Raw genomic sequence first — 121,896 nt, forward strand, 5'->3', positions numbered from 1 at the left:
GTATATCTTTTTAAAAATCTTTTTACCTTCAGTCTTGGGATGTTTGTCTTGTGGACACTCACTTGTTTTCACTGTCGTGGTGGACATTAACCCTCAGGAGTTTGAGGAAAGTGTATTACTGTTCACTACAAAGTGAGTTTGGGGAAGCAAAGTGGTGTTGTCTCTGTTCTGAACCCACTCTGACCTTCTCCAGCTTCTCACCCAGTGCTGCTGCTTTATGATTTGCCAAAGTGGGGCTGTCTCCCATCTCTCACCAAGCCAGGAATCTCACTCTCAATTACCACGAAGCAGAAGTCACAGGACACAGCGATATAGAGATGGGTCAGGATGTTGCACTCTCCTTTTATCACAGCAATTATGGTGCCAGGTGTTACTGGCTCTGCCTCCTTGAGCTTTTCTTGTGCTTTTCTTCAACCACCCATTCACAGCTGTCCTGAGAGGGAGAATGTTCTGTCCCTTTTATCATTTCACTCAGGATAGAAAGAAAAGATTCATGATGACATTGAATTAGTGTGCTTTTACTTTATTTGAAACACTAATGAGGCATCTTTTCTCCAATTTTTCAAAAACGTATAAATGCTGACAGTAATTTTCAAACAGGAAAATCTGACAATTTCAGCATTGCATTATTATAAGAAATAACACCTCAACAAAAGGCATTTACATACCACTTACGTCTTCTACCTTCCTGCAGATGAACATGCCTTTATTGGAAGGGGCACACAGACTTTGGAAATTTAAGAAATTTCCTGACTTAGGACATTTGTTACACGTAGCACCAGGAGGTTTCATGATCCTTCTCAGGAGGAAAGACTTTCTGACACCTCCCAATAGATTTCAGTAAAGCTTGGCACATAGTAGTTGCCAAGGGATGCCTTGGAATGAATGGACGATTATTTCCTCACCTCCTGAGTCCTAATCTTCCCATTTTTCTTGAATAACAGTCCCATTTGCTGGGTGAACAGACCATACATCTCTGCAAGGTCACTAGCAGCACCCAATGTAACTAAGAATAAATCTTGCATCTCCTGATATGGCTTGGCTGTGTCCCCACCCAAATCTCATCTTGAATTGTAGCTCCCATAATTCCCACATGTTGTGGGAAGGACCCAGTGGGACGTAATTGAATCATAGTGGTAGTTTCCCTCATACTCTTCTCATGGTAGTGAATAAGTTTCATGAGATCTGATGGTTTTATCAGGGGTTTCCCTTTTTGCTTGGATTTCATTCTCTCTTCTTGCCTGTCGCCACATAAGACGTCCCTTTGCTCTTCCTTCATCTTCTGCCATGATTGTGAGGCCTCCCCAGCCATGTGGAACTGTGAGTTCATTAACCCTTTTTACTTTATAAATTACTCAGTCTCGGGTATGTTTTTATTAACAGCATGACTAATACACCTTCCAAGCTCCTCAGCCGTTTAACATCAACCCTTACACCTTAATTAAAATAACCCATCAGCATGTGGGATAAAAGGCTCTGAAATCATGCAGTTTATATATGAAATCCTGACTTAGAAAGAGAAGGTGAACTTCCATCTAGGATAGGAAAGAGAGAGCTTCCTTTGACCTTTCGCCGCTCTTCAATGAGAACTGATGCTTCTCTTGGTCTTTCCTGATGGCTAAGTTGGAGCTCTGACCGAGTCATCGGAAATAGCCTCAGCCAGCCATGGAAGAAGCTGTCTGGAACATCTAAACCAATGCCCTGTTGTCATCAAGAGTTGGATGGCAAATCAGTTGCCTTTCTCACACAAATTGTCATCAACTGGGGGTGGCTGTGTGGTGCACAATGCTGAAAGAGAGTCTGAGGCCATATCTAGCCTTGGTGGAAGAGTTTCCTGGTCGCTTAGCAATCTCTGCCCTGGTAATTGTTAGGAAAAAATCAATCAAAATTTGGAACCAAGACAAAGAATACATGTGTAGTGTTTTTAGGATCATGTAAACAATGCCAGAACATTGTCTAAAAGACCATGTAAGGACAACCTGACTTTTTGAGGAAATGTGACTTTGTTTGCTGTACAACTTGTATATTGTCCCAGTTCGGTAAAGGTAGATATTAAATTGGAGAAAACGAATAGAGTGTCAATTACTTTTCAATGTTTTTTAATTTTTATTTTTAAGTTCTAGGATACATGTGCAGGATGTGCGGGTTTGTTACGTAGGTAAACATGTGCCATGGTGGTTTGCTGCACCTATCAACCCATCACCTAGGTATTAAGCCCAGCATGCATTAACTCTTTTTCCTATTCCTCTCCCTCCCCCAACCCTGCCTCCCGACAGGCCCCAGTGTGTGTCGTTACCTCCCTGTGTCCATGTGTTCTCATTGTTCAGCTCCCACTCATAAGTGAAAACATGTAGTGTTTGGTTATCTGTTCCTTTTAGTTTGCTGAGGGTAATGGAGTGCCTGTTACTTTTATACCATAGAGATGCAAATAATTTCTGACCAGGATAGAGCCTAACCCCAAATGATGACTACATTGCTCCAAAGAACCTTAATCTGTTCTGTAGTTTTACATGTAATTTAGCAATCTAATTCTACCACCATTTTTTAAAGGACACTCTATGTTGTATACCAGCTTCTTATCTCCTCTCATCTCCTCTCTGAGATTATTTATCTCATTAGTGAGTTAAATAAAACTTTGATGTATGCTCATTGGATATTTGTATGAGATTTTAACATTTTCTGAAAATTATTTCTTAACCCTGTGGAAAGAGGAGGGAGGTAGCATGAAAGTCATGAGTTTTCCCTTCCTGGCCTGGGGTCCGGTGGAGGAGAGGGGCCTGAGGATGTGGCCAACACAGGCTTGCACTGTGCACCTCATCCCAGGCCCTCCATGCCAGGGAACCAACCCTGTAGAAAGAAATGCGCGTGCATGATCAGTGCCTGCTTGGACCACCCAGTTGTCTACCGATCAGAAAGACCATGTTGCCTTTCAAAATCATTTAGCGACCTGATGAAACCCTACCACCATTGTATAAGGAAATGATATATTGCTTCAAGCCCAGCTCAAAGAAGTAAGCTTAAATAAAACTTTACATAGTCCAAAGTCTTCTCTGCATTGCAGCATCTTTCCTAATGCTTTGCGCTCATGTTTTAGTTTTTCTCCTATCATTACTATAGCACTCTATAATTAGCCATGTGAATAACAACTTATTGTGTGCCTTCTAGAGCCAAGTAAGTTCTAAGTACTTATTATAGATTAATTTATTTAATATTGTAACGGCTCCATTAGACAGCTACTATTAATCATCATCCTCTTGGCCGGGTGTGGTGGCTCATACCTGTAAACCCAGCACTTTGGGAGGCCAAGGCGGGCAGATCCCTTGAGGTCAGGAGTTCGAGACCACCCTGGCCAACATGGTGAAACTCCATCTCTATTAAAAATACCAAAATTAGCTGTAATCCCAGCTACTCAGGAGGCTGAGGTGGGAGAATCGCTTGAACCCGGGAGGAGAAGACTGCAGTGAGCCGAGATCATGCCACTGCACTCCAGCCTGAGTGACAGAGCAAGACTCCATCCCCCAAAAAAAAAAAAAAAAAAAAATCATCATCATCATTATCCTCTCCACTTTACAAATGATGGTTCTAAGGCACTAGGAAAAAATCAAGTAAGATCCCCAAGATCTCATAGCTAGTCAGTGGCAGAACTGTGACTTGAACCCAGGAAGCTGACTTCAAAAAGAAATTAGCCACTGCATAATTGCTACTTTTTAAAAATTGGAGTTGAACAAGTTCAGATTAAAAATTTTGCTCAACTCCACTATGTCCTAGGTGTGTGACTTTGGACAAGTTAATGTTCTAAGTCTGTTGTGTTATCTAAAAATTGTGATGAGAATAGCACCTACTTCATGGAGTCGTTGTAAGGATTGGATTGGTATATCCAAGTACAAGTTGCCCCCATTATTCACCGTTTCACTTTCTGTGGTTTCAGGTACCTAGGACTACCATGGTCTGAAAATATTAAGCAGAACATTCCAGAAGTAAACAATTTATAAGTTTTAAATTTCACTCTGTTCTGAGGAGCGTAATAAAATCTCATTCCATCCTGCTCCCTTCCACCCTGCCCTGCATAGTGGGGATTCATCCCTCTGTCTAGTGCTTTCACCCTGCTGACGCTCCCCACCCATTAGTCACTTAGGAGGCATCTCAGTGATCAGATCAACACTTGCTGTATTGCAGAACTTGTGTTCAAACAACCCTTATTTTATTAATAATGGCCCCAACATGCAAGAGTAGTGCTGCTGGCAATTCGGACATGCCACAGAGAAGTTGTAAAGTGCTTCCTTCGTGTAAAAAAAAGATGAACGTTCTCAACTTAATAAGGAAAGAAAAAAATGGTACACCGAGGTTGCTAAAAGCTACAGTAAGAACAAATCTTCTGTTTGTGAAATGGTGAAGAAGGCAAAAGAAACTCATGCTAGTTTTGCTGTTGCACCTCAAACTTGAAAAAGTATATATAGGTCTGTACTACCCCTGTTTCAGGCATTCACTGGGAGTCTTGGAACAGATCCCCTGTGGATAAGGGGGGATGACTGTGAAATTGCTCAACAGAGTCCCTGGCATGTAGAAAGTCATCAATGATGATTGTTACCTCAAAAAAAAAAAAAAAAAAAAAAGGCAGTAGGGATTTTTATCAGGAGGAATAGGAGGTATAAGCCTCATAATTTGTTCATATTAGGTTTTTGAAAAAGTAATTGTGGTTTTTGCCTTTAAAAAAAAAAATGTAATGGCTAAAACCACAATCACTTTTGCACCAACCTAATAAAAGATTCTCCTGTGACCTAGTGGGAGGGAGAAGCATTAGCCAACCCACAGTGAGAGGCCCCATTTAGATTAGACTGTTCATGAAGTCCTGGGTACAGATTCAGAGCCATGTTGACCTTCTCACTATCTGGCCTCAAGCTAGAAAGGACACTCCAAAGTGACCTCTTGGCCTCATCTTCATTCAGATACAAGAGAAGAAAAGTGTGACTATTACTACCACATTCATGGAGCCCTTATTAAATGCCAGGCACTGGCTGAACCCTTTGCATTATCATCATAGTTAATCCTCACAAGCATTTTGTGAGATGATCATTACCACTGCCTCTGTGTTCAGAGTAAAAGGCAAAAAAGAAACCTTAAGATGCAGAGAAGTTGAGCAGCTTGCTTAAGGTCACCCAGCTTTTGAACAGCAAGCCCGAGATTTGAACCCAAGTCTTTGTGTCTTATTCAGTTAGCGCTTCTGTAATAAATTACCATAGACCGAGTGGTTTGAATGACAAACATTTACTTCTTACAGTTCTGGAGCCTGGAAGTCTGAGATCAAGGTGCCGGCAGACCCGGAGTGTGTTGAGCGCCCACTTCTTGGTTTGCAGACGGCTGTCTTCTGGTCGTGTCCTCACACGGTGAAGGGAGAAAAGCAAGCTCTCCCTTGTCTCCTCTTGTGACAGCACTAACCTCATCACAAGGACTGCATCCTCACAACCTAATCACCTCCCAAAGGCCCCAAATCACCTCCCAAAGGCCCCACCTCCAAATATCATCCCATTGAGGCTGAGATTTTGACACATGGATTTAGGGGGTACACATTCAGACCATAACACCAAGTGACTCCAAAATGCCCATGACATACTGCCTTGCTGATCTGCCACCAAGTAGGTGACATTTGGAGCAATATTAACCAGCATTCAAACCACAAAAGCAAAACCAAAATGCATCTGCTATGCCGGCGGCTTGGGGAAGGGTGAGCAGTTCTTTGACCTAAAAATAAGGAGAGCCACCTTGTGTTCCCACAAGTTGTTTGCACATCGCCCCATCCCACTTCATCCCAGCAGATAGGACAGAGTCCTAGCCAGAGAGAGGGGAGGGACAGGAACCTAGAATGATGCATAAGGGGAAGTGCACATCCCATCGTTCTCACAGGTAGGGCCTTTTTGAGAGTGAGTTCTTCTTGGAGTCATTCATCCTGAGGACACATGAAGATGTGGGCCTGAGTGTTAGCCATAAACCTTTGAAAACACTGTGGCGATGACGATGATGATAATGATGATGCTGGTATGAATTAGAATGTTGTGCTTGCAAGTAACGTAAACTGAATTCTGACCGTCTTTTACCAAAAGGAGAGTATTTTTGAATGTATATATGATTCACACAGTCAAGGCAAGCTTGGAGGACTCGGCTTAAAATGTTGGATTGGGGGCAGACAAATGTCTATAAAGGACCAAGAAATGTGAGACACACCTTCCATTTGTGGGAGACTGTCAGCCTCACCCTTCATGTTGACATTCCATTCCCTAAGAGGGTCATATGTTTGTTCATACGTCCAAGTCCTGGAGCTAAAATGCTGGCAGAGGCAGGATGTAGGCCTTGTGCCTTCCATGGTTGGAAGAAAATCGCTGCTTCCCATCAAGATCTCACATCTGGGCAATGACCCCCAAGTAGGAAACTAAGTGGATGCTGCACAGCCACACCCCCTCCAAAATATCCAGCGTTACAATAGCAGTGGCATGTACTGGCCTAGCTGTCGTATAATTTTCAGACCTATTTTGCAACTCATCTTCGATATTCAACATGGAAGTGTGTGCTTTTCGTTCGTCAATGAATATTTCTTGCCTGAACATTTAAGCCTTACCAAAAAACCCTACCCAGACCAAAGAACAAGTTTCTATTCAGAACCTTCTCTATGTGGAATTAGTTCGCCTCTGACAGTCAGGAGAGAGAGCGCAGGGGAACGCCAAAGAGAGGGGTGATGTGTCCAGCAATGAATCATTACCTGTAATCAAAATAGGAGAAAGAACAGAAAATGGAGCTAAACAAAAATCTCTCTATAATAAAATTCTCTGGGAAATTACCTGGTGGGAGAACATCTTCACACAGGTGGAATTACCTGAGAGGAACAAATAATTTACAACAAATGCTTTGAGTTTACTTGTTGATCCTCCTGATTCCCATGGTAGGTTGGGAGTCTCACTTTAGTCATCTCTATAGTTTGCAATATGGTAAATAAGTTTTACTGTCTTACTGTGCTAGACACAATGTACATTCTACTGTTATCCTAGCTAAGCATAACTCCAATAATCTAGGATTGCCAGTGGTCAGCTAAAATCTTTGATTTCCACATCGAGGCTCAGTAAGGATTTTGTTTTATCTTGTTCCAGAGGGACTGTGCTCATAGACTTTAGGGATGAGATCCCAAAATAAATTTTAACAGAAAAGTTGCTTTTCTGTGGGAGAGGGCCACTAAATGGTAATACCACCCACCCTAACTACTTTCTCTCTTTTCATGTCTACTCTCCTCACTTTCTTTCTCCCCTAGGACATTGAAACATTGTCTGTTTTCTCTGTTAAGCATTCTTTTATTCCCCATTCTTTACTACATCTATTTCGAGAGTGTGTATTTGTCAGAAATTAATTTTGTTGCCTAAAAATAGAAGTTCATCTTGAAATAGTTCAAAGAAAATGTATTGGTTCACACAATTTGGAAATCAATCCAAAGGGTAGGTCTGCAGGTATGGGTACATCAAGGCGCTCAAACTATGTCATTAGACCTGAGTTTTTCTTCATGGTTCTGCTCCGTTTTCCTCTATCCTGTCTTCATTCTCTAACAGACTCTCTCTCCTTGGTGGGCTCTAGAAGCTTCCGTTGTTACCATGGAAAGTACAGTTCAGCAGCTGCTCATTTCTCTCAGTGCCCATTAATAATCTTCCCACCAAAAATCTTTGATTGGCCCTTCCCAGGTCACGTGCCTACCATGAACTAATCACTGGAGCCAAGGATATAGGTTGGTAGGTCAGCCTGGGTTACACCCTGTAGTAGTGGGGGTAGGGGTCCCTTGAATGACAGTGTCACTAAGATCCCAAAAAGAAGGAAGGCAGGGCAGGCAAGAGAGTAAGCAACTTTACCCTACAAACATATTGAGGTCTCCCTATTTTGAGCCTTCACATCTGTCCCCAATTTCTCTCTTCCTTTTGTTTCTGTTTCTTGATGTGGAATTCTGAGCTGGGTGTTGTACTGGGACTCAGAAACACCCATCTAGTTCTGCCATGTCCACCAATGATCTTGGAGACCTCAGAGGGAGATATGGGCCTACAAGACCAATCAGTAGAGAAACAGTTTATTTTGAGCCCCACCAGAGCAGGTGTGTCCAGGAGTCCTGAACCCCTGCATGGAGCATTATGTGTAGGCTGGACTAGAGACTTTTACTGGGCAGGAGTTAACCACCCCATCAGAGCCTTTTGCATGGAATTTCTCTTTCTCTGTATTACACCATCCAGACATCTAGAATGGCATTCCAGAACATGGTCTTTATCACTAGTATAATGAAACTGATGAAATTTAATGTTCTATTCCAATAATATAATAGAATTTGTTTGTAGGCCTTTTATCAACTCCCTGTGTAATAAAAGAAATCATATTTTCACTGGATGCTTTTCCTGACTTATCCTGGATCTGCTATGAGGATGGTCCATTTTTCTGCTGGCAGCACTGGGAAAACAGAGAAAGGCAAGAGAAAAAGAGGGTGGGTGGGTTTTGCGGGTGATGCTGTATAGCCAGGTAGTAAAAGCACCTTGTATCCTACCCTTGAGCAGGACAGCAGGACTAGGAAAGGGGAAATTCTTTCAGCCAGAAGTCCTGTTGTTGAACCACCATTTCGTCATGCCTTCCCCCAGGAATACAGTGAATTGTGGATGTGTGGAGGGCTTCACTCTGCCCTTGGCTCTTACTGGTTTCTTACAGTAAATCAGGGACATCAATTACTGTGTAGACATGGTCAATGCATGAAGGTATTTTGTATGTAACACTTGTCTCTTCTGTTTTCTGAGAAACTGTGTGTATTGCTCTAAAGTGAAATATATTTGAACCTTTATTAGTGCGTTCAGGCAACCTTGTCTCTCCTGCTTTAAAACAGATACATTTGAAGCTAAATTCAAGATTCTCTTCCCTCCTCCTTCTCTTTTCCTTGCTCTTTTCCTCAGGATCTAGATCTGTAGGGACTGGTGTATTCTCCTGGCATTGGGGAAAGAGCATTTGTCTTATCTTCCAGTTGGGATTTCTCATCATCACTTTGGCCCAGGCTCAAGGCTGCCAACACCGAGTGGCCTCCACTACAGTGTTTCCCAACCCACATGCCAGCACCCTGATTCTTCCAAGCTCTGCTCCCTACTCTCCTGAGGAGCTCCAATTGACTTTTCCCAGATCTCCTCACTCCCACTCAAAGCCAAAGGAGTCATGATGGAGGCTAAGGTCTGAATGTTTGTGTCCCAACAACCGGCACTATTCACGATAGCAAAGACTTGGAACCAACCCAAATGTCCATCAATGATAGACTGGATTAAGAAAATGTGGCACATATACACCATGGAATACTATGCAGGCATTAAAAAGGATGAGTTCACGTCCTTTGTAGGGACATGGATGAAGCTGGAAACCATCATTCTCAGCAAACTATCACAAGAACAGAAAACCAAACACTGCATGTTCTCACTCACAGGTGGGAATTGAACAATGAGAACACTTGGACACAGGAAGGGGAACATCACACACCAGGGCCTGTCATGGGGTCGGGGGAGGGGGAAGGATAGCATTAGGAGTTATACCTAATGTAAATGACAAGTTAATGGGTGCAGCACACCAACATGGCACATGTATACATATGTAACAAACCTGCACGTTGTGCACATGTACCCTAGAAGTTAAAATACAATAAATAAATAAATAAATAAATACTAATCCCCTTAAGAGGTGGGCCCTTTGGGAGGTTCTGCTTTCATGAATGGGATTAGTGCCCTTATCAAAGAGATCCCAGAGAGATCCTTCACCTGTTCCACCATCTGAGGATACAAGAAGATGAAAGTCTATGAACCAGGAAGCAGGCCCTTACCAGACACCAAATCTGCCAGCATCTTGATCTCAGACTCCCTGAGAACGGTGAGAAATAAATCTCTGTTGTGTAGAAGCTGTCCTGTCTATGGTATTTTTTTACAGCAGCCCAAATGGACTCTGACAATGGGGGTGGCATGAGAGGTTGTCAATCTTTCTCTGGCTAAATAGAACATCTTGTGGTTTATTTTGCTCCCAGGTAACCCCAAAATCATGAGGAAGCCCTTCTTCAGGGAACCCAATATGAGCTTCTCTGATCTGGGGTTCTCAGACCCATGGGGGTGTCTATTCAGCACCTTCTCCTGATGGCTCACAGAGTTTTCAACCCTTGGGAAGCTGCAGAAGAGAATAGATCCCACACTGTCATCTCAGCTCTCTTGATGTCTCTCACTGTCTTCAAAGAGTCTTCCCCACTTCTTCTGTAGCCTGACCACATACCCCACAGCCTGCTCACTCCACGACTTGGAGGAGTGGTTCTCAAATGGGGGTGTGCATCACCTGGAGAGCTCCTTGCAACACAGGTTGCTGGCTCCAACCCTGTTTCTGATTCAGTAGCTGTGGTCAGTAGGACAATGGTCTTTGATATGATTGGGGCCTATGTCCCCACCCAAATTTTATGTCAAATTGTAATGTCCAATGTTGGAGGTGGGGCCTGGTGGAAGGTGATTGGATTATGGGGGTGGATGTCCCCTTTGGTGCTGTTCTAGTGATAGTGAGTGAGTTATTGTGAAATCTCGTTGTTTAAAAGTGTGTAGTACCTCCCCACCACTCTCTCTTCCTCTTGCTCTGGCCATGTGAATATGTGCCTGCTTCTCCTTCACCTTCTGCCATAATTGTACGTTTCCTGAGGCCTCCCTATCCGTGCTTCCTGTACAGCCTGTGGAACTGTGAGCCAATGAAACCTCTTTTCTTTGTAAATTATCTGGTCTCAGGTATTTCTTTATAGCAGTGCAAAAGTGGACTAATACAGTTCTTAACAATGATAATGTTGCACGAATCCTCAAAGCCTGTGAATACGTTATCTTATGTGGCAAAAAGGATTTTGCAGTTGTGATTAAATTGAAGATCTTGACTTTGGGAGATTCCACTGGACTATCTGGGTAGGCCTGATATAATCAGGAGGGCCTTATGAGCAGAAGGCAGCAGAGTCTATCAGAAAGGATGTGACAATAGAAGAGGAGATTGGAGTGGTGCTGCCATAAGCAAAGGAATGCAGGCCTTTGGATGCTGGAAAAGGCAACAGAGGGAGTCTTCCCTGGAGTCTCCAGAATGAACACAGGTCTGCTGAACACTTGATTTTAACCACTGCATAATTGCTACTTTTTAAAAATTGAAGATGAACAAGTTCAGATTAAAAATTTTGCTCAACTCCAGTATGTCCTAGGTGTGTGACTTTGGACAAGTTAACTTTCTAAGTCTGTTGTGTTATCTAAAAATTGTGATGAGAATAGCACCTACTTCATGGAGGTAATAGGGCTAGTAGGGTGTTAGTTGCTAAGGCTAGTAATAGGTTAATTATTCTTTTTTGAATGTTATCGAAACTAGTTGATTGGAAGTCAACTGTACTGATTATACTAAAAGAATAGGATCCTCATCAGTAGATAGAAATATATAGGAACAATCAGACTATATCTACAAAGTGTCAATATCAGGCGGCGGCTTCAAAGCCGAAATGGTGGTTGGATGTAAAGTGATGTAATAATTGGCGGATAAGGCAGATAATGAGGAATGTTGATCCGATAATGACGTGGAGTCTGTGGAAGCCTGTGGCAATAAAAAATGTTGAACCGTAGACACCATCAGAAATAGTAAAAGATGTAAGACCCATTTCAGAATTCTGACCTCCAAAACTGTAAGGTCATGCCTTTATGCTGTATTAAGCTGCTACATACGTGGTAATTTGTTATAGCAGCCATAGGAATATAATACAGAATTGGGGTGGCTCCTGAGAATCTGCATTTCTAATAGTTTCAGGTGATGCTAATGATTCAGGTCCAGGGATCACTCTTTGAGGACTGTTGGCTTTCAGGGAAGCACTCCATCCCCAGTGCTCTTCCAAACTTTGGACTATAAGCTAAACAAATCACTTGTTCTCTCAACAGTGCTGGAAGCATGCAAATAGAAGTGTTGGCTTCAACAACACTTATCCCCAGAAAGTGCCTATTAGGGAAATCAACATTTAGACTGATTTTTTTTTTCTTTCCATTCTGCTCTGAAAGAATGGTGGAGAGCCACTGGGCTGTCACTATGACTAGCCATTAAAAACATATCGTGTTAGTATTTTATAAGTATTTATCTTGCTATATGGCTATTTATTTTCTCTGAGAGACAATTGCAGAGCAGTGTCATGGTATATACTCTCAAGAAATTGCCAAGGAAAACAGAAAAAGAGTCTCCACATTCTAGAAAGGAAATGGAACAGAGAGGTTTGCAATGAGCAAGGTATTCTGGTTCCCTTTATGCACCCTCTGCTCACCAACTCCTCCCCTTTTGCCACACCAAACTGACTTTGGCCATACCTCTATAATTATCTGACATTGCTCCCTTCCACTAAGCTCTTCCAGGTAATGATATTGACTTTTCCATCCCTGTATGCTCAGATGGGGGTAACAGTGATGGTTACTATGGGCCCTAAACCAGTCAGCCACATTCCCTAGATCTGCCAAGAGGTCTCCTGGGTTCTGTTTGAGATGGGAGACCTTATCCTGTTGTCTCCAGAGTTCCTGGTAGAGGAAAAAAAGAGGAAGGAAGAGAACGAAGCCCTGATGATTTACCGTGAATCCAATACCTTGGGTGTAGTAGTTACAGAATATCAATGCAGTCAGGAAGACTTGGAGGATCCATTAGACTGTTGCCCTTGCCATTTCTGCCTCCTCCTTCCCTTCCCTCTCTCTTTCGCCTCATCTCTCTCTGTCTCTTCTTCTTCTCTTGGCAGGCAGTGGAGTTCAACCCAGGATTTGAATTCTGGCTCTGCCTTTTGCTAGTGTGTGACAAGAAATCTCTCCGATTATATTAAGTAGGGGCAAAGATATCCACCTCAATTCTCTGATGTGAACTAGATGAAAGAATATCTGCAATGTATCTGGTGCATAGTAGGAGCTCAATTAACATTCTCCATGAGGCTGTTGCTACTCTGCAGCCTTCTCGCTACAAAGTATTATTCAATCAATGAATTTCACAGAGAATGCAGAGTAGGAAACAACTTTAATGAGAAACCCAGTTTCCCTTTCATTTCAAGACTATGACATTCCCACTTCTTTGAGGTCTTCCGTCGCCTAGGTGGCCTTCCTCTTATAGTTAGGCATGCTTAGAGCTCTGGGCATGGGCTTGTCTTTGCCAAAATTTCTTTCAATCAAGTAATTATATATGCCAATAGGCAAATAGAAAGCAAGACAGAGCCACAAGTAAGCACCTTTCCCTGGCGTGTAATAGGCAAAGGGGCTCTTCGCCGAGATAGCATGCTGGATGTCCCGCAGCACCGGAGAGAAGTCCGTGCTGGCCTCCGAGTTGATGAATAGGAGGAAATTCCTCTGCGATAAGATGTAGTCCTGGCCGTAGTCTTCCTGAACCTCAGCGGGTAGGTGGTCCAGAATGTCCTTCTCTAGCTTTTCCCACTTGTCACTCGTGCCTGCGATACCTGGGGCGAAAGGAAAGGAAGAGTCAGGTCCTGGGAAGGCCAAAGAAGTCAGGGAGCAGGCGCTCGTCTCTGTTGGGAAGGATGGGCCTTTGCAAATGCCATTTATTTATTTATTTATTTATTTATTTATTTATTTATTTTTGTGAGACAGAGTCTTGCTCTGTCGCTCGGGCTGGAGTGCAGTGGTGTGATCTCAACCCACTGCAACCTCTGCCTCCAGAGTTGAAGAGATTCTCCTGCCTCAGCCTCCCAAGTAGCTGGGATTACAGGCATCCACCACCATGCCCAGCTAATTTTTGTATTTTTAGTAGAGATGTGGTTTTGCCATGTTGCCAGGCTGGTCTTGAACTCCTGACCTCAAGTGATCTGCCCACCTTGGTCTCTCAAAGTGCTGGAATTTCAGGTGTGAGCCACCATGCCCGGCCTGCAAATGTCTTTTAAAATGTGTGCTTTATAACGGCATTTATTATCACTTCTAAACCTACATACAGAAAAGTGCACACATGATTGGATTTTTCCAAACTGGTAGCCCATGTGACCAGCAAACAGATCAAGAACAAAACAGGGCTGGGCACAGTGACTCATATCTGTAATCTCAGCACTTTGGGAGGCCCAGGAAGGGGAATCACTTGAGCCTAGTAGTTCAAGATCAGCCTGGGCAACAGCGAGATCCCGTCTCTAAAATATATATATATATATATATATACACACACACACACACACACACGTATACATAGACATGGACATATACACAGAAATTTAGCTGGGCACAATGGTGCTCACCTGTAGTACCAGCTATTCGAGAGACTGAGGCAGGAGGACCCTTGAGCCTACAAGTTGGAGGATGCAGTGAGCCATTATATGACTGCACCACTGCACTCCAGCCTGGGCAACAGAGCTACACTCCAATTTTAAGAAAAGAAAAAGGGGGGGAAAAAACAGAACAGGACCAGCCTTGCAAGTCTCTCCTCTCAGCCCACTTCTCAGTAACCATTTTCCTGATTAACAGGATAGATTCATTTTGGCTGGTTTTGAACATTATATAAATTGAATCATATGAATAGTACTCATTGTTTAGCATCAGCTTCTTTATTCAACATTATGTTATGTGTGTTGATTCTCCTTTCAGCATAGTATTCCATTGCATCAAAATCCCATGAATTATTTATCCGCTATACTGTAATGGACACTGTGCTTGTTTTCAACTGGGACCTTTACAAATGCTGCTGCCACAAACACTCATGTCTTTTGGTGACTATTACATGTATAATATATCATGTAATGTCTACAATATAATATATACTGTATATAATATAGTATATATACACTCATATAAACATATATACATATAATTTTTTTAATATAGAAGTAATGTCTACCTTTATATTTAAAATTAAATGCAGGATTTTAGGCTGGGCATGGTGGCTCATGCCTGCAATCCCAGCACTTTGGGAGGCCCAGGTAGGTGGATCACCTGAGGTCAGGAGTTCAAGACCAGCCTAGCTAACACGGTGAAACCCTGTCTCTACTAAAAAATACAAAAATTAGCTGGGTATTGTGGTGGGTACCTGGAATCCCAGCTACTTGGGAGGCTGAAGCAGGGAGAATTGCTTGAACCCAGGAGGCAGAGGTTACAGTGAGCTGAGATCATACCACTGCACTCCAGACTGGGTGACAGAATGAGACTCCGTCTCAAAATAAATAAATAAATAAATAAATAAAATACAGGATTTTAAAAATTTATTTAGTAGATATACTTTTCATTGATGTTTTTAAAAATATATGAAATGTAATTTTAATATAATTTACACTTATATTTAAATTTTAATATACAAATTACATATGATTAAGTATAAATATACATTTCAAATAAAGGCAATACCTGCTTATTATATAAAATTAAAGAATTTATTTACTTTAAAATGTAGCGGCTCTGCCTCCTCATTATATAAAGTGAATAATAAGGAGATGTGCGTATTTTAAAAATTAATCTCCTCTACGGTAACTAACAGTTTTGTGTGCCCTTCTCCATTCCTTCCTTGTTCGTACAAACATACATACACACAGAAGAATTTGATTTATTTTTTTAAACCAAGAAATAACAATAACAAAAAGGATCATACTATAGTATTTATATTTTCCATGAATTTGTTTTGGCTTAGTAATAAATCACAGACCTCCCTTCTCATCAATGTCTATGGATTAAACCAGAGCAACAGAATTTCCCATTGAACAGCTTTTAGCCAACCACTTCGCTATCCAAAGACCTTCCAGTTGTTCCTATAGGTTTCAGCATTGCAAGCGCTGCCGCAGTAAATAGACTTTCACAACCTATTCATTTGTACTTTGGCTTTACTTCTGTAAGCAAGAGTCCTCAGAGTACAGCCTGGTCAAAGGCATGTTCATTTTGAATTTTAATAGCTACTGCCAGATTACTTTCCAAAAAGGTTGCAGTCTCCCACACTTGCTCCTGCAAAGTGCTTGGTTGCTCAGATAGCTGTGGGGATGAGCCCTTGCTAGCTTGGGTGACTCCTGGATATCAGGACTGTGGAGAAGGAGGGGTGCTTACTTGGAAATGTGGGCCAGTAAAATCCAATTATACTCATGGAAATGCAAACGGAGTTTCAATTGCTCATTTCTTTTCAGGAAGGCACACACTGTGCTTAAAGAAATGATTATCCTGACAATGACTCTGGAGGCTTTTAGGTCCTGAAAAACATGTTTTCGTGAGCTAGTATTCCTCTTGCTACCTCTCCCCGTCCCTGTCTTCATAGGCTGGGGGTTCCTTTTCCTTTCCACCTCCTCCTTCTCTAAACACCTCATGGACTTTCTGGCCACTCTTGTGGGTACCCTATCCAGAGTCCCCAAAGCTCTCTTTGTGAGTGACAAAGCCATCAGTCTTTTGCCATCAGTCCATCATCATCTCCCACTTTTGACACACTCGCCCTACCCACCCATCCCATGCCACTTTGGTGCTACACACAATGAAGTTACTGATATGACCTGTATCAAAATCCCATCTCTGCCTCCCATCAGTTCTATGGCTTTGGAACTTCCTTAACTTCTCTGAGTCTCCATTTTCTCACTGCAAGATGGGGATATTATGATACCTACTTCATAGGTGAGGATTAAGGGAGATAATGCACATAAAGCACTTAAAACCTGCTAATCTAGCATGCAGTATGATTTAGCTATCTTATTTCAGGGCACCAAAAAAATCTGGAATGTCTCTTAGAATGTCTTCAGAAGCTCCTTGTCTGTGTCCCTAAAGATTCCTTTTCTTGCCCCCACCTTCAAATAAGTATTAAGTATGAAGTGTCATTCTCCAAACATGAGCTCTCTGCCTTCTGCTCTTGGGCTTCTTGCTTTCAGAGAGCTCATCAAATAACTTTAAACTGGGGGCAGCCTGATTTAAAAGGAAGAACCCAGGCGCTGCATCTCAGGATCTGATCTCAAATTTCCCACCATCACGGTGTACGTGGGGTACCAGATCCCCACCCTAGGGCATGTTATCCACCCCAGCTCAGCACCATCACCAGGAGAATAATGTCAATGAAACCTGCTCCTCAAAGTTGTGGTGATTGGAGTATACATAGAAAGGGTGGAGGTATAAATTGGAGCAATATTTTAGAAAACAGGTTGGTATGATTCAGTAAAGCTGAAGCCAGGAAAACTATGATCTAGTCATTCTTTCAGAGGCATTTGAACCAGAGTAACTCCATCTTGAATAGGGGCTGGGTAAGATGAGAATGAGACCTGCTGGGCTGCATTCCCTGGAGGTTAGGCATTCTTAATCACAGGATTAGATAGGAGGTTGGCAGGATTGGTATCACAAGATACAAGTCATAATAACCCTGCTGATAAAACAGGATGTGGTAAAGCAGCCAACCAAAACCCACCAAAATCAAGATGGTTGTCCTCACTGCTCATTATATGCTACTTATAATGCATTACCATGCTAAAAGACACTCCCACCAGCGCCATGACAGTTTATAAATGCCATGGTAATGTCCAGAAGTTGCTCTGTATGGTCTAAAAGGGGGAGGAACCCACAGTTCCTGGTCATCCCTCCCACTTTCCCAGAAAACACACGAATAATTCACCCCTTGTCTAGAATATAATCAAGAAATAACTATAAGTATACTCAGTCAAGCAGTCAATGCTGCTGCTGTACCTAAGAAATAGGCATTCTTTTGTTCCTTTACTTTCTTGATAAACTTGCTTTCACTTTACTCTATGAACTCACCCCAAATTCTTTCTCATGCAAGATCCAAAAACCCTCTCTTGGGATCTGGATCAGGAGCCCTTTCCGGTAACAATTTCACTCTGGAGCATGTGTCATAGGAAAAATTCAAGCACACAAAAAAACAAAGTACATGTACCAGAAAGTTCATAGCTGCATTGTTCATACTTGTTCAAACTAGAAGGGGCACAAACATGCCATCAACAGTAGAAAATCATGGCATATTCACAGAATACTACACAGCAGTGAAATGAGTGGACTACAGCTACACACAGTGGAGATAAATTGTCAAATGAGAATGTTTAGTGAAGGAAGCCAGACACAAAAGGATACATACATATTGATTCCATTCAAAGCACAAAAGCAGTTAAAGTCAAATGCTATTGATTGGGATGGATATAACTCTACAAAGAAAAGCAAATCAATGATCATTACAAAAAGTAAGAGGTGATTACCTATTGGGTGGTTGGAGAGGGCTGTGATGGTAGAGGATCATGTAGGGGCTTCTGGGTGTTGGTAATGTTTTATTTTTTTATCTGGGTGTTAAGTACAAGAGTGTTTATAATAATTTGCTGAAACATGTGCGTATAATGCTTTTTTCTGTTTATGTATTTCTCGATTTTAAAATAAAAGACCAAAATCAGTAAAGAATGTATGGTAAGTGGGTATCCCAGTGCCTGGTAAGAACAGCTCTCCAGAACTATTATACATAGCAATTATATTGAATCTCCAAAATCATAACTTAACTGCAGGATTGCTCTCTCGTCTAAACGGAATTTTACATCTGTGTGTTGGAATTCTCTTTGGGCTGTGTCACCAAACCCTCAATCCACCTGCCAGATTCAAAATCAAGTTCACCATTTCCCTCTTCCACCAGCTGTCAACCAACTTTTCTCTCTCTGTAACCCAGTCTCTCAGTCCAACCAGGACATTTGGCTTCACCTCTGACCCATATCTCTTCTCTATTACCTCTCCTCAATTCTCCTCCCCACCCAGGGAGTCCCCAAGTGGGTAACCCCTCTCAAGACTTCATCTTCTCTGCATTTTTATCGCTCCAGTCCTGCCTCTCATCCTGGTGACCCATTTCCCTTTCTCTGGGTCTCTGTCCCTTTCTCTGAGTCTTGTACCCCCTCTACAACCTTAGGAGGTTCTCAGCTACCAAGTGTTTCAAGCCAAAATTTCAGTGTTTTTTGGGATAACATTCAAACCTTTAGGGTTTGTTCTTTAGTGCGTTTAGCAATACCTTCCAGTCTGTGGTCTTTTATTAGACATACTTTTTATATCTTCACTTGAATCATCAATGAAATATTTGATGGCCCGTAACTAAAGACTGAGCCTTGGGGTAGGCTGCCTCTGCCCAGAGTTCAGATATGCAGGGAGGTGAGTGGAGAGAATGGCCATCTCTGCTTGGAGTGGAGAGGAGGTGGGTCATATTCTTTAGAGGGAAGGAGAAAAATATTGTTTCTGAAATATAAAGAAGCTGGGGAAGGAAACCTTCTTGGCCAATGGAAACAAAAGACTAATAAATGTTACTCCAGGTATCTGCTCAAACTTTTAGATGAAAATAAGCGCTCAAGCTAAATAAAGAAATCTGGTATGAAACTAATGGATTATATATCGTTAAACAGGTTTGGGTGGGGCAATGAAAATAATCAAAATTGGTGAGAGTCAGTTAGGGATCATTTTTGAGCTGCGTTCCCAAAGATCAAATACAACTCTACCATCGAGGAAGGGAGCGTGTGTCCTAGAAAGGACCTGCTCAGAGCAGGCACCAGGGGACCAGGGTTCTAACCCAGGAGGCCTCTGCTTGCTGATGACTTATGAGCCAATGCATTTCCTTTGTGAAAGGAAGCAGGGGTGAAGCCATACACGGAGAGCCTGACACTTAGAAGAGGCCCACCCATCCCAAGTCCTGCTGGGTGGACCCTGAGAGCTGGAGAACTCTGTACACATGACAACCCCATCCCAACCCCTTGCACTAAGAGACTTAACCAAACTCCAGCACGGTTTCTAACAGTATAAGGCCCTGTCCCTTGGATGACACCAGCCCCTCACTAAAATGCCTGCCTAAGAAGGCTCAGCCTTGCCAGAAAATTTTACTATTTGTTCTAGCCAACACACCCCTGAGAGGTCCCTGATTTCCCTTTCCTGAAATACTTACTAAAAAAGAACTTTAAATTGTAAATATATAGCTCTTACAATGCAGAAGCATTTCTCTCCAGGATCTGAGAGCCATTCCTTTGGAATTGAATCATGCAGAAGGATCAGACCTGTTTCTCAGTCTCTGTGGGAAGACAGAATCTGGACTTCTTTTATTGCCAAGCTGGCCCCTCTGCATAGACACTGATGGACCCTTATACTTTTTCACTAATCTGACTTACTGAGCCCCACTTTCCCCTCTCCCTCATTCTCCTTTTAAAATATTTAAAACACCTTTGCACAAATCAAAATGGAGCTTAGCTCTTTCCCCTACAGTCAGCAGTTACTGAATCAAACCTGTTTTCACCACTCTAACTGATGTCTGGCTGTGCTCATCTTTGACAACACTGAGGGGTTCAATGTGTGCTCTGTCAGACCAAGAGGACCTTCAGGGTTCCTTTCAGAATGAACATCACAGGTTCTTGGGCTCAGAAACCTACTTGTTCGGAAGCCTCCAGGTTGGATGGAAACAACTTTAATTCCCCACTTGGAAAGCTCGATTCTCATAACTGATGAGAACATGGTCACAGCCGCCTTTGATGAGCCATAAGATGCCAGCTTTGCCATTGGGGCCCCTCCTATGGGAATAAAGGGAGAAAAAGAAGTAAAGTTAGATATGTTCATTTGTTCATCCAATAAATATTTAATCGGCATCTACTGTATGCCAGGAACTGGTATCAGTGACTTGGGCAGACAAAGGCAGACAAGGGCCCCTGAGCCCAGGTGAGCAATGTTCTTGCTCATTCCCACAGAGTAGCTTCATTTGCTTCTGCCCTCCTTGTCTCCCCTATTGCAGCTGGTAGGATGACAAACCAAGTTGAAGGCTCAATCTTGCCCAACTCCTAAGCAAAACATAATTTAGGGCTGGCTGCGGTGGCTCACGCCTGTAATCCCAACACTGTGGGAAGCTGAAGTGGGTGGATCCCCTGAGGTCAGGAGTTCGAGACCAACCCGGCCTCTACTAAAAATACAAAAATTTGCCGGGCGTGGTGGTGCATACCCGTAATCCCAGCTACTCATGAGACTGAGACATAAGAATCACTTGGTTCTTATGGTGATTTTGGTGAAGCTCCGTCTCTACTAAAAATACAAAAATTTGCCAGGCGTGGTGGTGCATACCTGTAATCCCAGCTACTCATGAGACTGAGACATAAGAATCACTTGGACCCCAGAGGGCAGAGGTTACAGTGAGCTGGGATCACGCCACTGCACTCCAGCCTGGTGACAGAGTGAAACTCTGTCTCAAAAAAAAAAAAAAAGTAATTTATGTAAGATGAAGAGCATCTACTGACCAGGCCCTGATCTTCTAGGCTGACCAACCTACCTTCTGAGGTTCCTGGTAAACATATCTTTTTCGGGGGAGGAGAGTCCACTATTCAACCCACTACAACACCTACAATTGAACTGATTGGGCTCAATACTTGTTGCAATGAGGAATAATGTGCATCATGGGGAATGGTGGGGCATTTCTGTAAGAGGGTGTGAGAAAGGACTTATTCTAGGGCTAGAGCAGATGCTAAATCATATTTAGCTCAGAAGTTGGTGAGATTGAGCCTTAAACTGAGTTTGTCACTGGACCAGCTATAAGGAATTAATGGAAGGCAAGATCAAAGGAAGCCAGGAAAGGGAGTGATCTGCTTGGAATAAGAGTCTCTGCAGATGTCATTGAGGCAAGGATCTCTACAAAAGACCATCCTGGATTACAATGGGCCCTAAATCTCATTAACGATGCATGTCCTTATCAGAGACAGAAAAAGAGAAGACACAAAGGAGAAGGCCATATGAAAATGGAAGCAGAGATTGGGGTTGTGTCGCACAAGCCAAGGCGCACCTAGGGCCACCAGTAGCTGAAATAGGCAAGGATAGATTCTTTCCCAGACTCCCAAGAAGGAGCACAGTCCTGCTAACACTTGGTTTAGATATCTGGCCTCGAGAACTACGAAAGAATAAATTTCTGATGTTTTAAGCCACTCCGTTTGTGGTGATTTGTGACAGCAGCCCTAGACTATGAATTGAGGTGCATTCCTGGTGGTCTTCAGCAGGAGGACACTAAGGTTATGAAGGAGCAAAGACAGTGAGAGCTCACAGTGCCTCATGAAGTCTCATAGGAAGACTAGACCCATAACAACAGGGCTCCCAGTCTTGGCAAAGATTTCCCAAGTCAAAGAAGCATCCACTGGGTAAATGGACAAGCAAACTGTGGTCCAGTCATATAATGGAACACAACTTAGCCATCGAAGGGAGTGAGCTTGATACATGTAACAACATGGATGTCTCAAAACAATTATGGGCAGTCAGAGAGCCAAACAAAAAGGGTGTGTACTCTTTGGTATAATTCCCTTCATATAAAGTTCTAGCAAATTAATCTCTAGTGAAACAGATCAGTGGTGACCTGAAAGGTGGGGGTGCTATGAATGTTGTGCCCACCCCCGTCAAAACTCATATTTTGAAGCCCAAACTCCTAGTGTGATGGTATTTGGAGATGGGGCCTTTGGAAGGTAATTAAGTCCTGAGGGTGGAGCCCTCGTGATGAGAGGGATTAGTGCCCTTTTAAGAAGAGATACCATTGAGCTTATTTATTCTCTCTCTCAGACAATTGGTGAGCTAGTAATTTGTTGTCTCTCAGACAATTGGCGAGCTAGTAAACTCCTCTTCCATTTTTGGTTTAAGCTAAGTTGGAGTTTGGCCCTGTCACTTAAAACAAAATGTCCCAAGGCTTAACTGATATAATTTTAACACAATGTCTGGCATCAAGCAGGGTCTCATTAAACTGGTTAATCTTGCCGCAGATGGCCAGCGGATTTTTATGTAAGTGATTTATAGTTTCATGAAATCTTAGTGTTTGAAATCCAACTCCTATCTATTACTAGTAAGAGAGGCCAAAGAAGTTAAAGCAACTTGTTCAAAGTCACAGTGTGGGCTGTGTGGCAACCCCAGTTTATGGGGTTAGCCAGAGTTCTCACTTCTCCACGACCTTTACAGATGATGAAGGTTGGTCAGATAGAAGGCAAACAGGTGAGCAGAGGAGCCAACACTGACTGCATTCAAATCCTAGCTCGACCATTGATTAGCCACCTGTTATCAGGAGAGTCGCTTTATATTTGGCCTCTGCCTTTTTATTTGCAAAGTAAGAATAGTGATAGTACAAGCATCATAGGATCGTTGTGAAAGTTAAATTAATAATATATTAGAATAGTGCCTGGCACAAAGTAAGCTCCATGTAAGGGCTTCCTAGTATTAGTGCTACCTAGGCTTTTCAAAATAATATCTTAATAGCCCAAAAGGCTCCATATGTTCACGGTTTCTTAGAGTAATAAGTGCACCTGCTTCAGAATCTCCAGCAACTGTTGTTTATTATGTAGATTACTAAGAGCCACCCTGGACCCACTGAATCAGAATCTGCACTTAATACTTATTCAAGTAATCTTTTGCATATTAAATCTTGAACTATTACATTAGGGTTTTGTCACATATTTGTGCACATGAGCTTTCGTGATAATGCACTGCCTTATGGATAAGTGCTGTGGTTTGAATGTGTCCCTCCAAAAGCGTAAGTTGAAACTTAATCCCCAATGCAACACCTCCCCAGTGTTAGGAGGTGGGGTGTACCAAGAGGTGATTAGGCCTTGAGGATGGGGTGAATAGATTAATGCCATTATCTTGAGAGTGAGTTCATCATAAAAGGGGGAGTTTGGCCCCCTTTCACTCTCTTTCTCTTTCTCATTCTCTCTTGCCCTTCTACCTTCTGCTGTGGAATAACATAGCAAAAGACCCTCATGAGATGCCACCCCTTTGATCTTGGACTTCCCAGCCTCTAGAACAAAGAGCCAATAATTTCTGTTCATTATAAATTACCCAGTCTGTAGTATCCTGTTATAGCAACACAAAACAGACTAAGACAATGAGTATGACATATGAAGTTTGTTGAGAGTAGATCATATACCACATTAACAATCTAAACAAAAAGGGTGCTTTGAATCAAACATTTAAAACTCATTTGTCTTTTGCATTATTTTGAATGCTGCAAGAACTGCCAATATTAGACCATGTCTTACCTATGAAATGGCAGTATTATATGGTTCAACCTCATAGATCCAATCTTGCTGTTAATGCTTAAGATGACGTAAGATGAGATAAATATAGGTGTCCATGGTTGCTGATTAAGAGCCACTGTGTCTCAAGGCTTTCTGACCTTACATACCCCTTCATTGTCTGTCCAGTTACAGCCTTTAATTTTTTAATTTAACTTTTAATTTTATCAAGGTAAAAACACTTAATATGAGTTCTACCTTCGTAACAATTTTTTTAAGTGTGCAATACAGCATTGTTAACTATTGGCACAATGTTGTATAGCAGATCTATGTAACTTATTCCTCTCGCATTACTCAGACACTTTGAATAACCTAATATTAGGTAACTTAAGAGAACACCCCTTGTTATTCACTTAATGTTTGTGTTTCCAAAAAATTCCTATCTCAAAGCCCTAATCCTCAGGATAGCTGTATTTGGAAATGAGGACTCTAAAAAAGTAAAGTTAAATGAGATCAGAAAGATGAGGCCCCTGATCCAACAGAATTAGTGTCCTTATAAGAAGAGACACCAGACACTTCACACTCTCTCCTTGAACATGCACCAAGGAAGGGTTATGTGAGGACACAGCAAGAAGGTAGCTGTCTGTAAACCAGGAATAAAGCCCTCACCAGAAAAGCAACCATGCTGGCATTTTGATCTGGTACTTACTAAACTGCATAACTGTGAGAAAATAAATTTATGTTGTTTAGGCCACACGATTCGTGATATTTTATTGTGGCAGTCTAAGCAGACTAACATACGTAGTCAACAACAGGACCTGTCTTAACCAATAAGGTACAGAACTATGGACTCTTTCCACTCTTCCTATACCTAGACTGCACACATTCTATCCTTACTTAGCATAGGCATGAAAATCATCCCCCCTCTTCTAAGTCATATTCCCCCACATGCCTCTGTGAACTATTCAGTCAATTTGTTCCCTGGGCTGTGTTCCCTTACCTGGCAAGGGAATAAATTCAGCATTCATTTTGTTGATTATTCTGGTGGTCATTTTCTTTCCTTTACATTGTGGTATATTGTTGACAGTGGGCTAAAAATAAGGGATTTGAAGTTACCATTCTGAAGCTTACAAAAGAATTGTAAGCATCATGTTTTCAAGGTTCATTCATGTTGTAGCATGTATCAGTACTTCACTCTTTGTAAAGCTGAAAACTATTCCTTTATATGGATATGCCACATTTTATTTATCCAGTGACCCGTTTATGTATACTTGAATTGTTATACCTTTGTTTATACCTTTGGCTATATGAATAATGTTGCTATGCCCATCTATGTACAAGTTTTTGTTTGAACACCTGTTTTCTATCTCTTACATATACACCTAGGAGTAGAATTGCTAGGTCACACAGTAATTCTAAGTTTAACTTATTGAGGAACTGCCAAATGTTTTCCACATCCGCTGAACCATTTTATATTTCTACCAGTAGTATAAGAGGGTTCCAATTTCTCCACATTCTCACCAACATGTGTTTTTTTCTGTGTTTTATTATTATTATTATAGCCATCTTAGGGTGTATGTTATATTATGGTGGTTTTTCATTACGGCCATCTTAGGAGGTATGTTATCGTATTGAGATTTGATTTCCAGCCATTGTGTATTTAGAAGGCCTCTGGTGATGGTGATGCAGCTAAAGCTTGAAAATGTGGTCTGAGGATTAGTACCACCAACATCACTCAGGAACTAGTTATAGATTTGCAGAATGTTAGGCCCCACCCAGACCAATCCAGTCAGATTCTGCCTTTTAGCAAGATCTCCAAGTGATGCCCACATATGTCAGTGTTGAGAAGCAATGGAGTAAGAGATAGCCCTAAATTGCCAACACTTCCTAATTACCATTTAAACAGACCAGAGTTAGGGTTTGTATGCCCCTGCTTATTTATGCCCCTGCTTATTTTACATGTTCTTGCTTAACAGCCTGGAAAAGTAGAAAGCACATAGTACTTGGAGTAAAACAGACCCTGGTTCAAATCCTGAGTTTATCACTTACCAGCTATACAAACTTGGGTTACAGAGTGCTTGATCTAGAAAATTAATTAATATCTGCATTCTGTGGATGTTAGAATGGACACCTTGGACACCTATATTTATCTCATCTTATGTCATCTTAAACATTAATGGCAAGATTGGATCTTTGAGGTTGAACCATACAATACTGCCATTTCATAGGTAAGACATGGTCTAATATTGGCAGTTCTTGCAGGGTTCAATTTACATGTAGGCATGTAAATCTCTCACACAACCCAGCACGAGGAAGTTCACTCAGTCTTGCTCTACCCACCTTCCCCCTTGTCCCACAAGAGCCCTGCAGAGTGTCAGGGAAGAAAATCTCAGCCTTGGCTTCCTGTTTTGCCACTGAGCAACTGAGGGACTGGCTGAATGACTTGCCAAATGATTCTTTTAAGGCAGCTGGCTCAGCAAGGAAAAGTCCAGGAATGATCCCACAGTCTAGACTGAGACAGATCTCAAGGCTGAAACTGTGAACTTCATTAGATCCTTTAATTTGTAGACTTGTAAGAATCTCTAAGATTGCTTGCTTTGGTGTAAAGTAATTTTGATGTATTTTAAACAGCTTGGGCTGGACTCAGTAGCTCATGCCTATGATCCCAACACACTGGGAGGCCAAGACAAGAGGATTATTTGAAGCCAGGAGTTCAAGACCATCCTAGGCAACACAGTGAGACCCTATGGCAAAATAAATAAGCGGATGTGATGGCATATGCCTGTATTCCCAGCTACTCAGGAAAGTGAAGTGGGATTATTGCTTGAGCCCAAGAGTTCAAGGTTATATAAGCTACAATCATGCCACTGTACTCCAGCCTGGGCAACATAGGGAGATCTGTTTTAGAGGGCTTTATTTTCAACTCTTCTTATTCAAGCATAGCATGAGGGCCTGAAAAAGGTTTTGGGCCTCAAACAGAACAATTTTCCAACTGTCCTTTGTACCATTAGAGTTGTTTCCCACTTCCTCTAATACTAGGTTAAAAAAATAAAAATATGAAAACTAAAAAAACAACAACAAAAAAACAGCTTGATGTGGCAGACAACTGTGATTACTATCTCTCAGTCAAGAGGTCCCTTTGACTCGGGTACTTCCTATAAACCAGTGACTGTGCTAAGCACTCAGAACACGCGATGCATTTAAATCTGCAGCCAAGATCAGAGGTTTTCAATTGGGGGTGATTTTGTACCCCAGTGATCATGGGAAGTATCTGAAGATGTGTCACAACTAGGGGTGGGTGCTACTATTGTCTAATGGGTCAGGGACACATATGCCGTTAACACTCCATAATGCACAGGACAGTCCCCTTACAGAAAGAATTCTCCCCACCAAAATGCCAGTAGTGCCAAGGTTGAGAAATATTGCCCTGGACTCAGGTGCTACATGACCATCATTTGAAGATAGAGACAGACAAGTAAGGTGACCTGACCCAGGTCACCCAGCTAGTAATCGAAGAGCAAGATTTAAGCCAAAATGACACAAAATCTCTGAGGCCTGGGTCATTTTAGAAGGGCTTGTTTTCAAGCATAACATGCAATTGCACACGAGTGTTTACGCGAACATTTCTGAAGAGGAAAACTGGCGCTTTTAGGCCTCTCAAACAAAAGTTTTTCCAACTGCCCTTTGTACCGTCAGAGTTGCCTCCCGTGCCTCTGATCCTTGGTTAAATATTTATCTAACTGCCTTGCTGGGATTTGTGTTAAAGAGCTATGATATTTGTGTGGGAGGGATAATCAACATGTTATTACAATGGGGACAAGTCTCCTGTAGTAGACATGGTCAAATCTGGAAGGAGTAACCTGTTGGGGTCACCTCTTCAGGAGCTAGTAAGTGATGGGGCAGAGGATGAAGGGTTACTCGGTGTCACAGTCAGAGGCAGTTGTACCAGCAGCTGGCAGATTAAGAAGCTACAGGCACACAGACTGTCAGCTGCTGCCCCAGATCCTCGTGGTTGATGGTTTTTGGGTTGTCAATGCCACTGGGCCATTCACTGCATGCCAAGCTCAAGATTGATGCTTAAACATGCGTTATTTCATCTCATCTCTCCATGGTCCCCAGAAGAAGCAGTTACTATTATCCTCATCTTAAAATGAGGAGGCTGCAACTCAGAGGTTCAGAACTGTTCCCAAGGTCATGCAGTTGTCATTGGTAAAGACAGGATTAAAACCCGGGCAGTCTGTCTTCATTCTGCTTGCCTGGCATCCTAGAAGATTCTTACCTGTATTCCTACATGATGTATCTTACTCTTTCCCTTTCGTGTTCCTTTCTTTAGGGATGGAATATGTAGGAGGGAAAGACATCGGAGGGAAGGACATGGTTGACTCTAGATTGCATTTCTTAGAGAAGAACTTAAAGAAGTAATGTTTCTCCCCATCCCACTCCTGGAACTTCCCACCCGTAGGAGTGTATTGAGAAGACATGGGTTATGTTGACTTTATTTCCACACAAGAATGGGAGTTAGACTGGAACAAGCATCTAACAGTGGAGCTGGTAGAAAGCAAAAAATGGCCAATAAGGTACCACTGGGAAGAGCATCTGAGACCCTTTGGCCTTGTGTTTGATGCGGTGGTAACATATGGTTACACTGAGTCACCAGGGAAGGAGGTGGCTTAGTGAGTCAGAATATGAAACTCAAGTTCAAGTTCAAGTTGTAGCTTACAGACCAGTCACTGAATCCTTCTGACTTTGGTTTTTATAACTGCAAAATGAGGATAGCAACATTACAGAGGTTATTGGGGTCACATACCTGAGAGCATTCAACAAATGCCTGAAATGTAGTGGATCCCTCATAATAACTCTTAATATTTATTAGATATCTACTACATGCCAAGCACTGTTCTGAGTGTTTTAACATCAGCTCTAAATGTATTTAATGGTCACAGCTGTCACAGGAGGTAGATTCTAGTGTTATCCTCAGGAACCTCATTTTAAAAAATGAAAACACTAAAGTGTAGAGAGTTTAAGTGACTTTCCCAAGGACACAGAAAGTGATAGAAATAATAGCTAACCCTTACATAAAATTTACAGTGTCCACATAAAAACTTGCACAAAAAATATTCAGAGAAGCATTATTCATAATAGCCCAGAATTGGAAAGAAGCTAAATGTCCATCAACTGATGAATGGATTTTTAAAATGTGGTTATACTCATATGCATATTCAAAAAGCTGCAAAGAACCCTATTGAGGAGAACGTTTTGGGAGTTTCAACTTTCAGACAAACATCCTTTTAAGCAATGTGTACGTTCCAACTCTAGCTGCCTCTGCCCAAATGAGAGGCACATGGAACTTCTCACTGAGGCTGGACAACCAGGTAGAAGGTCAGGAGAGGGCGTGGAAATTCTGCCTGATAGAGACAGCAAGGAGGGTAAGAAGTGGCCAGTGGGCACAGGGAACTGAGCAGTCTTTAACAGAAAACAAAGGAGCCAAACTTTAATGGGTTAATAAGGTTGTCGAGAAGTAGAGGCTGCAAGTCACCTAGCTTTTGAAGGAGCTCAGGGGAAAAGGGTAAAAGAAGCTCTCACTGTTCAGCTCCCACTTACAAGTGAGGACGTGAGGTATTTGGTTTTCTGTGCCTGCGTTAGGTTGCTAAGGATAATGGATTCCAGCTCCATCCATGTCCCTGCAAAGGACATGATCTCATTCCTTTTTATGCCTGTATAGTATTCCATGCTGTATATGTACCACATTTTCTTTAATCTATCATCGATGGGCATTTGGGTTGATTCCATGTCTTTGCTGTTGTGAATAGGGCTGCAATGGAAAATACATGTACCTCAGAATTTAAAATTAAAATTAAAAAATAAACAAGTGCGGGGCAGTGTCCATTAATAAAAATAATAATAACTCATAGCCTTCAGGGAAGACATACTACACATGAGCATCTATGCTAAGAACTTTATGAGGATTCTTTTATTTAAGCCTCAGAATGCCCCTATGTGGTCTTATTTCCTCCTCTTATTCATCCACTCTTATTGCCTTTAAGGGGACAAAAGTGGAGCTTAGAGAAGCTATAGGACCTCGGGTTTTCCAGGAGTGTCACCCAACCAGGAAGTGGAGAGGAGAGCCCCGCCCTCCTGGCTCCCAGCCCAGCTCAAGGAGAAAAGGATTGAGAGTCTGGGGAGGAATCATTCTTAGAACATAGCCTGGGGTAGAATGAAAGGCCCAGGGAGAGAGAAGGAGTTAGTCGGGAGGAAGCAGGAGGAAAGGCTGAAGAGGAGAATGAGTGACAACAGAAGGAACGAGGAGAAGTTAGGGAAGTTCATGCGGGACAGCTTCAGTTTGTTTGTGAGAGTTCCAGAGAGGAGGGGAATAGAGCAGAGAAATAAACAGCAAACACGATTTGCTATAATTTTTTCTTCTATTCTGCACACCTCTTGCCTTCCAAGGAGGGCAGATCCAATGGAAGTGTTTAGTTTATTGAGCAGCTAAGAGTAGGTGGATGTGATATGAACGTGTGGTTATGGGGGAAGGAAGGAGAGGGAAAGATAAGGAAAGAAACCACGGAGATTTGGGAACCAGGAAGGACAGGGAGGGGGAAGTAACCAGGGTGAGGTGGCTGGCAACTGAACACCTTCGGAAGGAGGAAAAAAAAAAATCTAAAGGGAATTTGCATTAAATGGTGCTTTGTGGTATATGGAATCTCCAGTAAAATCTGCATTTTCTGGAGTTGGCTCTGCCTTTTTGGAACACGATAAAGTGCTAAGTGTTCCTTCAACATGGTGTAAAGAATGAGGAGAAAGTGTTCATGGAGACCTGAATTACATAAGATTGGGAGGAATGAAGTTTAAATTCGAGGGAAAAAAGAAAAATGTTTGGAATCGGTAATTAGGTGCATGTGATTTGTTGTAAATCAGAGCTCGTTTAAAGTCAAACCAGACACATTATTTTCCCACAGCTGCTATAACAGATTACTACAAACCTAGCAGTTTAAACATTACAAATTTATTATCTTATGATAAAATCAAGGAGTCAGCAGGGTCATGCTCCTTCTGGAGGCTCTCGGGGAGAACTAGTTCCCTTAACTTTTCCAGCTTCCCTTAACTTTTCCAGCTCCTAGAAGCCACCTGCATTCCTTGGTTTCTGGCCCCTTCCTCCATCTTCAAAGCCAGCTGGGTACCATCTTCCAGTTTCTCTCTGACTCTGACCCTCATGCCTGTTTCTTATAAGGACCCTTGTGATTGCATCAGATCCATCCAGAATATCCAGGATAACCTCCTCATCTCAAGATCCTTCACTCAATCACACGTGCACAGTCCCATTTGCCATGTGAGGTAACAGGCTCACAGGTTGCAGACACTGAGACATGTATGTCTCTGAGGACCCCTTATTCTGCCTCCCAGACCAGCTGCCTACTCACAGCAGCCTGAGATAGTTTCTTCATGGTTATTTACTCTGCAGCAATGAATAACTGAAACAGAGTCATCAATTCCAGCTCAGTTTTTCCTGACTGGTGCAAAGTTCCATGATAAATCTATGCCACCAAAATTCTTGTCATTCAGAAGGTGACAGAGGTGCTAGACTCAAGACAATCTGGTGGGTCAGGGCAACCACGTGCTTCTTCTGGAACCCTTATTAGTGACTGACTGCCTCTCTGCCTCCATGCACCTTGCTTCAAAGTGAAAGTAACAGCAATGAACTCCCAAATAAGCACGTTTTCCAAAACTGCTATTCCATTAATTTTGCCAAAGATATTTCAACAAGTCAGCATCACATTAGATGTTAATTTCTGTGGATTTGTTGGTTACATATTGCCTTTTACACATACCTTGACTTTTCTAATCCTTGCGTTACATTCTAGTTTTTTCTTTTCCAGTTCAAAATCTTTTCTATTGTTTCACAAAACTCTCCAGTAAGTGCTAGAGAGTCCCTTACTGTGTTCTCTGCTGAATTCCCCTGTTCCTTATCAATTACGGTGTTATGGACTGAATGGTTCCCCCCACCACACAGAAAAGTTTATATGTTGCAGTCCTAACCTCCAGTGTCTTAGAACGTGACTGTATTTGAAGATAGAACCTTTAAAAAGATGATTATAGTTAAATGGGATCATAAGAGTGGGGCCCTAATTCAGTATGACTGCCATTCTTATAAGAAGAGGAAGAGACACCAGGGGTGCAACAGACAGAGAGATGACCATGTGAGGACACAGCAAAAAGGTGGTCATCTGAAAGCCGAGAAGAGAAAGCTCAGGAGAAACCAACCCTGCCAACAACTTGGTCTTGGACTTCCAGCCTCCAGAACTATGAGAAAAAAAATTCCTGTTTTTTTAGGACACCCTGTCTGTTGTATTTTCTTATGGTAGCCCTAGCAAACTAACACAGAGGAAAACTGATCGTTTCAGAGCTTTGTTTCTTTAATTTTTAATATTTTGTGGGTACATAGTCAGTGTATATATTTATGGGCTACATGAGATGTTTTGATACAAGTATGCAATGCATAACAATCACACCAGGGCAAATGGGGTCTCCATCACCTTAAGCGTTTATCCTTTGTGTTACACACAATCCAGTTATACTCTTTTAGTTATTTTTAAATGTACAATTAAATTATTATTGACTATTGTCACTCTGTTGTGCTATCAAATACTAGATCTTACTCATTCTTTCTAACTATTTTTTGTACCCATTAACCATTCCTACTGCCCCCTCCTTAGTTCTCTCCACTGCTCTTCCCAGCCTCTGGTAACCATCATTCTGCTCTATCTCCATGAGTTCAATTTAGCTCCCACAAATAAATGAGAATATGTGAAGTTTGTCTTTTTTGTTGTTGTTTTTTTGTTTTTTTTATTTGTTTTTTTTGTTTGTTTGTTTGTTTTTGGCGGGGACGGAGGCTCGCTCTGTCGCCCAGGCTGGAGTGCAGTGGCCGGATCTCAGCTCACTGCAAGCTCCGCCTCCCGGGTTTTAGCCAGGATGGTCTCGATCTCCTGACCTCGTGATCCGCCCGTCTCGGCCTCCCAAAGTGCTGGGATTACAGACACTGGGCACGGTGAAGTTTGTCTTTATGCTCATTATGTTATTTCACTTAATATAATGACTTCCAGTTCCATCCACGTTATTGCAAATGACAATATCTCATTCTTTTATATGGCTGAATAGGACTCCATTGTGTGTATATGTACCACATTTTCTTTATCCACTTATCTGTTGATGGACACTTAGGTGACTTTCAAATGTTGGCTATAGTGAACAGTGCTGCAACACACATAGGAGTGCAGATATCTTTTTGATATATTGATTTCCTTTCTTGTGGGTACATACCTAGCAGTGGAATTGCTGGATAATATGGCAGCTCTATTTTTAGAGCTGTTCTCCATAGCAGTTGTACTAATTTACACCCCCACCAACAGTGTACAAGGGTTCTCTTTCTCCACATCCTTACCAGCATTTGCTATTGCCTCACTTTTGGATGAAAGTCATTTTTCCTGGGGTGAGATCATATCTCATTGTAATTTTGATTTGCATTTCTCTGATGATCAGTGATATTGAGCACCTTTTCATATGCTTGTTTGCTATTTGTATGTCTTGTCTTCTTTTGAGAAATGCCTGTTCAGATCTTTTGTACATTTTAAGTGAGATTATTTGATTTTTCCCTGTAGAGTTGTTTGAGCTCCTTATATTTTCTGGTTATTAAGTCCTTGTCAAATGGGTAGTTTGCAAATATTTTCTCCCATTCTGTGGCTTGTCTCTTCACTTTGTTGATTATATCCTTTGCTGTGCAGAAGCTTTTTAACTTGATGTGATCTCATTTGCCTGTGCTTGTTGGGTGTTACTCAAGAAACTTTGCCAATTCCAATGTCCTGGAGAGTTTCCCTAATGTTTTCTTATAGTACAATAGTTTCATAGTTTGTGGTCTTAGATTTAAGTATCGAATCCATTTTGATTTGATTTTTTTATATGGTGAGAGACAGGGATCTAGTTTCATTCTTTTGCATATGGATATCCAGTTTGTTTTCTCTTTCTTTCTTTCTTTCTTTTTTTTTTTTTTTTGACAGGGTCTCACTCTGTCACCCAGGCTGGAGTGCAATGGAGTGATCATAGCTCACTGCAGCCTCTACCTCCCTGAGCTCAAGTGATCCACCCACCTCAGCCTCCTGAGTAGCTGGGACTACAGGCACATGCCACCATGCCTGGCTAATTTTTTGTAGCGACAGGGTTTTGCCATGTTGCCCAGGCTGGTTTCGAACTTCTGGGCTCAAGCAATCCACCTGGCCTCCCTATGTGCTGGGAATACAGGCATGAGCCACAGCATCTGGTCACATTTTCTCAGCACCATTTATTGAATAGATTGTCCTTTCCCCAGTGTATGTTATTGCATTTGTTGAAAATGAGTTCACCATAGATGTGTAGATTTATTTCTGGGTTCTCTACACTGTTCTGTTGGTCTGTATGTCTGTTTTTATGCCAGTACCATGCTGTTTTGGTTACTGCAGCTCTGTAGCATAATTTGAAGTCCGGTAATGTGATTCCTGCAGTTTTGTTCTTTCTGCTCAGGATATCTTTGGCTCTTCTGAGTCTTTTGTGGTTCCATAAAAATTTTGGGATTGCTTTTTCTATTTCTGTGAAGATTGTCATTGGTATTTGGATAGGGATTGCATTGAATCTATAGATTTCTTTGAATAGTATGGACATTTTAAAAATATTGATTTTTCCAACTTATGGACATGGAATATCTTTCAATTTTTTTGTGTCCTCTTCAATTTCTTTCATCAATATTAGATAATTTTCATTGTAGAGATCTTTCACTTCTCTGGTTAGGTTAATTCCTGGGTATTTCATTTTATTTGTAGCTATTGTAAATGGAACTACTTTCTTGACTTTTCTTTCTGATTGTTTGCTATTAGCATACTCACGCCTGTAATCCCAGCACTTTGGGAGGCAGAGGCAGGCAGATCACAAAGTCAAGAGATCGAGACCATCCTGGCCAACATTATGAAACTCTGTCTCTACTAAAAATACAAAAAAAAAAAAAAATAGCTGGGCATGGTGGCGCACACCTGTAGTCCCAGCTACTCAGGAGGCTGAGGCAGGAGAATCACCTGAACCCAGGAGGTGGAGGCTGCAGTGAGCCAAGATCACTTCACTGCACTCCAGCTTGGCAACAGAGCAAGACTCTGCCTTAAAAAAAAAAAAAAAAAAAGTATGCCACTGATTTTTGTAGTTGATTTTGTATCCTGCAACTTTACTGAATTTGTTTATCAGTTTTAATTGTTTTAGTTTTTTCCAAATCTAAGATCATATCATCTGCAAACAAGGATAATTCAACTTCTTCCTTTCCAACTTGGATGCTCTTTATTTCTTTCTTTTGTCTGCTTGCACTAGCCAGGACTTCCAGTATTATGTAGAATAACAGTGGTGAAAGTGGGCATCCTTGTCATGTTCTAGATCTTAGAGGAAAGGATTTCAGTTTGTTCCCATTCAGTATGATACTAGCTATAAGTCTATTGTATATGGCTTTTGTTAGGTTGAGGTGTGTTCCTTCTATACACAGTTTTTTTTTTTTTTTTAATTGAGGGTTTTTATCATGCAGCGATGTTGAATTTTATCAGATGCTTTTCTTAGCATCAATTGAAATGATCATATGGTTTTGTCCTTCATTCTGTTGAGATTATGTATCACTCTGATTGATTTGTGTAAATGTTGAACCATCTCTGCATCCCTATGATAAATCCCACTTAGTCACAATGAATGATCTTTTTAATGTGCTGTTGAATTAAGTTTGCTAGTATTTTGTTAAGGATTTTTACATCAACGTTCATGAGGTATATTGGCCTGTAGTTGTTTTGTTTTTTTTTTTTTTAACATATATTTTCTTGTTTTGCTATCAGAACAATATAGGTCTCGTAGGATGAGTTTGGAAGTATTCCCTCCACCACTATTTTACAGAATACTTGAGTAGAATTGATATTAGTTCTTCTTTAAAAGTTTTGTAAAATTCAACAGTGAAGCCATGAGGTCCCAGCCTTTTCTTTGCTTGCAGACTTTTTACTATAGCTTTGAACTCATTACTTGTTATTGGTCCGTTCAAGTTTTGGATTCCTTCATGGTTCAATCTTGGTAGGTTTTCTGTAAGAATTTATCCATCTCTTCTAGGTACTCCAATTTATTGGAATATAGTTAGTCACTCATAGTTGCCTCTAATGATCCTGCAAGTTTCTGTGGTGTTGGCTTGTAATGTCTCCTTTGTCATCTCTGATTTTATTGGGTCTTCTCTCTTTTGTTCTTACTCTTATTAAACGTTTGTCAATTTTGTTTATCTTTTCCAGAAACCAATTTTTCGTTTTGTTGATCTTTTGTATTGTTTTCATTTCAATTTTTTATATTTCTTCTCTGATATTTATGATTTCTTTTCTTCTACTAATTTTGAGGTTGGTTTGCTCTTGCTTTTCTAGTTTTTTGAGATGCATCACTAGGTTGTTTACTTGAAGTGTTTCTACTTTTTTAATGTAGGCACTTATAGCTACCAACTTCCCTCTTTGTACTACTTTCATCACATCCCATGGGTTTTGGGATGTTTGATTTCCTTTATCATTTATTTTGAGAAATTTTTAAATTTTCTTCTTAATTTTTTCATTGACCTACTGGTCACTCAGAAACATCTTGTTTAATTTCCATGAGCTTGTATAGTTTCCAAAATCCTCTTATTTTTTATTTCTAGTTTTGGTCCATTGTGGTCAGAGAAGATGCTTGATATTATTTCATTTTTTAAAATGTTTTAAGACTTGTTTTGTGGCCTAACATATGGTCTATCCTTGAGAATGGTCCATGAGCCCAGGAGAAGAATACGTATTCTGCAGCCTTTGGATAAAATGTTCTGTGAATAACAATTAGGTCTATTTGGTCTATAGTGCAGATTAAGTTTGATGTTTCTTTGTTGATTTTCTGCCTGGGTGATCTATCCAAAGCTGAAAGTGGAGTATTGAAGTCTCCAGCTATTAATGTATTGAGGTCTATCTCTCTGTTTAGCTCTAATAATATTTCCTTTATACATCTGGGTGCTCTGGTGTTGGGTGCATGTATATTTACAATGGTTATATCCTCATGCTGAATGAACACCTTTATGACTATAAAATGACCTTCTTTGTCTCTTTTTATGGTTTTGGTCTTGAAATCTATTTTTCCTGATATAAGTATGGCTACTCCTGATCTTTTTGGTTTCCATTTGCATGAAATATCTTTTTCTTCTCTGGACAGTGCTTTGTTTCTGTCTTTACACAAACTCCCGGCCCTGTTGAGTACATACGCCTCCCATCTCTTCTGATTTCTTGCTACTGTTTTAACAGCTTTATAAAGTACATTGGGTGGTTTCTAAGTCCTACAAATAAACTCATTTCTAGAGTGTCTCTGGGACATGAAGGTTCAAAGCTGGTTGTGGTGGAGGAAAACTTCATACATCTTGGTGAGTCAGTGGGAGAAAGAAGAGAGAGGCATGGGGAAAAACAAATCCAAGATGACTCAAAGCTCTGAAACTCAAAAGACTAGGACAGAAAGAAGTTAGGGTCCAGTTTCAGTGTTCTGCCTATGGCTAGCCAGTTACCCCAGCATCATTTATTGAATAGGGAATCCTTACCCCCATTGCTTGTTTTTGTCAGGTTTGTTGAAGATCAGATAGTCATAGGTGTATTGCTTTATTTCTGGGTACTGTATTCTGTTCCATTGATCTTTGTATCTGCTTTTGTACCAGGACCAGGCTGTTTTGCTTACAGGTAGCCCTGTACTATAGTTTGAAGTCAGGTAGTGTGATGCCTGCAGCTTTATTCTTTTTGATTAGTGGTGCCTTGCCTATTCATGCTCTTTTTTGGTTCCATATGAATTTTTAAATCTTTTTTTCTAGTTCTGTGAAGAACCTCAATGGTAGTTTAATAGGAATAGCATTGAATCTATAAATTGCTTTGGGCAGAGTGGCTATTTTAACTATATTGATTCTTCTTATCCATGAACATGAGATGTCTTTCCATTTGTTTGTGTCATCTCCAACTTCTTTGAGCAGCGTTTTGTAGTTTTCCTTGTAGAGATCTTTCACCTCCCTAGTTAGCTGTATTTCTAGGCATTCTAGAGGGCTGACAGCAAGTTTTGTTTCAGATGGGTTATCTTGGTGATGATCTTAAGAAAATAGACGGACATAGCTGGGTGTAATGAATTTGCACAACCAGAGGGTGAGAATAAGAGTGAAATACATTATTTATTTTAACGTTCAGGGTTTCTCTTCAATAAAAATACATGACAACAGAGTAAGGTGTTCTGGCTTAGAAAGAGCTTTAGAGGCCAAGTTGAAGATATGTGGAAGGGTATGCTCTGTATTATAAGTTATTTTTTGAGAGAGGGTCTCACTCTGTCACCCAGGCATGAACAGTGGCATGAACATAGCTCACTGTAGCCTCAACCTCCCAGGCTCAACTGATTCATCTCAACCTTCTGAGTAGCTGAGACTACAGGCACATGCCACCATGCCTGGCTTTTTTTTTTTTTTTTTTTTTTTTTGTTCGTTTGTTTGTTTTATTTATTGATTTTTATTTGTACAGACAAGGTCTCACTATGTTGCCCAGGCTGGTATCAAACTCCTGGGCTCAACTAATCCTCCTGCCTTGGCCTTCCAAAGTGCTGGAGTTACATCCTTGAGCCACCACACCTAGCCTTGTATTGTAAGCTCTTTGCTTACCCATTCATTAATCCATTTTCCATTTTTCACTTGTTCACACACTTGCCTTTCTTCATTGATTAACTGAGCTGCTGCTGCATGCCAGACACTGGGCCTACAGCACATACTCCACATTTTGGCAATAACTAAAGTGATCTCATATGCATGAAGGTGTTGCTCAAAGTTGAGAACAGAGAGGAAAAGAGAAACCTCCTTGTCAGCGTGCCAAGGAGGAGGCAGTACTCTGTTATTTCAGTAAATATTTATTATATAAGTGAGGCAAAGAGTCTGTGTGACTTTCCCAGAAGTACCAGACTGTTCCAGGGAAACGAGAAAGGTGAGGCTTCCACACAGGCCAAAATTGTAAAGGCTAAGTTCAGAACAAAGATTAGGAAAATATTGCTGTGTGTTTTCTCAGGATTCATTTGCTTCAGCAAGGTAGCAGAAAATTGGAAATACTTTAGGGTTCTCACACAGCTAAAATATAATACTCATGGCTCCTAACCATCCTGGAGAAACCTTCGTCTCCCCCAACTCTCTCTTTCTCTCTTTCTCTCCCTCTCTCCCTCTCTCTCTCCCTACCTTCTTCTTTGCTTATGCCTCAGGCGAACCACGACTGTAGTCAAAGACAATAGCAGTTAATTTTAAGAACGTTACTGAGTTAAAGCCAGGAAACAGAATGTGATGGACAACAATATTTGTCTAGGAAATACGAAGAACTCCCTCCCCCACCAAATCATTCTAGAACTGATATTTACATTACCAAAAAAAAAGCACAAAACACAAAAATCAAGCAAACAAACAAAAACAGCCTAGTCGTACCGTTTATTTTAAGAAATTTTACTGAGAATTAATTGATCCAACAGTGAAGAGTGGTACTCCTCTACTTGAAGGCAGGGTCCTAGAGTCCAGAGCCCATCCCTTTGGCTTCCCTCTCACCTCTGCAATGACCCAGTGACCCAAAAGTCAGTTCAATGGATCTTCCCCAGACTGAATAAGAGCCTGAGGAACCCCAGTTTGAAAATGTCTGTCCCAGCAAAGAGGGTGTGCTATGACACACATGGGCATTGTTTATGAAAAGGCAAGACTGTTCAGCCCTTGACTCAAGTTGTGTACTATTTGTTCTTGGAAACAGAGAGAGACAAACCATCCAGTGTCATCACATCCTGACCCAGCTTGGTTGAGGCTGCTCAACACTGGGGATAATCTTCGGGTTAACAATAGCAGGCAGCTTGTGTTTGACGGCATGAACAGAGGGAAAGTATGGCCTACTCAGCTTACAGGGAACTGAACACAGTGTGTTAAATTGACGAAGTGTTGAAAACAGGTTGCCTGAAATGCTGACATTATTTGTAATGTGAGATTTCCTGTGCAATTCTAGCAACCTTGTGTGTTGGCAGTCACTTTATGAAGATATATATGAACCCTAAATCCCCAGTAATAAATGGATGAGTTAGAAGGCAGATGAGAGTTTGTACATGAAAGAATTTGGAAGAGGAGAAAGGTTTTATTGTGTGAAAGTCAACAGGGGATAAACAATTTGACTAATCCTGACCCAGCCCTGCCTTTGCATGCCCTGCTTTTTTATTCAGCCCACAAAGAATGCCATGAGCCATGTCTTGTGATGGGCACCCCATAACCACGTATGAAAATGCTGACTCACCTCCCATGCTGCTGACATTCACCAGCCTTCCTTTGGATTTCCTAAGAAGGGGCAAAAATGTCTTTGTGACCTCCACAGTTCCAAAGAAGTTCACGGCCATGCATTGTTTGTAGTCAGTCATAGGAAGAAGCTCCCCATCAGATGGAAAGCCAAGCACCCCAGCATTGTTGACCACAGCCCACAATCCTGGAGACAGAAAACTATAATGAGTGAGTGTCTGGAAGAGTAAGTGAATAACACAACCTGCGACACCTGGAAGACCGTGCAAGTGGTGTTATGTGTGAGCCAGGTCTCCCGTGGGATTACAGTCTGCCACTGGACAAAGGCAAGAGTCTTAGGGAAAAGGAGTAGGAGTGGGAGGGGAATTCCTGTAACAGGAAGCCAGATGTGCAGAGATGTAAAGCAGAACATTCTGTTCCAGAAACTCTTCAGAATTTACTAAGTGAACCAGCAGGTATTGCAGATTAAGGGTTTGGCAGGAGCCATTATCCTGAAAGGACCTCTAATCCTTGTTAAGGTGTTTAGATAGTGAACCACTGATAGGTAACCAGCAAACCACTGATAAAACAAATTCCCCGCCACAGGCATGCCACATGGGAGGACCCCAGTCCATGGAGGCTCTGTATGTCTAAAGGATTTTAGGAGATGGATGGCATTGTAAAATGTGAATGCTGTGAAGATTAGTCTCTGGAAAGTAATGGGGAAGGAAAGATGGGTTGCCACTGGGATAGCCAATTGGGATATCCAAGGAGGCCATTGGGATAGCCCAGGTGGAAGAAGATGAGGGTCCAGTGCATGCAGTGCTAAGACATAGCGCTATGCAATGGTAGGAAGGGGCTGGAAGGTAACTACCCAGGAGGTAGACTTGACAGGACTAGGGTCAGTAGGATACAGGGATTGAGGATAAGCTGAGGGTTTCAGTGACCCACAGGTTTCGGGCTTGAATGACTGGTTAGTTGGTAGTGCCAGTGTCTGAGCTGTGGGATGCAGGAGAGCAGAACGATTTGCAGAATGGCAGCAGGGAATAAAAAAAAATGAGCAGTTTTTGACATGTTGAAGCTTCTGGAGTATAAGGGAAGATGTCTGGTAGATAACTTTGTATACGTGGAGAAGAAGGGTTAGGTTGGTAATATATTAGTATATTTGGGAGTTATTGGTATAAACCAGTGTTTTTTGGCCCTGCCCTAACATAAGCATCACATTGGGAGCTTTAAAAACTAACGATACCTGGGACCCTATCCTAGGGACTGATTTAATTGGGTTTGGGGGATCTGTTCAGTCACACAGGGCCTGGTGCTTCAGAAGGGTCCTGTACGTGTGTGAAAGTTTCAGTCTCTGCTGTCACCATCTTACATTCCTAATAATTTTCCAAACTCAAACTAGGGGCCCCATATTTTCATATTGCATTGGGTCTGCCAAGTTACATAGCCCATCCTGGACCCTAGCATGGGTAATTTTCAAATGATTCTAATGTGCAGCTGGATTGAGAACTCTCGGTATAGGGAGCAAATGGTATGGCCCCAGACACATGGAGTGGGAAGTCTGGGGATGCAACCCTCAGAAGCATTTGTATTTGTGGGGAGACAGAGGCAAAGTTTCATCCAGGAGAAGTGGAAAGAAAGATTGGAGAACTAGGAGAGCAATGGGGGCTGGGGACCCCAAACCATGGAGGAGAGTATAAACAACATGCTTAAATACTGCAGGGAAGTTAAAACCTGGGTCTTCCAGCAATCCCATTACTGGGTATACATCCAAAGGAATATAAACCGTTCTATTATAAACATGCATTCACACATAGGTTCGTTGCAGCCCTATTCACAATAGCGAAGACATGGAATCAACCCAAATGCCCATCAATGATAGACTGGATAAAGAAGATGTGGTACATATACACCATGGAATACTATGCAGCCATTAAAAAGAATGAGATCATATCCTTTGCAGGGACATGGATGGAGCTGAAAGCCATTATCCTCAGCAAACTAAAGCAGGAACAGAAAATCAAACACTGCATGTTCTCACTTGTAAGTGGGGGCTGAACAATGAGAACACATGGACGCATGGTGGGGAACAACCCACACTAGGGCCTGTTGTAGTGAGGGGAGGTAGAGCTTCAGGAATAATAGCTAATGAATCCTGGGCTCAATACCTACAGGGTGGGTGGATCTGTGCAGCAAACCACCATGGCACATGTTTACCTAGGTAACAAACCAGCACATCCTGCACGTGTAACCCAGAATTTAAAATAAAAGTTGAAAAAAAAAAAAAAAACCAACTAGGTCTTCAGGCTGATACTCGTTAGCTTTGCTAGATTAGTTAGGGAGGCAGAGTGAGAACCAACATCAAATTGAAGGTGAGGAAGAGAATCAGAGAGCTACAGGAGCTTGGCCATGAAGGAAAGAGAAGAGGAGGGGTAATGGGTAAAGGAGGACAGTAACCATGAAGGTATTTTTTTCTAAGCTGGGGACTCTAATGCATGTTGCTATTGTGGACAGGAAAGCAATGAGCTGGGGCTGGTGGAGTTGTTCTTGGGAGAGTGACTGAGAAGTTGGTGAGAATGAGATAGAGGTTTCTGTAAGTTCTGTGTAGATGGGCCCATGTCTGAGTTATTCCGAAGGTCTTCATGTTGATAGAGATCCCCACACAGGGTGGAGGTTCAGCACAGGTGTGCTCCAGTGCAAGCAGAGGCCAGAGTGGAGTAGGGGGCATGATCAACCCAAGCTGGAACAAGAACTGGGTATTCAGGAGGAGGGTAAAGGCACCGAGGGTGCTGGCGGCAGTACCTCTGTCCTGCAGCATTGCTGCAACCTTGCTGTAAGCATCTTTTATCTGCACTGGCTTCGTGACGTCCATTTGGAGCACCGAGAGGCGCGGGGAGCAGGTTCTTCGCAATTCCTCAGCTCCTGGGCCATTTTCATTCAAAACTCCGGCAAATACTGTGAAGCCCAGCTCATCCAGATACTTGCACAAAGCGTGACCAAGCCCGCAATCACCACCTGCATAGGGTCAGGGGAGTAGGGAGTGAGTTAACCACAGTGACAGGAGAAAATATTTAACAAGGAAAACATTACGTTGTTTAGGATTCTCCATGCTCTCTGAAGAGAGGGGTTCCTGGGGAAGTTTCTTTATGTGCTAAGTGGGGAGGTGGGAGGAGAAGTCAAGCCATACAGATACATTTCTCCATATAAAGAAAGGGATATAATGTAGAACTGAGGGGTGGTGGGTGGGCATAGATGGAAAGAGAAAGGCTTGGGGGAAGGGTAGTCCAGGAGTGACTGGTGGCCAAAGAAATTGGGAAGGAAAACCAAGACATCTAATGGAAGTAGTTTTAGTAATCTACAATGTGTAGTGTTTGATGTAACCTCACTCACTCTGTAAAACCTTCAGTCAAACATTCATTACAAACTCATACTTTGGACTCGGTTTTGCCTTATGGAGACACAGGGCAATAACAGAGGCTGCCCACGGGGGCCAGTTCGTTCTGGATTATAAAAGTTAAAAGTTCATGGCCACCTGTGTTTCTCACCCTCCTGGGCCTTTTTCCCTGTCTATGACTGACCCTGAGCTATGGAATAGATGTCAAGCCTAGAAAGAAAGTTACAACAGAAACCAAATAGAAAGCCCTAATTGCATTGCTCTGTGAAAATGGAGAGTAATGTAATACACAAAGTATGACTTAAGCTTCTCAGAATTTGAGATAAGAGTGTACCCACCCAGCCAAGAGGGTATTAGGGACCCCGGAAAGAGTGTTTTATACCCACAAGTGCAAAATGTAGATGTCTGAAATTCCCAAGTTGAAGATAACGTCAACATTAAATCACCCTTTGAGCTACATACACCATAGTAAACAAATAACAGTTAATGTCTCTCTCCTTTTAATGAGAAAGTATTTCACATTGCCTGTGTCATGTGATCTTCCTTGGACTCCTGCAGGGATCTCTTTTGTCAGTAGTCAGACATCTCCACCAAGAATTGGGAAATAAGGAAAACTAGAGTACATGCAGAGAATCAACTCAAAGATCAGTATGTGAGTGGGCAGAAAAGAGATCTCGCTTCCAAGCTAACAACAGGGGCCTGAAATCTACTGTCCCCAAAGAGAGGACAGGTGTTCACATACACTGTTGATAAACATGTGCAGGACTAAAATCAACCAATGTGAATTCGCCTATCTTTTGACCCCAAAAGTCTCAGTATTCATCCTAGAGAAATACTTGCAGGCACATAAATGATGTTCTTTATAGCACTGTGTAAGAGCAAAAGAAGGAATTAACTTAAATGTCCATGAATAGGAGAATGGTTACATAAATTATGGTACATAAAATGGAATACGACAAAGCAGTTTTAAAGATGGAATAGAACTATCCAAAATGACATGGATATTGCTCCAAGATGCTTTGTTAAGTGAAATAAAATAACTTGCAGTATAATAATAATTAATAAAATCCAATTTAATGCAAAAAAGGAGGAGAGTTGATTCTATACATACCAAGGTGTGGAAATGTAAAAACAAACAAACAAAAAAGAATTTGGAAGGAGAGATCCCTAAGTTCCCCTTAGGAAGAGAGGCAGAATGGAGGGGGACCTTATCTTGTAATGTTTACCATTTTTGCTACAAGAAAGTACTTTTTTCTTTTTTTAAAGGCTATGCTAATTAGAATGGAGATTGGCCAGCCCTCTAAGTGTAGAAAAGGGTGGAAAAGAGAGAGAAAGTCTAGCATGGTTAGCATCTGCAAACACTGCCAGAGAGAGAATGATAGTCATGACAAAAGGTGTGTGTGCTCCTGTCCTTCTGACACCACCATTAAGATATGAATGCCTCTGGTTGCCATCACTGATTGCATTTAACGTTTGCTCCATCTCCTTCCTTCTTATGTCTCCATGTGTGTCGGTGCCCAGCAAATAGCCCTTGAGTTTCCTCCCTGGGGCTGGCCAGAGGAGGAGATGGTACCAACTGAAACAGATGCAAGTGTCTGGACCATGTGATAGACACCTGCCTTAGTGTAAATTAATGCATTAGAATTCTGGTACGAATACATAATAATATGTGTGTATAACCATTTTGTGAGCCCAGTTCCTGAAGAAATGGACCTGTTGCTGGACAAATCCAACTTCTGGATCCACAGTGCTGAGGCCAGATGCTGAGCACTGGCAAGTTCACCAGCCAGCAGACCAATGCTGTGTGGGTCTCCCTGGAATCCCCTAAATACCACTCGTGGTCAAGTCTATCCTATAAAATTATTCCCGAAATGTCTACAGTAGAAATTATCCTTCCTGTCTTACAGATGAGGAAACTGAAAACAAGAGATGCCAAGATCACACAGATGGTAGGGATCAACCTGGACTCTTTATTGGATCCTAAATCCAAGTTCACCAGTCACTGTCATACTGGACCAGCCACCTTCTCCTTCATCTGTGTGAGCAGAGAAGGGAGGTTTGGGCAAGCTAATCCCAGGATGATCCTCTTGTGGTCTGTAAGAAAGGGTGTGAATTAACCTGAAAATAACTAACTTTGAACCAGTTTGAAGTGAAAAGTACCTGGAGCCTGATTATACACACCCTGCTGGGTGAGGCCAAGAGTTTCATGGACAGCCTCTCCCATTTTGTGATGTACCATACCTTATGCTTCTGCCTTATTATTGGCACAGCTAGATATATGGGAGCCATGGATTTTAAAGCACCCAGTTCCCCTTAGAGGCTTGTGTGATGTCAGGATGCCCAGCATATTCCTTCTACACAGAGAAGAAACCTGCTCTGCAGTGCAGAGATGAAGACCATGACCTTGACTCTACAGGGCATATAAACACCCCACCAGGGTGTCTGCTGCTCTCTGGAGAACTAAGACAGGGGGAAAAGGGTCATCCACCCAATTAGAGCTGCTGACCATGAAGGCATGCAAACTGTCACCTGTATCCAAACCTGAAGTCCATCATCTGCTCCCCAAATCCACATGAGAATCATGAACTTTGCACTTAGCAGTCCTTCCTTTGGCCTTGCATCCCACAAACACTTTGATGTGTTCAACACTGTGTACCTCCACACATGATGCTGAGAGCTTCCCCTTCCCCACAGGGGTTCCATCCATAAGTTTGTAATTGTCCTGTGTAACTCCACCGCTTGTCTGAGGCTGATTGGACCAGAGTCAACCAGCTTTTCTCTTTCAGAAATGTGGGGTTGTGGCTGCAAGATCCAAAGCAGTGTCTGATACTGTCTGACCCAAAAGGACATTAAACTCAATAGCAAATGGGGGCCCTGGGGGGCTGTCTTCCTTCATGCACATGGAGATATGGGCTAAGTCCTCTTGAAGAGTAACAAGAGGCAAAGCTACAAATAAGAGCAGAGTCTGAGGTCAGATGTTGTCCACAGACATAGACGAGCATCTTCTTGGCTCATGATAGCTTTCCAGTCTCTGGTAAACCTCAAGTGACCTCTTCCCCATGTGTGCCTTAAGAAATTCCACATCCTCATAATAATCCCTCTTCTTTCTCAAGTCAGTTTCAGTATCTTTCCTAAACTCCATCTTTTTCACTTACTGCAGACACTAAAACTAGTTATCTCTGCTTTGGAAAACAGTCCTCAAAAGGTTAAATGTAATGTTACCAGACAACCTAGCAATTCTGCTCCTAGGTGTGTACCCAAGAGAAATGAAAATATATGTTTCCACAAAAACTTGTACACGAATGTTCATAGAAGCATTATTCATAATAACAGAAAACAGGAAACTAACCAAACATCCATCAACTAATGAATGGATAAAAAATATGGTATATCCAACAGTGGGATATTATTAAGCCACAGAAAGGAATGAAGTTTCTATGCTTGCTACAGCATGAACATTGAAAACATTATACTGAGTGTAACAAGCCAGTGCGGTAGATAAAGGGATGAGAGCAAGGAGGAGACATTGTGATCTTGACTCCTTTTCCTCTGAGCAGAGGATACTTTGTCACATTTTGGAAGGCAGTGCCTTTGAGCAGCTTCATGAGCCTCGGATCTGACTCTCTTAGGAAAGTTCCTTGGAAGAGCCTACAGGTGATGACAGTGTTGAACTTTAGGCAAGCCCTGTAATCCTGGAAAATTGCAAAGGTTAAGAAATGTCCCCACCCTTTTGTGTTCTGGGAAGCAGCTCACTGCAAATAACTCCCTTCCCCATATGACTTAGATGAGACTCACAGGTGCTCCCACTTGTTTACCTATAACAAGGCCAGACCCAGAGCCTCCAAACTCCCTTTCTTTGTTTTTGTCGTTAGTTGAACTGCCTGTTTCCACTGGTCGGTCAGAACAAAGTGTTAACCTAACTTTGGTGTAGATTCTCTCCTTTCCCCAGGTCCTGGGCCACCCTCAGCCTGAGCCAGCAGACAAGTCCTCTTTACAGACCTTCCTGATCAGCCCTCAATGTCTGTCTGATTGTGTCACTCTGATCATCCCAGCCCGCAACACCCACTTCTTTCTAGCCTTGTTTATGCCTCTTTAGCAATGCAAAACATTTACTGCCTCATCTTGAGACACTTGCAGATTATGTGGTCAGAACATTCCCTCTACTGCAATAATCCTTTTGAATAAAATCTTTCCTAACTAAATCTGAGTTTGCTTTTATTTGGCAGTGAATTAATGAAGCCAGAGATCAAAGGAGACCATCTGCTTGTGTTTACCTCTGAGGCAGTGTGGCATAGGGGCATGGGTGCAAATCTAGCCCTGCTATTCCTGCCTGTCTAACCCTAGAGAACCTTTCTAATTGCTCTCTGCCTCCGCTTCCTTATCTATAAAATGGGCTTAATAATGGTACCCGTGTCAGTTAATATTTGTGAAGTGCCTAATAGAGCCTATTCCAAATAATTACTACATCGGTCTTTTTAAAAAACAATACTGCGTCTTTATTTTAATTTTCAGGTGTTTCCACTCACATTATTGGTAAGTGTAGTGTTTGCCTCTACTGATTGTCAGCTGAACATCTTGGTTAAGACTCAGACTGCCTGATTCTCCTCTTCCACTTACGGGCCTCGGGAAAGTCACATATAACCACGTGGAACCTCCACTTCCTCACGTGGAATGTAGGGTTATCATAATAGCCCCTCCTAAGCTGGCATGGGAAGTCAGCAAGACAGGATTTCGCACTGGCCCAGCGTGTTGTGAGTGGCTGTCATTAGTATCATGGCTCTAACCCTGGCATCATTTCTGACTTATGATGTTAGAGATCAGGCTGTGCTAGCCCCTGGTGTCTATGAAGTCTTGAGGCAGTTCAGGGGTCAGAGGGCCTTGAAAAATTCTGTGGCTGAGGAATCGCTCCTTGAGGAGAGGGAAAAACCATTGTGTACTCCGGAAACCCAGCGACAAAGCCAGGGCTTTCGTGAGAAGGTGGAAGGGTTTCATAAGAGTTACCCAACAGTGGTGTTTGAAAATAAGCACACCGAGTATGGATTGCCTGTTTACCAAGTTCCAGCTAGTTCACATGCATTTACTCATTGAATCCTCTCAATCATCGTGGGAAGTAAGTAATGTTACCATCACCCATTTACAGAGGCGGAAACTGAGACGTGGATGGATGAAGTCATTCAGCTAAGACATAGCAAAGGTCGTTTGGAGCCAGGCACAGACTGGGATATAAACAACTGGGGTATAAAATATTCAAATCCTCCAAAGCATAAGGCTTAGCCCATAGTGGATGTTCATTAAAAATCACATGTTGGATGAATAGGCACTGAAGAGGGCACTAGAATAAGAGTGCCTTACAAACCAAGAGGGGGTCCTTTGTCGCTAGAGTTGAGGGCACCTGACCATAGTAAGTGCTCAACAGGATAGAGAAAATGCTGAGGTTGGTGTCAAACTATGTCATTTGGGATCATTCTATCTCTAGCAGCCTGGAAACCCATCAACCTGGAACAGGCAATGAGTACTGGAGACCCATTTGTACAAGATTGGAGTGAATTTGAAATAGCAGTTAATTCTAAAAATATTAATAAAGTCTCCGTTTATGTGCAAATTGGAAATAATGTGAATCACCTTGAATTTTAGAGCGTTAGGAACTGTATATTGTAGTTGCAAAGTGTATTTATGCTACTGCCACATGGGGGCACCATATTAGCTGGTGAACGGAAACACCCCATCATTTGTTGGTTCAAGTCTTAAACTGGGCAAATTGTGAATAACGCGTGTTTGGGAGTTCCTCAGGCCAGGCCCCTTGAATGAAATGCATCCACCCTGTAAATACAGGACTGAGTGATGGGATGCATGTGCTCTGGAACACAAGCACTGTCCTTTGGAAGCTACAGTTAGAGAGAAGGAAGTGGGGGAAGAATTTACAAACCTGTAAATGGCTTTTAGTCATTAATAAAACATCATACAAGAAATAAAACCTCACAGTCAATACTGAGATCAATAAAACAAGACCTTCTCCATAATCTCACCAATACTGCATAACTCTCATAATGTTCATATTCTTTTTCTTCTAGTCTTTTTTCCTACATATCGTTCTTTAACAGTTATAGCACACATAAAATTCGACAGCTGATTTTTAAATTACTATTATATAGACCAGTTTTACATATTTCTACATAGTCTTCAAAACCATAATTTTTCATTACTGTAGATAAAATCATCCTTATTAAAATGCAGCCAAGAAAAATGATGAGAACCTGGATTCTGGAGCTGGGAGACCTGGGTTCAAATCCCAGCTCTGTCACTTAACAGCTGTGTGACTTTGGTTGTCACTTAACCTCTCTGTGCCCCAGTTTCCCCAACTTTAAAATGCAGTCACACTAGGACCTGGCTCATAGAGTTGTCAGGAGAATTAAATAATTTGATATATTAAATGAATTGGAACAAGGTCTGGCACAAAGCCACTGCTCTCCAGGTGTTTATTAAATAAATGGTAACTTTTTTTTTTTTTTTTTAAACAGAGTCTCACTCTGTCGCCCAGGCTTGAGTGCAGTGGCACAATCTTGGCTCACTGCAACCTCCACCTCCCAAGTTCAAGCAATTATCTTCCTCAGCCTCCCGAGTAGCTGGGATTACAGGTGCCCGCCACCACGCCCAGCTAATTTTTGTGTTTTTAGTAGAGACGGGGCTTCACCATCTTGGCCAAGCTGGTCTTGAACCCCTGACCTCGTGATCCACCCGCCTCGGTCTCCCAAAGTGCTGGGATTACAGGTGTGAGCCACCGCGCCCAGCCCATAAATGGTAACTTTTAAAAAAACCCACACTACACTATTCCTTTCACTGGCTCCTTCTAGTTTCTGGAACCAAAAGGGTTTTCAGTTCAGTTCTCCTCTCAGAAGGTCATCACCGCTATTCTAGCCACAGTGATGAATCAGCCAAAGATCACAGCTCTGCTTTCTGAGTCCTTACCCCTAAAGCTCCTCCGAGCACCCCCTTTGCCAGTGATATCTTCAACCACCAGCAGCTTAAGGCGGAGGTGCTAACAGGGTTGGTATCTTCAGAGGCATCAAGACCCTTTCTCATAGTGGAACCCCACTTCTAATAGTAGACTGGACAAACACAAATCAAAGATCTACTATGAATCAGCAAAAGGATGTGATCTGAATAGGCATTTCATTTGTCCCACACAATTAATTTTGTAAAAATTTGAACAAAGACTCAGAATCGAGAGATTGTACCTGAAAACTCAGAGCCAATGATTTCTCTTGATTAACCAGGAGATGAGCCAGCATTCCCACAAGGGACCCATCAGCTGAGGCTGAGGACCTCCGGGCCTCCCCCTCTGATGGGGTATGCACTCCAAGGAACAAGGTTCACTCATCAAGAGCTCACACACACATTCCCATCACCAGCTTCCCTCAGTAATGTGGCCTGCCCTGAGCCCACCATCACCAGCTTCCCTCGGTAATGCGGCCTGCCCTGAGCCCATAGCCTTTTGAGCTGGAGACCCCTGACATAGTTTCCCACTTACGAAGGTCATCTGAATCAAAGCTGTTTATCTGGTTGAAAGCCTGTGGGAAACTAGTGGGAAATGGACTTTCCCCACCCTTTTGTTTAAGACTTAGGCAATCCATCAGATTGCCACCCTCATGTTGACATTGCCTGTTCCCCATAAAATAGATTAAGGTATAATAAAATGTTAGATAAATACAACAAAACTCCAGCATACTTAGGACTGCCCTGAGGTCAAAATAAAGCTCAACTCTTAATCCAGTGAGAGCAACTACTTGACATCCCACCTCCTTTGCCCTCAGCATTCTTAAAAGATAACAGTTGTCGGGTGAGGAGGCCTTGGGAAATAGCTAGATTTTTCATGTCAATTTTTTTGATGAAAACAAATGCTTTTTTCTTGGAACACAACCTTGATGAAGAATTCTCCCATATTCTTGTCATTCCTGTGTTAAGATGAGCAACTGAAATGCCCGGGAAATTAAATATTCGCCCAAAGTTACACAACGGGAATGTGGTAGAGTCAGCCCTGAAACCCAGGTTTGCTCTTTGCAAAGCACGTTCCTTTACTGTCCTGGTGCCACTTTTAACTTCTGACACTTCTTCCTACCTGTCTTCACCTCCATTCTTTTGTTCACTTATTCATTCAGGGAGATCACCGTGTTAGGTCCTAGCAACCCCCACCCATAAAAGACAAATACTCTCTGGCTTCACGAAGCATACTGCTTAGGAAAGAGGTTTTCACTCCTGAGTCCCACTACAGTCTAAAAAAAAGTCAACGCCCAGGTCCCATCCCCATAGAGTCTCATTTAATTGGCCTGGATGGGATCAGTACCCACTGGCAACACTTTCTGAGATCTCTCCAGGAGATTCCAAAGTTCAGCCAGGATTGAGAGCCACCAATGCAGGGCAGTGATTTTCAACCACGGACAATTTTGTCCCCTGGGGAATATCTGGCAATGTATGGAAACATTTTTGGTTGTCATAACACAGAGTACTATTGAGGCCAGGGATGCTTCTCAACATCTGCCAGCCAACATCCAGCCTCAAATGTCAACAGTGTCAAGGCTGAGAAACCCTGGTCTAGAGAGAAGATGCACATTGGATAAATAATTACAATATTGGTGAACGTTATTAATAGGAAAGACTTAGGAATATAAGTCATAGTCTACTTTGACAGAGAACTCCAGGTTCCTCCTTAAGGGAACCCTCATCGGAAAAAACTATGGGCAGGAAAGAGAAGAAACTAGATGATCTCCCTCAGGGTATGGACTGTCGTGGGTGGTCTGGTTCACTGGTCTAGACCCCACACCTACTGAGCGACTGTAGTAAATATTTACCGAATGACAGAGTGAGCAACTGAGTAAATGAAGAAGTATCACTGTCCAGGCACCACCCATCACCTTCTCACAGTTTCAGTGTGCTTGCCCTGTCCTCGCTCCCTGGACCCACTCATCACCCTCCCTGAGCCCTGCCATCTGTCCACAGTGCCTAAAAATCAGATTCTTTCTTTTAAATTACCTTCATTTTTTAATAGGAACATAACTTGGGAAAAGTTTCTCAAATTCTGTATTCACAAAGGAAACTGAACTACACAGATGGCTCATTCAGCATTCAGCTAAGACTTGGTCACCGTGAAAATTCGCATTACCCTTAGGGCACAGGTGAACCAACACAAAGCTGACGTGGGAATGGGTGGGGTAGGCGGGCCCTAATGACTTTTGCCCATGAAAGGGGACTACGTCCAAAAAGTTTGAGAGCCTTATGTTTATATATGTTATCTCGCTTTATGCTTGCAACCTAAGGTAAGGTGCTCATTTTATAAAAAAAAAACAGATTTTATTTTTTAGAGCAAATTTAGATTTACAAAAAAATCAGAAAGCTAGTACTGAGAGTTCCCAAATACTTCGCATACAGTTTCCCTGTCATTAACATCTTATGGCTGGATGCGGTAGCTCATACCTATAATTCCAGAACTTTTGGGAGGTTGAGGCAAGAGAATCGCTTGAGTCCAAGAGTTTGAGACCAGCCTGGGTAACAAAGGGAGACCGTGCCTCTACAAATAATTGAAAAATTAGCCAAGTGTCCTGGCACACACCCCTGGCCCCAGCTACTCAGGAGGCTGAGGTGGGAGAATCACCTGAGCCCAGGAGGTTGAGGCTGCAGTGAGCATGATCACATTGCTGCACTCCAGCCTGGGTGACAGAGCAAGACCCTGTCTCAAAAAAAAAAAAAAAAATTAACAACAGCAGCAAAAATCTTACATTAATATGATGTAATTACACCTTCTACAATTAATGACCCAATATTGATACATTATTATTAAGTAAATTCTATGCTTTATTCAGATTGCATTACTTTTACCTAATGTCCTTTTTCTGCTGTAGGATCCTGTTCGGGATATTGTTACATTTAGTCATCCTGTCTGCTTAGACTCCTCTGGGCTATGACAGGTTCTCAGACGTGACATAGTTGACATAGTTGATGGTTTGAAGGAGTGCTCATCAGGGATTTTGTAGAATGACTCTCTATTTGAATTTGTCTGATGCTTTTCTCCTGATTAGACTGGGATTATAGGTTTGGGGGAAGAAGATTACAGAGGTAAAATGCCATTTCACATCACATCACATCACATCAAGGGTACATAGCACCCATGTGACGTAAGACCACTGCTGATGTTGACCTGGAAGATGTTGACCTGGATGAAGTAGTGTTCATCAGTTTTGCCCACTGCACAGTTGCTTTTTCCCCTTCCCAAGCTGTATGCTTTGAAACGAAGTTGTTGTGCACAGACCACACTTAAAAACTGGGGAGTTAGGCTGGGCACCGTGGCTCATGTCTGTAATCCCAACATTTTGCAAGGCCAAGGTGGGTGGATCATGAGGTCAGGAGATCGAGGCCATCCTGGCCAATGTGGTGAAACCCCGTCTCTACTAAAAATACAAAAATTTTCCGGGCATGGTGGCGGGAGCCTATAGTCCCAGCTACTCAGGAGGCTGAGGCAGGAGGATCACTTGAACCAGGGAGGTGGAGCTTGCAGTGAACTGAGATCGTGCCACTGCACTCCAGCCTGGTGACAGAGCGAGACACCATCTCAAAAAAAAAAAAAAAGAAAGAAAAGAAAAAAAAAGGAAAAGTGGGGAGTCATGCTGCTTCTTTAGGGTGGAATAGCTCCATAAATTAATTGGAATTCTGCAGAGAAGATTTATCTCTTCTCTCTCACTTATTAATTTGTTCAATTACTTATTTATATCAGTTTGGACTCATGAACATTGATTTTATACTTTGGGTTATAGCTTACTACTTTATTTATTGTGTTGCTCTAATTCTTCCAGTTTTGGCTATTTAGAGCTTCCAGTTGGCTCCCATAAAAATAGTGTACATTTTTTCCCATTTTACAGATGAGGGAAACCAAGCTTCAGAAAGAATATAAAAAGTTTCCAGCCTCACCCAAGTGAAAAAGCAGAGGTGCAATTTGAACTCTATGTCCATAAGATTCTAAGACACCTGTTTGGTTGGTTGGTTGGTTGTTTTTGTTTGTTTATATTTCCTGTCTGACACCTTCTCTCTGAATATAGTCAACTTCCATGAATCAATGACTGGTGTATATTTTACCTATCATTGTGAATAAGCAATAGCATTTTTGAGGTTACCAATCTGCTATGTATTATACATTATAGAGAAACTTAGTCAGCACCCAGGTTAAGAAATGGAACATCACCAGCTCACCAGCAATCTCCCTTGTATCTCCTTTCAGTTGTCCCCACCCCTCATAGGTTACCACGATCCTGACTTACAACAGCATAGATCTGCTTTAGCTGATTTTTGTTTTAAATAAATGGAATTAGGTATCAGTCCTCTTTGTGGCTGGCTTCTTTTGTTCATTCTCCTATGTTTCCCTGTGGTTTGGTTAATGGAAGTTTTTTTGTAAATGTTCCAACCGTATATTTCACAAGAATGGCTACAAGTGAAGTAACACTTGTAAAAACACGTTAAACAACTACCTGAAAAGTAAATTCGCTTAAGATTTAGCATAACACAGAAAAGAGAAAACGAAGTAGAGATACAACTAAACCGCCCCACTATCCCAGGGTCCTTTTTATCATTACCTAAGGTTTTATCTAAGTAGGGCAGCCCTACTAATGTCCCTTTTCTTCATGGGAAAGATGCTTCCTGACTGACAGGATGTCATTCTTGCCAACACATGACCAAAAACTCACTCAGCTGCTTCTAAAATATAATGGTACAAGATGCAACTTGCCAAACTTGAATAAAATCCAAGATGTCTGTGATTTACAGTTTTCTATCTTCTGTTTCATTACTAATTACCACCATTGACCTAGTTCTTTACAACAGAGATGTCCCCGGGCAAGCTTACCCTTCTCATGCCACCGTGGACACTGTTCAATCAAATCACCTCTCCCTTAGAATCTACTCACCCCAATACTCCTCACCAACCACAGAGGAAACCAATTTGCCACCCTCACTCACACCAGAGCACTGTGTTAGTTTCTAGTTGGATCCACGTTTTCATTGCATGGTTTTCCGGTTGAATCCAGGCTTCTCATTTCCGCTCCATTCTTACCACATCTCTCCCCAACTCACGAACTTGCTCTGATACCCACTTGCCTGATAGGTAATGGATACAGTATACCGTCTGGATATTAATAACTCCTACCATTTGCCCACTCTAGGGAAGTTTTCTACATTTCCCAACCTTAGGACCTACCTTCTATTCTAGTTGGGCTGATTTCTTCATCATCTCACATATATCCTGCTTACTCCATCCTGTGTGTTCCTGCCTATTCGTTATCTCATTCTTTCAATAGCTCTTTGTTAAGCATGTGTCATGTACTCTTCTACATCATGGGGACACGGCAACATGTAAAACCATCCAAGTCCCCATCCCATGGAGCTTAGCTTGTAGGGGGTGATGGGAGACATTCAATAAGCAAACGTATTGATGTCAGGTGGGAAGAGATGTTTGCAACAGAATAGTGACTGGGTGCCAGGATGCCATGTTCGGGGACAGCAACTCTGAGTGGGTAGCAGCTGAACAGCTATCCCAGGGAAGGGTGCACCAGGCACAGGGCAGAGCAGGTGCAAAGGCTCTCAGACGGGAACATAATTCTCAGTCGAAGAGCAGAGAGGCCATTTTAACCAGAGGAGAATAAGCAAAGAAGAGAATAAAAGGAGCTAAATTATAGCAGTAGTTCAAGGCCAGTCCATGTGGCCTTTAAGTCAGTGATTTTCAGTCCCCCCCACTGCCCATCCCCACCCCACCCCCTCCCCGACCAGGGAACATTTGACAATGTCTGGAGACGTTTTTGGTTGTAAAAACGGGGATGGGCTACTGATATCTGGTGAGGCCAGGGAGCTGCTAAACATCCCAAAGTGCATAGAACAGACCCCACCACAAAGAACCATCTGGCCTCAAATGTTGAGAGAGCCGAGGTTGAGAGACTCTGCTTTCAGCCATGAGGAAGACCGTGAGTTTCATTGTAAAGTGTGATGAGAGATATCATCAGAAAGTTTTGAACCATGGTGTGACTTGAGTTAGGTTTAAAGAAAAACAGAAATATTTCTATTGGACAGCACCCTTCCTTTCCTGCTAAAGACACTAGTGGGGAAAGAGGAAAAAAATGACACCCCAAAGAGATGAAGTGGGAGTGGGGACAGAAAGTAACATTTCTGGAGGTTGGGAAATTAAGTTGGAGGAAATGGCTAAGTGGTATGCTAAGAATAGGGCAGGGCTGGGCACAGTGGCTCATGCCTGTAATCTCAGCATTTTGGGAGACTGAGGCAGGTGGATAACTTGAGGTCAGGAGTTCGAGGCCAGCCTGGGCAACATGGTGAAACCCCATCTCTGCTAAAAATGCAAAAATTAGCCAGCTGTGGTGGCACACGCCCATAGTCCCAGCTACTTTGGAGGCTGAAGCAGGAGAATCGTTTGAACCTGGGAGGCGGAGGTTGCAGTGAGCCAAGATCGCACCACTGTACTTCAGCCTGGGTGACAGAGTGAGACTCTGTCTCAAAAAAATAAATAAATAAAAGAATAGGGCAGTCTGTTAATGGCTATGAGTTTTTTGGGAGGGTGATAAAACTGTGGAATAAGTGGTGATGGTTGCATAACCTTGTAATACAGTGAAAACCACTGAAATGTATACCTTAAAGAGCACATTTTATGGCATGTCCATTATATCTCAATAAAAAGTTATATTAGGCCAGGCACAGTGGCTCATGTATGTAATCCCAGCACTTTGAGGGGCCAAGGCTGGAGGATCACTTGAGGCCAGGAGTTTGAGCCCAGCTTGGGCAATACGGTGAAACCCCGTGTCTACTTAAAACACAAAAATTAGCTGGGCATGCTGGTGCACATCTGTAATCCCAGCTACTCAGGAGGCTGAGACATGAAAATCACTTGAACCCAGGAGTCAGAGGATGCAGTGAGCCAAGATCACACCAATACACTCCAGCCTGGCTGACAGAGCGAGACTCTGTCTCAAAAAAAAAAAAAGTTAGTTTTAAAAAAGAATGGCGCAGTCTAATATTTACAATGTCTGTGATGACAGAGGAGCCCTGAATTTTCTGGAAAGCATATGACTTTCATCTGATCTATGTGCGTGGCTTTTCTTTCTTTTTTTTTTTTTTTTTTTTCAGTATGTGGGTTAAGGTAAGTGATTAAGGAGAAAGGGCTCATGAAATGTTTGGGCTGATAGCAGAGTAAAGAATGAGAGATGAGAGTTCATCTTCACTAGAAATCCCAGCCAGAGGTAACTTGGAGAAAGACAAGCTTGGGAACTTGTAAACACGCTGTGGAAGGCATGGATAGACCTCCCTTAGGTCATCATGTAAGGACTCACACATATGATCTCTCTTTTGTTTGTTTTGTTTTGTTTTGTTTTGTTTTGTTTTGTTTTGTTTTGTTTTGTTTTGTTTTGTTTTCACACGGAGTCTAACTCTTTCGCCCAGGCTGGAGTGCAGTGGCACGATCTCAGCTCACTGCAAGCTCCGCCTCCTGGGTTCAAGCTATTCTCCTGCCTCAGCCTCCCGAGTAGCTGGGACTATAGGCGCCCGCCACAATGCCTGGCTAATTTTTTGTGTTTTTAGCAGAGACGGGGTTTCACTGAAGCACATGATCTCTTGACTTCATGAGCATGGTGACCTTAACTGATATCTGAATCACTTTGATTATCAGGAACAACTGCTTATTAAATAAAAATGATAATGAACTTCTATCTATGGTCATGCATTCTATGTTAGAACTTCTTTACATAATACGAGGGGGAGATGCTCTACCAGTCCAGTACCATCCATGTTCAGTGTTGTGTGAGCTCCCCAGTAGCAACATAAGATGAAACTTTCTTTCCACGGGCAGCAGCCCACAAAGTCTTCTCTGTGCACAGTCTCAGAGTTGATAGAACATCTTTAGAGGTCAACCACAACCAAAGAGTGTAATCGGTTCACTCAGCTTCTCTCTGCCCCCCATAGTGGACTGGGTGCTACAGGTACTATGGTGACCAAGATGGACAGAGTTCTTGGCCTCAAGGTCTTACAGTCTAGTGGAGAACTCAGAGTCCATGGCTAGTGCTGTGAACTTTCCCCAGTCCTGCTAAACTTATCATTGGTTATGTTGGTGTTTTTTATCTTAGTTTTCAATCCCTGCTACTTAAATAAAAAAATAAATAAATATAAAAACTTGGGAGAATGAAAAATGGAGATATTTCAATTTTCTCTTTTCATCTCTGTAGACTGCAGGGGTGTGTCAAGTGTAGTTTGCTTGGGATGTGCGCCTCTTCCAAATCTTCTCTACCTGTAAGACTTTTGGTTTGACTTTTTCCCGTGCAGTCCAGGTGACTCTGATCACTAATTCCCTGATGTACATGGGCTCCTTCTATTGACCTCTGCATTTGCCATGCAGCCGAAGCCTGTGCTACCAGAAAAAGAAACTTCTTAGCAACTTTTAGCTAATAAGTGCTGTAGTTGGAATGTGTTCCCCAAATTTCGTATGTAGTAAACTTAATCCTCAAATTCATATGTTGATAGCATTGAGAGGTGGAGCCTTTGGGAGGTAATTAGGACTAGATAAGGTCATCAATGGGGCCCCCGAGAGGGGACTGGTGGTTTTATAAGAAGAGGAAGAGAGACCTAAGCTGGCATGCTCTTGCCTTCTTGCCATATGATGCCCTCCACCATGTTATGATGAGAAAAGGAGGTCCTCACCCAAAGCCAGTGCCTTGCTCTTGGGTTTTTCAGCCTCCAGAACTGTGAGTGAATAAATGTCTGTTGTTTTAAGGCGACTAGTTTGTTATACTTTGTTACAGCAGCTCCAGGAGACCAACAAAGTGAACTACCCGTCTCCTACCACATGTGATCTTCAGTAGACTTCCTAACCCTGCCCAAGCTAAGAGAAAGGATGCTTTTTCCCTGGATTGTGAGTTTTGAGCATAAAAAATAGAGAGATGGGCAAGAGCTAGATTCAGGGCCTAGCTTTGTCAATTACTCTCCTAGTGGGACTAGGAAAAGCTAGTCCGAGGGAAATGCATGCCCAAGGTCTAGCCTTCTGTAGATAGTTTCTGAGCAGGTAGAAGACCTCAAGGGATGCTCCCTGCTATGAGCAAACTAGAACTCACTGACAATTCCATTCACAAGAATCTCTCACTAGAACCTCTCACTAGAACCATTTGGATACAGGACAGTTCCCTTGCTCCAACCAAGGAGGAACAGCTGCCCACACTCAGTTCCCTGGGTCTAAGAGATAGTCAGACAATATCTTTGTTAAATTCATTATTTGCAAAGGCCTGAGGCAGAACACCAAAACAGAAAAAGAGGTAAGAGGATCCAGGCGTAGCTTCTCAATTTTTGGCAAACCAGAACGTCCACCCGAATAACAGAGAGGAGCACAGCCTCCCCAGTCCCACAGCCCATCAAGGAGGGACCTGGGATTGCTCATTTTTCCAGGAACCAACCCCTATAAGAATAGTCTCAGCAAGCTACCTACAAGACTCCTCAAATCTCGGATACAACTTGATCCCTGGTTACATACCGCACAGACGTTATTTCCTGAGCACCTATGATGTGGTTGGCTCTGCATAAGGCACTGAGGGCACAGTGTGATCCCATCCTTGGTGATGGCGAGCCCTTGATAGAGACCTGCACCAGGTGCCAAGGGCACATGAAGAAGCATCCAAAGTCCATGGGGTCTGGGAGAGAGCAGGGAAGATTACACAGCTAAGCAAACTCTCAAAAGTAGTATCCCCATTTTACAGATTAGTAATCTGAGGCTCTGAGATGTTAATTATCTGTCCCAGGTGACACACCAAGCAGCTGGAAGAGCTGAGAAGCTGCAACTAACTGATTCCAAAGTCCAAGCTCTTTTTTTTTTTTTTCAAGTTCCGGGATACATGTGCTGAACATACAGGTTGGTTACGTAGGTATATATGTGCCATGGTCGTTTGCTGCACCTATCAACATGTCACCCTGGTATTAAACCCTGCCTGCATTAGCTATTTGTCCTGAGGCTTTCCTTCCCCTCACCCCCACCCCAACAGGCCCCAATGTGTGTCATTTCCCTCTCTGTGTCCACACGTTCTCATAGTTAAGTTCTCACTTATGTGTGAGAACCTGCGGTGTTTGGTTTTCGGTTCCTGTGTTAGTTTGCTGAGGATGATGGCTTCCGGCTTCATCCATGTCCCTGCAAAGGACATTATCTCATTCCTTTTTAGTCCATGCTCTTTTTGCGCTGCTAGATAATCTCTCTCACCCTGGGAAGAAGGACACTTGCCTGACTAGCGGTTGCAGTCTTCGTTGGCTCATGCATTCATTCATGCATGCACACATTTCTTCAATACATGTTTCTTAAGCATCCACTGCATACTAGGAGCTGTATGAAATGCTGTTATTACAGAACTGAATGAAATAATCAAGATAGTCTAGTGGGACTATGACACAGATATTTACTCAATAAATATTCAATTTCAAGGTGAGAAAAGTACTATGAAGGTAACAAATAGGATATGAAGATTGAGAAATACACCTGGAGACTTAAAGCCTGGAGAACAGAGAATACCTGTTCAAGAAGTTAATATTTAAGCTAGTAGTTATCAACTGGCAGGGATTTTGTCCTCATGGGGCATTTGGCATTGCCTAAAGACATTTTTTCTTATCACAACTGGGGAGCAGATTACTGTGTCATCCAGTGAGTAGAGACTAAACATCCTATAATGTACAGAAAAGCGCCAATGACAAAGAAATTTTCCAGCCCCAAATGTCAATAGTGCCAAGACTTAAAAACAAAAAAACAGAAACCATGACTACAAGCAGTTAATTGTCATGTCTTCGACTAAGACATGAAGGTGAAGAAGTAAGCCAGCCTGTAAAGCTAGGAGGAAAAAACATTCCAGGTGAAAAGAAGAGTACATGGAAAGGCTTAAGAGCTTGGTGCTTCAAGCTAACCAGCAGGGGAGAGGTGTGGGATCTGGGGGCTCAAATTCCACAGGGCCTTCTGGTCTTGGGCAAAAGTTTGGGTTAGAATTCTCTATAGCAGAATGCCTTTGATGGATGCTAAGCCAGAAAAAGACCTTCAGGCTTCTCTGCAGAGAACAGGTTAAAGAGACAAAAGTGAAATCCCAGAAGTGAGCGAGTAGCCCTAAAAGAAATGACGGTAGCTTTGACTACATCAGAAGCAGAGGAGGTGACGAGCTGTGGACATATCTAGGTGCACTTTGAAAGTAATAGCCTCAGCACAGAGAACAAATTGTATACAGGTGGGCGGTGGAGGAGATGGGCAGAGAAAGGAGAATGGAGGGGAGCTCTTAGGATTCTGGTCTCTACAGAGTGCTGGGTAGTGCAGCTCACCAAGATGGGGAACACTGAGCAAGGGCCAGGAAGGGAAGGGTCCCAAATCAAGAACTCAGTTTCAAGCATGTAAAGCCTGAGACACCCAATGGAACTGGGTATATAAGGGTTGGAGAGGGAAACTGTTTATACGAGATTGTGAGCTGTGGTCCATTCGTAAAGTAGGGCTGGCTATCCATTGACTTCACCTGGGATGGAAGCTCTCTAAAGAAGCGTCAATGCCCAGGCACATGCCTTAGATCAGGTGAACCTGAGCTCTGGGAGTGGGTGCCCAAACATCATTATTTTTTTAAAAGCCTCGAGGTGATTCTAACACACGGTGATGGTTGACATCCACTAGATTCGAGAAGCTGTCCCAAGGTGGAGACCTTCTCTGTACACATGCAGCCCCACGGTGGGACTAAGAAGCCTCACCTTTGTGCCTTACCAAAGGAACTGTCTCTAGTTTGTGTCTATTGAAAAATTCCATCTCTGCTGCATCGGCAGTTGGCTGAAGTCTATCTGTCAAAACAATGAACTGCTTGTAGTCTCCAGCATTCTTGTGTTACCTGCAGTTCCAGACCTTTTGTTCCAAGACTCTCTTGTTTATGGCAACGTCAATCTCCTGGAAAAGCCCCAGGGCTGTTTCCTCTCTTTCATTCTTTGGCAGACAGAATGTTTGCAATCTCTTTGTTGAACTTTCTTTCCAAAATGCTCACAGCATCTTCTGACACTGTGTACTCAAAGCAGGAGATGCATTCAGACCTGGCCTATTCTTCAAGGTCCAGTTAAATCTCCATTTCCCTTTATTATTATGGGGCATCCATCATGTGACTTGCTTTGTACCTGGCATTTGGGGACACCATGATCCACATGAATGACATGACTCCTGATCTAGGACAAAGTGTCTCAACCTGAGAGCTATTGACATTTGAGGTCAGGTAATTTCTTTGTGGTGGGGGCTGTGCTTTGCATTATAGAATGTTCAGTGGCATCCTGGCTTCAACACTCAATACCTGTAGCATGTTGTCATTCCCCCCCTACCCTATAGATTTTGGCAACCAAAAATAACTCCAGAATTGCCAAATATTCCCCTAGGTAGCCAAATTGCTCCCAGTCAAGAACAACTGCTTGAGAGAAAGAGTATATTAAATAAATAGTCACAGAGAATGCTGATAAAGAATATGAAAGAGTCATAAACAGGAGAGATGTAATTGAACAGAGAGATATAAGCTCAACCTGGGACTACCTGTTCTAGCCCAGAAAGTAGCCAGGATTATTTTAATCATAATGCATTCTCTTATTACTTTATTGTCCTTTGTCTTCTTTGATTTCCTACAACAACATTCACTGGTTGTGTACTATGCAGCCAGGCACAGCACTAAGCATTTGGCATGCTCATTTCATTTTATTCTCATAACTATTCTACTGACTACAAGCAGTTCATTGTCATGTCTTATACAACTACCATATAACCAATATTGGCACCACAAACAATCGAAGATTTCCTATATAAGCAAATTGCCTTTCTAACCAATAGCATGGCATATTAGTCTTGCAAACTAGAACAAAAGCTCAGACATCTATAATGTCCACTTTTCCTTATCTCTTAAACAACAGCCTCCTAGTTCATCAGTTATCACAATCCTTTTTGTACTATTAATGTCTGTTTTTCAAGTCCTTCCTTCTGGATCTCCAAATCACTCCCCAAATTTCTCTCTTCCACCAAATTTTTTCTTTTGATATTCATGTTCCCTGGAGCTAATTCCCCATCTGCTCTTTCCCTTTTCCACCAAAATTCTCAAATTTTCAGAGTTTCCCACTAACATCATCTCCTGGCTGCCTTTGCACTGGGACTCCTTCCTGTACCCTTTCCTGAAAGAATCTCTCTAATCAGTATCCCTAAGGCAGTGAAACACAGAGCTATCATCTCATCTCATTCACTCTCTCCTCCATATTGGATGTTGTTTGTAACTATTTTCCTTGGAACCCTACACCACCTAGGTCTCCCTTCCACCTCCTATCCTATAGATATGAGTGGACCCAACCGCCCAGTGCCCTGTCCTAATCTCTGTGTATGCGCTTCTCTCAGATATCTTTTTAGCTTTCAGAGCTTCATTTGTCCTACATATGTGGAAGATTAACCTAATTTTATCTTCCATCTTGGGCTGTTTCTTGGATTTTAGCCTCATTTCTCCAATTTAATTTGGACACCACCACCTGAATACAACCTTGCCATTTCAAATTCAACATGTCTCAAACAAAAGATACTATATTTTTCACAAAGTCAGCTCCTTTTCCTCAGTCTCGCAAGACCTACAGTTTCTCTTCATTGTAAAATCACCCTCAGACCCTCAGAATCATACTCCATGTTTCTTTGTCTATGCATTCATTCCTTGAGCCTGTTGTGGGGGCCGTGTTTTTCACTGGGGCCATCGTGCCTCCCTGCATGGAGCTTATAGTCCATCTGGAAATACAGGCAGTCAAAAGAACAATCAGAAAGGGCATTGAGTCAAATACAGGCAGTCAGAAGAGCAATCAGAAGACAGCCATGATAGGGAGAGTCCAATGTGCAGTGGGTCTCTCCTTTTCTTCTCTGACTAGGTCCAATGAGACAGCAAGTTCTACAGGACTTTCTTCATAAAGTCCCTCCAGTTGGCTGCTTGCTCTTCCAACTAATGGCCTCTACCCCAGCCTGCTACATGCTCTTGCCTCTTCTCACTTCTGCCCACTTCTCTGAACTCTCACACCTTACACTGTCTTGTAATATCCTGGGTTTTTGCCTACCTACTCCTCTACACTACAAGTTGATTCATTGTCATGAATGCATGCTATTTGCCACTGTATTCCCAGTACCAGGCACAGAGGTGCTCAATAAATGTTGGTGAAATAATGAATGAATGGATTCTAATCCCCTTTCCACACTACTAATCAGAGTTCTTTTTTAAAACCCTCCAATGCCATTGTCTTCTTCTCTAGCTCTTCCCTAAACTTCATGCTTTAACAGCGTACCAGGTAGGTTCTGAAGTAGTAATCTAGAGGTGGCCAGATAACAACCCCCAGACATGACTGGGAATATTTGGAAAACAGTGAGGAGCTTCATGAGCAGAGGGCATTCATGATTGCTCACTGGAAAAGTGCCACCCCTGCTAACGGAGGGAGATCAGGAAGTTCCTGGCTGTTCAGTCTTCAGTGTTCTCTGGCGCTATGGGATAAGGATCTCTCTCTTTTTTTTTTTTTTTTTTTTTTTTTTTTTGAGACGGAGTCTCGCTCTGTCGCCCAGGCTGGAGTGCAGGGGCCGGATCTCAGCTCACTGCAAGCTCTGCCTCCCGGGTTTACGCCATTCTCCTGCCTCAGCCTCCCAAGTAGCTGGGACTACAGGAGCCCGCCACCTCGCCCGGCTAGTTTTTTGTATTTTTTAGTAGAGACGGGGTTTCACCGTGTTAGCCAGGATGGTCTCCATCTCCTGACCTTGTGATCCGCCCGTCTCGGCCTCCCAAAGTGCTGGGATTACAGGCTTGAGCCACCGCGCCCGGCCAAGGATCTCTCTTACTTAAGGAATGGAAGTGAGCTTTGCCGTAAGATTCTGTGCCTGAACGTGGAAGGTGCTTCGGTCAACCAAGCAGGTCTGAAAAAGTTGGCGGCCATCGCCCCTTTCCCTCAAGGGGGCGCACTCGCCATCTACCTGTCTGCACTGCTTGTATTATCTCCTTGAGCTAAAATACCTGCATTTGAATTCCAGCACTGCCAATTACTTATTTGTCACGTGGCCTTAATTATATAAACTTGAAAACCCCAATTTTGTCATCGTTGAGCGGGGTTAATAATAAAAACCATTTCATCAATATCTGGACCATGATCACTCTAGAATATGGGTATTGGGTATATTGCATATATTTGCTCCTCTTGTGTACACTTAAAGATTTACATCCTTTTTTTTTTTTTTTTTTTTTTTTTTTTTTTTTTTTTTTTTTTTTGCCATCTTGGCTCACCACAACATCTGACTTCCAGGTTCAAGTGATCCTTCTGTCTCAGCCTCCCAAGTAGCTGGGATTACAGATGCCCACCACCATACCTGGCTAATTTTTGTATTTTTGGTAGATATGGGGTTTCACTATGTTGCTCAGGCTGGTGTTGAACTCCTGGGCTTAAGTAATCCACCCACGTTGGCCTCCCAAAGTGCTTGGATTGCAGGTGTGAGCCACCATGCCTGGCCCATAATAATTTTTAAATATCTTAGTATAAGATATATCCTGGCTGGGCGCAGTGGCTCATGCCTGTAATCCCAGCACTTTGGGAGGCTGAGACGGGCAGATCATGAGGTCAGGAGATCGAGACCATCCTGATTAACACGGTGAAACCCCATCTCTACTAAAAAATACAAAAAACTAGCCGGGTGAGGTGGCAGGCACCTGTAGTCCCAGCTACTGGGGACACTGAGGCAGGAGAATGGCATAAACCCGGGAGGTGGAGCTTGCAGTGAGCTGAGATCTGGCCACTGCACTCCAGCCTCGGCGACAGAGCGAGACTCCATCTCAAAAAAAAAAAAAATAGATATCCTATAAGGTGTTTGTGAGAATTAAATGAAATTAGGCGTGGAAAGTGCTCCTTACAGTGCCTGACACATAGGAAGCCTCTGATACAAGGTGGCTCTCAATAGCACAGTCACACCACTATCCTAGCCATGAGGGTCTTGCGGCACTGAGATCATGTTATCCATTCATTGGTTTATTTGCATTATGTCTTCCTCCACTAGAATTAAGCTTCATAAGGGCAAGGCCTTATTCTGTTTTTGTTCCACACTGTATCTCGAGTGTGCATAGTAGGCAATTGGTACTGAAAACATTAGCCTTAAAACAACCAGTTTCAGCCCCAGACACAGCTCACATCAATCAGTCATCCTGCTCCCAGTCAGCACCCTTCACTCCCCACCTAAGAGGTAATGCCCTGTCTCATAGAGATGAGGACTCAGGAGGAAATGCAACAGGTGAACAGTTTGCCTAGAGCAAAGGTCTTCACAATCCAGCACCTCCCAAAGACTCTCTGTAACAGAAGAACCAAAAAAACAGCTCAGGGTAAATTATCAGGAGAAAAAACTCAAGAGGCTAGAGTGGTCCCAGGAGAAGCTCTCAGCGAGGTCAGAGCTTAAAAGGGCAAGAACCAAAGGTAGACTGCACAGAGCCAAAAGTCTCCACACTGGAGAAGCATTTGTCAGTGAAAAAACTGGATTAAGCTGAGACCTGCATAGCAAGTCTGCTACAGAAAGAGGGCTTGCCAGCCAAGGAACAGTCAAAATGCAAAGAACAAAGGAGCAGGGCCCATTGTATGAGGCAGATGAGGCACATTAATCAATGGCCCAGAAGACAGAAATCTCATTGCCTATTTTCCTTTCATCTCCTTTGCCAAGGGAATTACTGGACTAGAAAAGATAGGAAATAGGTAAAAATCATTATATTTTATGAAGCAGCTACTATGTATCAGGCAGCAACATATATTCACAATCTTGCTTAATACCTAGAAGAGATATCAATCATGATTCCACTTTATATGTGAGAAAAATTAACCTCAGAGAGGTGAAGCAGCTTGCTCATGAGTGCAGAGCTAGTGAGTAGCCTAATACCTTCATTTAGATACTGTATATCTTAAGAGAGAAGCTTAAGATGGATGGGGGACTCACTGGGGGTAAACAGCCCAGTGCTGACCCCATTTAAGTTCACAGTCAAACCTCCCTGGACCATTTTCATACCAGCTGCAGTTTAGACACAGCATCTGCTATTTAGATAGTTGGTTTTCTTTTGTTTTTTCTCTTTTCTTTCTTTTTTTTTTTTTTTTTTTTTTTTTTTTTACAGAGTCTCACTCTGTCACCCAGGCTGGAGTGCGGTGGTATGATCTCGGCTCACTGCAACCTCTGCCTCCCACGTTCAAACGACTCTCCTGCCTCAGCCTCCTGAGTAGAGTAGCTGGGATTACAGGTGCACACCACCACACCCTGCTAATTTTTGTATTTTTAGTAGAGATGGGGTTTCGCCCTGTTGGACAAGCTGGTCTCGAACTCCTGACCTCAGGTGATCTGCCTTCCTTGGCCTCCCAAACTACTGAGATTACAGGTGTGAGCAACCATGCCCGGCCAGAAGAGTTGGTTTTCTGAACCTAGTGTGACAGGGGAACACTTCTTCCCCACTTCCTATGCTCTCTGAAATATGGAGGGATATCTTTCAGCGTGACATTCCTGGCCACTCTGGCTCCCCTACCCTCCTTCCCCCCAGGGAGGTAGAGCAAAGTATCTGACTGGTGAGTTTGGCGGAAAGAACTGGACATGAACATTTTACCTGGTGCAAAAGTCTTTTCTCTCTCTAGCAGGAGAACCAAATGACAACTCAGAGAAAATGATCAGGACTGAGAAGGAGAGGAGAAAACCCAAGAGGCCAGACCATCCTGTAGGACACTGTCGTCTCTTCCTTCCAACCTCCCAGCCTATAAAACACCTGTGCTAAGCCCAGCTACCCAGTCCAGGCCCCATCTGTGGGTGAGGCCTGAGACTTTTCCACCTTGCCTTGGCTAAGCACCGTTATTACCACAAGCCAGACCTGTGCTCCAATATGCATCTATCAGGAATAAGGCTGATGTCTTAAGCTCCCTGTCTTGTTTCTCCATTGGTTCAGAATTCGGGGGGACATGGGGTTTAGGGACTGACTCCACCAAACAAAGCAACAGCATCTGGTGAAGAACCCTGCATTTGTTCTGATTTAATTTCACCTCATTTAGCTCCAGTTGGGTTTGCATTGCTCATACCAAGATGGTATGTGGTATTAACTCTGAGTCAACAGCTCGGAGGAATGTCAAGAAAGAAACTGGAAATGGTTCAGAGGAGCTAAAGAGAATGATGAGCGTTCTGGAAACTAGGCCATGGGAGGAATGGTAAAAAGAATGAGAAGATTTAGTTCAAAGAAGATTTGGCTCTGATATGATGCAGTCCACATGTTTCAAGGGCAATCATGCAAAATAATACTTTAATTAGGTTATGTGACTTCCAAGAGCAGAGTTAACTTCAAGGGAAGAATATTTTGCTCATTATAGGGAAGATATTTACAACTATTAGCATTGTAAAAAAATGAAATAATTTCCACCAATAGAGGGTCAACTCCCTGTCACTGGGATTATTCAAAACCCCAGTGGATGAAATGGGATGATGCTGAACAGGGTGTTCCAGGTGTTGGGAAATGGTTGGGTCTGAAATAAAGTTTATCTATATGATTTTTATAAACCCTAAAGTGGCTGAATGAACTGTCTTGGCTCCTCACCCCTTTTGCCCCAATATCACAAGTGACCTAAAACAAGGAGGGCAGGCCAGGGGCGATCCCTTGCATGTGGCCAGATCCTGACTGGGGAGCCCCAGTCCCCACACAGCACTTGCTAATGGGAGGGAACGTGGAAGGCTCAGAGCTCTACGTGCTCTACTAGGGAAAAGCTTGGCCCAAGAGGAACTTCTTTTTCCCTTCATCCTTCCTTGAAGGAGTCTGTGATAGCCCAAGTAAGAAGACAGAGGCCCTGATAGCAAACTAACCCGCAGAAATGATGTCAAGAGATGCAACTCCATAAGCAAGAGAAAAGTTTCTTCTCTGCCTGCTTCTCTCTGCAGGAACCAAAGCAGAAGTTGAAAGTTAACATTTGGCCACAAGAATGTGTTGTTTGATCTATGGGATTGTTTAAAAAACAAGAAAGAAGCTAGATGCAGTGGCTTACACCCATAATCCCAGCACTTTGGGAGGCCGAGGCAGGTAGACTAGCTGAGGTCAGGAGTTCGATACCAGCCTGACCAACATGGTGAAAGCCTATCTCTACTAAAAATACAAAGTTAGCTGGGCATAGTGGCGGGTGTCTGTAAACCCAGCTACTTGGGGGGCTGAGGCAGGAAAATTGTTTGAACCCAGGAGGAAGAGGTTACAGTGCCATTGCACTCCAGCCTGGGTAACAAGACCAAAACTCCTTCTCAAAAAATAATAAATAAAATAAAATATAAGAAAGAAGTCATTGCCAACTTGTTTTAAATGGGAGATTTCACACACAAAGATCTACAATTTTCAATTTGCCCTGAAATACCACAAAAGTGGCAAAGTGGCAATAATTGACTGGCAGTAGGAAGCAGCTGCCTTCTCTAGTCAGGGGTTATGTGCTCCAGTTTGTATGGAACTTACCACCCTCCACCAAGTTCTAGACACTGAGGCCAAGTGCAATAGTTCCGGCTCACACCTGTAATCCCAGCACTTTGGGCGGCCGAGGCGGGAAGATCACTTGACGTCAGGGGTTCAAGCCCAGACTGGTCAACATGGTGAAACCCCATCTCCACTAAAAAATACAAAAATTGGCTGGGTATGGTGGCAGGCTCCTGTAATCCTAGCTACTCGGGAGGCTGAGGCAAGGAGAATTGCTTGAACCTGGGAGGCAGAGATTGCAGTGAACCAAGATCGCACTACTGCACTCCAGCCTGGGCGACAGACCGAGACTCTGTGCAAAAAAAAATTTAACAAAAGAAAAGAAAGGGGAAAGGTTCAGGACAGGAGATAATAAATTTGTTTTAAAACATGCCAAGTTTAAAGTTTCAGGCTAAAATTCTGGAAATATGAGTCAGGAGCTCATCAGAACGTCAGGTATACAAAACCACGATTTGCCAGTCCTCTCACAGAGGAGACAATTGATACCACAGGAGCAGGTATGACTTTGCTACTGGGTAGGGAATGCAGCCAAATAAGAAGGTGAAGTAAAGACAGAGTCAGAGGTTACCTTGGAGGAAGGGTAAGAAAAAGAACCTGGAAGAGTCAAAGGACAAAGAAATGGGGGAGAAGCATGGAAATGCAGTTCTTTCAAGGCGAACGAGGCCATGAAAAGAAGGAAAATATGGTCAGCGGTGCTGGAGCAGAAGTCAAGCTCTGGTGATTAGAGGACACCAGTGACCCTCAGAGAGTAGTTTCAGCAGCCTGGGGGGAGCCAGTGGATGTTCTATTTGTGCCACTTCCTGGGTAAGCAGGAGCACGCTCAGAACCAAATCAGCACAAAGCTTTGTCCAGGGCAAGCCAACAACTAAGTCACTATGGAACAATGGAGCTTCCAACGGCTCAGCCTTGTCATTCTGCCCTTTTTATGCAAATGACCCCAGCAAAAAGAAGAGCAAAGGTAAGTACTTCAGTGAGTGGGCAGATTGGGACAATCTTATTGTGTCCAACTAACGACCATGAAAAGGAGAGGACATTTCACCCCCATGGCTGGTTCACTCACGGCACATTTGCTCATTAACACTGTGTTAGGCCTAACGTGCTCAGAGACTGAGAAGAGACACATGATCATAAAAAGAGACCTGGTTCCTGCCTTCAAGCAGCTTGCAGTATAGTTGGGATGGATTTCCATGCCATCAGAATACTCCCCAATCAAAACACTCCATCTATAATGCCTGATACAATCATTGTTCATACTTTCACAAAATTACCTGGGTTAACCACACCTTTTTATGCTTCCCTGTAGTAGGAAAAGGTAAAACTTAAACCTCATGATAAGTGGGGACATTTGTTCATGTAAAAAGCATCTGGTAGACTGGATTATAGACTCACTGAGGACCATCCTTTCAACATCCACCATCACTTTATTGCTCATGCTTCGCCAGCATCTATCTACAAATCTAACCAAGTTCTATTTCATTATTTCCAACTTCCAATGATATTTCACTTGAACTACGCTTCACTGCTCTCAGACTCAGTTCTGAAGTCAAGCTTAGCACATGGCATCTCTCAAGTCATCACCCTCTGCAAACGTCCCTCGCCCTGTCTGTGGTACCCTTATTTCATCATCCCTCATAAGCATCTTCTACACCCAATCAATTGCCAAGCTCTGTGTTAGGCAGAGTCATGGGCGCATATAGACATTCAATATTTACTTGTTGGTTGAGTGGACACATTTTATATTCTGGGTAACCTTTGTAGGCTAACACCAACTATGGATCTAACACTTCTAATGACAGTGGTTAAGAGGATGGCTTTTGGTAAGCCTTGGATCTGATCTGGGTTTAGTCCAATCTCTGCTACTTAGTAGCTCAGTGACTTTGGACACATTCCCTTGTTTACAAATGTAAATTATTAGGGTTGTGAGAATCAAATATAAAATGCATGTAAAGCTCAGAGCACAGAGATGTTATTTCTCTTAGTCTCTTAGTCCACTGTCAATGTTTATCCATCTAAATAATATAACGTGAAATCCAAAGGAGTCCAAACCCCAAGATGATACCAATGGTATTCAACTTGAGAACCTTAGTTGGACTATTCAATAATTGCAAGAAGGGATCTTCACTGACCTGAGACCCTTTCTTATGAGCATAAAATATTTTCACTGAAAACAGATCTTACTTCTCCTCCTAGATCCATTCTCCAATATAACCAGTTTTGAAATTTTCAATTAAAAATTATCTAATGCAGCAAGCTTTATTGAGTGCTAGCTATATTCATTGTAGCTACTTAACCAATTAGGCTGGAATACCTTCCCACTTTCCCACAGGGAAAACTGCTTTTAGATTCTTAACAAGGTCCCTCTTTCTTTGTCAAGCTTTTACCAGCCCCACACACAAGACTTGTGTCTGCCTGGGATCCACTTTGGGAATTAACCTGGAGGTTTCTTATATGCCCCATCACACAGGCCACAGTTGGGTGTGGCCATGTCTTTCCCAGTGGTCCATGAAGCCCTGAGGTGTCTGCCCTGTACCCAGTAGATGGTGAATCAATACTGAATATTTCAGATGGTTGAGAAAGATTGGAGGGGGCAGGATTAAAGGCCAGAGGATAGAAAATTAAAGTTACCTGTGCATCTCCTGCCAAGCTTAGAGGGTAGGCTGAGGACAGCACATAACCTCAGAGGAGGGGTAAGGAACTCCAGTGAATGTGTGTCCAAGATGAAGGAAACGTAGGAATTTTGATACCATCACTTGAGAGTAATTGTATGGTCTTAAAATTTCCTTCCCCCTTTGCTTCTGGAAAATGCATGGCACATACTGGGCTCTCAGCGAATATTTATTGAATGAATACATGAATGCTTTCGTTTGTCAACCTTTTCTTTTGTTCTTTTTGTTCCTTCATGTTCTTCCTAACTACTCAAGCTTTCCCCCTCACCACCCCAATACAGTCATTCTTCCTCTCCTTCTCTCTCTCTCTCTCTCTCTCTCTCTCATTTGCTAACTCCATCTATAGTCCTACAAGATATGTAGGGGTGTGTGTGTTTGTGTGTGTGTGTGTGTGTGTATGTGTGTATTATTTTCCATTTACAGAGGAGAAAACAGAAGTCCCAAAGTCCAAAATTGAGCACCAAAGTTTACACAGCTGTCCACACAGCTAGTAATAAAGATGCAGCAAATAAGGTCCTATTGCCCCAGAACCCTCCCACTTTTGTGTGCATTAATCCAGGGTGCACTTTGACTCCCAGCAGCCATCACCTGCCACTCTTTCCCCAAAGGGCCAGAACCCACTTTGCCAGCCAGTGTCCACATGGTGCCAGAAGTGCACGGAATTAAATCTCCCCTCCTCCCCACATCCAAGGGGGAAGAGGGGTGACTGCCCTTAACTAATGATTGACAGCTGTGAAGGCATAAAGACGACAGCTCTCCAGTCCCCAACTGGCACAGCTCTGATGTGTGATCCACACTACCCCACGTCTGCCCAGGGTGATTAAGCCCAAGTGATCTTCAGAGGACTTCTCAATGTCACACCCTTGCCTGGCTTCTTCCTTTTCCCTGCCCATCTTCTCTGGAAACCCTCCTAATAAATCTTTCACACAAATCCTCACAGAAAGCACTGCCTCTGGGGACCTAGCCTAAGGCAAGGTAGATGGAAGATTCAAACCCAAGCCTGTCTGTCTTCAGAGTTTTCTCCCACTATGTTGTGGTTGAGATGTTGTTACAATCATGCCGGTCTGCTCTTTGCTCATTTTACAGTTATACATTGAAAATGCATCATACAACCCCGTCTCTACTAAAAATACAAAAATTAGCCGGTGTGATAGCACGTGCCTGTAATCCCAGCTACTTGGGAGGCTGAGGCAGAAGAATCACTTGAACCCGGGAGGCAGAGGTTGCAGTGAGCTGAGACCATGCCACTGCACTCCAGCCTAGGCAACAGAGTGAGACCTCGTCTCAAAAAATAAAATAGAATAAAATAAAATAAAATAAAATAAAATAAAATAAAATAAAATAAAATAAAATAAAATGCATCACACATACATTTTAAAAATTTGAATGGCCGCTGTGGCTTCAGGCATCTTGAAGACAAATACGTATTCAAACACCCTATGCTTGCTTACTTTTTCTTACTATATTTATATTGTCTCTAAGGCAACAAACTTTTGAACATATTAGCAAAATGAAATCAAGGGCTCAAAGGGGAGAAAAAAAGGTTACTTTTTTGACTTGTCTTTGTAATTGCCTCTCGCCTGGGTCCATAATTAAGTACAAACTAAAAGGAGCTTTAGCTGTTTAGTGCTCTCTTTTAAGTATTTTTATTATATGAGTAATGTAATCACATTAGAGAAATTTGAAATCCAAGGGAGAAAAAAAACACGCAAATACTCTAATCCAACTACTAACCAACTATTTCCTTTATAAACTATTTCCTTTCATTTACACACTATTTCCAGTACACTAATCCAACCATATACAAACTATTTTCTTCCAGCTGTTATCACAGCTTTTCTCCCAGCCCAGGGATCTATGCATTTGACGTGATTGCAGACTTGTTCCAATGCTGGGGTTTCCTGTGTGTTTTCCTTTGGCCCAGGTGGTTTTCCATTTAACACAGTTCTTGGGGCTGTCATATTTAATGGTCGCACATTGTCATACCCAGAGGATGTACCATATATTATCACCCTTTTGGTTGCTTTTGATATTGAATATTAATCTTATTAAACAATAAGATTGTGTTGAACGTGCAATTTTGGTTTTGCTTGTACTCTTTTGGTTTCATGTTTCAGATTATGTCTTTAAAATAAATTTCCAACACTTGAATTATCAGATAAAGGAACAGTATGTATGGCTTTTGATGTACACTGCCACATTTTTTGCCGGTCCTGCCCCACCAAAACGCATACTAATCTATGTTATCATAAGCCAATGTGAAACAAAGGTCATTCCAAACTCAGCATGGCTTCTCATTCTTTAAAGAGTTCTGGTCTAACAAAATGAATTATTTTAAATTTCTCGATTTCATACAAAGGTTTTGAAACCTTGTCTAGAATTATATGAGCACATAGCATTCCTCATTAAAATGACAGAGAATTTGAAAATAACAAAGAACGTGAAAGTCACATTTCAGTCATCCTTAAATATATGTAGTACTCATCCTAATTCTAAACTTTCATAATTGCTATAAGCATTTCATGTAGGGATTAGTCCTTAAGCTTGAGTTGCCTAATTAATTCAGTCATCCTTACTCAACAGTAAACACGGCACCTTTCAGTGGCTGATGTGGGCTCACTGAGTTGGGTGCATATTTTGTGAGCGTTAATTCATGCCTGCATCTTGAAATGCAGAGGATAAAGAATGTTGACAGAATAAGCAAGCAAGAAGGAATTCCCATTTTTCTCAGCTACCCTGTGGTTTGCCTGAGTTCATCATAAGCTTTCCTAATAGAACAGGACACAGAATAGGAAAATTGAGACTTACAAATTTCACCGATAAGCCATTTGAGAATTCTAGTAAAAATGTGGAAAACCCAGCCAGACTCCCAGATACATGATTCCAGGCGATGTCAGACATTCTTGCAGATAAACATCCCATTGACTGAATTTTCTCCCCGTAAACTTTCAAAAATTAATTTAAATAAGCTTGTTTTCTGTGGCACATCAAACTCCCAACAAGCACCACTTGAATTTTGTTTCAAGAAAGCATTTTACTTTAACACAATAACAAAGTCTGTTTCTCTGTAAATTGCCAAGCCCCAGATTTTCTCCCAACCACATCCCCATCCCATTCTTGCCTTCATCCTGAGGCCCATGGTCAGAGGGGTGATGATCTCCCACAAATGATTCCACAGTTGATTTTTTTTTAATTTGGCAGGGATTTCTGGGTTAGGATAATGTTGGGTAATCCTAATTACAGCCATATCCAAGCTTAAATTCCATAACCAAACAAACCAGTTTTACAACTCAAAGAAATTTAATTTGGCCTCACACTTGCGGTGGGGAAACACACACACACACACACACACACATACACAGAAGAGAAAACTGGCAGCTCAGCTAACAGGCAACCGAATGTTGGACACACTGCCAGCTTGGTCCAATTAAGAAACATTAGAGGTCTAATGAGGAACAGTTCAGACAGGACACAAGGTTCTTGACAGCAGCCAAGCAAACTGCAAAGTCTCCAGCCCAGGTGAGCGAATCCCTTCAATATTTCAAAACAGCAAGGGGCCAGTGGAACTTGGCTTGTAAGCTTTCTTGCATACCTAGGGAAGAAGGGTCTAGGCGGAGAACCTGGCCAAACAATGATCTCAGAACAAAAGTCCATTTAAGCCTAAAAAACAATCTATATGGGACATTCCTGGGTACAACAGAACACATGAAATATTGCCATTTTGCCTATTAATATTTATTCCTGGGAAATTAACAAACTTATTGTCTGGGTGCACTTCATCCTCTCCTTCCCTCCTGCTACCAGCCCCTTCAAATGCACCTCCTGGAAAAAACTGAACCAAAGCAATGTCATGAAAAATACTTGGGCGAGGGCTTTCATTTACTCCATGCCAAGTATTTTATTTTTAAGCCAGATTTGACAAAGTCCTGCTAAGGCAAAGAAAGTTTCGGATCGTGCCCTCAGTGAAAATTGCAGTGCCGTTCTGCTTACCTGTCACCAGGACTGCCTTCTGATCCACAGGTAACAACTCTTGGCCAGATAAGTAAGTATACATGAGGAAACATGACAGAGATAAGAAGATCAAGCCCCAAAAAGGGGACAGGATGAGTAGGCAGACTGCACAGAGGCCCGCCAGGCACACCATCCAGTTCCACAGCTGCCCCGAGCTCTTCTTGTATTTGCAATATACTGTCCCGCACAGTACTGTGGGGACAGCCAGGCAGATCCATGCTGTGTCCGAGAAGAAAGTGCTCATTCTCAGTGACTTGCTGCACTTTCAAGTGCTCAGGGCCAGTGAGTCTAGTGGGCAAAGGCTGACTGGAGGCAGCCTGAGTTATGTGAACAGAGAGTCAAGAAGGGAGGGGAGAAAGCAGCCCCAGCCCCTTTCGACTGAGCAGAGATTAAGCATAATCATATTCCCAGTGGGTAATTTAAACCAGTGTGCACTTCAACATAAATACCGAGGCACTTCCTATTTGACCACTCTCCCCCTCCCTGCCCCCTGCATACACAACACATGCACATACTCACCCACAAACACACACCTTCTATTTATTTATGACAGTCCACCTCTGGAGAGATGACTAATTGGATAATAATTGACAGAATTCGAACTGCACGGAGAATAACAGGAAAATCCTCTAGCTCCCGGGAAAATACTGTCTTCTTCAAGAGCCTGCAGTGTGTCTGGGTGCTGAGTCCTTTTTCTGACTCAGGAGTGAGTGAGTGAGAGAGAGAGAGAGAGAGAGAGACTGTGTGTGTGTGTGTGTGTGTGTGTGTGTGTGTGTGTGTGTGCGCGTGCATATAAATTCAGGCAATCAATGAAGTTTGGAAAATAGATTCTGGAAGGGAAGGCACCTGTGATCCGGTCCATAGCTTCAGGACTCCTACCAATCCCAACTGAGGCAGGCTGAAGGGTTGGATGGAGAGGGATATGAAAGTAGAGGAAGATATTCCTTGGCAGAGGAAAGTGCTTTGGTCTTGCCTGAGGGGAAACATGCCAGGGAGAGATAATAATGGCAATTAACTAATAGCGGCTAATATCTGTTGGTACTTTTTTGTGACAGAGGCTGTGTATAGCTGCTTATTTGTTCATTCGCTTTATTGCAAGCCTATTCTATGCCAGCCTCCATTCACTGGCACTCGGCTCATACTCCTTGAATACAATATCCTTATGAAGTTGGTTCTAGTATTATAGTAATTTTACAGGTGAGGAAACCAGGGCACAGAGAGGATAAGAGACTTAGTCAAGATCACACAGCAGTGCAGTCTTGCAGCCTGATCTCAGAGCTTTATGCTCCTAAGCATTCTATTCCACTGCCTGCTTTAGGCAAAAAAAAAAAAAAAATTAAAAAAATTAAAAATTAATACATTATGTGCTAGATCTTTCCTATTTTCACCCCATTTCAACCTTGTAAAACGCTTTGAGGTGGATATTATTATTATTATGGTCAATTTACAGAGAGAAAAACTGAGGCTGGGAAAAAATAAATCCGTTACTCACAATTGGCTTAAAAGCCAGCACTCTGCAGCTACAGCACCACCTAACAGTGCTGAGCCAGAGAGGAGCCAAAGCACCTGGGCTCACGGCATGCCCCATGTGGGCCACATGCCCGGCTGGAGGGAGGTGAAGTTCTGATAAAGGCTGGGCTTTGGCAAAGCTAGAGAGAACCGTTCTCTATTTGAGGTCGGTTTCCCTGTATTCAAATCTAATCTGAGCTCCACCACTGATTAATTACATAATCTTGGGTGGGTCACTTTACCTCTCTAGACCTTCATCCCTTCAGCTATAAAATCATATCATATCCTGCCTGGAACAGTAGAAGGAACCTCATAAATGCTAGTGATTCATGTTTTTTAAACAGGAGGAGAACGAAGAATAAGAGGAAGTCGTGTAAAACAAAGGGTCCAATGGAACATAGACTTGTCCCAAAACACGTGCTGGAGTTAAATGAGGGGCAGGAGGAAGAGGGGAGAGGATGCCTTTTGTGGATGATGCTGGGAAGGCAGGACTTGGGAAGGAAGGGACCCAGCAGTATACCCCTGTAAAGGGAGGCGAGCAGAGCCCACCTGGGCTCAGAGCCAACTCAAGACCCAAGGGAGAAGGGGTGGGAAGCAGTGTCTTGTGAACCATTACTGTGCTGTGGGACTGTGGGGTTGGACAACAAGGCAATTATGAGGGTCTGCATGCAGTGATGGCAACTCTTGTCTGCCCTCCCAGCCACATGGACATTTGAGTCAGGGAGATGTTACCAGCTGCAGGCTGGGAAGCTTAGGGGCAGGGATCTGGAGTTGTCTTTGGCTAGCCCTGAACTCTCCCTCACTCCACAGACCCCAATTCCTTCCTGGGTGTCCTCTGAGCCACAGGGCACCTCTCACAATTCTTGTGGCCTCACCAGCCCAGAGCATCCTGGCAGTTAGCTCCGGTCGAAAAACAGCTTCCAGGTGAGGAGACAGGACTAGTTATGGCTCTTCGCTGAGAGTATTGGCATTTGGTCAGTGGCTCCCACATTTGGGCTGGGCCAAACACCTGTACAGGTTTCCTGCCAAGTGCATGTCCACATGAGAGGAGGCGACTTTTCTCCTGGAGGCAGCCCCTGTGACTTCCCAGACCTGCTCTGTCCTGGGGCTCCCAAGGAGAGGGCAAAATCTGTGAGCAAAAGCCACCCTCAGGCCACACAGAAGTCCCAGGAAGGATACTCCATGAGCCCTTATGGTGAAGGGGATGAATAGTATTAAGAACATGAGCTTTCAGGTCTCACAGACTTTTAAATTGAGTTCGAATCCTGGCTTAGCTGTGAGTCACTGGGCAAGTTACCTGCCCTTCCTAAGTCTCAGTTTCCTCTTCTGTAAAATGAGGGTAGGAGGAGTCCTGCTTCCAAGGGCTGTTTTGAAAAGTGAATGACATCATTCTTGCATTGTCCCTGGCACTGACAGGCACTCATGGATGGTAGGCACTTTTCTCATTTTTGGGGGTACCAACTGCCTCTTAGCCTTTTTCCTCTGGGCAGAGAGAGAGAGGTTTTTGCCAGCTACCTCCTCACTCATTTATTTCTTCTTTCAGTTCAGCACCCAGGTGTTTCCCTTGTCATCCTTCAGATATCTGTTTAAACGTCACCTTCTGTCACCCAATCTGAGTATCCCCTATCAGCACGCCTTATTCATTGCCTTTGTTGCACTTAGCTCAAGACACAATTATATATTTACTTTCATCATTTTAAGAACATTTTCTGTCTCCCATACTAGACCATAAACTTCATGAGGGCAGGAACCTTATCTGTTTATTGTTTTTCCTTTACTGTTCACCAAATGCCCAGTCCAGTGCCTGACACATCATGTGTACGTAATTAATATTTGTTGGATGAATATAGGAAGGAGAACATCTCTATTGAAAGCCTTCTACGTGGCCAGTTCTGCACCAGCCATGAAGGAATTCAGCAGTGAATAATATAGACCCGGTTCCTGGCCTTGCAGACTTGAGGACCCAGTGCTTCCAGGAGGCCTGCTGCAGGAGCAGGGACTAGTGGAGGCGGGGTGTGCATGGTGGTGGAAAGGAAGGCTATTTACCAGTTGGGGAATATATGGAATTGTAGAATCCCCAGGTGAGAACTAGCCCAATCCTTTCTGAGCCCTGAACGTCCTCATCCTGACCTCAGGGTCGGTCCATCTGAGAACTACCACTGAATGAAGATTTCTCCCAATCTATTGAGCTAAGTCGTGTTCCTTGTTTGTGCCCACCATTTTGTCCTGAAGCTATTCTCGAGGCCATCATGGCTTGGCCAGTGTCCCTTTTCTGGCAAGCTTGCTCTCAGCCTTCCAGGGAAAAGGAGCCAATTGGACCAAGTCATTCTTGCTAATGATGCCGGTGGGTCAATGTGCCATTTCCTGCTGTCAGCAGAGGGGCCTTTTGGAAAATGCCTTCTGAAAACAAAACATATTACCCAAAAGAAAGGATTGCCTCCCCACCAAAAAAAAAAAAAAAAAAAAAAAAAAAAAATGCTGGGCAAAACAATGCTGGGAAGAAAATGCTGAGAATCCTCCAATGTATACTTTATTAGAATTGGTGGATCGTGAGTTTAGAAGAGAACTTGAGGAAGGAACTGCCCATCTGAATGGGGATTCTCTCTGTAACATCCCCACCAAGTGGTCATCTTGTCTATTGCCAGAACATCTCTGAGGACATTCACTGCCTCTGAAAGCTGATTTTCCCATTCAAGACGACGGCTCGGGATATTAGAACCTTCTCCTCTAGGCCAAATTCGTCTTGACATTTGTCTTCTCTCTCCACGTGGAGTCAGAGGATGTCTTGTCCTATTTCTTTCAAATATTTGAAAGATATTTCAGAGCTCAAGCATTTTTAAAATCACGTTGTTACAATAACTGAAGAACATTTTGCTATGATGAGGGTAACATAATGATGGCATGATTTGCTAAGCAGAGAATGACTGTGTGTTGACGTCATAGTGACCCAAAGTTCAGGATATGGACAGGGTGGTACAAGCCATAACAGATCATCTCAGGGACATCACAGAGATCTTGTTGGTAATACGGGTTTTTTGTTTGTTTGTTTGTTTGTTTCTTGCTTTTTGAGCATTAGGGTAATAACTAATGTTTTAAGTGTTTGTGATTGTACAAATATCACATATCTATCTATTTCATACAGTGGGCAGGGGTGAGGAGACTAGGAGAAGATGGCCAGAAGTTGGGGCTGGACCATGTCTTTTTTCTGTCTTTGAAATAGTATGTGGTAAAGAGGTCTAAACTCCTCAATTATAAATTCCAAGTAAGTCAGATCCCATTTTTTATAGGGTTTCAGGGATCTGCAGCCACTTCTCAGAATAGCATCCAATTTCTTACATCTCCCCTGAAAGATTAGGCCCAGAACTGGGCACAACAATTTCAGTACATTGCAAAGAACATAGACTAGAATAAGATTATCACCTCCCCTATCCTTGAAGCTGTATTTTTGCTTATGTGTCCAAAGACTTATTTGCTCTTTTAACAAAAGTGCCCTATTCTTGACTACCACGGTGTTTGTTATCAAACAAAATTCCCGTTTTTATAGTTTCTGTGTCACTTTTAACTTTTTTAGTAAAATATCATACTCATGTGGAGAAATTATCCAAAATATAAATAAATATCCATTCATCCATAATGATATAAGTTATCGGTTAAGTGGATGAGAAGAGACAAATCTCACAGGCTGAAGCATTATAAATAATGGACATAAATACTCCTTGCCTCAAGGACTTGGAGTGTAACTCTCCATTAAGTGTGAGCTACAGAGGGTAACTTTCTTCCAGAGTGCAGTATGAAAACAGAGAAACAGAGCAACTTTACCATGAAGAAACCTGACAAACACTACCTCAGCCAGCTGGTGAAGGTCAGCACCAACAATGGCAAATCATGTTGATAGTATGATGTGATTAAAAAAAAAATGGCAACTTTATCATTGCAGAACATTCTACAAAATACCCAACAAGTATTGGGTCAAGGTCACCAAAAAATAAGGACATTCTGAGAAACAGTCTCAGCCAAAAGAAGCCCAAGGAGACGTGACCGACTAAATGTAATGTGGAAACCTGAGACAGAAAAGAGACATCAGGTAAAAACCAAGGAAATCTGAATACAGTATAGACTTTAGTTAATAATAATGTATCAGTATTGGTTCATGAATTGTGACAAATGCCTCAGTGTGAGGTCAGATGGAAATTAGCATCAGAACTTGGTATGTAACCAGGGCTTTTGCAGAGTGGTGTGTGTGTGTGTGTGTGTGTGTGTGTGTGTGTGTGTGTGTGTCTGGGGTCATGTATATGTGCGTATAACTGTATGTGTGTGCTTGTGTACAGGTGTATAGGTGTGTAGGTGTACCTGAATGTGTCTGTGTGTGTGTGAGTGTATGTATGTGTATACGTATGTAGGTATGTGGGTATTCGTGTGTGTGTACATGCGTACATGTATGTTTATGTACTCATGTGTGCTGAGGTGTTTGTGTCTGTGGTTATATGTGCAGCGTGTGGGGAGGATGTAGGGAGTGTGTGGGGGTGTCTCCATTCATATGTGTGTATATGTGTGTGTACACATGCATGTGTAGATATGTGTAAGGGTGTTATATATGTGCACACATGCATAGGTGTGTGAACGTGCATGTACACAGGCATATCTACATATTCGTGTGTGTCTTTGAGTGAATATTTGTGTATGTATGTGCATGTGTGTATGTATATGTGGATGTGTCTATCTCTGTATCTGTGTCAGTATATGTACATGTGTGCATATGTATACATATGCAGATGTGTATATCTCTGTGTGTAGGTGTATGTGTGTATGTGTATATACATGGAAATGTGTACATGTATCTCTCTGTATCTGTGTGTAGTTATATGTGTGTATGTGCATGTGTGTGTATATACATAGAGAGAGAGAGATGGGTACATCTCTGTATCTGTGTGTAGGTAAGGTGTGTATGTGCATGTGTGTATATATATAGATGGGTACATCTCTGTATCTGTGTGTAAGTATATGTGTGTATGTGCATGTGTATATACGTACATGTGAATGTATATATATATATATCATATCTATGTGTAGGTATATATGTGTGCGTGCATGTGTGTATATACATAAACGTGTATCTCTCTGTATCTGTCTGTAGGTATGTGTATGCATATGTGTATATATTTAGCTGTGTACATGTATCTCTTTGTATCTGTGGGTAGGTATATGTGTGTATGTGCATGTGTGTATATACGTAGATATGTATGTGTATCTCTCTCTGTGTGTAGGTAGGTATGTGTGTGCTTGTGTGTATATATGTAGAGGTATACATGTATCTCTGTATCTGTGTAGGTACATGTGTGTGTTTGCATGTGTGTATATATGTAGACGTATATGTGTGTCTCTCTGTATCTGTGTGTAGGTGTCTGTGTGTGCACGTGTATATGTGTTTGGATGTGTTTGTGCACGTGCACTGCCAGTGAGTCAACCAGTCAATCCACTCCCAACAAGGAGGCCTGCTTACAGCTGCTGGACCAGAGGAAGGCTGTTGAAGATGGGTGTGGGTTCCTTCCTTGCTCCATTACAGCTCTCAAGCCCAGCTACTAAGCATCTCCTTGGGCTCTGCAGTCTGTAAACTGGGGATAACATTAATAGTCTCTCCCCCATTGTGTTCTTAGGAAAGTCACGTGAGATAAATGCTGGTCAAATGTCAAGTACAGTGTCTGGTCTAGATTTCTCATTCAATAACACTTGACTTCAGGAACCTCCTCCTGACCGATGGGTCAGAAATTACCCTGACTTGCATGTTCTTTACTTATTCTGTGACTTTCTATTTGTGGAGACCACTCCCAAGCCAACTTTGCCTTTATCTGCCACTTATGACTATAAATCCAAGAATGAAGCGATAAGGGTAGGGAGAGGCAATCCACTGAAATTAAACAATAGATTACCTGATGATTAGCTTTTAGTCCACTCCCTGATTCATCAATTATTTGCTAAATGTTTATTCCAGACCAATAATTAGAGATACAGACCCCTCCTTGCCCTTGAGGCTTAGGTGTGCGTGAGGAGTAAGGCATGCTCCTGCATGCCTTGCCTTCCATACACAGTGAATCAGTGAATTCTGTTAGGAAAAGACAGATTGAAAGATCCCTGAGCTCTGTTTTGATTTTTTCTCTTGGATACTGACAAGGATTCTCTGTCTATACAACTTTAATTCTCCTAAATACATTAAGAGATCAACATGTATAAAAATGTTTCTCCCCATGTGTCCCAGTATTTCTCTCTCTCTCTGTCTCTCTCTGTTTTTTTCTCTCTCGTTCACGCTTTCTCTCTCTCTCTCCCTCTCTTCTTATTCTCCCTCCTAAATGGCTTGAATTTTACATCCACCATGTCCCCTTCCTTTCCTCACTCTTGGAAAGGAACAGAGTGTGAGAATTCTACCCTGAACAGGGGGAGGTGATAGAATGGATGCCCCTCTATCACTAGGCTGAATGTTTTTTCAGCCCCTTCCAACAGCAGAGAGGAGGCCTTGCGTCCCCTTCCATGTTGGTCAGCCAAGCCAGAGCAACCCTCTGTCAGGGCAGTGATGACAGTGTGACCTCCTGAAGTGGTTCTTAGATGGCGTCTGGAGAGAGTGCCCACTTTCCCTGGTCTATGGTGAGATGCTGACCACCAGCAAGGACAACATATTGAATTTCCATAAGATCTAATTCACCTCACTGAAGGGACTGTCTTCAGAGATGATAGCCTTCCTCCTCTTTCAGGCATTTAAAATAGCTTTTTGTATATGAGACCACTGAGGTAGGTGATCACACTTAGTGGTTGTTGCTGTTTGACGTCCTTACCTGGCAAAAGTAAAAGTTGGCAAGCCTACATGACTTCCACAATTTTGGTGAGAAATCTTAACCAGCATTCAAAGTTCAAAGATATGAGAGCCCCACTGACATACAACATGGTGGCTTTGAGTTAGACCGACCTGGGTTAGAATTCTAGCTCTGCTACTTAATTGACAATGAGACCTGCTCTCTCTGCTCTGAGCCACTACCTGCTCACCAATACTGCAGATAATACCTAACTTCTATTGGTTATAAGGACAGTCTATGTAGATGGTCTGGCATGTCACAGTTTTTCATGGTAGCCATTATCATAAGAGTCTTCTTGGTCCCAACAAAAATTCCTGCAGTCTAATTCTTTCTGGCTTCTGTCCTTTCTTCTTGGGTCCTACAATCTGAGAAATAGAAGCTGAAGGCAACTAATATACAACTTTGGCACGAATAGTCATGGCCAAGTTTCACAGACGGAAACACACTTGTATCTGTATCTCCAGAAGGGACATTAAACCTAGGTTGAGACTATTAGAAAGAAGATACTTAAATATTTGGGAGCACAGCTGAATACCAAAAGTAAATTACATCATAAGCCAGATGTTCCAGGAACTTCGTTTCTTTTTTTTTTTTTTTTTTTTTTTTTTGCCTGAAGGAAAAGTTTTAGTTCATAAAGGAAACGATGAGCAGAAATTGCTATCACAAAATAGCAATTCATGGTTCATGGTTATTTAAAATGAGCCCATTTGAAAATAATCAAAGATGTTCACAATGATTTATAAAGAGAGTTGTTCATTTCAGTGTTATTTATCATATGCAAAACGTGGAAACATCCTAAATGGCTTACCATAAAGTATTTGTTATATAAATTACGGTACTTTAGTTTGATGGACTGCTATACAGCCATTAAAAATTGTGTTGTTGAGAAATATTTAATGATTTGAGAAAATGATTGCAATATTTTCTAAGCAAGGAGAGCAGGTTACAAAATAGAATGTATAGTATGATCATATTTTATGCCATTATAACACTGATATCAGCTGAACGCTTCTAAACTTTAGGATCCAGATAAGATTGGCTCAAATGCCCAGTTCTATGGTCTTGGGAAGCCTTGCCAAGTCTTCTTCAGTTTCCTAGGGAACTACCTTCTCACAGGTCCTTCTGCCTCTTGTCAGCCACTGCTTTGCTATGTCATTCTGACTTCAGTGTGAAACTCAACCTCTCTTATCTGCTTGCAAAACAAAATTTATAGCAGCAAAACTATTTTTGGTGGCATTGATGTGGGGGTAGGAAAGATGGATGGGATAGAAGTATTCATACTCTGTAGTGGTATGAGTAGTGGCCCCTCAAAAGATATGTCCATATTCTAACTCCAGGAACCTGTGAATATGATCCTTGGGGAAAGAGGGTCTTTACAGATGTAACAAAGTAAAGGATGTGGAGATGAGATCATCTTGGATTAGCATAGGCTCTAAATCCAGTGACACATATCTTTATAAGAGAAGAGAAGACAACAGAGGTAGACACAGGACAAAGGCCACGTGAAGACAGGGCAGAGATTACAGCTACATTGCCACAGCCAGGGGATGCCTGGAGCCACCAGAAGCTGAAAGAGGCAGTGAGTAGCCTCCCTTGGAGCCTCCAGAGGGACTATGGCCCTACCAACACATAGGTTTTAGAAGTCTGTCCTCCAGAACTGTGAGCAAATAGATTTAGATTTCTTTTATTTAAGCCAGGGGTCCCCATCCTCTGGGCCATAGACTGGTACCAGTCCGTGGCCTGTTACGAACCAACCTGCACAGCAGGAGGTGAGCAGTGGGCAAGCTAGTGAAGCTATATCTGTACACACAGACTCTCCCCATTGTTCACATTACCTCTTGAGCTCTGTGTCCTGTCAGATCAGTGGTGGCATTAGATTCTTATAGAAGCACAAACCCTACTGTGAACTGCACATGTGAGGGATCTAGGTTGTGTGCTCCTTATGAGAATCTAACACCTGGTGATCTGTCACTGGGTGACAGATGGGACTGTCTAGTTGTAGGAAAACAAGCTCAGGGCTCCCACTGACTCTACATTACGGTGAGTTGTATAATTATTTCATTATATATTACAATGTAATAGTAATAGAAATAAAGTGCACAATAAATGTAATGTACTTGAATCATCCCAAAACCATCCCCCCCTACCCCCACAAAGACCTGTGGAAAAATTGTCTTCCATGAAACCAGTTGCTGGTACCAATAAAGGTTGTGGGCTGCTGATTCAAGCCACCAAGGTCATGGTCATCCGTTAAGGCAGCCCTAGGAAACTACCACAATCACCAAAAGAAATACAACAGTGATGATAACTCTACTTACTAAAGGATGCTTTGTCTCCTCTCACCACCACCAGGGAGTCTCACTCACCTCCTAGACACTTCCTTGAGCTTCTCTTAATTTTCTCACTCTCTCTTTAACCTCTTCCTCCCACCCATATTGTTCCACGGACTCAACTTCTCCCTGTTTCCTACAGGGTTGTCATCTCACTTGTGATTTCACAGCCCACTCTAACTCCTACTCCCAAAGTCACATGTGCTAAATTTACTTTATTCATAGCCTTCCCTGTCTCAGTGAGGGCAACTTCATCCTTTCAGCAGCACAGCATGCAAGCACTGGCCTCCCCTTGACTCGGTTCTTGGAATCAATCCACATCCAATGCACCAAGAAACCTTGCTGGCTCTGCCTTCAGAATGTATCCACTACCTGACCACTTCTGACTCCCTCCACTGCTGCTAACCTAGTCCTAGGCGTCATCACCCGCTGCCAGCATTGCAGCTGCCTCCAATAGATCCCTCTGGTTCCACGCTTGTCTCCCAACAGTCCATTTTCAACCCAGCACCAGAAAAAAATTCCTTTCATAACTTTAGTCTGATGTTATCACTCATCTACTGAAAACCTGGCAAAGGCTCTCTTCTCACCTAGAGAAAAGCCAAAATCCTTAAATGGCTACAAGAATGATCTGGCCCTTGTAGTTCTTAGACCACAGCTGACTTCTACCCCCTCATTCACTCCATTCTAGTCCCAAGGACCTACTTATTTCTTATCAAACACATGGGACACCCTCCTTGATCTAGCAGTTTCCTCTGCCTAGAATGTTCTTGTCCAGTTGCCTAATTCCCTCGACTCCTGTGATTCCTTTCTCATCTGTCTCTGGCTCAATGCAACTGGCCACCTCAACATGCTCTGAATGTTCCCATGGAAATGATCTAAATAATAAAACCATGGCAATGACAACAAACAACAAACTTCCTGCTCTATCTGTCTGCTGACAATGGCCTGAATGTTTGTGTCACGTCAACCCCCAAGTTCATATGCTGAAATCCTAACCCCCAATGTGATGGTATTTGGAGGTAGAGCCTTTGGGAGGTAATTAGGCTATGGCAGTAGAGCCCTCATGAATGGGATTAGTGCCCTTACAACCTGGAGAGCTCTCTTGCCCTCTTTTGGCCCTGGGAGGATAAAGGAAGCCAGCAACCTGCAGAGCCAGCAGTTCTGCAGCCTCACCAGAACCCAATCATGCTGGCACCCTGATCTCAGACTTCCCTCCTCCAGAACTGTGAAAAAAAATTCTGTTGTTGATAAGCCTCCTGTTGCTGATAAGCCACCTCTGGTACTTTGGAAAAGCAGCCCAAACTGAACAAAACACTGTCTATCTGTCAAAAACAAAATAAAACAAAATGGTTGTCATGAGTGTACTGTTAACGTGTTTATTTGAACTGAAATATGAAGTCAATTATTTTTTCTAACAGCTGATCGTTAAATATAATGTGGCCATAAAACTCAAAAATAATTTAAATACTTTGATTTAGCTGTTTGACTTGACAGTGTGAAATGGCTTTGCCAATTACATGGTGAATATATTCCAGAAGTTGAATGAGTCAAATCTTCAGTTACAAAGTTGTCCTAAAATATATTTAACAAACAAAAGATAAAAGCATTTTATCAAAAATACTTCATTCACAATATTGTATTATATTGAGATTAACATTAACACTGTTGTGATTTACCCAACTCTGAGTATACTTAGGTAAATGTAATGCCTAGGAGAAAAAAAAATAACTAGTATAATTAGTATTCATTTGATATGGGTTTAAACCCACTTTGGTTTAATTTGTAGACACTGAAGATTGAATAATAAATTATTTTGCCAGTAATTTTGTTTTCAATTCTCAGCTTCCAGCAAAAGTGAAGAAGAACCTAACCTAGTTGTCAGTTGATCTTAAAATGTAATTTGGGGCGTATAATTCAAAAGGAGGTTTAAAAATTGAGTGTCCCATCTATTCCTAACTCGCTGAGAATTTTATCATAACAGGATGTTGAATTTTTGTCAGATGTTTGCTCTCCATCTATGGATATGATCATATGATTAAGCTTATTTAATATGTTAATATTGAGAAATATATTGATGGATTTTTAAATTGAGTAAACTTTCTCTTCAAATCTAGTTCCATCCTCATCTACTCACTTCTGTGAATGAAAATTCTCAGTGATACACGTATAAAAATTTTTAAAATAGCAATATAATTCATGCTGAAACCTGTATTTTTCTATTAATAAGTAGCATTCATATTAAGATACCTGAAAAAATGGAAAAAAGCCACATCCATCGAATTACTACTTTATTTTTTGTGTTTAATAATTTAAGATTGTTATATTAATATTTTGTTATCTATGACTAATAATTAAAATGTTAACTCAATCCAGAGGATAGTTGATACAGAAGGTCTACGGTAACTATGTTACCATATATATGTAATATATATATCTGTTTAGCTTTTATCTCCATATGCATATTCATATATATTTATTCTATATATGTTTATATTTATACATATGAATGTACATTCATTACAGAGAAATGGGAGGAGAAATCAATAAGAAACATTTAAGTATAAAATATATTGTAGTGAATAAAATTCTGTGAAGGAAGTAAAATAGAACTGCAGATACAAGAAGAAAAAAATACGTAAAATTTCCAACTGCTAACAAGAGAACATGTTTATGTGTTTTGAAAATGTTGTAACATGTTGGAAGTATTGAACTGCCAAGATATTTTGATTGCTCTGAATATATTTAAAAGAATCATATCATAGTTTAACTCAAAATGTCAATATAATAAATGTTAGGTATCTACTATTTACAACCATTTAGACATAAGACAAAAATTTTAGGTATCCACTTTAAAATGTGCTAGGAAGAGAATAATTTAAATTTAAAAAATCCTTTAGGAGCAATAAGCAAAAATGTCTGAAGACCTCTGATTTCAAATACCTTATGGCAAGACATCCCCTTTACTAGTGAGAAATTCAATACAATTCTTTTCTTTTCTTTTTTTTTTTCTTTATCCGTATTTTATTTTACAATAAGAGGGTGAACGTTTTCACAATAAAATAGGTGCTCTATTTTACCATAAGGTTTTAAAAAATCAGCAAAGCCTAATTGTTCTACTAAATGAATCCATAGTTTCAGATTGCGGCTATAAATTCTTACACAATTCGCTTGTAATAAGATTTTAAAACTGTGCTTGTTAAGTATCTATAGAAAAATTAGAAAACACATACAAGCAAAATAAAGAAAATTGAAATCACTCTTAGCATATCTTCTGACAGACTTTTTCCTGTGTATATATAGTTTATACTTTTTTGATAAATATTAATAGAATCAGTGTTTGCTATTTTGCAATCTGCTCCCATTACAGAAAATATCACAAATAGATTCAATTTTGTTACATATAACTTTGCAGTATTATTAAAAGACTGTATTTCTATTGATTATATTGAAATAAAAACATATGTTCAGTAAATCATCCACACTCCATACTTGGACGTTGATGTTGGTCTTTCCAATATTTATTACTGTATATAAGCCTGAAATAATCATGCTTATAGCTGAATATTGGTACATATCCTTAATTTTTTACTGAAGCTAAATTTATCAAAGTGGAATTACATATCAAGGTATTTTTCTGGTATGAATTGTAAAATTGTAAAATTATTCCTCAGTAAGATTGGGCTAATTTATAGGAGTATTACGTTATTCAGTGAGGTTGATTTTCATGTCAGGGCATTAGACAAAAATCATGTGCAGCCAAAACCACTCTGGGAAATTATTTAATATCTCATAAGGTACAGTATGCATGGTTTTATGTAAATAAATTGGAAATAGTATAAGCGCCAATGTAATTTTATTGGAGAACACATGCAAGGTGTTCTCTTCATGGCACTTCAGAAGCAATTAAGGACAACATTCATATTCTAGTTTCTAATAACGTGCTCTTTCCAAAGCTCCTAGAAAATAAGATATTTCTAGACTCTGCTTACTTTATTTTTTTTTGTACCATATTTGCCACATTTGGATTGTGATGGTTTTTAAAATTATGAGCTTCCCCACTAAATTAACAGATCCTTGAAATCAGAAAAAAGTTCTAATTCTTTTTTTTTTTTTTTTTTTTTTTTTATACTTTAAGTTCTAGGGTACATGTGCATAACGTGCAGGTTTGTTACATATGTATACTTGTGCCATGTTGGTGTGCTGCACCCATCAACTCGTCAGCACCCATCAGGTCATCATTTATATCATGTATAACTCCCCAGTGCAATTCCTCCCCCCTCCCCCCTCCCCATGATAGGCCCCAATGTGTGATGTTCCCCTTCCCGAGTCCAAGTTTCCTCATTGTTCAGTTCCCACCTATGAGTGAGAACATGCGGTGTTTGGTTTTCTCTTCTTGTGACAGTTTGCTAAGAATGATGGTTTCCAGCTGCATCCATGTCCCTACAAAGGACGCAAACTCATCCTTTTTTATGGCTGCATAGTATTCCATGGTGTATATGTGCCACATTTTCTTAATCCAGTCTGTCACAGATGGACATTTGGGTTGATTCCAAGTCTTTGCTATTGTGAATAGTGCCACAATAAACATACGTGTGCATGTGTCTTTGTAGTAGAATAATTTATAATCTTTTGGGTATATACCCAGTAGTGGGATGGCTGGGTCATATGGTACATCTAGTTCTAGATCCTTGAGGAATCGCCATACTGTTTTCCATAATGGTTGAACTAGTTTACAATCCCACCAACAGTGTAAAAGTGTTCCTATTTCTCCACATCCTCTCCAACACCTGTTGTTTCCTGACTTCTTAATGATTGCCATTCTAACTGGTGTGAGATGGTATCTCATTGTGGTTTTGATTTGCATTTCTCTGATGGCGAGTGATGATGAGCATTTTTTTATGTGTCTGTTGGCTGTATGAATGTCTTCTTTTGAGAAATGTCTGTTCATATCCTTTGCCCACTTTTTGATGGGGTTGTTTGTTTTTTTCTTGTATATTTGTTTGAGTTCTTTGTAGATTCTGGATATTAGCCCTTTGTCAGATGAGTAGGTTGCAAAAATTTTCTCCCATTCTGTAGGTTGCCTGTTCACTCTGATGGTAGTTTCTTTTGCTGTGCAGAAGCTCTTTAGTTTAATTAGATCCCATTTGTCAATTTTGGCTTTTGCTGCCGTTGCTTTTGGTGTTTTAGACATGAAGTCCTTGCCCATGCCTATGTCCTGAATAGTACTACCTAGATTTTCTTCTAGGGTTTTTATGGTATTAGGTCTAACATTTAAGTCTCTAATCCATCTTGAATTAATCTTCGTATAAGGAGTAAGGAAAGGATCCAGTTTCAGCTTTCTACTTATGGCTAGCCAATTTTCCCAGCACCATTTATTAAATAAGGAATCCTTTCCCCATTTCTTGTTTCTCTCAGGTTTGTCAAAGATCAGATGGCTGTAGATGTGTGGTATTATTTCCGAGGACTCTGTTCTGTTCCATTGGTCTATAGCTCTGTTTTGGTACCAGTACCATGCTGTTTTGGTTACTGTAGCCTTGTAGTATAGTTTGAAGTGAGGTAGCGTGACGCCTCCAGCTTTGTCCTTTTGACTTAGGATTGTCTTGGCAATGCGGGCTCTTTTTTGGTTCCATATGAACTTTAAAGCAGTTTTTTCCAATTCTGTGAAGAAACTCATTGGTAGCTTGATGGGGATGGCATTGAATCTATAAATAACCTTGGGCAGTATGGCCATTTTCACGATATTGATTCTTCCTATCCATGAGCATGGTATGTTCTTCCATTTGTTTGTGTCCTCTTTGATTTCCCTGAGCAGTGGTTTGTAGTTCTGCTTGAAGAGGTCCTTGACATCCCTTGTAAGTTGGATTCCTAGGTATTTTATTCTCTTTGAAGCAATTGTGAATGGAAGTTCATTCCTGATTTGGCTCTCTGCTTGTCTGTTACTGGTGTATAAGAATGCTTGTGATTTTTGCACATTAATTTTGTATACAATTCTTTTCTAAGTAAGCAGCTAGAGTTTTCCTGGCCAACAGTGGGCTGGCCCAGCATTCAAGTTCCCTTCCAGGGAGATTACAGGGAATATCAAACTTACCCCATGTGCCAACTAAATGTGGTAATGGCCATGTCAGCTGGGTTCTCCCAGTTTCCTTCTGGATTAGGTCCCTATTTACCTGCCCCATCTCCTCTGTTGCTCCAAGTCACACTCCTCTGTGCCCCAACTTCATAGAAACACTCATGGGTCCCCGACACCCCAGCTCCATCGTGCTTCATGGCCCACTGCTCCCTCTACCTTTCCTGTCTTCCACTACTGCCCCTTGTCCTCCAAGACTCAACTCAGGTACCACCTCCAAAAGCAAGCCTTCTATGATCCCTCCACAGTCTCCGGGTTGGAATAGGGGTCCTGTTTTAGTTCCTATAGTCCCCTAGGTTCTCTCCATCGTGGCACACTAAACTTACGGGGTTGCAATTCCAAAAATGTAATGGGAAAGCAGCTCACCCGGGATGTCTGTTAGCAATGCTCATTCCTGGCCTCACTGCAGGAAAGTCTATTTGAACATTTGGGGAATGGAGTCCAGGAAGCTGCACATTTAACACACATCCCAGGTGATCTGTTGCAAATGGTGTAACGAACACATTGTGAGAAATTCTATTATCGTGCAATTGCTCACTTACTTGACTGAGCCACACTAGCCTCTGAAGTTTCTGAAGGCAGAGAATGTTTTATTCACCATCATCTCTGCCTATAGTGCCTAGAACACTGCCTGGCATGTAAACGGCACTCCATAAATATTTGTTGAATGCAGGAACAGGTGAATTAATTCATTCGCCAATACTCCCATTTTCACTATCTCCTATATCAAGTCTCGCATTAACCTGTGTCAGCTAAGTCATCACATTCCTTGGTTGGAGTTGATCTTTATACCCATTTGGTGGTGTTACTTGGGTTTTCTCATATTAATCAGAAGTTACATTTATCTCTGATAATATAAAATATTAATAATTCTAACTTCATCAGCAATTATTTTTAGTTGGCACACACTTTCGAGGTTCAGAGTCTTGGTGTGCCATAAAGAGTTTAGAGTTCTTGCCCTAAATAGCCTGCTGCAGCTTATAAACTCCACTTATCTGCCATAGTTTATGTGGCCACCTCCCTCAGTCCAAGAATAAGAGCAATGCTCTTATTGTGGCAGGGGGGAGGCACAGTCTATAATCCCAATTATACAATAAACTGACCGACATTTGTATGGAATCAAAAGAATATTTAATGAGTCTATGTCGGGTGCCATGCACCAAGCCTTAGCATCCACAGAAGACATTCTGGAACAACTTCCCTCCCCTCCTCAACTCGTTCCTCCCCTGTATCTCCCCTGGCTGCGGCATCTGGGTTGTCATCAAACATTCCACAGTGATAGGCAGGAAACCTTTCTGCTGGTATTTTTTTCTCTCTCTCTCTCCTTCCACATCCCCAAGGCCCTGTGGTCCATGCTGTGCTTGGTCCCCATGTCCTCCACTGCATTGCCCCATTTCTTGTCCTGCTCTCCTACCCAAGGCTTGCTCTTAGCATCATCTCATCCCACGGGCCTTTGGGGAGTAGTGCAGGGAAGAGGTGGTTCTGGACCTCGGGAAAAGATAGAGGGAGTGAGAAGGCAGCCCTGAGGTCTGTCCTCAGGATGATTCCCTGAGAGATTCTCAAACCTTGTAGACTGTCCAGATTAACATGCTGACCCTCTGGGGTGTCACTCTAGTCAGGAGGCCATCAGGAGAACGGAAGGGGCAGAAGGAATGGAAAGAGGGAGCGGGTCCAAGAGATTTTGCAAAGGGAAATTAAACTCACCTGGGAATGAAGGGAAAGAGAGGGCATGTCAAAATGGTACCACCATTGCCAAGCGTTCCCAGAGATAAGGAATTCACTGTTGGACATTAGGACAAGATAAATTGGGCCATCCCCATTAAAAACATTCCAGCATCAAGTTCACATTTATTGCAGAGTCGTCAGCCCAAGATTCAGAGTTGAAACCAAGAGAACTGAAGTGAAATGATGTAGCTGTTAAAAGAAAGGCTGAAGGCTGAATCTTGGGTTTTACCCAGTTGGGAGCTAGGAAGAAAATACAAAGGGGCCAATAAAAAGAAAACAGAGAAGGAGGGAGAGGAAAATGAAGTAGGAGTGAGAGGAGGAGACGGCCAGCCGAGAGTAAGTGGGAGAGTGTTAGTTAAAGGAGAAAGAATCCCAGCACTTGGGGAGGCCAAGGCGGGCAGATCACTTGAGGTCAGGAGTTTGAGACCACCCTGGCCAACATGGTAAAACCCTGTCTCTACTAAAAATACAAACAATTAGCCAGATGTGGTGGCGTGCACCTGTAGTCCCAGCTACTCAGGAAGCTGAGGAAGGAGAATTGCTTGAACCTGGGAGGTGGAGGCTGCAGTGAGCTGAGATCGTGCCTCTGCACTCCAGCCTGGGTGATAGAGAGAGACTCCATCTCAAGAACAAAATAAAATAACTAAAGGGGAAAAAGTCTACAGGAAAAGGGGAGAAGAAATACTGTTAGCGACAGAAAAATTCAAACACATGACAGATAGCAAAGGTGTTTTGCAAAAAGGAAATTCTACAGAAATGGTAAATTTTCATTTGTCTTACACAACTGAATCCCTAATGAAACATCTGTGCTAGAATTGCATTTAGTATCAGATAATGAACCCATAGCATCCACAGTACTGCTTTTAGTTTTGTAGGTGCATCTGAATAACATATAAGTTGCTTTCCAAGAAACACCACCTGAATGTTCCTTACAAACAAGGACGAGAAATAAAGGGAACCTCATCTCCATACCACGTACCGCCTATTAATATTATGTTGCACTACCATGGTCTCTGGGGGAGCAAAAACATTTGGGTGTGCTGTGGGTTAGGTAAACACCCACTAAATATTGATGAATGCATAATTAGAATGACTAAAATAATTCTGGCATAAAATTACCCTAGCAGTCAGGGGAGAGACAAAATGAAGTAATTTGATCGTGAAAATTAATACAAGTCGACTCTCAGTTTTCAATGCAGCTAATTGAAAACCACTTATTATTCAAACCTCATTTTCCCTCCTGGTTTGTACTCTTTTTTGCGTTGCCCTGAGAGAAATGAAGGCAAGAGGAGGGTCCTAGGGGGGCAAAGCTGTCATATTGAAATAGTGAAACAAGAGACTAATGTTTATTTTTCTAATGCCGTGGCTCCTCATCTTTTAGTCATGTTGATGTTGCCCCCTATGACACACATCCGTGGACATGTCCAAGGGGATAGGCCATCTTCTCCCATTCAAACAGCATTGAAATTAGAATGAGACTGACGTTATTGTAGGTGTAATCTTTTTTGTGATAGCTTTATTAATATATAATTCACATATCATACAATTTACCAATTTAAAGTGTACAAATCAGTCCAGGTGCAGTGGTTCACGCCTGTAATCCCAGCACTTTGGGAGGCCAAGTCGGGCGGGTCACCTAAGGTTAGGAGGTCGCAACAAGCCTGATCAACATGGTGAAACCTTGTCTCTACTAAAAATACAAAAATTAGCCAGGCATGGTGGTGGGTGTCTGTAATCCCAGCTACTTGGGAGGCTGAAGCAGGAGAATCGCTTGAGCCTGGAAGCGAAGGTTGCAGTGAGCTGAGATGGTGCCACTGCACTCCAGCCTGGGTGACAAGAGCAAGACTCTATCTCAAAAAAAAAAAAAAAAAAAAAAGAGTGTACAAATCGGTGGTTTTTCGGACTTGTGCAACCATCATTACGTTTCACCTTAAAAAGTAACCCATTAGCAGTCACTCGCCATTTCACCCCAAACCCCCTAGTTTTCAGCAGCCGCCAGCTTTCTGTCTCTGTGGGTTAGCCTATTCTGGACATTGCCTACAAGTAAAATCACACAATACGTGGCCTTTTATGAGTTGTTTCTGCAACTGGCTAAGGAAAACATGAGTGGAATGTTTTCATGGTTCATCCATGTTGTAGCATGCATCAGGATTTCATTGCCTTTTCTGGCTAAATCATATTCTATTGCATGAACATGTCAGATTTTATTTATCCATTCAACAGCTGATGGATATTTGGGTTGTTTCCACTTTGGGGCTATTATGAATAATGTTGCTTTGAACATTCCTGTACAAGTTTTGCACATGTAATCTTGAACGTGAGCTATAACAAGAGCACATAACATTGTCCAATAAGTGTCTGTAGGGAATATAGGCACCTGTCTCATTTCATCAGCTCAGTACTCCAACATGCAGAGCCATGATTCAAATCTCCATCACTCTGACTCTAAAGTCTATGCTTCTAGTCTCCTTGTTTTATTTCCTCTAAATCTAAAGATTAGAAAAGGGAAGTCATTCATTATTTCAAGTGAATTATTATCCTATAAGTAAGACATTAGTTAGGACATTAGTTATTCCAATGGTGCCCCACTTCCTTTCCCCTACACTTATCTGTGCATGCCTGCTGGACTTCCAAATGTTAGAACCTGCATGGTTTTACGTTGCTTTGTTATGGAGAAACTAGAAGTGATGGGGAAGAAATCCACCCCATGCATACTTTCAACCAGTAAGCAATGAGTGTTAGTGAATAAATAGTGAACAACTTCAGCCAGCAGGTAGAATAACACTGAGAAAGGTGTTTACTGCATTTCAGAGTTTCTTCAGAAGTATTCAGTTTATGGAAGGATTTTTTTTTTTTTTTTTTTTTTTTTTTTGGAAGGAGGGTGTCGCTGTGTCGCGCAGGCTGGAGTGCAGTGCAGTGGTGCAATCTCCGCCTCTGGGTTCAAGCAATTATCTGCCTCAGCCTCCCGAGTAGCTGGGATTACAGGTGCCCGCTGCCACGCCCAGTTAATTTTCATATTTTTAGTACAGATGGGATTTCACCATCTTGGCCAGGCTGGTCTTGAACTCCTGACCTCCTGATCCACCCGCCTCGGACTCCCAAAGTGCTAGGATTACAAGCGTGAGCCACCACGCTGGGCCAGTTTATGGAAGGATTAAGCCCCCAGTAGGATTAAGCTTAGTTGTCCTCAGTGATACCTGATATCCTTCCCTTCCCTGTCTCACATCTCCACCCCACTACTGGTAGTTTCTGGGATGACCTCCAAAATAAACTACTTGTCCTTGAATCCTTATCTAGAGGTCTGTTTCTGGGAGTACTGAAACTAAGACATGGTGATTATTTCTCGCAGTTGAATCACACCAGAATTCCTTGCAGAGACTATTCTGAGACACATCACTCCCTCTAAGAGGAGGTCCCACATCCAAGAAGGAAGTATTAATGGGTTTGTGCATCATTTTCTGAAGGGGGTTTAAAAGAAGCAGGTTGGGAGCAGATGTCTCTTGGAGGATCCAGTCATTATGGAATAAGTATCGTTTATATTCAGTTTGCTGAAGACCAATAGGCTATAGGCAATACAGTGGATGATAAACATAACCACTGCAGTTGTAGTACCTAGGACTTCTTAACTCTCACTGCATTGTCCCAGGACTTAACATGATGCTTGATACAAAGCAGGCGCCCAACACATGCTGACTATCATTTAATAAAGTTATTCTTTACAGACCAGTGAGAAGAATACATCTTCTGAGTCTTCCATCTTTGAATACATCATTCTTTCCTGGCACATGTTGTTCTACTGTCTTGTATTAGGATAAAGGCTAGACTGCTATAAAAAAAGTCCTCAAAACACAGTGGCTTAATACAGAAACCAACACATGTAATAAAATTTTAAAGAACTAAACACAGACATATACACATACAAGTGAGTACAAGTAAAACAGGAAATCTGAATAAGATCTATCAACTGTATCAATGTTGATATCTTGGTTGTGATATTATACTACAGTTTCACAAAATGTTATCATTGGGGGAAACTGAGCAAAGAGTATGCAGGAGCTCTCTTACAATGGCATGTGAATCTACAATGATCTCAACAAAACTTTTTATTAAAAATGTATAGTATCATAAATAACAGTATAGGTAATCTAGAATGGTGAGCCTAGTGAGACAGTTGTACTCCACAAGGTCATTCAAAGACCCAGGTTCCTTCTATCTTGTTGTTCCAATATCTCATAGGGGTACTATCTTCACCTTTAGGGCTGGAGCTGAGTCAAAGCTCAGTGTCAGTCCATAGGAGGGGAGAAAAGAGAGAAATGAGTTTCCTTTTAGGCCTGTGATGCAGAAATGGCACTTATCACTTCCACTCACATTATATTGGCAAAAACAGCCACATGGGCACATCTAGCTGCAAGGGAAGCTGGTAAGTGGAGCTTTTATTCTAGATGGTCATGTGCAAGTACAACACTACTATTATGGAAGAAGGGAAAGACATTTTGAGTAAGAACTGGCAATCTTCCACAAAGCACAAACTGATTTTGTTAATTGGCATAGTGAGATAGTATTTGGTGTGTGTCAAAAATCCCTTCTTTGGGGAAAACCACATCTGACATGTTCTATACTAACCTTTCTCTATCCAGAGCCTAGAGATAGGGAGACAGGACTCTATGATGTCTGAGGTTCAACAGCTAGATCCACCTTTTGAGCTTCCAGTTACAGGAGCCAAGCATCCCTACTTTTGATTTATCTATATTGGGATGGATTTCTATGATTTGCAACCCAAAGAGACCTGATGAACATAATTGGTATCCTGACTCCTCAGTTTCCGAAAACACTGAGACATGAAAGTGGCAAATATAAGCTTTACTGTCTCAAGGGGTCCTTTGTGTCCTTCTAGGAGAGCCCCAAATGCTTGAGCACTGAACACAGAGCCCTTGGCCAGGACACTCACAATAACATGTAGGTTTAGCCAGCACTATTTAAACACTTAGTTTAATCAGTACTGAGAGAAGCAAGGGTAATAACAATGAGTTATTTCAGAAGTTTTTAACAGGAAAAAAGAAAAACCATTGACCCAAATAGTATGCTTGATAATTCTTAATAAGTGCTATAAATGCTTCTAAAAGAATATTAAGTTGCTTAATTGCTGAATAAATGAAAATATAAACATTATGTTACTTGGAGAGTTCTTTAATATGTAATGGGGAAAACCATTTTATGAAATGTACTGCATGTGATAAATGCTTGTTTTCTTTTCTAAAATCAATTATTGAAACCATCACTGTTTAAATATAGCTCAATTTTTTTCTGTTTATTCCCCTTTATATATTTTTTATTGGTGAAAGAAAATAGGTTTATCTAGGAGAGACAGCTGCATAGTGAAATAGATGGAATGTGAAGGATATGGGAGTCAGAAGCCTTGGCTTTTAATCACAGCTCCGTCATTTACTAGTTCTGTGACCTTGGATAAGTCAATTAAACTTGCCTGATTTCCAGGTGCAGTGTGGAACTATTACAAGGGCCCTCTTACCCACCTCAGAGAATTGTAGTGGTACTACTACTAAGTCATAGCATTTTTAGGGCAGTACTTATCAGTCTTTACTATACATAGGAATTACCTAGGGATTTTGCTAAATGCAGATTTGTATTTATTAAGCTTAGAATGGGATCCAAGACCCAACAGTTCTAATAAGCTCTCAGGTGATGTTGATGTTACTGGTCCATACTTTTGGATAGCAAGGTTCTCATGTGACTGCCAAGCTCGCAATAATTTCTCCAGTTCTTGTGCCTTTTTGCCACAACTGACAATGGTAGAGGTGATTTGTGATCCAAGCTGGGCCAAAAGAAGGTCTCGTTTGCTAGCCTGAGATTTTGAACAGGGACAACCAGAAATGTTTCATATATTCACTTGCTCATTCATTCACCAATAAAAAAATGCTGTCTCTATGCCAGACACCATAGTAGGCAGTGGAGAGACACCAATCAATCAAGCAGGTCTCTGCACTCACGGAGCTTTCATTATAGTAATATGCAAGATAATTTCAGATAAGCTAAGGGCTGTGAAGAGATTGAAGAATTTCAAAGGGATGCAGGAGACTTGAAGTGAAAGTGTTGGGGAAAGTCAAGCTCTTACTTTCCCTTCTGTAGTGACCTTGGCAGGTAAGAGTTGAACATGATGGCTTAGCAAATGGGGGAAGCCTGGATCCCTGAGTGGTTATGTGGAGCACAGCACTCTTCCCGTCCCTGCAGACTGAATTGGACGGTGATCAGAGTGGAAATAAAATACTTCACACCTATGAGGAATTGTGACGGTAAACTGATCTTTCTGAGATGCATCCACTGCCTGGATATATTATTGGGGGAAGACAATACTAAACAAACACTCATATACAAACTCACGTTGAAGTTAATTTCTTTCTCCAGTCGTTTCTATCTTAGATCTCTTGGTCAGACCTTTATAAAATCAACTCACTAAATTATGATGGAAGCTAAGGAAGCAATTACAGAGTTTGTAATTTTCCTTTAAAACACGCCTGTTTATATTTTAGAAGAGTCCTTGGTGGCACAAGAATATTAACATTTAAATTCACCATTTCTCATGTTTATCCACACACTCTAAATCTGGGTATCCTTCAGAGGATCCTGTAATCCCCCAAAGTAAATCTGTCTTCTTTACTGCATCCTCAGTGGGTCTTTTCTTCCTTGGCTGCTGGTCTCAAGAGCATATAGCTGGTCTCTCAGCCCCCTGAATATTCTTCCTCTTCTCTTCTAATTTGTATGTATCCTGAGCAGCCACTGCAAAGCTGTTCCTTAAGACTGCTTAGTACAAGAAGTCTCTTATGACTTATGCCTGGGTAACAGGTGAGGACAAGACAGGCAGGAAAGTCAGAGCATCCTATGAAAGAGGCCAGTGCCAGGGACTGGCGCTTCTTGCTTTCTTCACCTGGCCTTCATTAATTTTTCTATCCTAGGACTTGAGTTTGTCCTTGTAACTGTGTGTGCTTAGTGAAAATTGAGCAGTAAATCATGCAATAGATATGAACCTCTTTGAGTCCGCATTTGGGACAAGTTCTATCGGTAAAAGCAGCATATGAAGTCAAAACCTCCATCCTCCAAGACACCAAAATGAAATCCTCCCCAGTCAGGGGTCCATTCCAGGACGCATGTCCATACACGTGTACAGTCTGCAACTATCCACAGAACCACATTCATGATAAGGAGACAAAAGATGGGCCTCAAAAGGAGACTTTTGAGTGAGGATGCCAACTTTCTGCATTCCTTGGTTCATTCAGCAACGAAGATTAGTCTTCGCATTACTGCCTGCTTGGCGACCAGAACAAAGAGAAATAAGGAAAATTAGGGACACAGGAAAACATATGGGCACACATAGATGTGGAAACTCAGAGATAAAAGAGACTTAAAGAGATACATGGAGAGTGAATATTGTGTCGCCTTTTAGAGCCTTATCCATCATCCATCCACCCAAGCAATGCTGACCTGAGCGCCTATTTATCAGGCACTGTGCTAGGCCTTGGGAATAAACAAAGATGGAGGTGAAAGTCTAAAAGCAGACATTGGAGATGGGAAGAGCAGTTGACCTGGCCCTAACAGGTTCCCACCACGGCGGAACGCACAGACAGGGCAGGTGGGGGAAGATGTGGCCCTAAAAGGGTTCCCGCTACGGCCGAACGCACAGCCAGGGAACGTGGGGGAATTCAAGGAGCTAACCTCCCGTCGCCCCAACGTCGGTAAAGGTGAACGAGACACCTGCGCATCATAGAGACGCCGAGACCTCCAGGCTTCCTAGAGAGGCCCGGAAGTGGCTCCAGGAGGCCGGTCCGACGACTCCGGCTCCCGAGCGGGGACGGTGGGCAGCTAGGGAGGTCTGGGCCTCCCCGCCTGCCATAGTCTGCCTGCCGCGTCCTTGTTCCTGCAGCCGTGAGTGGGCCTGGGCTGGGGTTGGGGGCCGCCGCCCTTCTGCGGGGTCCTTGGGCCGCCTTGGCCTGGAACGCGACAGGTGGCGTTCCCGGGGGTGGGGGACAGTGATGAATGACTGAGCAGGGTGGCGGGAAGGAGCATCCCCTTTCAGGTGTCTTCCTAATCCCAGGGGGCCGGGCGCAGCTTGGCTTTCTAGAATGTCGCCAAGGTCTCAAACACTGGCTCTCCTCATTTTTTGTTTTTAAGGACAGCAGGCCCCAAGCTCCGAACTTTCCCACAGGTGTTTGGCTATACTTGATTCTTATCTTTGATTTTCTGCACACTTTGGGGGAACGATTGCCTCCTCTTTATGACGTGGTTCTGGTTTCCCACTTTAAATGGCAGTGACAGGTTCCCATTTAAACTGCATGTGTTTGTTGGGAAAAGGTAAGTAGGTGTAAACAAAACCTTATAGGCTAGTCCAGAAACTGTGGAGGTGGAGTGAACCCTGAAAATCTGAGACAGGTCTCAGTTAATTTAGAAAGTTTATTTTGCCAACATTGAAGACGTGTACCCATGACACAGCTTCAGGCGGTCCTGACCACATGTACTCAAGGTGGTCAGAGCACATTTTCGTTTCATACATTTTAGGGAGACATGAGACAACAACAGATGTAAGATGAACATTTTTTCAGTCTGGAAAGGCGGGACAACTGGAAGCAGGGAGGGGGCTTCCAGGTCATAGGTAGGTAAGAGACAAATGGTGGCATTCTTTTGAGTTTGATTAGCCTCTCCAAAGGAAGCAATCAGATATGCCTTTATTTCAGTGAGCAGAAATATATGAATAGAATAGGAGGCAGGTTTGCCCTAAGCAGTTCACAGCTTGACTTTTCCCTTTACCTTAGTGATCTTGGGGCCCCAAGATTTATTTTCGTTTCACAGTGGTAGGATAATGACCTAAGTGAACCTGCATTGTCCCAGCCTTAGTGTGTGGCATTACACGTGGTGGTTAAGAGTTATACAGACCCAGCTTCGAGCCCTAAATCCTGCCCAGCCATTTATGACCTGCATAATTTGTAGGCAAGTTTCCTAACCTCTGATCTGTTTTCCTCATTTCTGAAAGCTGATAAGACTAGTAACTACCTCAGAAGATTGTCCTGAGGCTTAAATGCTAAACCTTTAAACTACCTGTATTAATCCATTCTCATGTTACTAATAAAGACATACCTAAGACTAGGTAATTTATAAAGGAAAGAGGTTTAATGGACTCACAGTTCCCCATGGCTGGGGAAGCCTCATAATCATGGCAGAAGGCAAAGGAGGAGTAAAGTCACGTCTTATGTCTTGCATGGTGGCAGGCAAGAGAGCTTGTGTAGGGGAACTCCCCTTTATAAAACCATCAGCTCTTATGAAACGTATTCACTGTTGTGAGAACAGCATGGGAAAAACCCACCCCCGTGATTCAGTTACCTCCCACTGGGTCCCTCCCAGGACATGTGGGAATTATGGGATCTAAAATTCAAGGTGAGATTTGGGTGGAGACATAGCCAAACCGTATCCTTCTGCCGCTGGCCCCTCCCAAATCTCATGTCCTCAAAACCAATCATGCCTTCCCAACAGTCCCCTAAAGTCTTAACTCATTTCGGCATTAACTCAAAAGTCCACACTCCAAAGTCTCATCTGAGACAAGGCAGGCACCTTCCACCTATGAGCCTGTAAAATCAAAAGCAAGTTAGTTACTTCCTAGATACAATGGGGGTACAGGTACTGGGTAAATACACTCATTCCAAAAGGGAGAAATTGACCAAAATGAAGAGGCTACAGGCCCCATGCAAGTCTAAAATCCAGCAGGGCAGTCAAATCTTGAAGCTCTAAAATGATCTCCTTTGACTCCATGTCCCATATCCAGGTCACACTGATACAAGAGGTGGGTTCCTCTCGTCTTGGGCAGCTCCACCCCTGTGGTTTTGCAGGGTACAGCCCCACTTTTGGCTACTTTCAGGGCTGGCATTGAGTGTCTGCTGCTTTTCTAGGTGCACGGTGCAAGCTCTTGGTGGATCTACCATTCTGGGGTCTGGAGGATGGTAGCTGTCTTCTCACAGCTCCACTAGGCAGTGTCCCAGTGGGGACTCTGTGGGGTGGTTCCAACCCCACATTTCGCTTCCATGCTGCCCTAGTAGTGGTTCTCCATGAGGGCCCCACCCCTGTAGCCAGCTTCTGCCTGGACATCCAGGAGTTGCCATACATCCTTTGAATCTAGGCAGAGGTTTCCAAACCTCACTTCTTGACTTCTGTGCTTCCACAGGCTTAACACCACATGGAAGTTGCCAAGGCTTGGGGCTTGCACCCTCTGAAGCCACAACCTGAGCTGTACCTTGGCCCATTTTAGCCACAGCTGGAGCTGCTGGGATACAGAACACCAAGTCCCTAGGCTGCACAGAGCAGGGGGGCCCTGGACCCAGCCCAGGAAACCATTTTTGCCTCCTAGGCTTCTGGGCCTGTGATGGGAGGGGCTGCCATGAAGGTCTCTGACATGCCCTGGAGACATTTTCCCCTTTGTCTTGGTGATTAGCATTTGGCTCCTTGTTACTTACGCAAATTTCTGCAGCCAGCGTGAATTTCTCCCCAGAAAATGGGTTTTTCTTTTCTATTGCATCATTAGGCTGCAAATTTTCCAAACTTATACTCTGCTTCCTCTTGAATGCTTTGCAGCTTAGAAATTTCTTACCCCAGATACCCTAAATCATCCTTCTGAAGTTCTAAGTTACACAGATCTCTGTGGCAAGGAGAAAATGCCATCAGTCTCTTTGCTGAAACATAACAAGAGCCACTTTTGCTCCAGTTCCCAAAAAGTTCCTCATCTCCATCTGAGACCACCTCAGCCTGGACTTTATTGTCTATATTGCTGTCAGCATTTTGGTCACAGCCATTCAACAAGTCTCTAGGAAGTTCCAAACTTTCCCACATCTTCCTGTCTTCTTCTGGGCCCTCAAAACTGTTGCAACCTTTGCCTGTAAACCAGTTCCAAAGTCACTTCCACATTTTTGGATACCCTTACAGTAGCACCCCACTACCCAGTACCAATTTACTGTGTTAGTCCATTCTCATGTAGCTAATAAAGACATTCCCAAGACTGGGTAATTTATAATGGAAAGAGGTTTAATGGACTCACAGTTCCACATGGCTGGGGAGGCCTCATAATCATGGCAGAAGGTAAAGGAAGAGCAAAGTCACGTCTTACATGGCGGCTGGCCAGAGAGCTTGTGGAGGGGAATTTTCCTTTATAAAACCATCAGATCTTGTGGGACTTACTATCACGAGAATAGCGTGGGAAAGACCCACCCCCATGATTCAATTACCTACTACCGTGTCCCTCCCAGGACACGTGGGACTTACGGGAGATACAAGAGGAGATTTGGGTAGAGACACAGCCAAAATATATCACTCCCTAAGCCATAATAAATAATAAGTGTAGCCATGGTTGTTGCTGTTTTTATTTTAGGGAGGAGGAAACATGAACAGAGAGGTTCACTGAATTGCCCAGGGTTACACAGGGAATTGGTGGAACTGCGAAGTCTGATTCTCAGATTTCCAAACTGAGAGTCTCTGGGAACTGCAGGGGCCACAATGAGGTTGCAGAATGTGTTAACAGTGAAAGCCCTCACAGGACTCAGGTCAGTACCCAGCACTTCAGGCAGTGGCTCTGCACAGCCTCAAGTGCTGCTGCGTTAAGATGAACTGTAAAGTCAGACGCACCTGGGTTATTGGTACGGCTCCCTGCTCTACCATTTGCTAGCTGTAGCACTTGGAGTTAGGCACTTTGTGTCTCTGAGCTTCAGTTTTCTCATCTGTAAGATGGAATTAACAAATCAGTACTCATCTCAGAGGTATGTGAAATAATTCCTGGACAGAGTATTGCAGAATGCCTGGCACAGAGTCAGTGCTTAATAAGTGGCAGTTGATATTACTTCAATTACTTGGTATTATTTCAATGTATAGATGTGGCAAACTGCTGACTTAGTGAAGAGGAAAATACAAGTGTAGTACTCCTTGCAGATAGGACAGAAAGAGGCATTTGAAGAGCTTACAAAATGTTCACCCCATTTAGATTTACTGGGTCTACAATCTGCTAGATATTCCTTGTCCCTACAGATATTGCCAGTCTGTGCTTACATGGCATTTATACGATAGCTTGGGAAACAGATAGGAAATACCAATTATAAAATTATTTCATTTCTTTTGTCATCAGCATTGTGGAGAATTGCAAGGCTCTTGTGCCACAGATATCTAGGTAGAAGTTTAGGTAGCCAAACAAGATTTGAAACACCTCAGAAGATGACCCTGAATTACAGACAGCTGTCCTGCTACCTACTTATGTTCAAAACCCTGCATAAATACCCATATCTATTACCAGTATACTGGTTTTTACTTAACCCTATACCGTTAGTTAATTTTCTTCCAAAGTGTTTTGGCCTTTTGGATTTTTTTCTTTTTTTTTTTTTTTTTTTTTGGATGGAATCTCGCTGTGTCACCCAGACTGGTGTGTAGTGGTGCAATCTCTGCTCACTGCAACCTCCATCCCCCATGTTCAAGCGATTCTCCTGCCTCAGCTTTCCGAGTAGCTGAGATTACAGGTATGCATCACCACACCCGGCTACTTTTTTCTGTTTTTAGTAGAGACGGGGGTTTCATCATGTTGGCCCAGCTGGTCTCTTAACTCCTGACCTCCAATGATCCACCTGCCTCAGCCTTCCAAAGTGCTGGAATTATAAGCGTGAGCCACTGCACCTAGCCCCTTTTGAATTTTATATGTCACATCTCTTTTATCTGTATCAGAATTCTTCTCCTTATCACCCCTAACTGCATATTTATTTTTATTGTTTTGACTTCCTTATATTAAACACAAGTAGATAATTTTCAGATCATGCATGGAATTTGAACAGCACCATTTCATAAGCCCTCTGGCATCAATATATTTGCCAGATCTCAATATAATAAGAATACAGTTACCTTTTACCTCTGGTCAGCACTTGTACAGTGATTTAAAGCAGCTAATCATGGGGTTATACTACTTGGAGATATTTTTTATATCTCTTAAAGTAAATATCATAAGTTTTTATTTTTATGGGAACAATCTTAAATTCTCTCTGTTCCATACTTTCTATTGGTGAAATGCTAATGACACCCATATTTCTATATTGCATTATAATACCGGAGGGCTAGTAACACAATCATCTGAACTCATAGGGATGAAGGAACTGTGTGCGTAGTTGAAGATTCTTATTTCTGATCTTTAGCATTTAATTAGGTCTTTTAAAATGTAAAGTACTCCCAGTCATCTTTTGCTAGTTTTTTCTCATAACTTCCCTTGAGATGTCAACATTATTCCCCTCGCTTTACCTTAGGATTCTCAAGAGGTCAGCTGGATTTTAAATTTAATTTTTTTCCTGTTTGTAATTAAGCTTTTTTTTTCTTGATCATGTGCTTAACTTTAACCTGTATCCACCAAAATGACGGCTCAGGTCAGATGTAGCCCTCCCCACCAGGGGAGAGCAATTACTGAACAAAGCCACATTTTGGAAGAACCTTCAAGCACTTGCCATTATAAAGGCAGGTCTGAGTGCCCAGCCCTAGATGGAATCAGACAGAAACTAGTTAATAAAACAGGAGCCACAGAGTAGATGAAAATCGGGCAGCTGGCTGAAGAACAACTGTATATTCTCTTTTCTCCCTTCTGGCTTAGCATTCATGAGAATTTTGGGTGGGGGCAGGTCTGCAAAATGCATTTGCTAAGATTTTTCTGTGCTTATCAATGTCGAGGATCAGGAAGGGAGGAGGCGGCTCCCAGCAGTGCAGCAGATGGCTACCATCCTGTGAAGGCTTTACTGGCCTGGTGGATAAACTTTTTCCTTGCTGTTTATTTTGTTAAGTTATTCATTTTTCCTTACCTTTCTCTTCGGACCCCCCGATCAGATCAGTTATACAAGTTTTTGCCTCAGATCATTCTGAAACTAGTTGGAAGGTAATGGAGTAGCATCACTAGGCCTGGCAGGTTTCTGAAGCATTAATAATCCGAAGTTGTATGTTCCTTACTTGTTTAATGTGCACATGAACCATGATTGACCTGTGGTCTTGAGACTGGACTGGAATGTGTAATTTTAAAACCAAAGACTAATTAAAGATAGGTATTTCCTTTGGAATTTTTTAATTGGACTTTTGAAGGCCTTGTCCATTTTCAGAATTCCTTATGGTGGAATTCTTACGGAGATATTAAGAAGATCTTAAATCGTTATCTGGCATCCTGTTTGTCAAAACTTTCAGCCAGACAAGAACATTTCCAAAGCCTACTGTTTCAATCAATGACATCGCCTTCCTCCGAACATCATCTGGGTGCAGCATGCTGCCACCTCCTGCAGTTGTTCACCAGCCCTCACCCTGATTTCACCTGAGCACACTGCCCTTTTGTCCTCACTGGTAACCCTCTAGTCTTGAGCCACATCTCCCTTCCCTGGACCCTGGCCCATTTCCTCCTCCAGGGGAAGGCTCCTCTTTCACAAGTACCAAGGTGGCCCCAACAGTTCCTTTCTGTAAACCTACAAAGACTTCTGTTGTCTGCAGAATGGAATTCAACTAGCCAGGCATCATGGTGCACGCCTGTAGTCCCAGCTACTCAGGATGCTGAGGTAGGAGGATCTCTTGAGGCTAGGAAATCAAGGTTGCAGTGAGCTATGGTCACACCTCTACACTCTAGCCTGGGCAACAGAGTGAGACCTTGTCTCGAAAAAAAAAAATGGGATTCAAACTTTGTGGAAGGGGACAGAAGCCTGTCTCCAGGTTCACCCCAGGCTGTCTTTTCACCCTCAAGCACCAGCTCCGTGCTTCTGTTTGCACACCAGCCATGGCGGACTCCCCATGTTAGCTGCCCAGCACAGTCTTCCCTGCCTCTGATCTATTGATTCGTGGTTCACCCTCACCAGTGATAACCCTCCTCTCAGCCTACCTAGATCCTCCCATGGGCCCTGTAGCACTAAAGCTCACTCTCCTATGAGCTCTTCCTGATCTGCCCTGTCAGAATCAGTCTCCCTACCCCTCACCTTGGTGTTCCCACTGCACTTTGTTTATACCAACATTAAAACTAACTTTATTTTCATCTTTTTTGCCTTTTCCTTTTGATATCTGTAGAAGCCTCTTTCTCATTTGTAAGCTCTGGAAAGCAGGACCTCTGTCTCATTTGGGTTTGTATCTTTCATTCCATAACCCAGCACTTTTTAGGAGATATGTTATTGTTAAAATGGCAGCATTAATGTCATGCAGAACAGTGGCTCTTAAACACTGCAGAGCCCTGGGTAATTTGTGCCCGTCACAGTTTTACTAAGTTGGATATATTTTAGGGTGTTCAGAATAATCCATAGATTGAACAAATATTTATTGAGCATCTACTATGTTCTGGATTCTAGTAGGGACACCCCAGAAAACAGAGGGCCTCAGTTCTCATAGAACCTAACATTCTATGGGAAGGAGATCAATAATAAAAAGTAAATAGTTTTAGATAGACAGTAAAATGTTCCGTGAAGAAAACAAAGCAATGTTTAGGGTACAAGCTGCTCTGTTAGCTAGGGTGATCAGAGAAGCCTCTCTGAGGACTTGTGAGCAGACCTAAATATTGAGAAAGATGCTGCTGGAAAAGGACCTAGTGCACAATGTGTCACACTGAAGTGAGAACAGGAGGCACTAATGACGTCAGCATCTTCAAGGAAAGGAAAGAAAGTCTCTGCAGTTGGAGCATAGAATGCCAGTGGCAGAAGAGTGGGAGACTGTGACTAGGTCGTGGAGGTGAACGTGGGAAGTCTGTACGGAAATATCAGTAACTGATGTCTACCATGTTGTGAAACAGTGTTTGTCATGAAGGTTTGTGAGTACACTAAAGAATTGACTGCATTTGGTTTTATGACTACTCTCAATCCAAATGGGAGTGTTCTGCACTCAGAAAACAATAGAATCACAAGGTCACTGTTAGGTACATTGAGGGAGTGCTGGCACGTTCATTCTTCATGAATTTTCTTGAAAACACAACCGTGGCAGTTGCATAATGGAACCTTGGGAACTCATCAGTCATCCTCTGCCCCATTTTGCTCAGTTTCCCTAGTATTTCTCACTCTTCTCCATACCCTCAAGCCACTGAGACAGTCACTTGCTGAACCTCGTCTTCACTTGTCACACTGACCGATTCTGCACGAGTGATCTGATTTGTTTCATTGGCAGTCTCATACACTCACACAGGTGTCCAGAAGAACTTACAAAACTCTTTGTGACCCTGTGCTTTTGAGAGATCTAATCATGGTATGTGGAAATGTGATAAGCTAGTTGAATCTCTAAACTCTGGAGTATGAAAAAAGTCTACTCAAGAAATGACATCTATGGCGTGCCCATCTGGCGCCAGGTGTTTTGTTGGACATTTTTTTGCACATTATCCCATGCAGTCTTCATGCAGGCTTATTATCAGCTCCACTGTTAGATAAAGCAGCAGGTTCAGAGTCTTTAACACATGTGGTAAACACACAGTCCAAAATCACACAACTGGTAAGTGGACACCAAAGTCCATTCTCTTTCCATTTAAGACTGTGTTTTACTGGTTAAGAGTACGGGCTCCTGGGGCCACACTGCCATCGGGTGTGAATCCAGGTAAGTTTGGGCAAGTTTATTTACTGTCTCTGTGCTTTATTTTTCTCAGCTGAAAACAGGACCTAATAGTACTTTCCTGGTAAGATTATTAAAAGGATTAATTGGCTAACATATACATAAAGCACTTAGCATGCTGCCTGGCCCTAGTAGTAAGCACTAGGTATGGGTTTGTCTTTATTATTTCCACTGTACCATGCTACCTTTTTAAAAACCTTAGCATTCCTGTAACATAGCACAACACACAACCAGACAGAAGAGAAAAGTGAAGTCTAGAGAAGTGTGTTGACCAAGATCACATAACCACTTAAGGGCTGAGGCAAGACGTCTTCACTGTGTATTCCTGTCCCCCATATTTTTTTCTTTCTTTATGCATGTACACTGACTTCACACTCATAACCTCTCTGCCATACCAGCTCTTCATCCTGCCTAGCCCCAACCTCTGCTGCTCCCACTCCCCTCCCATCTCCACACTCTTCCATGTTGAAGTCTACTTACATGGTGCAGTGACTGCATTTGTGGGTGCCTGGCTGGGAAAAAGAAATGGTAGGGCTCTTGATTGCTTGCAGTCTTCGTGCCTAACCACAGCTCTGAGTGTCTGTGTTGACTTGAGCGCACGTGTGTGTGTATGTGCACGTGCCCGGTGCCTTTGAGGACCTGTGTGCTTCCTGTTCCATTTCTCTCCCTATTTTTTCTTTCTTTTTTTTTTTTTTTTTTTTTTTTTTTTTTTTTTGAGATGGAGTCTCACTCTGTCGCACAGGCTAGAGTGCAGTGATGCGATCTCGGCTCACTGCCAGCTCCACCTCCCAGGTTCATGCCATTCTCCTGCCTCAGCCTCCCGAGTAGCTGGGACTACAGGCGCCTGCCACCACACCGGGCTTATTTTTTGTATTTTTAGTAGACACGGGGTTTCACCGTGTTAGCCACGATGATCTCGATCTCCTGACCTCGTGATCCGCCCGTCACAGCCTCCCAAAGTGCTGGGATTACAGGCGTGAGCCACCGCACCCGGCCTCTCTCCCTCTTACATGGAAGGAGCTGGGTATCTTAGTTTTTGCTTATTTTGTTTTGTTTTTGGGAGAAGGGGCATTGGAGCCTTGAAAGAAATATGGGGAGGGCCACAGAAGAAGAGGGAGAGAGAAGTGGGACCCCTCAAAGGCACTGAGCTCTTGTACTTTAAGTACCTGCAAGATTTGCAGTGGGGGAGGTGGGGCATCGTTTGCTACATAAAGGAGTTTTTCCCCACATATATATTTTTTAAGTATAGGGCTAATAAAGCAGTCTTAAGCCACGCTGCAGTGTGCAATTTTAAAGAAAAGATGGGAGCTTCCTTTAGAGTGCTCTCTAATTTTCTGATGCATGGGGGGCAGGGGGGAAATGCCTCTTCCTACCAAATTTGAATCAATTGTTTTCAAAAAGGCTCTAATCATTTTCAAGAGTTAACAATAATGCCTTACATTTGAAATGTTTTTTGTGTTTCTCAAAGCACTGCCAATTACATTCTCTTATTTAACCTCCACATTAACCTTTTCAGGTGGGCAGAGCAGATATTACTGTCCCCATGTTACATCAGGAGAAATTTGAAGCCCAGAAACTGAAGGGAAAGTAGCTAAATGACACAGCTATGACTAGACCCAGGCCTTACCTTTTCATTCTACTACAGCATATTGACTTTTTGGTTTTGTTAGCTCAAAATTAGGGAGAATGATACTTGCATTTGGATCAGTAACAGTGATGCCTACTTCTTACAGGTCCAGTTATCTTTTGACTGCCACATATGGACCCCAAAAGATCTCAAAAGGAAACTATCCTCATTACAGGAGGAGGTGGCTATTTTGGTTTTCGGTAAGTGTGTCTATAAAATATACACATGGAATTATTTTACTGGTAATTGCCAGAAGCTTTCAACTCTGACAACAGAGTAGACTTTTACTTGTTTGTATAATGTCAAACTAGCAATGAACTGTGTTGCCCACTGCTCAGATACTGCAGTTGAGAACTACAGGTATATTTCACTTTAAGAAAAATTCTTTATAAAGCTGTTAAATTGGGAGGGGTGACTATTCACATCACCAAAAACAATTTTAAATCATAGCTGTTCTTTCACAGTTATGTTGTTATTCTCAAATATTCCAGAGAATAGATAGTGGGCCCTAGAACCAAAGGGAAAAAATGCCACCATTCTTTGAAGATAAAGCCTCTCTCTTTGTAATTTAAGTAGATGAGAGGATTCTCACTTTTGAAAATTTGAAGAAGTGAACCTTGCACCAAAGAACACGCATAGTGAGGGGCTCAGGATGAGCCAAGAAGACTTGGATCAGCCCCACCTTGATTGGTAAATTACTTTATACACTTCCCCTAGGCACAGCTTAAGAGCGACCTGATGCAATGTTTACCGTTTCTCATTTCAGCCTGGGCTGTGCTCTGAACCAAAAGGGAGTCCACGTGATTCTGTTTGACATCAGCAGCCCTGCTGAAACCATTCCAGAAGGAATCAAGTTTATACAAGGAGACATCCGCCACCTGTCTGACATAGAGAAAGCCTTCCAGGATGCAGACGTCACTTGTGTGTTCCATATTGCCTCTTATGGTATGTCAGGGCGGGAGCAACTCAATCGAAACCTGATCGAAGAAGTCAACATCGGGGGCACAGACAACATCCTCCAGACTTGCCAAAGGAGAAGGGTGCCCAGGTTAGTTTACACCAGCACTTTCAATGTCATCTTTGGAGGTCAAGTTATCAGAAATGGGGATGAATCTCTGCCCTACCTGCCTCTTCACCTCCACCCTGATCACTACTCTCGGACAAAGTCTATTGCAGAGAAGAAGGTGCTGGAGGCGAATGGTACACCCCTGGACAGAGGCGACGGTGTCTTAAGAACCTGCGCTCTGAGGCCAGCTGGCATCTATGGGCCTGGAGAACAAAGACACCTTCCCAGAATAGTCAGCTACATCGAGAAGGGTCTGTTCAAGTTTGTCTACGGGGACCCCAGGAGCCTGGTTGAGTTTGTCCACGTGGATAACTTGGTGCAGGCTCACATTCTGGCCTCAGAAGCCCTGAGAGCTGACAAGGGCCATATTGCCTCTGGGCAGCCCTACTTCATCTCAGATGGCAGACCCGTGAACAACTTTGAGTTCTTCCGGCCTCTGGTTGAGGGCCTGGGCTACGCGTTCCCATCTACCCGCCTGCCATTGACCTTGGTCTACTGCTTTGCTTTCCTAACAGAGATGGTTCACTTCATTTTGGGTCGACTCTACAACTTCCAGCCCTTCCTCACTCGCACTGAAGTTTACAAAACTGGTGTCACACATTATTTTAGCTTAGAGAAAGCCAAGAAAGAGCTAGGTTATAAGGCTCAGCCATTTGACCTCCAGGAAGCAGTGGAATGGTTTAAAGCCCATGGTCATGGCAGAAGTTCTGGAAGTCGTGACTCAGAGTGTTTAGTTTGGGATGGGCTATTGGTCTTCCTCCTGATTATAGCAGTTCTCATCTGGCTGCCTTCCTCTGTGATTCTGTCACTGTGAAGGAGGGGCCAGAAATAAGGTGATCACAGTTGGCTGAGATGGTTCTCAAGAAACATGGGTTTTAAAATGTGTACAGTGATATCTGTTGCCAAACATTGGCTCTTCAAATTGCTACTGACGAATAGGTTCTTGGATTGAATCTTTATTTCTTACTTCCTTGCACTAAGCCAGATGGGAATGAAGAAAAAGAAGCAGAGATTAGTTTGAAATTTCATTTCTTATGTCTTTCTGTTTTAGGTGGGTCCAATAGAAGTCAGTTTGGAGCCACAGAAGTAGGCTTAGTTGGGTTGGAGATGTCTGTCTTGAATTTCTTAGAAGGCAAGATATACTTATTTCCGTTTTATGCACTCTGCATCTACCTAAAACCTCTGACTGATGTGGGAATGGCAAAACACTATCAGGCTTGAAAGCATGTGAAAAACACCAAATTGGCCCAGATCCCTAACAGAGCAATCCTCGAGGGGATGGTGGCTATTGCTGGAGAGGCATTAGCTATTCACAGTGTACGTTTTAGGTACACTGTGTTAACTTTCGCCCTTTGTGATATCGGGGCATTATGCCTATGTGAACACATGGTAATGTTTGATGTTTAGGCCTTTATCCTACCTCATAGGATTCTTTTGAGGATTAAATTAAAGCATACAAAGTGCTCCTTAACACACATAGCCATTCTTTTTATCAGAATTGTCATGGTACATTCCTTATGAGGTCTTTCTTCCTCAGTGTTCTCTTTAGAGGGCTGTTGCTACTGGACTTTCTGGAATGTCTGGGTGTGCCCTCAGAGCCTGCAACAAGTGTATTTGGATATACTCTAACGTTTTGGCCTCCAAGAAGGCGAAAAGGAAGCAACTAAAAATCTGATGATTAAGGGAGTCAATCAAGCTGATGCCATTTTTAGTTTAAACAATGAAGCATAAATTCATAGACTGGTTTTCTTACTGGGAAGAAGGTTGGCTCTCTGAAGACAGCTTCCAGTGAGGAATGTGTTGAACAGTGGCCACACTGTCTGGCCACCCACGAACTGTTACCGATGATCCAGTTACACTGTTGCATAGGAATCCAAGTGGAAAGAAGACAGAGTCCATGTCTGTCCATGGCTCCAGCTACAGAAAGGATAACATGGGAACATTACAAAGGGGACACATTACTGTGGAAAGTTCTGCTAGAGTTACTCTGAGAGTATCTACAAATAGATGAGAAATCCCTGTTGAATGCTGCCTGGATGTTTTCAGAAAAGCTCTGAACTTGATGTCAGAACACCGACACCATGAATATCATGTGTGGCCTTAACCAAGCAACAGAAGCCCTTTAGAACTTAGCTTCCTCACTTGGGACCTGGGACTGACTGCATTTGCCCTTTCTATAAACCCACCCACCTTATAGGGTTCATTGGGAGCATAAAGCAAGATGTGGTGAACGTACTTTTAATATAAATTGCAACATCAATATGAGGTGATGGTAGTGGTTGTTTTTAGGAAAATGTGTTTGGAGTCTTTTCTATCATAAAGAAGCTTTTGCATTAGCCTGAGGTTAACGCATATGAGCACCTGCCGTGTATTGTTCTAGAACTACTTGAATATCCTCATCAAGTGACAAGTGGTTTCCCCAGAGCAGGTCATCCAAGACAGCAGGGTGGAAGCTGCATTGTCCTTTAAGACTTGGCCTCAAATGTCACGGTGTCATTCCACAGTATATTGGTTATGCAGTAGGGGAAGGAAATACACAAGGTATTTCCGTATTATACCAGAAGATGGAGATGGTCAAAGGCAATCTTGGAGGCTGGGCTCTTGGCCTCATATGAGTCATCCTTCCTTTTCCATGAAAGGTTGCCCACATTTCCAGCTACATAGCTTTCTCTGCCTGCTTCGTGCCAGAAGGATTTTAGGGGCCAAACAGCTGTGTTAACATTTTGCACTATATTCCTTTCCATTCAAGCTGGCAGTGGTGCTGGGAACATTATTTTGAATGTGTCACCTGAGTTTTATTGCAGCTCACTCACAAAAGCCACACCCACAAATCTCTGAGGTAAGTCCTCCACCGTGAGCTTCTGCTCAGACTGCCAAGGGACAATACGCTGTGCTTCTTAGAAGCGTTATTGTCTGAACAGCTCTCTGGGGTGCCACATCAGGCCTTTCTGAGATCTTAAAAAGATACTATACTCAAGCCACAGCCATGCATTGTCATTTCCACAATCTCATGTATTTACACAGGTTAGCCATATTCAGTGTGGGAGGAGACTACACAAGGACATGAATACCAGGAGGTGGTGTCACTGGAGGCCAGCGTGGAATCTGGCTGCCACTTTCCTGCTTCCATAGCTTCCCAATTCTGTTACTGTCTCCCACTGCAGCTTGAAATGGCAGATTTTCTCAGTGCTCATTCCTCAGCCCTGTTCTAATACCATACTTTCTCCCTAGGTGAGCTCACCTAAGCCCATGGCCTCCATTTCCATCTCTAACCCAAATATGTACTACTAGATGCACAGTTTCAGACCATTCTTGGGCTCCAGACTCATATCTAGTACTTCTGCAACTCCACGTGGATGTCCCACATGCACCTGTCAGCCAGTGTAGCCAAAGTAAAATTCATAATCCTCTCCCACCCCAAATTCTTACAGGGCTCCCTTCCTTAGTAAATATCTCCACTACCCACTGAATTTCCCATCCCAGAAATCTGGGATCATCCCTGACCCCTGCCTCTCCTAAACTTGACACACCTAACCCATGTTTAAACCAGTTGATTTTTACTTGTAATCATGCCCTAAAACTGCCCAAGGTATAGGTGTACCTTCTCTCCCATAGATTCAGTAGTAGCCCATTTGCTCTTCCACTCATATCCACACCCGCCTTCAGTCCATTCTCCACATGCCTAGCCGAGAAAGTCTATAAAGGTGCAAATCTTTTGTCACTTCTCTGCTGAAAACACTGGTTAGGTTGAGAATCTTTAACATGACTGAGAGGCCTTGTCTGAACTGGCCCCTTGCCTGTCTCTCTACCTTCATCTCACATTATTCTACCTTCTCTGCCCCAATTACACTGACCTTTTGTAGGTTCCTGGGCTCCAAGCTTCTCAGGATCCCTGCTCCTCCTTTTGGCCTGAATAATGTTTATTTCGTGTCTCTTGTTAAGTCTTCTAGAGGCCTTCCCTGATCCCAGCAATTTAGGATTGGTCCTCCTGCTACAAATGATGCTACAAGCTCTCATAGCTTCCTGCCTTTCTTTTACAGCATTGCTCATAACTGTAAACATTTGTACAATTATTTGATTAATGCCTATTAGCTCTTTGAGGGTGAGAACTTTGTCTTGCTTACTGCCCTACTCCTAATGCCTGGCACAGTGCAGGAGTTCAATGAGTATTTGTCCAATGAATGCTGTTTTCCCATCTGCTATGGATGAAGACTCTTTTCTAGCACACAGATAACTCACTGTTTCTAATCTTTTGGAGAGTGGGGAAAATAGCCAACCTACACTAGAATTGTGGTAACTAAGTCAAGATTACATGAGGTCTAGTAAGTAAGGGAAGTCATTGCCTATATGATCTGGCGGAGTATTAATGCTCTAAGATGGTCAGGGAATGGGGGAGGAATGTGGGCCAAGTGGTTTGTGCTCCCTCCACATCTCAGCTGAAAACTCACCACTTTAAAAGACAGTCTGTTTCCTGAAAGGGAGCCCCCCTTCCCTTCTATGGTCAGGAGACGCTGCCGTTAAGAAATTTCATTAGTTCTAGGGTTCCCAGCTGCCCTCACCTCGCCTCAACCTTAGATTGACTCACTCTGCCCTGCCTAACACAATAAAAGTATGTGCATACTTGTGTACCTGGGGATGCTTGCAGAGGCCTGGGCAGAAGCCACCCGGCACTGCTACCTCACCCGTGGCTTCTGAGGAGTGTGAGGATGGAGGGTCACAATGGAGGAAGGATGTCTGAGCAACAAGGAGCCCTGTATTGGAACCTAAAGGTAATGCCCAAACTGCTCCCACCTGCAAAAGGAAAAGAGGGGTCGGGAAACCCTGTTGGAAATACTTTTTGGGCATCCTCAGTGCTGTTTCCGGTGACAGGGGCAGAAAGTGCCACATTATGAGCAGTAACAGTTAGTGGAGGGTCAAACAGCTCATTGTGGCACCAAATTACCTATGCTGTGGTGTTTCTCAAGCCTAGGGAATAGGCCTAGGGATTCTTTTCAAGAAAATGTTTTATTTTCCTCAACCACCTAACATGATGTATAAAAGAGGCAAATGTTGCTTTGTCGTAGATTGTTGGGGCTGCTTCTACCTTGTATTGCTCTCCAAATCTCAGGTTCACACAGCCTTACAAAGACAGGGTAGAAGTTGCCTGCAGAATGCCATGCCCCAGCTCTGACCCAATTAGACATCATTATAGGGACACTGGTGCCCCTGCTGGCTGGCCTTGAAGCCAGCACCAGCAATGTTATTAAAATTTTCACCAGTATCTCTTGCTTTAGAGATAGCACACCAGGTTGTGTGCTGTTCACCAGCATCTCTCACTTTAGAGAATGATACCCCATGCTCCTTTTTGATGACAAAAAAGTCCCTCCCAGCCCTTTCATGCGGCTGACCTCCATATGCAGGCCTGACCACTCACAAGACTTTCAGCCTTCCGGCCGCAGTCATTGGGCCACGATGGGCCAGTCAGCGTCGTCTTTTCAGCTTTTTTCCCAGAGCAGGTTAAGAGAAACCCTTTCCATTAGAGTTGCTTCAGAGGACAGGCGCTTGGTGCTGCTCCTCTTCAGGGTCCTCCTACCTGAAGGAGAGGACCGAGCGCTGATAATATTTGGGCTGTTGGGTCCAGCTGTGTGTTAAGAAGAGCCAAGAAATGGAGAGGGAGGATGTCCTGGTGACTACCCGGGTTCTGTAACACTGCCTGCTGGACACTCATCTTTCCAGATCGTCCTCTCATGTGAGTCTCAGTTCACTTTCTTTTCTGCTTAAGGCCCTTTAAGTTCGATTTTTCTCCAGGAATCACAGCATGTCCTGCTGTGCCATGTCCACAGGCCACTCCTGGGTACAGGTGATCCTACCCTGTTGTTTCCCAAGGCAGCCTCTCCACTCACCTCTGTGCCCTCTTTCTTTCAAAGGAGGGGGGTCGTCTTTTGGTCCCTGGGTAATTTAACATTTGCTGGAGTGTTTCTTACAAAATGAGATTGATTTCCTTTTCTAGAATCATGTTTATTGGAATTACGTTTACTCAAATCATGTATATTTGGACCCAACATACCTTTAAGTAATGTAGTTCAAACTTTTGTTTTATATGCAAATTGTTTGATGAAGTGATTTGCTCCCCAGAACATAAATGCCCCATGAGAGGAGGAACCATGTCTGTTTTTTCTACTTCTGTACCCTTCATTTGCCCAGTAAATGCTTGTTGACTGCATTCAAACGCTTGTTGAATGCACTTATCAGCCAGGTGGTCTCTTATCTGAGAATTCAGCTGATTCCCCAGTTGTTGCTTCCTTTACACCTGAGACTCCCAGCCTGAGCCAATAAGAACATTCAAGGCCTAAATTAAAAATGCAGACTCCAGAAGGGTGATATCATGTAAAATGGCCCTTTCACTGTAACAACCGGAAAAGCAGGGGGACAGGAGAATGATGGAAACCAATGATTTCAGGAACACCTTACGTCTATTTTACCTCGATACGCGTACGCAGACTCCAAACTCTTCACTGGTGCTTCTGATTGAGAAAGCCTGTGTTGGCTGGTAATCTGCACTCTAGGTGTTTCTTATCTTTCAACAAGGAGGTGAACACTGCTGCCAGATACTAAACACTGGCTCCCTTGCAAGACGCTGAGAGGCTCCTGACTTCTGCTTGGCTCTTCGCTTTGCAGTGCTTTGCTACAGTAGGTGCTCAGCACATCATTGTTGAATGAATGAAGGGGGAGATCGGACTCGCCAAAGGGGCTTGGATTCAAGTGACCCCCGCCTGCTCCCTTATGCAGGACCCAGTTCGTTGTTGACACTGACAAGCACTGCCACATCCCAGCGCTGACTTTTCCAGCCAAACTAGAGTCTCTTTTTCTTGAGCCAAAGGGATTCTTTGGCAACGCATCTTGTTGTGCCTGGTTACCTGATCTTTTAGTACAAAACAGCCTTTTGCTATTGAAAATCAAACCAGAAATAGAGTCAACCAGTCCATGGTATCTCTAAGCTGTGCAATTTCATACCATGTCACCCTTCTGTACATTAGAACCTGGGCACACCAGGAACTCATCGAACTCAAGTTGAGTTCATAATTGCTTGAGTTCATTGAACTGAGTTCATAATTACTTGAGTTCATTGAACTCAAGTAATTATGACCGA

At 42.5% G+C, this 121,896-nt stretch overlaps 2 protein-coding genes across 7 annotated transcripts; one reads left to right on the forward strand and one right to left on the reverse strand.

Moving 5' to 3' along the window:
* Positions 1–13,047: 13,047 nt before the first annotated feature.
* On the reverse strand, positions 13,048–77,367 carry HSD17B2 (hydroxysteroid 17-beta dehydrogenase 2). Its single transcript, XM_010375142.2, has 5 exons — positions 76,910–77,367; positions 43,107–43,319; positions 40,324–40,509; positions 20,378–20,515; positions 13,048–13,495 (listed from the first exon to the last, which is right to left on the reverse strand). Exons 1-5 carry the CDS (start codon positions 77,172–77,174, stop codon positions 13,134–13,136), a joined length of 1,164 nt encoding a protein of 387 aa, XP_010373444.2. The 5' UTR covers positions 77,175–77,367; the 3' UTR covers positions 13,048–13,133.
* Positions 77,368–103,295: 25,928 nt separating this feature from the next.
* Positions 103,296–117,061, forward strand: SDR42E1 (short chain dehydrogenase/reductase family 42E, member 1). 6 transcript variants are annotated; one of them, XM_030925607.1, is made up of 4 exons: positions 103,356–103,398; positions 113,808–113,901; positions 114,278–114,391; positions 114,468–117,061. In XM_030925607.1, the coding sequence occupies exons 3-4, from the start codon at positions 114,354–114,356 to the stop codon at positions 115,579–115,581; spliced, it is 1,152 nt and encodes a 383-aa protein (XP_030781467.1). In that variant the 5' UTR covers positions 103,356–103,398; positions 113,808–113,901; positions 114,278–114,353; the 3' UTR covers positions 115,582–117,061. The 6 variants fall into 6 exon arrangements, with proteins under 6 accessions (XP_010373446.2, XP_030781464.1, XP_030781467.1 ...); XM_030925606.1 differs by lacking the exon at positions 114,278–114,391 and adding an exon at positions 112,109–112,138 and having other exon boundaries at positions 103,364–103,398; XM_030925608.1 differs by having other exon boundaries at positions 103,383–103,398; positions 114,275–114,391.
* Positions 117,062–121,896: the final 4,835 nt, after the last annotated feature.

This window comes from Rhinopithecus roxellana, chromosome 20, assembly GCF_007565055.1.
Source record: "Rhinopithecus roxellana isolate Shanxi Qingling chromosome 20, ASM756505v1, whole genome shotgun sequence".
In the NCBI taxonomy this organism is placed as follows: Eukaryota; Metazoa; Chordata; class Mammalia; order Primates; family Cercopithecidae; genus Rhinopithecus; species Rhinopithecus roxellana.

Coding starts and splice junctions, on each gene's coding strand:
- HSD17B2 (XM_010375142.2), bottom strand. CDS start 77,174: ATGAGCACTTTCTTCTCGGACACAGCATGGATCTGCCTGGCTGTCCCC. Junction 43,320..76,909: donor GAAGGCAGTCCTGGTGACAG/GTAAGCAGAACG, acceptor GACCCTATGCAG/GTGGTGATTGCGGGCTTGGT. Junction 13,496..20,377: donor ACCTGGAGGCTTCCGAACAA/GTAGGTTTCTGA, acceptor CTTTCGCCCCAG/GTATCGCAGGCACGAGTGAC.
- SDR42E1 (XM_010375144.2), top strand. CDS start 113,834: ATGGACCCCAAAAGATCTCAAAAGGAAACTATCCTCATTACAGGAGGA. Junction 113,902..114,467: donor GGTGGCTATTTTGGTTTTCG/GTAAGTGTGTCT, acceptor TTCTCATTTCAG/CCTGGGCTGTGCTCTGAACC.